The sequence below is a fragment of the Mytilus trossulus genome, chromosome 6 (genome assembly GCF_036588685.1).
Source record: "Mytilus trossulus isolate FHL-02 chromosome 6, PNRI_Mtr1.1.1.hap1, whole genome shotgun sequence".
Classification (NCBI taxonomy): domain Eukaryota; kingdom Metazoa; phylum Mollusca; class Bivalvia; order Mytilida; family Mytilidae; genus Mytilus; species Mytilus trossulus.
In genome coordinates, this window is record NC_086378.1 from 51112420 (window position 1) to 51256598 (window position 144179).

The following is a 144179-nucleotide window of genomic DNA, read 5'->3' on the forward strand; positions in this document are numbered from 1 at the left end:
AAGGTATGTCTGGTCGTTTAGAGAAACACTACTTTAATTTCCTGTTAGTTAAAATGATTTAAAGATGACCGTCGCCAAAAGAGTTGATACCACGAACACAATTTGAAAACTCACCAGAAGGAAGTTGCCACGTGTCAGTCCAAAGTTTAGTGCTTCGATATTGAATGTGATTGGCTTTGGGTTGGTCTTTGTTGTCTATTAATGAAATTTGATCTTTATATAAGATTTTCTACAGTTCTTTTAAAACATTTTTTTTCGTGCTGCCAAGCCGCTTAAGTTCATAAAAGAGGGACAAAAGATACCAGATGGACAGTCAAACTCATAGATCGAAAATAAGCTGACAACGCCATGGCTAAAAATGAAAAGGACAAACAGACAAAGAATAGTACACATGACACAACATAGAAATCTAAAGAATAAACAACACGAACCCCACCAAAAACAAAGGGTGATCTCATGTGCTCAGGAAGGGTAAGCAGATTCGGCTCTGTAGATCGAAATAAATAAAGGCAAAAGTATTATACCGATGTTCAAAAGTCATTAACCAATTGAGAGAAAACTAATCCGTGTAAAAAAATAAAACCGAGAGACATCAGATATATGAGAAAAACAACGGAACAACAGGTACACTGAGTGCAAAAAAAACACCACGTAAACATACATACATGTAGAAATAGACGTTTTAATATAGATAGAAAAAAAAAGAAAACCATTCAACGTCACTTACTTAACAGGATGAGCTAAAGCACATTCGTTATTTCCTTTCAACAAATGTCTTCTATTATTATGTATGTATGTTTGTTAGAGAAATGCCCAAGGCTTCATTCTCTCTATCCAGAAAGATTGATAATTTTGAATTTATTTTTAAAATCTTTATATTAATAGAGGGAACACAGAGTTTCTCACTGAAGACATTGAAATGCCTAAATAAAGGCAACAGTAATATACCGCTGTTCAAAACTCATAAATCCATGGACAAAAAACAAAATCGGGGTAACAAACCAAAACCGAGGGAAACGCATTTAATATAAGAGGAGAACAACGACACAACACCGAAACGCAACACACACAGAAACGGACCAAGCATCAGACAAAACACCACGAGAATAACAAATATAACATGAAAACCAAATACATGAATTTGGGATAGACAAGTACCGTGCCACGTCTTATCTCAATATCTTAAAATTAAGAGAAAACACAAACGACTCAACTTTAAAATGCAACACACACAGAAACGAACAATAATATAACAATGACCATCTTCCTGACTTGGTACAGGACACTTTTAAAAGGGAATAAAAGTGGTGGGTTGAACCTGGTTTTGTGGCATATCAAACCTCGCACTTTAATGGCAAAGTTAAATTTAACATTGCAATGACAACATAATATTACAGGACTACAATACAAATAAATAGGAGAACATATTAGACAAAGAAAAATATGATTAATAGATAACAAAAAGCATCAGGTTTAAAATTCAATACGTCAAAAACGCGCCTTGTCTACACAAGACTCACCAGTGACGCCCACATATAAAAGATCGAAAGCGCAAAAAGTACAAAGTTGTACAGCACTGAAGATCAAAAGTTGAAAAGGTTTCGCCAAATACGGCATTGTTTTTAGACCCGGGATAAGAACATTCTTATTATATAGAACAATTCATGCTATTGCAAACAGTAAATTTTATCAAATGAATATGAAAGAGATATACATAAAGAAACTGAAGTATTAACTAATTAACCCGAATACATAACGCCAAGATATAAAAGATCGAAAGTGAAAAAGGTACAAATTTGTACAGCACGGAAGATCAAAAGTTGAAAAGGTTTTGCCAAATACGGCAAAGTGATGAAATAGCTTACAAGAAAACATAACTCATTTCTCACAAGAAAGTACTATTTTCGTTCAATACAATGCTCTAGATAGGTAGTTAAACTGTTCCTGTAAATTCAAATTCAATAATTTATATATTTTGATTTGTCAAGGTCATGTAACGCCATTGTACCATAAATCCTGTGAATGAAATTTGTCAACTCAGTGAACAAGAAACGCTAAACACATCATACAGTTAGGTGATCATCAATTGGTTTTTGAGGTTTCTCATCAAAAAATTATATAGATTACATGCAGATAATTCTGTAAACAAATTACATCGATTATTATTACAGTGAAAAATAAACGATTTTAGTGAATCTATCAATCGAAAGATGTTTAAGTAAATGTGACCGAGTAGAATTTACGCTGTTTAGCATGTATAAAATTAAAATGGAAATGGAGAATGTGCGAAAGAGACAACAACCCGACCATAGAGCAGAAAACAACAGAAGGTCACCAACAGATCTTCATTGCAGCGAGAAATTCCCGCACCCGGATGTGTCCTTAAGGGCATACGATACAGTTTTGATCCTGTATTTACAAGTTCGTGAAAATTTGCATATAGGCTATTTTTTACGTGATTAAATCAAATATGTAATAAAAAATATACCTTCATGTGCTACTTTTTGAGTAAAATGAATTCGAAATTTTGTATATTTGCTCAAAATTTAGATTTGTGGCCGTAATTTCTTTTTCGAGAGAAAGACATAACTTTTTTGTTATAAAAGATAACCACAAATTGTTTTCTGTTGAATAATCGGTAATTTCTGTATTTTATAAGTACCCTAAACAATTATGCATTTTTTATTCAGAAATAACTCATATTTATCAAATGTTCATGAATTGAGGAAAATACGCCATTTTTTTGCTGCATGTTTATCAAAATTAAAAAAAATCCTCTATTTACAGTTTTATAAAATTTGGGTCAGATAATCTCCCTGCAAAATGAAACAAATTGCTGTTTTAAAAAATAGGGGTCCATGAACTCGTTTTTAAATTAAATCAGTTTGAATGATAAAAATCAGTCCAAAAATGCATCTTTTCCCGATATGTCACAGTTTGACGTCGCGAAAATAACATTTTACGTTAGCAACGTCATTACCTCCCCTGTAACTGTATCGTATGCCCTTAAGCTGGCCCCTAAACAAATATATATACTAGTTCAGTGATAATGAACACCATACTGAACTCCAAATTGTACACAAGAAACTAAATTTTATTTTTTTTAGACTAACAAAGGCCAGAGGCTCCTGACATTGAACAGGCGCAAAAATGCGATTTTTATGAGATCTCAAGCCTCCCCTATAGGAAGTACACCACTAATTCATGGTCCCATTGCTTTCTATGTTAAATTCCTCCGTTTCAAGCAGGCACACCTCTTTTATTTTAAGTTCAAATTAAGTGGCAATCATTGCATTTCAAAGCAACACTTTATGGTGTCTTGTACTGAACAAATCAACATACCTTGCATTGCATATAAGAAAGAACTGGTTCCCGGAACTTCAGATGAACCAAAACAGGTACTTCAGATCTGACAAACAGACAAAATGTACCCTCTTTTTAAAATTTGGTGCAGTTTTTTTAATATTCAAAACTAAAAGTCCAAAAGTGTTCAACAATGATCACCAGTCCTTCAGCTTTCATTTGATACCAACAATACCTAAATATTCTACATATTTTGAAAGTTACACTCATGCGTAGGAACTATTTTGTGTTAAATATGTACTACTTTCTGGTATGTGCTTTCTGGCCGGGCCTGAATAAGTGGTGTTACACCTATACCTCTAGCTAATGCAGAAAAGTAAACGCATAACAATACGCACATTAAAATTCAGTCCAAGGGAAGTCCGAACCTGATGCCAGAAGATGTAAATGTAACCAAAGAAAATATACAAAATGACAATAATACATAAATAACAGCGGACTACTAGCAGTTATCTGACATGCCAGCTCCAGACATCAATTACATTTGGAGATGTCAATTATGATTTAGAAAAATTTGGTATAAAAAAATGTACCACGTTATGTTAAACCAATTCTATCTTCTCAGTCTTACTACTATATAGACTAGAACACACCCGCTTAGAGCTTGGTTAAAAGTATGTAAACTGTTGTAGGGTTGATTTTTATAAAAGGTTTCATGTTTGGAGAATTTCAGAAAAGATATCAAAATTCATAGGTATTTGACCAAAATTAAAACACAAAAATACTGAACTCCGAGGAAAATTCAAAAAGGAAAGTCCAAAATCAAAAGGCAAAATCAAAAGTCCAACACATTAAACGAATGGATAACAACTGTCATATTCCTGACTTGGTACAGGCATTTTCTAATGTAGCAAATTGTGGATTGAACCTGGATTTGAAGCTAGCTAAACCTCTCACTTGAATGACAGTCGCAGATAATTCCATTATATTGACAACGATGTGGGAACATACAAAAACAATAGGTAAAAATGTCACAGATAGGGGTAAATAGTCTAATTCGATAGGTCACATTCGTGAAAAGGGAACGGGATTGTAGTTACGACATAAGGAACATAACCGATAAAATTTTTGAAACGGATATTCTATAACGGTCAACCAACTCGTGATGTAAAATTTACAAAGTGATGATTTCATCTTCATCATTTGGAACCCTTGGTTTAAAAATGTAATTCACAATTGGGAAGCTAAAATCATCTCTTTTGTCGTAAAGTTTTGTTTTCAACCGACCTGCATAGTCAATGTCTAGATACAAGTCATAATCAAATGGCAAAATCAAAAGCTCAAACACATCAAACGAATTTTGCCACTTGTATGACAGAAAACAGTTTAAGCCCTCTCCCTTGCTTCCAAAATCTATTATATAGAGAGCCCATATCAACGCGACTGATGATAATAATTGTCCTATCCCCGAGCACATTTTTTTTGTTATGTAACATGTCGACTATAAATAAAGCTTTGAATAGCACTCTAATGAAATTGATTTGCAAGTTAACATCCGGAAGTCCTGTTTGACTTAAAAGCGAAATCGCGGGCATTTTTAGCTTGGTTGAAATATGTTAACCATTTTAGGATGAATTTTTGTAAAAGATTTATGTCTAGAGAATTTAAGAAATGATATCAAAACTCATATAGATACATGGAGACAGGACCATATTGTTAAGCCCTGTCTCTCTTTTTCAAAGTCCGTTATTATTTTGTTTTCTGTTACTAAATAGTATATTCGATTATTTTCGCGTTTCTGTATACTATGAACATACGTATACCGGTATTTGTTATAAATATTAAAGTGTATTTAATTTTCTATAAACTATTAATTCTCTAAGTTTCTTCTCGTTATATCTATATATTATATATGTAGTACATGTAGTAGTATATTAGTCATAGTATACATGTAGATAAACGCGAAAATAGTTGTCCTATCCCCGTCCGAGTACCTATGAAAATTATGTGCAAGTTTAAACCGAGGTATAATAGTAGTGGTTCTTACGATCTAAAAACCACGATTGAGACAACGCCCTGATTGGCTCATTCATTTTTCATTTTTGTTATCTATCCATGCTCTCGTACGATTGGTTCTCATTGTAAAAACCGGAAGTAATATCTGACTTAAAAAGTCGGTTTGAATACAGAATTAATATCCGGACACCTTTTTTCGTTTTTCTCCCAAAATAACCCAAACTGAATAGTCAAAAGAATGAATGACAAATGCGACTATGCACGGTACCTATAGGACTCGGAGGCATAATGATTAATTTATTGTAAAAGGAAGAGAAATGACACACAAAATGAGGTCTTCTCGTTTAATAGTATAAATAATAAAGTTATGACAGCATCTAGATAGAAGCTAAACTTAACAACTGGGATGGTATTTTGTGACTTAAATGCAGGGTTTTCTTCTTTTTTTTTTATACTAAGTCACTTCTAATCTTCCGTCTATTTAACGATGCATGTTATTGTTTTATTATGAAAGTTCTCTTTTATATCATTCTTTAACTTACATTTATAGCTATAGCGCTTGCCACAGCGGGCTACTTTTTCCTAGTGTCGATGTAATGTGTAGAAAATAAACTTCCAGCTTTCAATGTTATGAATGAAGTTTGAAGATGAATACAGGATTCATAACGTGTGTAATAAGTTTAATTTCACAACAAATCATGCAGTTCGATGATCATATATGCCAGCGGATATATATACCTGTTTCACATTTAATAAAATGAAATTGTACGCATTAACTTTCTAAAATACCTTTAAATAGAATATTTTAACTCTAAAATAATATACAAAATCAGATACTGATCATAATGTTTTAGTTAAGTTACATTTTACTAGTATAGTATAAACAAATCTACAATACAATGTAATGAAATTGAAACACGATAATATTTCTATAATTCGTCTCAAGACAGTTGTGCTTGAAATCATATCGTTAAAATCTAAAATATATAAAGCTAAAACATACAAAGGACACCAAATTAATCTACACAATGTAGAATTTCATTGCAAAAGTGAATTGACAGTGGGCAGTCACTCAAACACAATCCTAAAGTGTTTATTCAACATGTCCATCTCTAAAATCCTTTATTCAGTTTTTAAACAACTTGTATATAGACTGTACATATGGTTTCTCAGATACCTCCTTTACAATCATACTAAATTTTCTTCTTTTTCTACAAAGGACAAATCACCAAGTCAACTAATATACTTATAAAGAAAAACTATTGACAAGTGCTGATGCATTTCATTTGAACTTACATTTGTGGCGGTGCTAAAATAGGCTATTTGTTCGAGAACACTTCCTCCTAGGAGTGACCAGGGTATACAATATAGGTCATTTTATGGTCTTCAAGTACAACAGTCAGTTAACCCTCGACTACTTGGGATATACAAACCGCATATACAGTCTCAATGAGGACGTTTGTCTGATGCCTTGTCAAGAGACAGTGTAACGTCCAACTTATTCAACTTTTTCAACTAATTTTTATAGTTCGTTCTTAAGTTGTATTGTTATATCACTGTGCCAGGTTAGGGGGATGGTTGGGATCCCGCTAACATGTTTACCCCCCCCCCCCCCCCCCCCCATTATTTATGCATGTGCCTGTCCCAAGTCAGGAGCCTGTAATTCAGTGGTTGTCGTTTGTTTATGTGTTACATATTTGTTTTTCGTTCATTTTTTTTACATAAATAAGGCCGTTAGTTTTCTCGTTTGAATTGTTTCACATTGTCTTATCGGGGCCTTTTATAGCTGACTATGCGGTATGGGTCTTGCTCATTGTTGAAGGCCGTACGGTGACCTATAGTTGTTAATGTCTGTGTCATTTTGGTCTTTGTGGATAGTTGACTCATTGGCAATCATACCACATCTTCTTTTTTTATATTATCTCTGTCTTCATTTACTCACTTACATATAATTATTTACTGCTTCTTCTAATCACATTGTTATGTTAGTTCAATCGCCGGCAGGTTTTTGCACTCATTCACGTTAAACCATTGTCTCAATATACCAACATTTATAGGTCTCTCATTCAAGTTCTCTTCCTCCCTTTGATAGCGTTATCTTTCGTTCGTTCACTCTCTTTTTCTCGTTCATACTGTCTGATTCGAACGATCAATGTCTCGTTCGTTCACTCTCTCTGTTGAGTTCATACTGTCATATTCGCATGATGACTTTCTTGTTCGTTCACTGTCATACGAGCGAGAACTGTAACAAGCTATACAATCAGGTTTAATCAACCTTTTTAATCCAACTCAGGCATAGATTACCTTAGCTGTATTTGGCATAACTTTTATGAACTTTGGTCCTCAAAGCTCTTCAACTTCGTACTTTGTTTTGCCTTTTTAACTTTTTTGGATTCGAGCGTCACTGATGAGTCTTTTGTAGACGAAACGCGCGTCAGGCATATATATTAAATTTAGTCCTGGTATCTATGATGAGTTTACTGTTTGACAATTTTTTATTTTTTTTAAAAACTAAGGCTTTTCTACCTTAGGCATAGATTACCTTAGCTGTATTTGGCAAAACTTTTAGGAATGTTGGTCGTCAATGCTCTTCAACTTCGTACTTTAGTTTGCCTTTTTAACTTTTTTGGATTCGAGCGTCACTGATGAGTCTTTTGTAGACGAAACGCGCGTCTGGCGTATATACTAAATTTAGTCCTGGTATCTATGATGAGTTTATTTTTCTACATTAGAACATGCCTGTACTCCAATCAGGAATATGACAGTCAGTTTTCATTCCTTTGATGTGTTTACTTTTTGTTTATCTCATGAAGATATATATTCCTTACATCATTACAAGCGTTGAACAAAGTGTTTTAAACAACTCGCTCAAACGAAAGCAACACCAACATTAATAAAACTAACAATACAGTCCAAAATATAACCAAGACCATGTTTATCCCTTCTCGTTTCAATCACAAAATGTGGAACACCTGTTAATCATTTTCCCAATCCCAGATCACCGTCAACCATCATATCATACAAAGGTTTACCATATAATACTCAGAGCTACTTTAGTACAAGCGATCTTGATCTACATCTCATGAGAGGATGAATATAAATTGGTCATTTGTAAATAGGAAAAATGTACATCTATTGAGATGCATATCAACAGACTGTGCGTATGTAAAGATATATATAATAATTGGGGTACATGTATATACTATATACACCTTCGTTTCTGTGTGTGTCATATTTTAATGTTGTGTTGTGTCGTAGTTATTCTCTCACATTTGATGTGTTCCCTCAGTTTTAGTTGTTTGTAAACCGGATTTGGTTTTTTCTCAATCGATTTATGAATTTTAAACAGCGGTATACAACTGTTGCCTTTATTCAACGATTCACATGAATTGTACATTTTACATTTGTAAAGATATTTGATGTGCATAAACATCATTACAGATATACAGTTGATATTAATTTATTTATTTGTTCACGGATACAGTTTATATATATATATGCAATGAAAGTACATTGCATATACAGATCTGACGCAGATCCCAGATTAGGAAAAGAGGAGAGAGGGCTGGCAAGACAAAGTTTGTAGTGATTGTTTCATTTATCCTATATGAAGCGCCATGAAGAATCCCTTCGCCAACCCCTTCATCGGCGTCTGCAATTAGTACAGTTATATGCATATTTCTAAATGTACATCTAGATTGGAGTTCTAAGTAGTTGTGTACTTTGTAGAAACTTTCTATTATTTCGTTGTTTGTTTCTTCTCCTGAAATTGTTTCCTTTGTGTATAACGCAAGCAAACAGCACTCAATTTATCCTTGATATTCTTCAAAGAAGGGTCATGTAAGTTGTTTGAAAAATATCAAGTGTAAAATTAACTACTGTTCCATATTCGACATTCGCAATAACATGAACATTATCATTGTTTAGCAAACCGATTCTCATTTCGATACTCAACTTTTCGTCAGTGACGCCAAATTGAATATTTTTTAAAAACAGAACCTAGTACAAGGTTTTACTTTTAAATTAGAGATCGTAAGACTGAAAAGGTCCAAAGTGTGTACATAAACAGTTATATCAGCAAATAGTAGCTTGTAACTGTCTTCACGACACTTTCTAGATTTATAATTCTTTAATGATTGCCACAATAATGCATTCTATCGATTGTAGTTTTTGTGGCTGTTACATCATCAAATACATCAAGTTCATCTGACTTATTTCGTAACCATAACCTACCAATATATATAACCAAATTTTTTGATCCTGTATTTACAAGTTCATGAAAATTTGTATATAGGCTAAAAAATTTTAATGTGTGTCTATTTTGTGATAAACTTGGGTTTAGTTTTCTGTAATTAGTTAATACTTCAGTTTCGTTATGTATATCTCTTTCATATTCATTTGTTAAAATTTACTGTTTGCAATAGCATTAAGTGTTCTATATAATAAGGATGTTCTTATCCCGTGCATAAAAACAATGCCGTATTTGTCAAAACCTTTTCAACTTTTGATCTTCAGTGCTGTACAACTTTGTACCTTTTTCACGTTCGATCTTTTATATCTAGGCGTTATGTATTCAGGTTTAGTTTTCTGTAATTAGTTAATACTTCAGTTTCTTTGTGTATATCTCTTTCATATTCATTTGATAAAATTTACTGTTTGCAATAGCATGAATTGTTCTATATAATAAGAATGTTCTTATCCCGGGCATAAAAAACAATGCCGTATTTGGCGACACCTTTTCAACTTTTGATTTTCAGTGCTGTACAACTTTGTACTTTTTTCACTTTCGATCTTTTATATCTGGGCGTCACCGGTGAGTCTTGTGTGGACAAGGTGCGTTTTTGGCGTATTGAATTTTAAACCTGATGTTTTTTGTTATCTATTTATCATGTTTTTCTTTGTCTAATATGTTCTCCTATTTATTTGTATTGTAGTCCTGTAATATTATGTTGTCATTTCAATGTTATATTTAACTTTGCCATTAAAGTGCGAGGTTTGGCATGTCATAAAACCAGGTTCAACCCACCACTTTTATTCCCCTTTTAAAGTGTCCTGTACCAAGTCAGGAAGATGGTCATTGTTATATTATTGTTCGTTTCTCTGTGTGTTGCATTTTAACGTTGAGTCGTTTGTGTTTTCTCTTATTTTTGAGATATTGAGATAAGACGTGGCACGGTACTTGTCTATCCCAAATTCATGTATTTGGTTTTAATGTTATATTTGTTATTCTCGTGGTGTTTTGTCTGATGATTGGTCCGTTTCTGTGTGTGTTGCGTTTTAGTGTTGTGTCGTTGTTCTCCTCTTATATTTAATGCGTTTCGCTCGGTTTTGGTTTGTTACCCCGATTTTGTTTTTTGTCCATGGATTTATGAGTTTTGAACAGCGGTATACTACTGTTGCCTTTATTTTGTACTTGATTAAATCAAATATGTAGTAAAAAATATACCTTCATGTGCTACTTTTTTAGTAAAATGAGGTCGAAATTTTGTATATTTGCTCAAAATTCAGATTTGTGTCCGTAATTTCTTTTTCGAAAGAAAGACATAACTTTTTTGTTATAAAAGATAAACACAAATTGTTTTTTGTTGAATAATCGGTAATTTCTGTATCTTATAAGTATTCTAAAAAAATATGCAAGTTTTTATTCAGAAATAACTCATATTTATCAAATGTTCAGGAATTGAGAAAAAACGTCATTTTTTACTGCATGTTTATCAAAATTAAAAAAAATCCTCTATTTACAGTTTTATAAAATTTGGGTCACATAATCTCCCTGCAAAATGAAACGAATTGCCGTTTTGAAAAATAGGGGTCCATGAACTCGTTTTCAAATTAAATCAGTTTCAATGATAAAAATTAGTCGAAAAATGCATCTTTTCCAAATATGTCACAGTTTGACGTCGCGAAAATAACAATTTACGTTAGCAACGTCATTATCTCCTCTGTAACTGTATCGTATGCCCTTAACACATCAATACACTCCGGAGATACACTTTAGCTTGTTGATCCAAAAATGATTTAGGTTCGATTTTAGTTGTGGGAAATCATTCTTAAATTTGTAAGCAACAATTCATGTATAAAAATAAATAATTTAATAAATATAACAATTATATACAAGGAATCATGGTTATATAACGATCAACAAATAACATTATTACACAATGGCTCTTACACGAAAATATCTAATTTCTTTTCTGCTAACTGCAAAATTAATGAATACTGTTTAGAATGTATAAGACATTCTGTATAAATTCAATTGTTGTATAAAACTGCCACTGACAATTGTTCACTGGATTAACATGAAAGTTTGACGAATGCATATATGAAAAATTTTCTGTTTCCTCTTAACAAAATGTTTAATATCTAAAGACGAAAACAATACGTTATATAATTTCATACGTTCAACGAGCTTTGCTTGATCTACCTTCATCAGGAACGATCAAAATCGAATACTTGAAAGCCGAGAATGTATCAAAACAGCTGTTTAGGCAAATGACCAAAAGAAATATTTATAAAACAGCAAAAACCTTCTCGGGTCAAATTGCCTGAGGGAGTTGAAATCTTAGTTTCTTTATAATTTCATTTTTTTAAAGACCATTTAAGAAAGGTTTATAATAAATCATGTTAGTAGCGAAATCCTGACTACTGAGCTTCAACACAGCCTTTAGCCCGACTCACAGTCTTGACTTTTGAAAACCGGTATACTACTGTTGACTTTATTTAATACAACAATAAGCAGAAGTTGATCGTCTGCCAATAACTGATTTAACATAAACCTGTTACATTTCTCGTGTTTATAAGTTGTCAAACGTACATTATTCTATGTAGATTTCAACCGTATATGTATACTGCTTATAAAATACATAAAAAACTCAGGTGTTGTTGAAATGTGCCTGCTGTCAGTTAAATAAGGATTACGGAGTTATAGTTAGAAGGGTGTTAATTCATAAAGAGTTTAGCCATATATAGTACTTTTACAGACTAGAACTACCGAATAAACAATTGAATGATGGCATTCTTCTTAATAAACCCATTGGCTAAGTTTTAAACGAGAACAAGAGCGCGAAAATGCATATTGGTAAAATTTGTAGAAAGACTATCGGTGTACCACATCACGACGGCAAAATTAAGTATTGGTCAATAATCACGGAGAGTAGAATAAAGCTAAACCATTTTTCTTGCTGTCTTTCCCTATAATACATCGATGTTGTATAGTTTTGTCCAGAAAAAAATCTGAACTATTTTTAGAAATATTTCGTGATTTCAAAGTCAATGTCATACGATTATTTATGGAAAACAAAGCGAACGCATTTTTTGATGTTATAATACTCTCTGTGTCCATATTGCTGTGAATTCTTTCAATTGTTGCTGCTATGGTGTTACCAGAATTTAAGAAATCGTAATCTGAAATAAAAAATATATATATATAATCAAATACCTTAAACCAATGTTATCAAACATTCAAATTTATTGGCTAACACGAACCTCTTTTTAATTGAAATACTTAAATCCATTAAAAGATTGCTTTATTCCTTATTCTAAAACCAAGAGTATTTTTTATAACAATGTAAGCCTGTAGTTAGAATTGTTTAAATACGAAGTTGACATCTCGGACCTCTTGATTTTACCCAAGAACTATGGTGGAATTTGATGTGTGTATGTTTTCGGTTTTCCATAAATGTGGGTTGTTTCTTGCTGTTCTGGTTTTTCTCTCACTCGGTTGTCTGTCTTTCTTTTATCATTGTTTGTTTCAATTACTATAATATAATTATTACTATTTATAAGATGTTTCAATAAAATTAAGAAGACTAGCAATATATTGTTGAATGATGTCAGTGGGCTTTCGATTGATTCGTATTATTCATTTGAGAAATTCAAAATGTATGACAGTATAAACGTTCATTAGAGAATTACTGTCATTACTAGCCTAGAGAATTTTTACATATTGACCTCATGTGTGGTGCGTAGTGTAATTTCAAAATAAGAATCTAATCGGCGGGTGAATATCATTGTCAGCCATAATTCCCGACTATTTTTGACGGTCAGAATTCTCAGTTTTCAATCTAATGTTGTCTCAAAACCAAACATAAATCACAAACCTTTTAATGTTCCACCAATAATAGTTGTTTTGTCTAGTGTATGTGAACATTTTGTCAAATCTACTACCATCCTGGAGTCTCGTCCTTTTTTCAAAGATGCTCGGAGTGCGCCGAATGATTTTACTGATTTAACGAGTTTGAATGGATCAGATGTAAATTTTACATGACCGTCTCTACAAACAAAAATAAGGTACATGTATATTATTAAGCATTCAAACATTAAAACAAACTTTGTATATCTAGAACGGTATGATATGATCGATAGATTTTTGGTGTTTTATACCGTTTTAACCTCTATATATATATATTGAAAATTACGTTGCAGTCAGTGTCTATTGGTGGAGAGAGAAAGGTCGAGTTCCCGGAAAGAACCACCGACCACCGATCTCTAGCTGAAAACAATGTGTTCGAATTAACAACGGAAATGTTCAACACGCTGTTACGATATGAATTTAGTCTATATTTTGGATTGATTGATTGATTAATTGTTGGTTGCTTTACGCCGCATAAGAACAAAACAGCTATATCGCGGCGAGAGCTAATTCGAATATTATGGACACTGTTAACTGTATAGATGTCATTTTAGACAGTTTCATACGTCTCTGGTTGTGGATATTTGAACATTGGGAAAATACTTGTTGCGTCGAATGGTCCCTAAAACTATATTCATAAGCGTCTACAGTGATTCTATCACTGTCAAGTTTTACTACTGGTAGAACATCTTTTATATCTGAAATACTATACCAAATAAGGTATAAATAATTACTTCGTCTGTGAGTTGTATATTCGACAAACAGCCATTGCTTGTTGGGTCACGTGGTTGCTGAAACTATCCATGATATAATAATCGACTACAACAGTTCCATCTCTGTAAACTTTTATTTCTCGGAGAATATCTTTAATATCTGAAATTCGTAAACAAATATAGTGATTTGTAAATCTACAGCACGTACAAAGAATACTGTCGACAAACTTTTATGTAATATGTAGAATATATAAACGTGTACAATGCTTAAATATGAATCATAATTAAAAAAACGAGGATATTTGAGATAAATTCTTTACAATCTCCTACAATACAGCGTGTTCCGATATATTAGGCATGTATGAATGTCTAAATAGGGGTCGTTCATTTCTGTATAATCTTAAATTTATATTTTAGCACCTCATTACTGTCTTTTTTTTTTTTTTTTTTCCTTTTTTCTCAGTTTTTATATGTTTTGTCCATTATTCTCTATATAGAAAAACACCGTTCATAATGATACCCTCCTATATAGTAAATTATTAAATCGCTGACGAATGAAAACATTTCAAATTACCATAGTTAGAACCCCAAAGGGTACCCTGTGATAAAAATATTAAACCAAGTTTATTCGTCGCTGAGTACAACTCCCTACAATGTAATGGAGTAGATTTGGTTATATGGAATGTATATATATACACGCAGTCAAGTATTTTGTCTCGTGGTTGTTATGCAATGTATTTCTGGTGCTCTCGTCCTACTTTTGAAAAAAAAAAATTGCGATAACCTGTTCATGTTAACACGTTTTCCCTATCTAACCTCATTTCTACCTGCCGTATACATTTAAATTGCCCGCCCTTTCTCCCTGTCAACCAATCTAATGAACTAATCTTCTGTATGTATTTGTTTAAATTTGTTCGTTCCTCCATATGCATGAAATGTTTTCCCCTTTGACTTTAATCAAGCAATCACCAATCAATTCGTTTGATCATTACAAATATTGGTTCTTACTAGAATATATGGACCGAATGTATATATGAACTTACCACTTTCATGTAAAACTTTTTTCATTGCAGAGAATTTTAACAGGTCACCATGAAATTTCCTCTTGTCTAATGAAATCTCAAAATTGTCTATATGCATGCCGAAATGAAACCTGTTTGGAACAGGGTAACCCGATTTGGAACACGTTGTTGCGTCAACAACCACATAAACAGACCTTCCAGATGACAGTTTGTCTGTTATATCATCAAAGGTTTCTAGATTCCATATTTTTGAATGTTGATTGGCTGAAATACCATCAGAAAATGGAAGCTGATTTCCCGAATGTTCATGGTCTTTACGCCGAACTACATTGTTCGATGATTGAGGTACTTTGCTGCTCTTTGACTTGATATTGTGAGGTCTGTAACTTAAGTGAAACAGAAATATTTAAAAAAAAATAATCGGTATACATATAGTCAACAAAGTTCTTAAAATACGAAAATAAATAGTTGTTTCAATGTACAACCCCAACATATCGTGGAACAAATAAATTGCATGAATGCTTCATGCGAATCCGATTGGCTGAAAGCATTCGCGAGGTATTTCAAAATTTAATTTATAGTTTGCATTTAAATGTGCGTCGGTCAACGCTTAATCTCCGGATTTTTTTTATTTTTTTTTATGTTTTTGTAAATTTTCTTCTGTGATTTTGTTTTCTATTGCTGACGTAATGTGAGTGAAAATGCATGTCTCAATGAAGCTCGAATATTTAATCAATTTTGATTATTAATCTATTTTTCATCATAAATTTGACTATCAAGAAGATCCGTTTCGAATGACTTTTTACACCGCTAATTGATTAGACACTAGGAAACATTTGAGGACATTTCCTGTCTGCCTGTCTGACTTGTTTGTTTATTTGTTTAGGGGCCAGCTGAAGGACGCCTCCGGGTGCGGGAATTTCTCGCTACATTGAAGACCTACTGGTGACCTTCTGTTGTTTTTTATTTGGTCGGGTTGTTGTCTCTTTGACACATTCCCCATTTCCATTCTCAATTTTATTTAACTTTGTCAATTGTTTTTTACTGCTTACATTTTTGTCAGTTTTTTATCATATTTCATCTCATCTGCCTGTACTGCCTAATTGGGAGTTGACAAATTTAGAAATTACACATTCGTCCTCGTGTAAAATTGTATGGCACAGTATCAGTGTTCTAATACAAGTTCGGTTCATTCAGAAAACATTCTGTACATATTTGGTGATTTAAAGAGTACAAATATATTAACATAAATACATTTGTCATATACTTTATTTAGCAGTATTTACATTTCCATCGACCAATTTAACTTACTTGGTATTTTTTATTTTCTGCACTTTCTTCATGATGTATGGTCCTTCCGTTGCCAGGGTTACAGAGCCATCACTAACTTTGAACCAACCCTCTTGCCATTGTAGAGACCTTGTATCAAGTGTTGCAGACGTTTCAATTCGTAACTAAAATACAAAAACAAGATTACTTACAAATGTTGTCCCGTATTTCTAAATCCTATCTGCTATATTAAATGGTTAGGTGTAATAGTTTCACATTCTATAGCAATTTTTTTATTATTTTTTTTTTACTTCTACCGTCCAGCAGAAAGAACCAGGACATCGGAGCGTCCGTTTAGCTGTGTAGGATATAAAAGTAATTAGCTACTGTGAACCACTCATAGAGTTGCTGAATTGATTCTTTAACGGAAGCGAGATTGTTTTTTTTCTGCACTATACGTCCCTATTCCGGACGTGGATACGTATTTATACATCCCAAACATTCACACGAACTATAGCATGAGTTTTTATGTATATAGTTTGGGTGGAAAGTATAAGTGACGAAATTTCTATGTAAAATCCAGCCATCCCTTTGGTTACATATTGTTTGTATAACTATTGCACTATACGTCCCTATTCCGGACGTGGATACGTATTTATACATCCCAAACATTCACACGAACTATAGCATGAGTTTTTATGTATATAGTTTGGGTGGAAAGTATAAGTGACGAAATTTCTATGTAAAATCCAGCCATCCCTTTGGTTACATATTGTTTGTATAACTATTGACGAGAACAACATGAAGACGTTCGAAATTCGTCAATGAGACATGAATCTAACGACAAATTCGGGAATATTTCAAAATCGCAAATATTCTGAAAAGTATACAACTATTTATTGTTCATCTATTTGGGAAAGAAATTTGCGTTTAAGTTCTGACACCAATACCAAATCCATAAAATCTGAAAACAACCACAAGATTTCTGATATGAAAAAGGAACATTCGCATGTTCGTGTTTTTTTTTAAGTTGGGGAAAAAAAGGGGAATAGTTTCTTATTCCGGAAGCAACCCCCCTTCATGTATTTATCAGGGGGGGAGGCAAAACATTTCAAATAAAATTACATAAATTAAAACTTGTTAACACCGAGATAAAAGATAGTAAAACACCTGCACAAATAAAACAGTATTGAATATTACCATAACCAGGAATGATGTTAAGTTACTGAAAGCAAGGTCAAAGTACTTAACCTGCTTACAAATATAGAAATCATGCCTTCCTACACTTCTGTCATTTTATCAAGATAAATGCCATTACAATCTTATCTGGTGCATACATGTATAGTATATCTATTTTGATCATGAAAGGGGTTTTGCTGAGATAATTAAGTAGAAATAGAAATTCTTTTCGCAGATGTTTGCAAGACAATAATCAAAATAAATATAGCAAAACAACACTAAGACCCCTTTCAGCTTGTAGATCTGCAATGCAATTACTTATTATTTGCAGTACCGTATTTGCAGTTACTAATTATATGATTTACTTTTTTATTTTGTTCTGGTCCAGAAGTAATGGTCGCAGAATTTCCACAAATATCGCAATTATACATTATGTGAATTTATTTAAATGCACTTGTTTATATACGTACAATTGCGCTGATCATTTGCACATTCTGCATATGTTCTCGATATATTCGTTTTTGAAATTTTTGTCAGTTGTTAAATAAAGTCAGAAGTTTTAAAGTTGCCAGGTTACTCCAATTTCCAACCCTTTCCAAACATTAATCAGTACGGATTTTTAGCAAATGTAATGTAGGGTCCATCTAAACAAGCAAATGAAGAGATTTAGTCTAGATTCGGGACGATTATGATTTTCATATGGTATGTTTAATTTGTTATCTACCATTCAAGACTGTATGTTGACCTCTTAGGCAATACAATAGATCTCCATTCATTCACACAGCAAATCGATTTGTTTTTACTTTTTGAACCAAATGTAAAGCTTATAGTTTTATTTGTATTTTTATTTGACTTAGCAGATTTTTAGCCGCATTCCGGTGCTTTACGATGATACTCTTTTAATGAACTCAGATTTCAAAGCAGAGTCTTGCTGAGAAAGATTTTCTGGGTTCAATTTAAGTATTACATTTGTTAATTTTGGAAGGTAGCTTGTGTCCTACTTTAATACATGTGGCACCAAATTGAAAACCAAGCTGTAGCCAGAATTTGATCCTGGATATGGTTACTATGGTATAAAGTCTCCTGAAATAGAGGATACATGTATAAGCCCCTCCCTTAGCGACTGCTAGCGGAGAATATGGATACATGTATGTGTCCACTGTGATGTAATAGAAAATGGTATGGTTATATGCCTCACTTGTCGTAGTAGGAAAGGATACATGTAAGTGCCCCACTTTGCGTAGTAGGATATGATGAAGTTATGCGCCCCTGGCGAAGTTGGCGAGGATATGGTTAAGAGCCATCCTTTTAAAGTAGAAATATTTTGTGCTAGTAACTCCTTTCGTGTAGAAGAGTACGATGTATAGTCAGGTTTCCCCAATCATATGCATAGCAGAGGAGGATATGGTTAGGTGCTTTCCTTAACGTGTATGAAATGATATATGTAGGTGCGCTCTGTTGAGTCGTATAGTTGGGAATGGTGTAGTTATGTTCTCACTTGGTGATACGAATGGAAGCGTGTAAGTGGCTCCCTTGTGGTCGTACAATGAAGTAGGGTATGGTGTAGTTATGTGCCCATTTGGTGATACGAAACGGAAAGGATGCGTGTAAATGTTACCCTTGAGGTCGTAGTAAGGTATGGTGTAGTTATGTGCCCACTTTGTACGAAAAGATCCGTATAAGTGCATCCCTTAAGGGCGTAGTAGATATATTATTACATTTTATTACCAGTGATGGTCATGGTGCAGGACATCTTTATTTCACTGTGTGAGGAACAATTATAGCTTCCAGTGTGTGAACATGGTGGTACATTGATAGTTTTGGAATAGAACTATGGTCTACTTTTACACGCGATATCACCAGTAATCAAAAGATAATAATTGAAATGTACTGATGAGAACTTGTCTACTCCTACAATATTTGTCCATAGGCGGTCTAAATCTTACAATTTATATGTAATATTAAGTCATATGTTTCTTTAAATGATATTAAATTGTCGTCGAATAAACAAATTACACTTTTATTGCTGACTATACGAGATATATTGGTTCTTTTGATGAGAAGTAATAAATTGAATAAATATAAAATGTATCTCAAACATGTTTAGTTTGAATTTATAATTATTTCAATTCACCTTCAAAGAAAAATCTTCAAGCAGAATATTATGTAATTCGACATGGAATGGTAGTTAGTTTCTGATGACAGTAACAGATTTATATGTTCATAGTTATAGATTTATAAGCATTATAATTTAACTAAATAAGAAGAAAAAATGAAAGGAATTAGTATGAACAATTTACCACACATTTAAAAATACCAATGAGAGTTTATAATGTCGTTTCGTATCAGTGAAGGTCGCCAATTGAATTTTAGCTTTGTTATAATTCAAAAACAAACAAAGAACCAAAATCGTGTGTTGCCAATTCCCTTATTGATCCTTTAATAAGAAATATGTACAAATTGTTAACCTCGGGACGGACATGCATTTTGATTAGCATGGAAGAGCTATTGCGGTAATTTCAAAAAAGCACATGTGTGTGAAGTTTTTCAAATTTTGTCAATCAAGACATCAATCTTTTCATCAATTACAGATAGTAGAAACTCGTAACCTAAAACTGAGTGACCACCCTTGTAATTCACTAATTATGTTGATACATGTATAAAGTAAAATCACAAAAATACTGAACTTAGAGGAAAATCAATTCGGAAAGTCTATAATCACATGGCAAAATCAAATAACAAAACACATCAAAAACTTGGTACAGGCATTTTCGAATGTAGGTGCACTTTCAATGGTATTTCTCAACACAGTGTAAATATGAATATGTATCAATTCATTTTAACTGAAAGTAGAGTAGAAGGTGACAAGTGAACAGGTTTATAGTTTTAAATGTGTGTTGCTTTTTCTTATCTTTGTTTTATATTCATAGATATATGAAGATGTGGTGTGAGTGCCAATGAGACAACTCTCCATCCAAGTAACATGTATATTGAGCCTAGGCTCCGTGTTGAAGAACATATCTTGACCTATAATGGTTTACTTTTATAATTGTGACTTGGGTGAGAGTGTTGTCTCATTGGCACTCATTCCACATCTTCCTATATCTATTTACCTTCGGTTTCCTATTTGGCAAACAGTACCTTTGTGTGAATATAAATGGGATACTGGTTTTTCTCTTATTTTCAAAAGTATGTAAAATATAAGTATTTTATACTGCCAAAATCTGCTATGACATTTAAATAAAGCGAAAATGTATTTTAAATTCATGATAGTTGACTTAAGTTTTGTTTGTATTATAATTTAAGAAAAAAATGTTTTATAGTCTCTCATAACTCTCTATATAGAGTGGCTCTTGTTGTCAATTTGTGTTTTAAAAAGATGTATATATTATGTGTAACAAGTGGTGAGACTTTACTAACGTATTTGTCTTGTCTATAAAAAAAACTTTGATAATTATCCTGCATGTCTATTCGGGAAATTTCGTTTGGCATTTTCCATTACATCTTTAAAGCTTCTACCACTTTTGTTAACCTTCTCAAAAATTAAATCAACTCGTTAAGAAAATTCATTAAATAGTACATTTCAAGTTAAAAAGTAAACTTCTCTGAATAGTAGACATTGCAATCATAATTAATTACCACTGTCAAAGTATGCTAAAAGTCTACAAAGCATAAAATAGCGAATATGTCTGACGTACCTTTGCGCGACCTATTCGTCAGACCAATCACTCGAACATTAAAATCTTCAGTGATAAAACAAAAATATAACCCCTTTTAAAACTTTGTATTAAAATCTTGAATTGTATTCCCTGATAATTTTTTGACAAATTTTTAAAGTTCAGGGACAAGTATTTCATTCATATTCAAGACGAGTAATTTTATCATAAAAGTGCTTATACAAGTTATGTTTAGCTAACAGCTCTAATGAACCACTTTGCTTGATTTTAAACTTTTATTAATATAAAAAGTATCTTTTGAACAAATAGATTGAATATAGTATTTCATATATACCGTGACGGAAGAGCATCAATTAAACATGATAAGCATAAAAAAATATGTATCTTTCAAATCAAACCTTTCATGGATTTACTATAAGCAAACGTTTAAAAAACTAATCAACTTTTGAAGTCTTGAACTTTAAACCCAATCGTCAAACTTGAATACATTTGTATTTTTTTTATTTTTTTTTAAATAATATGAAAAATCTTATGCACCGATCGTTCCATTTTTTAACGAAGTAGGAGTGCAAGTATCGTAAGTGATTTACAGGATGGGCAAAATCAAACACAATTAGCACATTTACAAAGAAGGGAAATGACGTTGAATATCAACGTATTATACATAACAGATCAAAAACAAAACCTATCACGTATATAGATAAGTATCAATGCCCGGGGATTGACAAGTATACAATACAGCTTCTGAATTGCACCTTGAAGGTTAAGCGTACTAGCATCTTGAAGGATAAAAGTATTATGGACTTGTTGACTTGTTGTAAATTTAAACAGAATGTTGGTCTTTGGCTACGCAGTGAAACACTGACAAGCCCATCGATTAATAATTATTTCGCTTGGTCTACATGGTCTATTGATTTGTATATTGTAAACCCATGGGCTTTCCTATTGATATATTATGTTTCATATTCGGAATTCGGAAGGGGGGGGGGGGGGGGGGGGTGAAAAAGTAGAAAAGTAAGAAAAACGAACTCCAAGGGAAATTCAAAACGGAAAGTGACAGTTAAAAGCTCAAACAAATCAATCGAATTGAAAACAACTGTCATATTTATGACGTACAGATTTAAAGTGTATAAAATGTTGGATAAAACATGGTTTTAAAGTGAGCGCCGTTGTTTCCTTTTGCTTTTTCAATGGGAGAAAATGTATGCTTGAAGCATAGAAACAAAAAGGAAAGATGGACATCACTTCTAGAAAATCTTACAATAGACACCTGTAAACGCAGATCGAAGTGTTTTTATTTTAACCCAAAGCCTTTTACATACGTAATTAAGTCATTTGTGGTTCTTACTTTTGTCTTTATTGCCGATTCTATTTTAGACAGAATACATGCGTGTTTGATGATGTTTGAATGCATAACATCTATCATAAGTGTTGAGACGTTTATTCACTTGCAGATTTTCTTAAGCTTTTAATAAGTAATGTATTATAAACACATATCAGCCATACTTTGGATCATATTTAGTCAGTTTATCCAGGTGCAATGATGCAATGTCTGCATCTGCCAACAGCATAGGAAATATGTCATGGATGCTGTCCAAAATGTGCGCAGACTAGTAATTAGAAGTTGGCATCCCAATGTGTCGTTGAAAGATTATATGGAAACAATTTGCAAAAACTTTGATTGAACAGTAAAAAGAAGAAGATTATATAATCTAGTTCTTAGGTGGCGATTAGGTCATTAAGTTTCATTTGTAATAACCGTGCTTTCATACAATGCGTAACTACAGTCTATGTTCAGACGGTTATGTTCAGTATATTTTCAGAGTTTGACATTTCTTTCACGTAATCGTCGAATAGAGATAACTGCAAATGAAACACAATACACCCTTGGTAATTATGGGTTTGTTCGGTTTGTCCATTCTTGGACGACAAATTTGAATACTATCACAGCTACTTTTTCATAGGTACTTTTTCTGTACTAAAAATGTGTAGTACTGGAAATCTACTTTAAATATTCAGTACTATTCTGTTACTCTAAAGTTATTTTAATATTTAGGTACCTGTATTTTACAGTACTTTATTTGTACTTGAAATTTAGGTACAACAGATTTTTTGTTACTACCGTTACATTTTCAGCATTTTAAAAGTTTTTCTATTTCAAATCTCTTAAAAGTTATGATTTTCAAAAATGAAATATTGTATTATTTCTGTACCAAAATATTTAGTACAGATCAAGTACTGTAAAATGCAAGTACTTAAATATTACAATAGTTTTAAAGTAAAGAAATAGTACTAAATATTAAAAGTAAATTTCCAGTACTGCATTTTTTTTAGTACAGACATAGTACCTATGCAAAAGTAGCTGTGTATATAGTATATATATCGCAGATTTTTTCAATCTTGAATTGGTTTCGTTGTCTGTATCATTTGGGGGTAGGCATGGAAACTCCTAATTTGTAAACAGAGTCTCACCAAGAGCACCTGCGATCCCCTATCTTCTTCTCTGCCTAATTGAAAAGCTGTAGTTGCTATGGAGTGATTTCTAATTGTAGTAAAACGTAATAAGAGATCAATATTTTAATTAGATTGTTATCGCCCTTTTCTCGTTTTTTTTGGCTGAAATGTCCGGGGTTTTTAGAGGGGTGTTGTTTTTTTTGCATTTTTTGTATTACCTCCTGATGCATTTCATCTCGATCTTTACACTGCTTAGCGAAAGTATTGGTTTCGGTAACAGTACACCGATAAACAAAACGAATTGTATAGTATATCACAATGATACAAATTGAAATGCATTCATCAGTTTTGCTATTAAGTCAAAAAATTCGGTCAATGGGTTTTATGGTTTTCGGTTTTCAATTTATTCATTTTAGTGAAATTCAATATATATCTAAAGTAGAAAGGACAATACGATTTATATATAACACTACTAAGAAATCTTGAACAATTAATAACTTTGTCATATTCATCTGAAATACGAGATGAAGTATACTATGTATAGTTGAGATATATACTGATTTTTTTCTGTCACGTTTTATTTTTAACTGCAAAGCGTCCAGTAGCAACACTAACTATAGTAATCGATATATCGGTAAGATATATGACGTGTAGACTGAAGAGGAAAAATAGGTTTTAATGATGGTGGGAGATTTTGTACAACCAGAAAACAACTTCTCACAACTACTAACTCTGAAATTTAGGTCATAAACAAGTCATCTTAGATTTCTTGAAATGTGTGCTATTCTTAAGTCATGAGTTTGAAGTTTCTCTGTCAATTCAAATCTGTATTCATAAAATTGTCTTAATTGAACAGAGTTTTGATGTGACTCTATATATGCTCTATTATTAACAACTTATCCCTAGCTAACACAGGAGATAGAAAAGTGTTTTTTAAAGGATAATTATTATATGACTTTACACACTTTAAGTTAACTTAACCTTATGCTTATATTTCCACATGACACGAGACAAACTGGATCGGTCACATGTAATAAAAATGACAGTTTATGAAAACAACAAACGATAATATTTGGGTATTAATGTCTGATACCATAAACTATGATGACAGTTATTGCAGCTTATTACCAAGGGTTCTATAAATGTTTATGACAAGAATCTGGAAACACCTGCAATATTCTTTTTGTTGCAGTATCCAGGTATTTATTTACAATATCATTACCAGGACACGCCCATCTAACTAGACTGTCAAAAACGCATTAAAATAATTAGATATCCTATCAATACCTATGATATTAATTATGATAAACTGTTATTTTAGGGAAGTAATTTCGTCAAATAAATGAAGTTAAAGATTAATATGGACCGATTTGGTATTCAGATTAAGCACATACTGTCACTGCTAAGAGACATGCACTGATGACAGATTTACAAGGTGTTAAACGCATGTCTCCAACGACGGTGCATATTTTGAGGGGACAAACAAAACATAAATTCTTAGTCTAGACAATAAGAACGTACATGTACATTGAAGGCTTTACTTGGAATATGATTTTATGATTCCACAAATCCAAGCGCTAAGGAGGTTGCTCCCACTTAGTACTAGACTTCATTTTTTAAGTCAGCATTTCGTTTTATTATAGATTAATCATGATCTCGCTTTAAACGCTCGCCGTATTTTCTATTTGATATGTCCTTTGAACAAAGTACCGATCCTTTGATTAATAAAAAAAATCATTAAACATAAATATAACTAGAGGCTCTAAAGAGCCTATGTCGCTCACCTTGGTCTATGTGAATATTAAACAAAGGAAGCAGATTGAAAATTGACTACAAAGGTCAATAACTCCTACAGGGGTCAATTGACCATTTCGTTCATGTTGACTTATTTGTAGATCTTACTTTGCTGAACATTATTGCTGTTTACAGTTTACCTATATCTATAATATTATTCAATATAATAACCAAAAACAGCAAAATTTCCTTAAAATTACCAATTCAGGGGCCACAACCCAAAAACAGGTTGTCCAATTCATCTGAAAATTTCAGGGCAGATAGATCTTGACCTGATTAACAATTTAACTTCATGTCAGATTTTCTCTAAATTATTTGGTTTTTGAGTTATAAGCCAAAAACTGCATTTTACCCCTATGTTCTATTTTTAGCAGTGGCGGCCATCTTGGTTTGATGGCCAGGTCACCGGACATATTTTTTAAACAAGAAACCCCAAAGATGATTGTGGCCAAGTTTGGATCAATTTGGCACAGCAGTTTCAGAGAAGAAGATTTGAGTAAAAGATATATAAAATTTACGAAAAATGGTTAAAAATTGACTTTAAAGGGCAATAACTCCTAAAGAGGTCAACTGACCATTTTGGTCATGTTGACTTATTTGTAAATCTAACCTTGCTGAACATTATTGCTGTTTACAGTTTACCTATATCTATAATAATATTCAATATAATAACCAAAAACAGCAAAATTTCCTTAAAATTACCAATTCAGGGGCCGCAACCCAAAAACAGGTTGTCCAATTCATCTGAAAATTTCAGGGCAGATAGATCTTCACCTGATTAACAATTTAACTTCATGTCAGATTTGCTCTAAATGCTTTGGTTTTTGAGTTATAAGCCAAAAACTGCACTTTACCCCTATGTTCTATTTATAGCCATGGCGGTCATCTTGGTTAGTTGGAGGGGTCACCGGACACAATTTTTAAACTAGATACCCCAATGATGATTGTGGCCAAGTTTCAAATAATTTGGCCCAGCAGTTTCAGAGGAGAAGATTTTTCTAAAAGATTACTAAGATTTACGAAAAATGGTTAAAAATTTACTATAAAGTGCAATAACTCCTAAAGTGGTCAACTGATCATTTTGGTCATGTTGACTTATTTGTAGATCTTACTTTGCTGAACATTATTGCTTTTTACAGTTTTGCTTTTTACAGTTTATCTCTATCTAAAATAATATTCAAGATAATAACCAAAAACAACAAAATTTCCTTAAAATTACCAATTCAGGGGCAGCAACCTGACAACGGAATGTCAGATTCATCTGAAAATTTCAGGGCAGATAGATCTTAACCTGATTAACAATATTACTTCATGTCAGATTTGCCCTAAATGCTTTGGTTTTTGAGTTATAAGCCAAAAACTGCATTTTACCCCTATGTTCTATTTATAGCCATGGCGGCCATCTTGGTTAGTTGGCGGGGTCACCGGACACAATTTTTAAACTAGATACCCCAATGATGATTGTGGCCAAGTTTGGTTAAATTTGGCCTAGTAGTTTCAGAGGAGAAGATTTTTGTAAAAGTTAACGCCGGACGCAGGACGACGACGGACGACGACGACGGACGACGCCGGACGCCGGACGCCAAGTGATGAGAAAAGCTCACTTGGCCCTTTGGGCCAGGTGAGCTAAAAATAAGCCGAGATGTGGTATGATTGCCAAAAACTATCCACCAGATTTCAAATTAAGTGGATATAAACTTATCATTTCATTGGACAATGTTGAATACTGTTAAGAAAAATTGTACAGAAAGAAAAACATAGGTCTTTCGCCCTGGCTATTGAACAGATAAACACCTACAAGTAAAGCTATAGTCCATGTTGCATTAGGAATGAATACAAATGCTTTTGTACTTTGTCTTTGAAATTTGTTAGGCACGTAACGATATATGATAAAATTGCTTATTCATATTCATTGATAAAGTTTCTAGTCGTCAGAATATTTAATTCATGGGAAATCTTGTATGGGTATATTACTATTAATCAACACCTGTATGACAGTTTGTCCTTGGAGTATACATTGTATATAATTACGCATACTCACAATCCAAATGTACGTTTCATCAAAAACATCTTATTTCAATTCATCGGTTAGGAAGAATACATAGATATTATGTAAATATGCTATAAAATATCATCTTTAATTGATACGTTATAAAAGTCAACAATAACTGTCCGACCTTTGACTACGAGACATTTTATTCAAGTCGCGATGTTTGATGAGTTGAAAACATACAATTTACTTTTATTATTTATTTAGAAAACAGATGTTACACGTTTACATTAATTTTCATTCAATTTGTTTTTCTTAGATGTATTTGTAATTTATACTACAGAGGCCTTAACGATTCGTAAATAAAGGGGAATCTTTATTACATGTTCATCAAAGAATGAAAGTTGTAGTGATGCGTGCATGTACAAAGAAACGTATATGTGTTTCTGTAGATATTGGATCAGAAGCAAAGCATACATAATCTTAAGACATTTTAAACGTCTTTTTTTGTATTTTTATTCGTATGAGATTGTATTGATGTAGAATATTGTTTCAACATTTCTCGTTTTTGTTATGTAATTCAGTTATATCTATTAAAATAAATGATGTACATGTATGTCTGTAATTCGTTTATTGCTTTTAAATGTCATCCATTGGATAGTTCTCTAATTTAAAGACCGAAAAATACATGACAGGGACATAATTCAGCTAGAGAAAATTGTGCACTGGTTTGCTGTTTCAGCAATATTGAGGATATAGTATTACATACTTATACATTTAGGTGTTTTAAGCCGGTTCTATCTATAAAAAAAAAAGCAGTACCAGTAAGCCGAATGTCTGTCGAAAAGATTTATTATTAAGTTAACGTAAAGTTATGCAATTTAAACATTGCAATGATCTCAGTTTGGAACTTAGACTTTAATTATGAACCTGGTTCGAACCATATATAACTGGCTACTGCTAGTATCATTACGGCAAAAGTACATTTAAAATCTGTGCTCCCGCTTGCCATTCAAATCAACTTCGTACTTTATTTGACATTTTTAACTTTTTTGGATTCGAGCGTCACTGATGAGTCTTTTGTAGACGAAACGCGCGTCTGACGTATATACTAAATTTAATCCTGGTATCTTTGATGAGTTTATTTGCCATTCAAATCAACAGCTTTCAAGTGGTATCGTGAAAAGCATATTTGTGTTTGCCGTTCAAAGGCTGCCATTGCAATACAGTGGCTTTCGCAATCAAGTTCAACTGATGTTGGTGGGTGTTACCTTCTGCATTTGCAGCTGCAGTACTAATAGCGTTTGTAAAATATAGGCTGTGATATTAAATACTTATTGCAATCATTTTCTTGTTAGGGAACCAGATTTTTTTTATTGTCCTACATTGAAAAGAAGATAAGCGATTATGTTAAAGTTGAAGAATTAAAAACTGCAAAGTCATGAATTCCTTACACTATACGCTAGTTAAGATTTACTGAGAAAGACTCGGGGCAATGTACTTTTCATTCATACATATCTTAATGAATTATCCGGTAGATTAATATTTTTATGACAACTTGTATAATAACGGAAGTTCAGCACCCTTCAGCAAATTATTAGTGACATATGCACGAAGTATATATGTAAATTTAATGCGAGGATGATTATATCTAATTTTTCAGAGCTCACCAATTATGTAAGGTGTTGTTTTCTACCGTTAAATTGATACATAATGTTACTAAAGTGACGACAAAAATGTTAGAGCATGTGAAAGGTTAAACGTTTTGGTGCATATCTATATTTGTAATTATCTCAATTGTATACATATTAAAATATATAGAGAGGTAACCTGAGGATGCCTCAGTTTGTAGCACGACTTCAAGTATGATAGTTCAGCAGCTAGTATTACAGGATAATATAAAGCTTAAACATCGAACTAAGAATGGGTTCTGGCATTGACTATGATTTTGATGAAACTTGTATAGATCATGACCTGTCACTGACTAGTTTGGACCTTCTAGCTGACATCCATACGCCACACTCTAAGTTATAATTGAAAACATAAAGAACACTTCTATTTGTTTATAAATACAAAATAAAAATAAAAGTGGAATAATAAAAAAACAAAGTTTAAACGTACCTTCTCGCCTTTTACGTATGCAACACAGTCTCTCCCTGTGGCACCGTGGAAATACTTTTTCTTCAATTTTCTCCATAACATATCACAGTTTTCGCGAGAATATATGTCTTTTTCTGTTAATTCTTGAATATATTCAAGATTTTTGTGAATACGCTTTAATTTTTCTGAATCTCTTAACAGTAAGTTCCTCATCCGAATAGCACGTCCTTGGTTGTCTACCCGAAAACTATAAAGCCATTGTTTAAACGGCTTGTTACGTCTATTATTTACGTATTGTTCTATATAAACATTAAAAGAATCTTCCAAAAATGGGATGTATACTGGACGGATGACCGTTTGTAAAGACAGATGTCGTCTGCCCGATGGAATCTCATTTGTAACATCTAAGACATATTGCTGATGGTTGCTGTAATATCCTGGCAATAATCTGGATAAAATTTTCAAATCTTTCTCCAAACGTGACGAAAAAGACGGATATGCACAAAAACATAAAAGCAACTGAGAAATAATACACAATGAAAAAATAAAATAATGAATTGATGTTAGAAAAATCATTTTTAAACCGAATGAACGACTGAATGAATATCACTTCATATGATAGTAGTAGTATTGCACACGAAGGTTATATACTACGGTTACAGTGTAACATAGATTATCCGTGGTTTAAAATATAAAGTTACCTAAGTCAACTATTGTAGCTGTAGCTTACGTGATTATATAGGCGGTAACGAAAGAAATACGATATTTTATATCTCACAGGTATGATCTTCATGATCTGGTTTCTTCAACTTTATACTATCATCTGAAAAGCCAAAATCTATTGTTTCTGGAAATATCAGCTAAGAGCAAACGTATCTTTAATATTCGTATTTTTGACACTTATCTTAGGGCTACTAGAAGATACATTTTTTTTTCAAAAGCAACTGCAATATTGATACATTGTCAAAAATTGAGTTTACTGATTTAATTAAAGTTTAAATCAAATGGTGGTTTTTACTGGTCTGTTTTAAACTACGGATTTGTATTGGACTGCTATAAAAGACCATATGCATATCTTATACATGCATAACTTTTGAGTTGATAAGTTCTTGTTTTATGTGGGGTGTATATGAAAAAATATGCTGGAAACTTCATAGGGACGTTTCATTTTACGTCTTCTATTCAAGACCCGGACCCTTTGCAACACTTCATACTGGTGGCAGATAGAATGCCTGTTTAAAGATTTGGCTTTGTTAAGTGTCCTCCTTTCATGTCGTTCCATCACCTTTAAAAGATTCTATCTGATGTATACATTACTAATTATTATGGTTGAAATGCATCTAATATTTGCCACTGTACGCTTTGAAAATTTAGTTAATACTTTAATGTTTATATTTATTTATGGGGGCGATAATGATGTTTTAAGGACAAAAATGTTTCAAATAATATTTTACTGTAGTCCAATTAATTATCATATTATATCCTACTTCCGTTTTATGAATGAAATGGACCGTTGATTGACAGGATCGTAGTAAAAGAAATACTATACAACATCAAGAATATATAGGAAATTGTAGGTAAAAATCAAGATTTAATGAATGAAAATTGAAGTGGAATGAAGATATTTCCTGTTGAAGGTACTTAAAAAGGATTGTTACATCCCTTATTTTTCTGTTTATTCCGTTTGATTTCGTGATTGTATAATGACCATTTGACCTCGCACGTCAAAAATATATATTTATAATTTGAAATGTATGTTATTCTTGTATGTTTCATCGTCAATAGGAGAAAGGGTGAAGGTATCACATGAAAAGAAGGAAACGTTGATTTATACGAAAACACTTTGACGTATAAAATATTTTTATTGGTTAAATATAAGAAGATGTTGTATCAGAGTGCCAATGAGACAACTCGCCATCTAAATCATAATTAGTAAACGTAAATCATTATAGAATTATTATGGGTCTTCAACACGGAGCATTAGCTCACACCGAACATCAAGCTATAAAGAGTAAAAAAAATGACTATCATGTTTAAAGCCATTCAAACGGGAACACAAACCAATTAGATAATTTGATATATATGACAAGTAATCCTAATTTTAACCATCTTGAGCAATCGCAAAGATGAAAATTAATTCATGAAAAAATATACGTTCCCTATAACAAATTGTAGCTATCTACCAAACAAATTTACACGAATCAGAACTGACCCACAGTTGTTTTAGATGTGACTTCTACCAAACAACTTGACATGTATGAGAACGATCCCATAGTTGTTATCCTTCTCTCATTGAGACTTTAGTTTACATTTAGTATATACGTATTTACTTGTTCTCGTCGTCAGTTTATATATATTTTCAAAATATATTATCTTTTATATTATTTTTTTTACTAATAATCTTATCCATATCAGACATATAAAATTGCGTTATATGTCTCTGTTCATATGTACATGTATATAGTAGTTACGTTGAAAAGATTCATCTTATTTCCGGGTATCGTTGAATCTTTAAAATGGATAATGGAAACAGGGAAAGTGTCAAAGAGAACAAACCAACAAAAGAGCAGAAAACGATCAAAGGCCACAAATGGGTCTTAAAAAACTAGTTCAGCGAAAATAGATTGCATATATATGTATGAAGATAATCAAATTAATCTACTTTCATTTTTATTTCATTTTAATTGTAAGTCTTTGACAATGGATGTTGTTATGTTCCTTTCAGTATAACCAGAAACTCCGATTTACAATTCGCTCTTAATTATGCCATATCACTATTTAGATGGTTCAATTTTCTCTTGACAAATACTTCGACAAAATCAAAGTCATTTTAACATGTGAGGTAAAATAATCTCGGACATAAACTAAAATTTACGAGACACAAATGTGAATTCTTTCACTACAAATACTTTTGTATGTACAAAGATGTGGTTTATGTTAAATTTAATGGTCCATACCTCTGAAATAAACATTTGATTCTTTATTTACTGTAGGTATAAATGGTTTATAGTTCTGATATCAAATATCTCATTGTCAAGAATTTAGTCCATAGCAATACATCATCTTTATTTTTGAATGAGTGTTTAACATAGTGTCAAAAGTACCTAATAGTGACAATTATAATAACATATATAGATACATATATATATAAAACACCAACGGTTTTTAAATAATTGTTAAGTTGTAAATATCCCATTTTATTGACACTTTGGTCAATAAGTTTGATGTCATATTTAATGAAATGTATCCGATGTTTTATATCATACCACACCCTATTACAGGCAATCATTACGGTAGATCATACACTAGGATCTGTGTTCCCGACTGCCATTTAATCAACGATTTTGTTGCTTTTGTGTACAATAAGAAAACTGTCCGACGTTCCGATTGATACACCAATTCAATAGACCACTTTCGAGTTCATCCGTCACCGGCAAAAACTCGTCAATTATGCACGCCTTTATGACGTCATTTACCAGATAGAGGGGGTCGCCTGTATCCCTGCACTATTCACGTTCATCAAGCGTCTTAGTGATCGTCTTTGTGCAGGATAAACTAGAAAAATGGTTGCTCTGTAGGTACTTACTGACAATTACCTAATGACAGCAGTGTTGATTGTCAATTTTGAGAATTCAATTTGCCGAATAATTCGTACAATATAGAATTATAGTTTTCCAACCACTCGCTCAACATTGGAAGGGAAGTGACGACGCCCCTAAACGCACAAATGACGGTGATAAAGGCGCGTATAATTGACGAGTTTTTTTCGGTGACGGATGAACTCGAAAGTGTTCTATTGCTTCTTAACTTGAAAAAGTTTATCAGAGAACCTTGTTGATAAATACTCCCTTTGCAACTTCCAAAAAGTACATGATGGTCTAAATATAATAGTATGGATTCTGGGTACTAAATTTGTTTATCATGCATGCATTTTAATTATGTTTTAGTGTTCTTTTATTTGTATTTGTAAGTTATTAACCTTAACTGTTTAGTCATGTTTGAAAATATTCTTTCGACGTGGCTCGATATTTTTGTATCCTGCTAATGTCTACTTTAATGTTGTTGTGATGGGGTTATTTTTTGGTATTCTTGGTTTTTCTTATGTGCTTTGTCTATATGTCATTTTGTTTTTCCTTGTTAATATATTTGTTGATTGTTAAAGTGAGTAAGATTATAACACCATGTTGACTACTGAACCCCAATTTTTGACATTTTTCCTATTGTGTCTGTTTGTTTTGTTCACACATTGTTGTCAGTACAACATAATTTCGTGCGACTGTCATACAAGTGAGAGGTTTCGCTAGCTATAATACCAGGTTTAATCCACCATGTTCTAAGTGAGTAAATAACTGTACCAAGTAAGGAATATGACAGTTGTTTTCCATTCATTTGATGTTTAGAGGCTTTTGATTTTAATACGATTCGAATTTTCCTTGGTTTTCGTTATTTTTTGTTATTTTACCTTTTTGTCTTCTTGACAGTAGTTTTTTGACTGTCATCTCGATTACTATTTCAATAAATGCCTTTAGCAATATTGTACAACAGATTTTGGTTCATGTTTCCTAATGCATCTGCAGTACTTATATTGGGTAATAGATAATTAATAAAAGGAGATGTGGTATGGTTTCCAACTAAAACAAATATCTACCAAAGTTAAACTGAATGTATACAATCAATAACGATATTGCGTGTTACTTCTACATGTATACTATTTCCTATTTCAATTAAGTATAATTGTGTTACTTATCCATCTTGAATTACGCCCAACAATTAATGTCATTCAAAAAGTGGTAATTGACTGGACACCACAATTTTAATTTGATGTTAGGCCTCTAAATCAATGTTGGAGTTTATATTACTTAAAATATATTAGTATTCTTTTTATTTTTGGTTTTTTGTTTACTTTTTTTTCTGAGTTAACGATTTGAACCATTCTTCGAAGAATCATATTTTTTATCTGAGTTAACTATTTAAAGCATCATTCCAATCAAATAAGAGGAATTTTTGGAAAATTAATTCTGTGTTGCCTTTGTTTGTGTATGTGTTGCCTTGTATGAATGTAAAATGTGAATTGATAGATTTTGGTGAATAACGCAACTAGACAACACTATAATGATATTTTTTTAGCAGGCAGTCTTTATTTGTGATTTTACAGAAGGACACCAGAGTACTCGATGGAGAGTACTACTGACCTTCGACAGGAGAACTGTAAATCCTTGTTAATTAAGATTGGTGTCGAACACACATTCCATGTGCAGGGGTCGAGCTCACACCAGTATTGTTGATATTAAACTAGTTTTACAGTACGTAGCCACTTGGTCACCAAAGACCTTAGTTGAAATGTATATAATATTATTTAGTTAAAAAATTTACCCCAAAAAAAGAACTATATATTAAGAGCTTATCAAGGTTTTTTAATACGACCATAAAAACTAAAAGAAAATGTTTAAATGCTACAGTAGAGTATTAGTTTTGATTTGATTTACTTTAGCTAAATTTGTAGATGAATTTTCCATATTACCCTTTACCCTACATTGAAGTTGTTATTGCAACTACTAGTGAATAAACTCATCACAGAACGCATAGAAAAGATTATTCTGCATTCATTAATATGTAGTTTTATAGCTATACAGTTTTGAATTCAATTGAATTAATGAGATTGCAAGTGATAAAAGAAAACATTATTTTCCGTGGTTTTTACGATTGTTTGCAGTTGATTCTCAGATAAAAAATCTGGAAAGGCCTTTATCAGGTTATCTAATTTAGTTTGCAAACCCTCACAAGAGTGGGATATAAAAAAAATCCTTGGCAATTCATAATTTTATAAAATAAGTATAGTTTAAGTATACTATTATAACAACTCATTGTCAAAGACAAACTTTTTATAGAACAAGAGTAATGTAAAAATGGAAATTGAAAACTTAGTCCTAGCTCAAAAGAAGAACGATAATCGTTCTAGCATGCACACGACAGTATTGCACGTTATCCATATTAAATTTAACTATTAATTTTTTTTGCAGTTGTAAAGAAGCTTTTCAGTACTACACTACCAAGAATTTATCCACGTTTTTAGTACATTTCTACCCTCGTACATATCAGTACTGTTCGGCAAAACTCAAAACTTGTTATGGTATACTTTCTTCTAATTCAGTACTGTTTATTATACAATTACTATAACAAATTTTATAAATTCAGTACTGCTTTTTTCAGTATTGTTTCAATACTAATTTCGTCAGTACTGTGTCAGTACTGATTTTGTCAGTACTGTTTCAGTTCTGATTTTGTCAGTACTGTTTCAGTAGTAGATAAAACTAGTGAATTGTTATTATATATCTAACCGTGTGCTGTTTTATAAAAGTATTTGTTTATTTTTCATGGTGATAACATCGTTTTAAATGGATTTGTGCACACATGCAAACATGCACAGACGGATATCTATCAAATGTGAAGTATTATTACTGAAAAATAAACAAAATTCAAGAAACCTTGTGGTGACATATACTTGAATGTACCGTTTAAAATACAACAACAATAATGTTATTAAATTGTTATGATTGTACATTTGCAGTATGAATTGTACCCGGTTTGCTAATATTTTTAGACCATTTTTAGACCATTTTTATACAAATCACACACTCTGTCTCCCTCTTCACTCTCACACACAACCACCCGCACACACATCAACTCCTGTCTGACACACAAAAACTCTCTCTCTCCTCTCTTCATAACACACCCACATACTTAGTCGGTGAACCCACCACACATTATGTCTGTTCCTTCTCACACACTCTTCCTCTCACACATACCCTCTCATCTCTCTCTCCTCTCACACACACTATGCTCTCTCCTTTCACACACACTCTGTCCTCTCCTCGCACACATACTCTGTCCTCTCCTCTTCTCACACACTTTATCCTCTCCTCACACACTTTCTCTCTAACTTAACCTACCCCTTAATATAACAAGCCTAAATATACCTACCTACCCCTAATTATATACCCCTAACTATACCTTTCCCATAGTATACCTACCCCATACTATACCTATCCCATACTATACCTACCCCTAACTAAACTTACCTACCCATAACTATACATACCCACCCCTTACTGTACCTACCTACCCCTAACCATACCCATCCATAATCATACCCCTAACCATAATACCCTAACCATACCTACCCAAAAATACACCCACTGATTTCCCCTACCCTAGATGACACTGAACCCTTACTCCTATGCATGACTCCCAACTTTCCCAGTGAATGCTCTATATACGAATATTTCAAATCCACATGAGAAATATAAATATGACAGATATTCAAAATAGCTATGACAGTATAGGGCTGTGGACACCACATTCCATCGGGGAGGACGCCACTGTCTACCATTGTCTGGTGAAAGGCTGGTACTTCTCCCTACAGTTAACCTTCATTAGAACATCTATGCTTTTTATTGCAATGAAAATGTCATACCTCACCGGTCTTTTAACATTTTACAATTTGCAATATACACCTGACGTTGTCATTTTATTTTCAATTTATGAGTTTTGATTGTCCCTCTGGAATCTTTCGTCCCACTTTTGAGATACAGTCACATCGTAACGGTAAAAATATGCATAAGGATGAACTAATAAAGTATAATTATATATGTATAATGTCGATTTCAGAGGGATCTCATAGCTCTTTTGGAATATTTTTTTTCTTGAGGAGCACACACCCTGTTAATGAAGTCAGTAAGGTTTGAACATTCTTTAGTGTAACATATCATATGAAACATGTAAACGCCATTTGATTAAGCAGAAGAATGTATTTCTGCTGAAAAATTGGAAGTTGACTATTAAAAGTTGGAACATCATGTTTGTCAAAAATCTAGTGTGAAGAAGTTCATCTGCATCAATGTTGAGAAAAAGATCATGACCTTCTTGCTCCGGTAGTAATTGCAATGTCAAATACAATGTAATATATGAGATTCTAGCAATGTTTTTAGATTTGTTCACAAAGGATTTACCATCGAAAATACTTTATCTCGAATTTAAGAACTTACAATAATCTTTTTTTTCTACTCTGTAACGTTGTTATCTCAATGATTTTGATGTACAGTTCGGAAAGTTGTGAGTACTCGTAATGCTATTTAAACGAGTTGACACGATTTTCGTCTCAAGTCATTAAATGATTATACTTTTTTTTATTATATCAATTTGGCATTTTCTTTTAATTCAAGGATGGTGTACTTCTGTCAGATCTGTTGTTAGTCTCTGTTAAATTAGCGAACAGCTTATCATAATACTCCGACGTCTGGCATATAGTATAGACAATAAATCTACCACTGAAATCATTTTTTTTTAAAATGTATTGCTTCATTAAATTATTATTCACAACTGTGTTATTAATATATGTATACATGTATATATAAAATAAGTCCTTTACGACAATGGCTTGCTTACGGTACAGAATTCCCAACTGGTTTCTAGCTAACTGTTTAGGTCCGATATTGTAAAATTAACGAACTAAGACTTCGGACGTTTCCCGTTTATCACACGAGTCATGTATTGTAAATACTTATAATCTGTTTAATGACTGTCACTGAACCTCTAGTCCAGGTCAAGGCGCAACAAGAAATGGATAAGATGTCTGAAAGTTATTAATTTTTGACCTCGTGTAAAGACAGATAAGATCATACATGTAATTGTTAAGTAATGGACGTTGGATTTATCATGTGACATTACTTTCTTGATTCCCGGTTATTCTCCAGTTTCCTTTCCAATATTTAAAAAAAAAATCTATTTCTATTGGATGTTCTGTTTTGTTTACATCTATGCTTTTTATTGCAATGAAAATGTCATACCTCACCGGTCTTTTAACATTTTACAATTTGCAATATACACCTGACGTTGTCATTTTATTTTCAATTTATGAGTTTTGATTGTCCCTCTGGAATCTTTCGTCCCAATTTTGATTTTCTGGTTTACATTTCATGAATTTCACATTGAAATCCTACGAGCAACAGAGAATAACTTACAATGAAGGGTCAACTAGAAAAAGCTGCGGTCGCATTATTTCTAGGTCAGAAATTGCATGCAAATACATTTTGTCATAAAGAACTGTTTCAAAATAACATCGAGAAATATAATGGTCACCTACGGAACTTTAATATCACGAATGGATATTTAAAACGAAAAGATATTTGAATGACTGTCGTATACAAATTCCGTAGACTTATGTTTTATATGATTCGATCTTTGAAAGAAAAGAGGTTTGGTGTATATGTTATAATCTTCAGGGCAATTTCTTGTAGAAAAATATATTTACAATATAAAAAAGCGGGACGAAAGATACCAAAGGAATATTCAACCTCATTAGTCGAAGCTTTGGAGAAAAAAACGAAAACCGATCAGAAAACAAATGACAGTACTAAAGTATTCAAAACGCATCATAGAAAACTTCCGACTCGGCAACACCAAAAACAAACCGGGAGGGAAAGCAGATACTGCTCAAAATCCGATACGTTAAGTTCCTACATGTCATTGCCCCAAGTCTATACAAGTTAGTAGTAATTGCAATGTCAAATACAATGTAATATATGAGATTCTAGCAATGTTTTTAGATTTGTTCACAAAGGATTTACCATCGAAAATACTTTTTCTCGAATTTAAGAACTTACAATAATCTTTTTTTTCTACTCTGTAACGTTGTTATCTCAATGATTTTGATGTACAGTTCGGAAAGTTGTGAGTACTCGTAATGCTATTTAAACGAGTTGACACGATTTTCGTCTCAAGTCATTAAATGATTATACTTTTTTTTATTATATCAATTTGGCATTTTCTTTTAATTCAAGGATGGTGTACTTCTGTCAGATCTGTTGTTAGTCTCTGTTAAATTAGCGAACAGCTTATCATAATACTCCGACGTCTGGCATATAGTATAGACAATAAATCTACCACTGAAATCATTTTTTTTTAAATGTATTGCTTCATTAAATTATTATTCACAACTGTGTTATTAATATATGTATACAAGTTATAATACATTTATCAGCGAATACCCAAACGATTACCATCAGCATCATATATTAAAAAGGAAAAAAGTGTAATGATATTGTTATTATTATCTTCATACCTTGGAATATTTGACATAACTATTACAATTTAATATCCATCTAGTAATTTATCTTGATGAGATTTTGAAATCAACAACCTATATATAAGACTGAGATTAGACGGAAATACATGTAACTGTTAGAATAACAACTATAGTGAATTATGTCGGTAATACAATTACAACTTGTACACCTGAACTCATTTTAGAACTATGCACATCGATGTCTGAATAAAGATAAGTCTTAGAGCTCTCGACCAATTAAATCCCTGGTTTCGATCCTTTCCTTTGTTTAGATACATGAGAATTATAGTCTTGATCAATGAGTATTTTAAGTATCTATAAAGACTAAATTATTATTTACTTAAAATGATGTACAACATGTAAGCTGGTTAATTTCGCAGTTTAGATTACCTCGAAGAATATTTAAAGAGAAAATAATCCAATAATCACAAACTCAATTAAAATATTTGGTTAATCTTTTTTTAATTGAACAATAATAATTTGAAATTAATGTATGCAGAGGTTGATGCTTCGCATCTATTTCTAGAGTTTATATTTGTTTTCTCCAGCAAATTATGTGTATTTAGATGGGGACCAACTGTACCATTCTTATCACACATTTGTTGGGTTTTCTCTTCGAAACCTTTCAAATTCGTTCGTCCGTAGAACGGTTTCGTATTTACTCTCCTCATGAACGCTAAAATGTAAACAATTGAAAACAACGAATATGTAATGTCTAAAGTTAAGACATAAGGGACCTGAACGTATAGCAAAACTATCGCTAGTCAACCGTGATCGAGAGAGTTTAATAATTTCTTATGTTACCAACTGCGAATCATATATAGAAAATAATTGATGGCCGTTGGTTCTTAAACGTCCAGTGGCAAATAGTTCATACATGTTCAGGACGATTATAGAAAAGTAAGTTATCATTGTGTCAGTATCGGGTTTTCTGTTAATGGCTTACTCTCATTAAACCAAATAGATATGTTTTCCAACATTACTTGTAGATATTTAAGTATAGATATACATGTTCTAAACCTTTAGAAAATTACCAAATAAGGAGATATGAAAATTGAACATTTGAAATTCCGCAAGATAAAAAACCAGCAAATGAGCAAAGTCAACTTAATCTCTTTATTCGAAAAATTTAATCTGCTACCGCCTTCCATGCTAACTAAAAAAACGAATGAAAAGGCGAACTAACACTCATAACCATGTGTTCTCATCTCAATTTTTAAGTGCTCGAAGCTAAAACAAGAACAACGTCAGAAAAATGCGAAGCTTATTCCTGCTTTGGTCTTACTTTATGGGAAATGTATATAGATCCAGGCGAGCGACACGGTCTCTTAAGATCCGCTAGATGTACTTTGTGTCGAGCGCCAACAAAAACGTTGAACTCCGTCACGTTCTGTATTTGTCTGTTCATAAGTCGTAGTGGGTTACTGACTGCGACGTTTGGTTTCCATGGATTGTTCCGTAATAAATCGCTTGAAATCTATTAAAAAAAATATATTTCGATGACCTATCGCTGCTTACATTTTACTTGTTGATAGTTGTCGTTGTCTCCTTGACTATGAAAGTTTAGAATTTGATTTTCAATAACTTCCAACGCGAGGTATGACGCCCACAAAGACAGTAAGGCGTATTACCTTGACTCCACTCTACAATCAAATTCAGGTCAAAGTCCATGTCAAGTATATGGTAATCTGTACCCTGCAAAAATTCACCTGATGACCTCTTGCAAAAATATATTGTGAGGTCTTTGTAGAAAAAAATCTCAATCTCCTTGTGCTGGGTATCCAAGAATGGTCCTTGAATTCTTCCACCCGGCAATGAACCCAATGCTTGGATGGCTTGTTTTTTTAATAAGAGATGTTAAATAAAATCATTATGCTTGGACGTTAAATCCTATGCGTAATTAACAGAGAATTAATCTCTACACTTTTAGAACCCTGGAAACAACTCGTGAGGCTTTATCAATTTTATTTTCTATCGACCCCAAATTCATCTGGTTTGTAGAATTGATTAATATTATACTTATTGCTGAAATATGAAAAAAATGCAAATGGTTGCTATTCAAACAACAATCAGTATTTTAGATACCACCTGACAAGATGGTTTATTTTTCATTCTCAGTTTTTTCCACGCAGCTTGATATATTAAAAAAAAAGATGTGGTGTGGTTGCGAATAAAACAACTCTTCAAAACATTACAAAATGACACAGAAATTAAAAACTATAGGTCATCATATGGCCATAAACAATGTGTAAAATTAAATACCGAATACTAGTAGTCAGCTAAGAAAGGCGCTGAAATTACAATAATCAAACAATTCAAACGAGAAAAATATCGGTCTGATATATTTTCTCAATTATGAACGAAAAACAAATATGATATACAGCAACACAAGACAACCACTGATTTACAGGCTCATAACTTGGGACAGGCACAAGCAGAATGTGGCATGGTTTAACTAGTTTGTAGACGCCAACCCTCCCTAACCTGGGAGAGTTGTAACAGTACAACACAAAGCGTGGAAGCGGCAGGGAACTTATGCATCGATCCGACAACAAAATTTAAAATAAACACTCACACCACATCTTCCTATATCTACTTAGTACAGATAAGAGTGTACTCGCAGTTACCAGTTAAAGTCAAAAACAACAAATAAAAAATCATTGCAACTTAGAAACCCTTGTTCTTTCCGTATGCCTTCACCAAAGACGCATCTTTGCTCCCATAAACTCAGTGAAAACTGTAAGCAACATATAATCAAAAGTTTAGAATCTGCCCCCGCTTAATAGATTTTACGAATTTTTGAATATATGCAAGATCGTAAAATCCTATCTGGTAAATTGAATGTAGGTGTTTCAGGTGTCAATTGTCCGGTGCTCTCAATCAATGTCAGTTCAAAGGATTGGCATCAGGTGACACAGGTGATCTGCAAAATGTCTTGCATGGACGATAAGTTGGTGTGAATATGCACAGCTTAACCTTAAATCAAGATAAGCAACAAAGATCGAAGGCCATTTAAATTCGTAGTTATTCATTCAGGAAGTACCGCATACATGCATACGCTTATCAATAACAATCTGAATTGCACCCTCTTTTTCGACGGACACTTAGTTTGTTGTAGATAAAGAAAATAAAGAAGGATTAAAAGAGTACTTAAATAAACGATGACGTGTTCGCAGTCTTTCAACATGATGCACACAAATCGACCGAAAATGGCTGAGTATCAATATACATCCCAGGCAGTCAAACGTGTTCCTTTCTTCATTATATCTTTAACTAGATATAGGAAGATGTGGTATGAGTGCCAACGCGACAACTCTCCATCAAAGTAATAATTTATAAAAAGTAAACCATTATAAGTCAAGGTACGGCCTTCAACATGGAACCTTGGCTCACACCCATGCAACAGCAAGTAATAAAGTCCCTCCCCCAAATAACTAGTGTAAAACCATTCAAACGGAGAAACAAATGCAAAAACGTTCAGGATTGACTTAATTGTGTACCACAATCAACCAGTGGGATAATAATAAAACACTGATTTAGGAGCATATTATTTTTTTTTAATTAAGTCTTAATTTGATCATTTGTAAGTGTTGAATAAAATATAAAAGAATTTAATCTCGAAACTAGACGACAAAGGGACGATGAATTCAATTAATTAAAATTCGCAGATCCAAAATACAAACAGTGCCATAAACAAAACAGAACAGGCGACATAACAACCGTCACCACTACATTTAAAAACCGACGGCAATTGACAATTGTCTGTAAGGGTCATTAGTGCCTTTTAACAACTAATGACATCTAGGGGTCTGGTTGGGGGTCGAAGGGGGTCTATAATGGGTCACGGTACTATTAAAATAAATTATCTGAAATTGGTGTCCGACATATCCAAAAAGTTCAAGATTAAACGACGATGTTAGCGCTGTCCTGAGACTGTTAAATGTACATGTATATACACTTTGTTGATAGATGTATAAATTCCAGCTTAGATTTGGTCGGACTTCTTTATGCTCTGATGTATTTAAAACCCGATATTTTTTGTTATCAGTAACACATTAAGAAAGGCCCAATCTCTTCAACAATTCACTAAAAGAGTTATTTATATATATTGACTAAAATATTTGTCAAAACACGTCAAATGAGGGTAGAGATACATGCGTCTTTTTCTTCAAAATGATAGAGAAAGTTCAAACGAGTTATTCCAATGCAAAATAATATGCTCGTATATATACACAGTCAAGATCAAATAATTTATGGAGAGCATCCGACATGTACAGGAAACTTAAAGATATGGAAAAGTTAGGAACAAATATTAGGAAAATATGTTGTTGAAAAAAATTAAGTCTATGGAAAATGTTCTTGTTATAATTGGGACAAAATAAAAGACTGGTGATAGATCGCTTTCTACGATTTTTTGGGATCATAAAAGATCCATTTCAAGTTTGCAGTGTACAATTTGTTACAAGAGATTTGCATTTCTATACATATAGATAAGGCAAAGTAAGATCAAATTGGTCAAAGAAATCGTGATTTGACGAAGTGTTTTGGTTCAAATAAACAACTTGGCTGAATTTCCTTTAAACTTTTAAAGAGATAGTTTGACCTGTGTTTATTTATTGTAGTTTTCAATACCAATTAAACGGAAATGTATTGAGCAAATACATGCTGTATTTTGGCACTGCAAAAGGTGGTAATAATGACGCCTTTACACTAAATTTATTGGATGTGTATTGATTGATATTTTAGTCTAGATACAGAATTTATCAGTTGTCATTGGCTTTGAAATAGCTGTCAGTTATGGCGAATATTCTCAGATCTGTTTTGTTGTGCGAATGTATATATCTATATAAATACAACTCGCCTAAACATCAACCAATCAATGTTAGATTTGTAAATTTGCTTTCGCAAATTTTTTGTTCTTCCCTTGCCGGGATTCGAACTCATATATAGTTACTCAAGTCCGGTCTAAGTTTTGTAACATATTTTTATTACTGCTTTGTATAGAATGGAGTTAACTTACAGTAATAAGCCTTTTTCCACTGAGATTATATATTTTGTTCATATGTTTTTTTACACTACTGTCCTGGGCTACAGGAGGGTTTAGAGCCTGCAAACATGTTTAATCCCGCAACATTTTCATATGCCAGAACTATCCATACGAATCCGGAGTCTCAAATTCAGTGATTGCATTTGCTGCTGTATACCATATTTTTATTCGTTCATTGTTTTCAACATACATAAGACCGGTTAGTTTTCTCGTTTGAAATGTCTTACATTTGTTGTTCGGGTCCTTTTAAAGGTGACTGTGTTTTGCTCTTTGTTGAAGGTTGTGCGGTGACCTATAGTTGTTAACTTCTGCAGTATGTCATTTGATCTCTTGTCGAGAGTTGTCTCTTTGGCAATCATATCACATCTGATTCTTATAGTGATACAAACAGTAGAATTAAAATAGAGAATAATGGGGTACTAAAATATATAGAATAGAGAATTATTAACAAAAAACATGAAAAATACAGAAAGTGGTCTAAAATATAAAAAATGGAGGCGTATCATAATCATGTTTAACCCCGCCGCATTTTTGCGCCTGTCCCAAGTCAGGAGCCTCTGGCCTTTGTTAGTCTTGTATTATTTTAATTTTAGTTTCTTGTGTACAATTCGGAAATTAGTATGTCGTTCATTATTACTGAACTAGTATATATTTGTTTAGGGGCCAGCTGAAGGACGCCTCTGGGTGCGGGAATTTCTCGCTACATTGAAGACCTGTTGGTGACCATCTGTTGTTGTTTTTTCAATGGTCGGGTTGTTGTCTCTTTGACACATTCCCCATTTCCATTCTCAATTTTATGTTCAAATTTCTTAAAGAAGCATCATATTGTTTCTTTTTTATCTTCATACGTCACTCAAATAAAACTTTGTATATTTCCATGGCAAATTTATGTTGGGAGGTATATGTATACTGCGCAAAAAAAATCAATGATCACTTCTACTTATCGAATAAATGTTATGACAATTTCATCATAACAATACCCATTCAAAACTGTATAATGTATTTTTGTGATTTCTTTGGATTCTGAACCAACATTTGCCTTGGTCAATGATGTTACACTAAAATTTATTTAGTGTGTCTTTCTGTTTAATCTATGGCATAGTGGTCATTTTCAAAATTGAAAGGTAATGTTGTGCCTATTTGATCACCGTTTGGTGAAATGCTTTTCATCCATTGATGCTTCATTGCTCCATTGTTTCAGTACGAACACGGCAAATGAAAACAGAAATTTCAAAATAATGCATAAAAAGCATATATGTTGCATTAAGTTTATTTCATTGTATACCCGTTAGATTGATACGGTAAATGCGAAAGAAAATCATGAATCTACTACAAAATAATGGGTACATGTATGTAAAAGTTGTTAGATATCCATACGTATTCGGATACAGAACAACTTTTTCTTTTAAGTATGGTTCAGAGCGTTCCAAATGGCTAATTATGCATAGAGTTTTCTAATTATACTACATTTTCTTATTTTAATTTTCGGACGCACCAAATTTATAAAGTGTTATTTACATTAATCAAAATATGTGAAAGGTGCTTTCTTTTGCCTCGTATATCTTGATCTTTTAGCCTATCTTTCTAATTATATCTTTTCACATGAAAATTAGGAATGGTTCAACTATTATCTTCTGAATATGGAACAACTTGTATGGTAGGCGTTCATTCTTAAAATTGGCTGACCTTTGCTGCTCTTTGCTTTATCAAGCTAACTTAAGCACTGAAATACGAACGATACTGATTACGTCAGCCTTAGTATATATAGCTCTGTCTTGCATTTGATTCTACATTATTTTTCGTATTTCGTAACACAAAGGATGTATTGCGCAACAGCGCTAATTCTTTGGACGGTCGCCGTCTATCAGACGGTGACATTTTCGAATGCAGCAGGTCAGTGTTCCTATTTCAAATTAGGTTGCCATGAGAAATCATTATAATTCTTTTACCATAAAAAAAATCTTTTGTGTAGAATTAGTTCAGATAAGGTTGCAATGTGAACTGATAATAATTCGTTTACAATAAAAATAAAAAAAATAAATAAAAAAAAACTTTTATGTAGAATTAATTTAAACAATGAGCAATTAACTGTTTTAAATAAAACTGTTGTTTAATATGTCATTTTTCTTGATACGAAGTGTAACGTGAAGTGTTAAATGTGCAACAGTTTAAAGCAATTCAGTTCAAGAGTGGTGTCTTTAAATTGATAATATCAAGTTCATCTTTTTGCCAGTATTAATGATTTGTTAAAAAGAATCAACTTAAATAATGTTTTAACGTTAAAGTCATGTATCCCTCCATTTACAGCGAAAAGACTTAAATTATGACGCGTTACTTGGGATAGTTAGTATCAGAATACAATAACATTAATAAGTTCCATTGCTATATGAAAGCCCACTTCAACACAATTTACATCCAATAATAATGGTTTTGTGTAAACTTTTTCGGATCCTTTAATTACTTGTTTTATTTATACGTTTATTTTTAATTCATATTACTGACAGTTGATGCATCTGTCTTTTATTATTACTAGGTTTTATTTACTAGTATTCCTATCCAATGGTACTTTTACTAATTTTCTTTTTCAACGCCTTTTAGGTGCAATTAATAGACCAGATACAAACCACGTGTTTCTATATGCATAGCTTTTGATTATTCTGTAGACTTACTTTATCTACATTGAAGAAATGTTAAATCTGACACAGTTTAGGACTGTAGTAGACATGACCACTGATAAAATGTCTGCCGTCTATGACCAATTCATAATCATGTATAAGGGTCTGAAGAGGGGGTCCTTCATATCTGTATTCGCTAAATTCAACCCATATTTACCTATTTTTCATTTTTTGGCCAATTATTCTCTATTCGTTTTATTTCAGCACCCTATTATTTCCTATTCTTTGTTGTTTTAACAGAATTTTGTATTATTTTTTTTTGCTCTTTATTTTGCAGCCTTTGTCCATTTTTCTCTATTTTATAAACTAATCATCCGGACCCTCTTGGTTTAGTACCATCTGCCGTTGTTATTTTTGTCAGTATAGCGTCTTCTATTTTTTCCTGCTTTTATTTGTCACTAGGTTTAGAGGATTCCAAGAAATGCTATTTAAATACCTGTTTTTTTGTTTAAAAATAATATCACTATCAAGGCGGACAAATAAATGAACCTTTTTATGAGGGTTTAGAGAATAACGGGCAAAAAAAAATGAAGATCAGAGGAATGCGTGGTCTAATTTTTTGAAGATTAGAGAAAAAAGGGATGAAAATTAAATTTTTACAGAATAATAGATCCCCTCCCTCATCCAGACCCTCTTTTGTAAAATTGTCTGCGCATGTTCCGACGAATTTCAATGTTTCAAATCAAGATCAACCGGTTGTTGCGTCTTTCTTTGTGATACACTGTTTTTGAAAATAAGCTTGTGTATGGCACTTGTGCTGTCCTCTAAACAAATCTTTCTTTTTAAATAAATTAAGATGTCCACGATTTTTTTTTACCAAGCTCGATTGTGTAAGATATTGTATAAGGTACGTGTCAGAATTTGACCTTAATATGTCACGGCCCTCTTACAGAAAGTACTGTCAAGGTTCACAAATATAAGGAGGGGCTTATCTACCACATGCTATTCTCTCGGACTGATAACATCAAAATATGCTTACAAACGCTCAATTTGCAATACATTATGCATTATGCGTTGTTTCCTTAAATTATATTTTTTTCTCGACTTTTTGTATTTTAAAATGACTGTAAACAATTAAAAAAAAATGCCTGTGTAGCAATGCTAACAATAGATAAATAAGACTTGATATCAGTATTGAATACTTTAATAATTTTCCTTTTAAGAATATAACTTCACACGTCACTCAAATAAAACTTTTTATGTTTCCATGGCAAATTTATGATGCGAGGTCTACATAAACTGCGCAAAATAACCCAAAAATCACTTCTACTAATTGAATTAATTACTAGTATATGTTATAACAATTTTATCATAATTTTCATAAATAGAGAAATACCCTTCGTATAAACTTTGTCCAAATTTTTGACTTTTTTGAACATTTTCCTATCCGCATATAAAAAATCATGGCAAAATAGAAACGATCATTTCCTTCATCTACAAATACCTAAGTTTGTTTGATGAAAATCCACGCCTCTTTATGTCTATTGAATTTATGTTATGAGAAGCTATTTCGAATAGACTTACACAGCAGCGATTTCACCGGCTTACATATGCTACGCACACTACATGTATTTGAACTCTTGGATGTTTTTACTTTTCATGAATGCTGCAAACAAAAAAAAAGTTAACTAAGTCAATTTTCAAAAGATGTTTGATGCAACAACTCATAACTTATAGCTATTGCAATATATGCGACCAAACTACACATTAACAGCGGAAGTTAATGGTTTGGATATTAAACAAGACCTTTATTACATATTTATTAATCTTATGAAACAAAAAATTCAATTCATTATAAAGCCAATTTCTATTGTATTTCAAAAGGTTATTTAGCAAAACAACGAAGTGTATACCATTCTTGTAAAAAAATACATAAAATGCCAGCAAATCGGAAGCTAGAAACTGTTGATCAGAAAAGATTACACAACACCAGACCTATATATGACAAATGCAATGTGCTAAATTGACAAAAAAGAAATATCAATTCATTTATTTTCTCATGAAAATTGGTGTCATTGTTTCTATTATATTTGTATAAACACATCTCAAGATACAAAATATCATTATAGCGGTAATAAAATATATTGATAGCAATACACGATGTTTAACAGTTTAACCTCTATTGCAGGATGTTCAACAAAGGCAGACGTAACATTCGTTTTAGATTCCTCAGATACAGTCGGACAAACAAACTTTGCAAAACAATTAAACTTTGTTAAGAATACAGTGAACAATTTAGATGTAGGTAGAGACAAAGTACGCATCAGTACTGTGACGTTTAGTTCGGGTGTTCATAATCAGTTTTTCTTGAACAATTATGACACCAAGGCAAACGTGATGAATGCTGTCTCCGGGATTCAATATCTTCCCGGAAGTACAGACACTTCAGATGCGTTAAAATACGTCACACAAACCTCGTTTACCCCACAACATGGGGGTAGAGGTGGTATACCACACATTATGGTATTGGTGACAGATGGGCCATCATTGACAAGGGACATAACCAAACTTCAAGCACAAACAGCCAAAGACAACAACATTGCGATCTACACTGTTGGAGTTGGCCATGGTATTGACATGGATGAACTAAAGTCCGTCTCAAGTGATCCAAACTCACGCTATCTCCTCACAGCTGACAACTACGATTCACTTGGCAGTCTTTCAGAATTACTGGCAACAAAAATGTGCAATGGTAAATTTTGCATTTACAAAGTCTGCCCTTTTTTGTGTCCTAGAATTTGTTTAACCCTAAATGAAATTAGAAATTTTCATTTAATAGTAAATTAAAAAGATTCGATGCATTGAAAGAACATTTTTCTGATAGATAAAAAAAAAAACTCATGAATTTAGAATAACTTGCTTCTGTTGTTTCAACATTTAACTCAATACAACTATTATTGGTGTGGATTAGTCTATACCAACCACCAGAAGCATAAATCTTACAACCATCAGTAATAAATGGTATTGTTGAAGAAAATAAATCCTATTTTGTCTTTTCAAACTCTCGAAATAAACTCCCTCGGAGCGGTAGTATTCTCTCAATTTGATTCTTTATAACACATTTGTACTTTTCTTTTCAGAGGTTCCCGGCGCAAATGTATTGCCTCCAGCAACAGGTAAGAAGCCTTAACCACGACCATTATGTTTACAACCAATTTTCAATAACTTTGTTGTTACACCCCGTGATTCCATAAACTGTGACGTTTATTTTTGTATTTAAGCTTTGGCAAATTAAGACTAGTAATCTGCAAAAAAAAAACCTGCAAAAAATAATGATAGGTATGATCTATTTATCAAAAGTACCAGCAAACCCCAGTTACCAGTTCTGTATGCTTGTTTATAATGTTAATAGTAAAGAACAGTTCGTTGATTAGTCTTAAAACGTCATATAACAAGTGTGGACACAGATCAGTCTTGATAGTATGTTTGGATGTTTGACTGTTTTCCGACAAAAAGAGTTCTCTGGTTTCACATATATAATTACTGCTCCTCTTTCAACATGATGTTTGAAATTAATCCTGTTTTTATAGGTTGTTTACAGAAAGCCGATGTGGTCTTCATGGTGGATTCATCTAGCACTGTAGGAAACCTCAACCTAGAAAAAACAGAAAACTTCATCAAAAACTTCGTAACAAAATTAAATGTTGGCAAAAACGCTGTTCATGTAGGACTCGAACAATACGGAAGCCGTCCATCATCTGAATTTGCTCTACGCATGTACGACAACAGATATGATGTACTGAAGGCTATTCATGGAATGCAGTTAATGGGAGGTGGTACCAACACAGGAGATGCTATTGAATTTGCCAAAACCACGATGTTTTCACCCGCGGCTGGTGCCAGATCTAACGTACCAAGAATAGCAATAATGGTGACCGACGGTGGTACTTCAGAAACCACTGCTGCCATTAATCAAGCTAATGAGGCAAGACTTGCCCATGTCAGTATGATTGGAGTTGGTGTTGGTGGTTTGGTCAATATAAATGAACTAAACAGTATAGCTGATAAGCCGTCTGCTAGTCACGTGATCACAGTAAGAAATTACGACGAATTAGAAAGCATCTCTAACCAACTAATGACTATGACATGCGGAGGTAAGTTTTGCACTGACTAACGTTTAGTGGACAAAATTATGATAAAATGTTACAATGAAAGTTACCTTTAACGATCTTTCAGTGTCCTTTTCATTTAAATTTAATGTTCTTTTCTTGTTTGTTTGGTTATTTGCTTGTTTGTTTGTTCTTATCTTGTTTGTGTGTTCCTTAACATTTCGGTTTTGCTGCCTTTTTATTGGTATTCATTTGATGCATTTATTTTTTGAAATCATTGCTAAATTTGTAATCAAGATATAACTATTAGTATCGTTGGTATATACTCAACTGTGATTATTTATCTTTTTTCAGTTCAAACAAGTATCAACTTTTTCCAAAGTAAGTATTAAAATTGAGAATTGTGTACTTCATTGTTTCCAGCGAACTCGCATTTTATTGTTTTTACTTGTTGCATCATTGCTCATTGGCACGTCAAGGGTTTTGTTTAAACCTTCGTATTCAAAACTGATTTTTCATCCACCCAAGTATTACTTAATTAACTTCTACTTTTCGGTGTTAAAGTGCAGTTACCAAATAACATTATTATAAAGTGAATGAATATTCAATAGTATCTAGAGGTAAAACAAAATAGAAAAAAAATGAATGAGATGCTTGTCATTATGCTCGAAATAATTCCTTTAAATACTGAGTAAAACATACATCTGTAACGTAGACACTTAACAATTCATTGTTTCATCGATTTTTGTTAAAGTATACGCATACTCAAAGGAGTTCGAAATACATTTATGTTAAATGGATGATTGTGAAATTAACAATTAATCTAAAGTGGATAACGACAGTCGTTTTTATATTTTTTTTCAGATTACACTTCTTGCACTGATAAAGTCAATAACTGTCAGGAATATGGATCCAAAGTATGCACTGTCTACAAACAATGGTCAGAAGTAAACTGTCGAGCCTTCTGTCAAATCTGTTCATGTAGGTTATATTTCAAAAATTGTATGATACTTGTAGTCTTATTTTATAACTATTTCAACCAAGACGTATGCATTATGCCTTTGTTTTTTCTACATTGGTTAGACTGGTATATGGTCTTTGGTTTGATATACATAACCAGGCAATCTGTTCGTATGAACATTAAAGTTCTGTTGCAGGATTGAACATCAGGCACCATGTTTTAATATATAAACTCATCATAGATATTATGATACTGGGGTAGAAAAATTGTATGTGCACCAGACGCGCTTTTAGCCTATAAAAGACTCAAAATTCCTGCAAGTTTTGCCAAAACTTTTCCTGAGGTAGAAAATGCTTAGGTCTTCAAACATGTAAAGTTTTGTTAACCTGTAGTAGACTCAAGTTTTGATGAAAGTCCCCGCGTTTTACCTTAAACGTATACATATCTTGGAATTGAATTTAATTTGCATATTATGTGAGGGAAACAAAGGTACAATTACAACAACTTGCAAATTTCAATGAAAAGCAGTTTTTAAAAAGTCTGTTATTTCAAAGAAAAGTTATGATTGCAGAAAGTATATTATAATGTTTACGTTTTGTATTGTGTATATATGTTTGTTGTTTAGTCGTTTTTTAGACACCGTATAACTGAACTTGGTAAAACTTTTGTAATTTTACTCTTTAGACAAATACTCTGTAACCGAGACATGTGTTGATCAACTGTCAAACTGTGCCACTTATGGTAAAACTTCCTGTACATCGTACAAACAATGGGCTCAGGACAACTGTAAACAATATTGTGGATTCTGCAGTAAGTAAAACAATCTTCATTTCTCAGTTGTAAGCAGTGTTTACTATTCAATATTTTTTCTTAAAGTAGAAAACAAATTCAGTCAATGATACCAGGCTTAATTATAATGTTAAATTCTTTATTAACCAAAGGTTTTACAACATATAGGTACATGTATAATCAATATAGGTTGCAAAAATGTATGATTTTAATCATAATGTTGTACCCAGCCGTTTCGCGCACAAAGTCTATCATTTGATGCTCGAAAAAAATATAATATACCAAGCGAAATATTTTGCCCACGGAACGCAAAGTTATGTTTCCTCTACAAAAAAAAACCGCATCTGTGATGCTGGAATAAAAAAAGGTTAAAATGCCAATTAAAGTCCGTATCAGTCTGAAAAGCATCGAACAGATACAGTCTAATACATCTGAGATAATCTATACCAGAAATAGAAAATCCTAGGTGATTTTTAACAATTCGAAGTTGTGTAAACATCTAATTTAAGATTTATGACCTGGTAAATCATGTCAACACAGAAGTGCTGACTGCTAAAATATTTCTTTTTTTTCTAATAAAATTTGAACTATTAATCTGTATAACAAACTTTGACAATGAAGTGGCTTTTGTTGCATGCCGAGCTTGGGTTTATCAAGGGGTCACTTGAATAATAAATTTACTTAGTCTAGATAAACTTAATAAGCTGACTTTGTTCTTTGTGTTTCAGCTTCTGCAGCACTAACTGGTGGATTTTGTAAGTATTTTAAAACTATTTTTGCTGTCATTATTTTTATTTACATGCTCGAAATCTTTAAACTGTTAAATTGTGAACAATTCCGTTATAATTGAGATTTTTTGTGAACTTTACAAGCCGAAGTATGGATAGCTAGGAAAGGAGTCAACTTATATACACAAATATATATAATTTCCTTCATGATCAGTTGGACTTTAATTGGCCGTTTCAGAATCTAAAGGACCATGGGTAATTTCATTGTTCGTACCCCAAAATGAAAATAACGTTACGTCATTGGTTGAATTTTCATTGTTTAGAACATTTTAAACCAATCACAACGCTTTGGTGTACGCTGTTGAAAATATTACCCAGAATGAATAAGATTCTGAAACGGCGAAATTATGATATATAGTGAAACTGTTAAAGTTAAAATCCCGGAATACATTATATGGTTAAGGTGTGATTGAGTCCCTGTATATAGCGAATCCCAAATAACACCGTTTGGGGTGCGCCTGATAGAGGCGGAATTTACAGATCAGGTAACAGACATCAGGTTACAGTCCGATAAAGAATGCAGTACACCAATACATAAATTTCAAGAATTTTGTCTTGACCTGTAAAATATATGGTTTATGTAGAGTACGTCGAAAAGAATTACAAAAAAAAATCAAAAAAATCAGAGATATGATCCGAAGATCTCCGAAGATTACACATAAAATACGGAATTTATTGTAGTGTCCGTCATTTATTTAAGATTTAGTATCGCCTTAGTTTAGTGGATTGCAAAATACAAAATTTAATTTTAACGTGAAAAATGTAGGAATTATGAGTTTCAAGGCATCAAGCATAAGGATTTTTGTTGTTACACATATAACGACTGTAATTGGAGATAAAAGTCATAACCCGATTAAGTGAAATATAAATAACAATGCATGTTCAGATTTTTGCTAGTCCAAATAATTATGACGTCTTGAAAGGCTATTATATTTTTTTTCTTTGACGCCTTACGAATTATTTGGACTAATCATTTGCTTGAATATATATTATGATCCTATTTACGAGATACACATGTCATGAATGTCAGAATGATGCATGCATCACTGCATTTATCATTAATGGTTTCTTTCTTTGTTCTAGTGTACGTTTCTTTTTATTTTCTAATGAAATTTCTGTACGACTTTATCCACAATACAAAGGAACACATTGCATCTTTCATTAATTTTGTCTTTTGAAGGCTTCCTTTTGAATAGTCCAAATAATTATGACGTCTTGAAAGGCTATTTTTTTCTTTGACGCCTTACATCGACGTCAAAGAAAAAAATTATAATAGCCTTTCAAGACGTCATAATTATTTGGACTACCTTTTGAAGAGGGGGGATAGGTATATTATCGGGACTCTGGGATCAGGTGTTTTCAAGCTTGGGATCTCGGGATTGACCCTTTGGGATCTGGGAATTAAGGGACCCCGGGATTTCGTGACCTCAGGATTTCATCTTTTTAAGCTCGGGATTTCGTGTTTTTAAGCCTAGGATTTCGGGATCAGGACCCTTCCTAACCCCCTCTTTGAAGATCATGAAGATCTGTTTATCATGTATATATAATATATATTAAAATTGTCTTTTTAAAGCTTATGATTTTATATTTGGTATTATTTACATGGGTTTATATCTTCATATGAATCCTGAATTCCATTAAAAAATTGTTAGTATCAGAGTATTGTAAGGTCAAAGGAGGACAGACAAATTTTCGGGATGATGAGATTGGGCATTATTATTAGATTATTTTTTTCCCACTTTGTGATAGCAATAAGGTGTATCAACTACAGACAGTTTCTTTAAATATTTTATTTGATTACAGACAACCGATGCGCTTACAAAGGAAAATCATACAGCCCCGGACAAAAATGGTATGATGGCTGTGATTATGAATGTGTCTGTCAAGATGGAGCCACTGGACATTACCAATGTTATAATAGGTTTGTGTTTTTATTATTGTCTGTAACAAGATTTGTGTAACAGCTTATTTAGAAGTGTGCACCATACAATAGTCCTTTCTTAGCGTTTATTTCTTAAAAAAACATTTTAAAAGGGAGTAAATCATTGAAAAATTTGATGAAGTCACAGTCATGACAGTCACATGACAAAATTATGTCTATGAGCTCATAGACAAAGAAAATTCAGCCAATCAGAAGACGTGTTACATTTAAAATTAAATTATTTACAGGTGCCCAGTATACTACAACCTACCATCAATGTGTACTCTTGTCAGAAAACCAGGAGAATGTTGTTTACAACCTGTCTGTAATTTTAAACCAGCCATTCAGAAATTTGAATCATCAGGGAAAGGACAAAACCAATTTGGAATTGGTAGGTACAATATACAATTAAGATAATGACATTCATGAGTATTTTTTTTAGTTTCAGGTTATTCCTCTTAAACTAAAATGTGCTAATTTTGGTTTGTACGTAGCCTAATTTGGCGTTTCTAACATATGACACTATCTTGGAGCACCTAGCAAACAAATAATCTACTGTCTTGTACTAATAAGACATTTCATTAAAAAAGCTAATATTTGAACATAAATTACTTTACTTTCAAAATCTTGAATTTGAAAACAACTATAAAAAGTTTTTTTCCCCTCAGCAATGTGAATGTCTAAATTGAAACTACTTTAACAGCAACGTTAAGCTTGCAACAACAAATAGTTTTTAACCTCCCTTGATACTTTTCAGATGTTTGTGTATACAAGGGAAAACAATATTACCAAGACCAGAGCTGGACTGACGGATGTGACTACCAGTGCACATGTACTGCTGCTAAAACAGGTCTCTACCAGTGCGAACAATTGTGAGTCTTAAATTTTAGAATTGCAGATAGGTATTAAAATGAGTATATTGTTTTAAGGCCAGGCTTACTTTTTCACAAATGTACAATTATTTATGACCAGATGAAACCTTACAAACTACAAAAATACCAATGTACAATGTATAACATATCATCAATTTGCATTACCTGCAATCTATTTTCTTTGTAAAATTATATATAATCAATGATAATAGGGTAAGAACAATTTCATGGAAAAAACTGTAGATTTTGGTTGATAAATCTTCTAAATAATAAGCATACAAATTGAATTCTCATGACAACATAATTTCCTAATCATTGGACAAAATATGATATAATTGAACAAAATACTTCAACATCTTTTAAACAGAACATTGTTTTTAATGCGTATTTATTCAATGTATACATCTAGTGAAAATTTCTTTTTATTTTCAGATGTCCATCCTTTTCTGTTCTCCCTCAGATCTGCCATTTAGAACAGACACCAGGACAATGTTGTAAGAAACCAGTCTGTGAATTTACCCAACAAGCTGGTACCTTCTCTGGTAATGGAATGATCAGTGGAAGTGGAGTCAGTAAGTTTAAGATTATTACCTTCGAACATTTTGATATGATAGATATACTTTTATAATTGAATATTTGGCATTGGTTTTACTTATTGTTGAAGGTCATGTTGTATTAAACCTAAAGATGCTAATTTCTGTGTCATTTGGTCTCTTGTTGAGAGTTGTTTCATTGATAATCATGATAATTATACCTCATTTTCTTATTTTCATATTGAATATTATTCAAAAAAAAGATCAGATTGATAACCTCTGAAACTGGTCAGATGGTAGACAATGTGAACTTAAAAATTAAAGAATTTTTAATCAAGAAAGATTTACAACTTTTACAGTGTTATAACTCAAAACGTTGAACATAAAACAAGTGTGAAATGACAAGACAAAAAGTCCACCAATTGTCTTTAATATTGTAATGAATCACTTGCCTTTTTGTAATATACATTCAAGTTCTCAGACTCCAAAGATTATTCGTAAGACACAAAATGACAGAAAGTAAGAAGAAAAGAATGAATGAGTGGAAGACCTCATTTTATCTTATGAGGGAGATTTAAAAGGCAAATCACTTTTGATGTAACTCTTAACAAGTACACTAGAACTTCATTCCAAATTTTTAAAGTTTTGATTTTATTTTTCCAAAATATTTTTGTATGAAACATGCTTTTATGGCCTTTTGATGGTAAAGGTAAAATAAGTATTGCTATACATTTTGCAATATAATTTGCAGCATGCTAATTTGTACTTACATATGTATATTTTCCTTTCCTAGACCTTCAGGCACCATTTTCTGGACCTTGTCTTGACCTGGTAACATGTTCCAACTATGGTAGTGATGTGTGTACAACATACAAGGACTGGGCCATGAAAAACTGCAAAAATACATGCAACTTCTGTAAGTAAATTATGAATTTAAATTTAAACATGAAAGGTGTATACAGCTTTCCTTTGTGATTACTTCTTGAGCTTTTATAGTAGGTGCAATGATATAAAGATTACATTAGATAATATAACCTTTCAATGTTTTTATATTTACACTTAAAAAGAAAATTGATCATAATTAAAAACATATAATTAGGGATATTAGGGATTCCTTTATTTCTGTGGATCCAATATTTGAGGATGAAGATTAACACACATTCATACACTTACAGACAATGTTTAGATTTAAACAAATCTGGAATTTATGTTGAATTCACCAGTTGTAAGACAGTAGAGTTAGGCTATAGTTAGATTGATTGTGATATAATGATTTTTTTTTACATTGTAGGTCCAAGCTCACAAGTTTCAGGACCAAATGGTAAGTAAATATAGGTTGCTGAATGAATGATCTTTATTCTCATAAACCAAATACATAGTTCATGTAGTTACAGAGAGGATATTACAATAATATATATAACATATATAAGATATAGCATGTGTGAAATACAAAATTAATATGATAAATATTTACACAAATGATAAATAAACAAATAGTTGTATTAACCAGGAGGATAGACTTTCACAGAAATAGATTTAATAAATCTACAAAGTTTCTCAAGCTCAACAATATTTTGGGTTGAACATACTTGTTTGAATTTGATAACATTTATATTTTTATTACAATAATGTGGTAAGTATTTGCATCTTTCATCTTTGAAATGATTACAAGACATGATATAATGGTATTCATCACCAATGTCAGCTGAGCCACAAAAGTGACACAATCTTTCAGATTTTGGGATGTTGCGCCACCTTCCCGTCTTGATGGTCAAACAGTTATTCCCACATTGCTTATTCAGTATTACACGTTCATCACACTTATAATATAAGTATCGTAATGAATATCATATAATATTCAAACATTGACTGTTTTTTTTTTATCAATGAAATATCTATGATATCTCAGTAACATAATGGAAAATAAACAAACACTGACTGCTAATTACAAATTGAGTGCAATATATGTAAACCTCTGTTTTTTTCCCCTATTTTCATAGCCTCTTTATTTTGTAAATTCTTGATATTATAGATCGTTGTGTATATGACGGAAAATCATTCAAACAGGGAGAAGTCTGGTCACCAAAATGTGACGAGAGATGTTCCTGTGAAAATGCTAAATATGGTTATTACAGATGTGTCAATACGTAAGTACAATGCGATATCAATTTATCATTGACTGTTCATGGATTTGGGTGGCATTTTTTTCCCTACCTCAGAATTCAGTAAAAGACATACGCTTACTGGTATTATACTTAAATTTGAGAATGGAAATAGGTTTTTTTTAAGGGTCAGAGTGACAACAATTTGTATTTTTCTTGTTTTTGATTCCTTAAAGGTCAAATTTACTAGAAGGTTTTTTCACACTTTTAATTTAAATATGATATTAGCAAAATTGAACAGCAAAAAAGTATCTGGTTTGACAGTATTCGTAAAAAAAAAAGGTCGGACCACAATGCACCAGTGCTATGGGTAAAATATTTATTTCAGATGTCCCTCCTATACTAACTTACCATTGAGTAAAATATGTATTTCAGATGTCCCTCCTATACTAACTTACCATTATAAAATATTTATTTCAGATGTCCCTCCTATACTAACTTACCATTGAGTAAAATATTTATTTCAGATGTCCCTCCTATACTAACTTACCATTGAGTAAAATATTTATTTCAGATGTCCCTCCTATACTAACTTACCATCAGGCTGTAATCTGAACAAGAGAAATGGTGAATGTTGTCTCAAAGTACAGTGTACCAATGGAGTGTTCTTACAATCTGCCACCAGTAGCTACTCCCTGGGAGGTGGAGGAGGAATTCAAATCATCAGTCAGAATGGAAATGTCTTCCCCATACCTACACTTGCTGGGGGTTACGTCCAAGGAGGAGGATCTGGAACAGGAATGCTCCCACCCACAATAGGTTTGGATAAGTTTCATATTTATACAGTTTTCAGAAATAATCGGAAAAGACCCTGATAAATTTTTCTTTGAATAGAGAAATAGAGAAAACATATTTTGTAAAGTAGTCTGAATTGTAAAATAAAAAAATCGACACAAAATTCTCTGTAGAAAAAAAGCATGTAGATATCACATATGAAAACTACTGAAATGGACAGAATCATTAAATTTTGGTAAGATTACATTTTAAAAGTTGTGATGTTAATTATTTATCTGTACATATGTTTTAGGTCTTAGCTACTCGTTTATATTTATTTTGTTCATTAATACTCCTGATTTCAATTTTGATACGGGTAGGTCTTAAAACATCTGTCAAAATGTCAAAAGGATATACACAGGAAGGTGTCATTAGATAAAAGAATCATAACAGCATTGTTAAAGGTAGATAGATACCACAGTGATAGGTTTTCTAAACTTTGAAAATGTCTTGCAGATGGATGTCTTTATAATGGTCAAGTTTACTCACAAAATCAGGCATGGATGGACGGATGTTCAAAATACTGTGTTTGTGTTGATGCTACTAAAGGTCAAATGTCATGCAGAGCAAGGTAAGGGTTCATTGAAATGTCCTTTACATATATTTATCATGTCTACCATGGAGTATATAACGGCTTAGAAAACAAACAAGCTACAAAATCATCAGTATACTATATTATGGCTATGCTTTTTGCAGCAAATAAATACACTGTGTTTCAAAATACCAAAAATCTTTAATGTCAACATACTGTCTTGAACAATAGCAAATGTGTTAAGCTCTAAATTAACAGAACATAAATTTAACAGAGATTATCAAATGCTAAAGATCTGATAGTAATACAATGTAGAACCTCAGAGCCTTTGGGATTAAAATTAGAATTTGTTTAATTGAGTTTTATTAAAAAAAATAAAAAATCAAAATAATGAACTTAGAGGAAAATTCAAGACAGAAAGTCCATAATCAAAATTCAAAATATTCTTTATTATTGATATTTTCAGATGTCCAAAATACACAAACATGTCACCAACATGTGTCATGAGCACCGATACTAACGATCCATGCTGCTCAGCTCCAAAATGTACTTTTGATGCAAATTTGGGAAGAGTACCTCAACCACTTCCTGCTTTTGGCCAGTCTGCACTGTCTTACTCAGTAGTCTCCCCTAACACAGGAGCAAGCCAACACAATGGTTATGGAAAGACAGTCATCCCTCTGTTTAACACAGCTTTCACACCAGCACCCCCAACTGTTGATCCTGGAAAAATGTCAGCTGGAGGTTGGTATAGTAAAATATATTTGGTAAAATACTGTGGATTCATTTATATTTGTGGGATAACAACTTTTTTGGGGTATCTTGGGTAAACGTGAACCACAAATTTAAATGTTGAGCAAGTATACCATTTTTTATTGGCATTTATGCAGCTTATGAAAATAACATGTAAATTTTAACCTTTTTTTTCTCTCTAAAACTACTGGCCCAAGATCAATGATTAAAGATGGAGATGATTATAAATAGCAAGAATGTTCAGTAAAGCAAGATCTACAAACATGTCACAAACACAAAAACATAATTTTGTCATGAATTCTATTCTCGTTTATAATGTGTGTCCTTCGTTTAATATGCACATAGACCAAAGTGAGTGACACAGACTCTTTAGAGCTCCTTGTTTCAATAATAAAACATCACTAAATTTTCTGATTAACAGCATTCAGCAATTCGCTTTCTAGAAAGCTTTTGAAATTTTTGTTTACTTTAGAGAAATGCATTGTTTATTTTATTGCATTATAGGAGACTGTGACTACGGAGGAAAACGATACAACGTTGGACAGAAATGGGATGTAGGATGTCAGTATAACTGTATTTGTGATGATGGAACAGCTGGTCATTACACATGTGTAGAAAAGTATGTACACTATATCTTTTTTTTATCCACTACATATGTGTATAAATGAAGGTGTCAAGGGGTTTACATCAATGAAACAACATCTCAAAACTATAAAAAAAAAATAAAAAAAAAATCAATAAATGTGCAGTTTGAACAACACTATATATTTTATCAAATTATTCAGTTTGGGATAAAGTTATTTTGTTGTCGCACAGAATAGAATTTTACATGTGTAAGACCAAGTTTACATAATAGTTGGTAATTATTTGTTAAAATTTACTGTTCTAATTATCAACCGACAAAACAAAATTATTTGAAAATTTCTTATAAACCAGAATTTTGAGAAGACTATTCTAATTTCTTGGGAAACATTTAATGTGTCTATTTTTTTCCCAATTCAGAATTTCTTATTTTAAGGCAGTCCTAGACCTGTCTGTTTAACATATTAAGTTACAGTACTGTAAAACTGATGAAAGAAGTCTTATAGCATTTATATATATACCAATGATAACATTGAATTATTGACCTTTTAGGTGTGTTCACTACTCCAATCTACCACAAGGTTGTTTCCTCATTCAAGATGTAGATAATCCATGTTGTAAGGTTCCAAGATGTTCTGTACCTCCACAATACGAAATTGTCACAGGAGTAAGAACAACACCATCAGCAAGAACTGGTAAAAACAAATTTATTCATCAAATGTGCCTACAGTCCTATTATGATCTATAAATGTTCAAACATAATAACTCCATTCCTGTTACCTTCTTACATTCATTTCACTGGAATAACCCCTAGTCATTTTGATGTTTTTAATAGCTTTTATTAAAAATCTAATTCATCTGAGCTGTTGTAGGGATCATATAACCTGTTATAAGAGGCTAACTAGCAAGAATTATATATAAATAAGAAGATGTGGTATGAGTGCCAATAAGTCAACTCTCAATCCAAGTCACAATGTATAAAAAAAAAGTTAACAATTATAGGTTGAGGTACGCTCACACTGAAAAGCAAGCTAAAAAGGCACCATAATGACTAGTGTATTACAATTAAAACATGAAACCAAACCGTTTAACTCTATAAAAATAAACTTTATGAAAAACACCAACAAGCAACGATTTCTGATCATCTGATTTCTGACTTACTGTAGAGAGTGCTTTTCTAACATACAAAACAATTGTTTTTGTGTTTATAGGAGTATGTACATACAAAGAGCAATACTATCAACAAGGACAAACTTGGTATGATGGCTGCAGTTACAGATGTACATGTGAAGATGCTGAGAAAGGCATTTACAGATGTCTCAGTCGGTAGGTTTACTTTCTTGTCGGCACATATTATACAATGAATCTTTCATAATTTTCATGGCTGATCTTAACCGATTGTATATTTTCTTCAAAGGTTGAAATTGAATTAGGATTTCAAGTTTTTATTCCATTTTCTGGTTTTTTTTAACATTATGAATGTGGTTAAAATTTGAGCATTTTTGTTATTTTCTTTAAAGAAAATTTTGAATTAAGGCCATTTTTCAAATACAAACACATGAACAAAATTATTAGGACATCATAACTTTTTTTTTATTACTGCATTGGAAATTCACCAAGTCTTTTGTTTTAAATTATATGTTGATCTGAATTACTTTTGCAGTGTTTTCAATGAAACTACTGTTGATTTTTAATTACTATTATATTCCAGTTGCCCTGAATATCCACTGAGTCATGGGTCAGAGTGCACACTGGTATCTGATCCACGTGACCCCACATGTTGTCAAATGAGAGTATGTGGAATTAAAAATGGAACATCAGGAAACAATTCACCAAATCCAACTCCAGCTAGAGTTCCACCTGCAGTATACCATGGAATAGAAACTAATTTCCAAGGTAAATATTGAAATTTTGTTGCAATTATGATTTTTGTATAAAACTGTGGCTGTATCTCAGGTTTTAGTTTTGCTACTTACAGATATCTGCGATCATTTTAGTTTTCCTTAATCCACGAAAATTGGCACCCAAGAAAATGAATGATCCGTAGGTATACAGGGTTTTTAATCAGGGCAATTGTTATGAAATTTAGTTGAAAAGTTTCTTTGTGGTTTTTGTGTCAATGGTGAGGGGGGATGGACCTTTATTGGGACTCCTGGATCAGGTGTTTTTAGGCTCTTGCATGATTTCAGTATTGATCCTTTCAGGATCTGGGAATTCTTTTTTCAAATATCAGGATGTCAGGATTTCAATTTCTTTAAATTCAGGACCTCATGATTTCATGTTTCAAAGCCCGGGATTTCGGGATCAGTACCCCTTCAAAACCCTCTCAATGGTGTATAATTTATTTGTCAAAAAATACTGTTTTCATTGCAGGAAAGAGTGGTGTATGTATTTACAAAGGTCAGGCATATAAACAAGGAGATATCTGGGAAGATGGTTGTGATTATACATGTACATGTGAAGATGAAATAAAGGGAGCATACTCATGTACAGACAGGTAATGACTCTTCTGAAAAAAAATGATTTTTGCATTAGATGCAACCATTTGAACACTGGTGGATTGGGAATTTAAAAAAAAAGTTAACCATGAGAGATAAAAAAAAAAACATATTTGCATCGAGAATTAACAATATAAGAATTTTACTGTTCTGTGTCTGAATGAAAATAGACTTTGGCTAAAAAACCTTCCTAAAGGTGTACAAACTTGACATATAAATGAATCATTAAGGGGAGATAAATAGATAGTCATACAGAAATTTTGATTTTTCTCTTCTGAATGATTACATAATTAAGGAACATCTGGAAATAGAAACAAGTTTCTTCAACTAATGGGTTTCCTGAAAAAAAAGCGGTTAAAAATTTAATATTTTTTTTAAAATTTTTTTAATTTTTAACTCTTTCAATTTTGTAGATGCCCAGTATACATCAATCTGCAACCTGGTTGTGAGATGGTGAGAGACTTCAGTAATCCATGTTGTAAGAAGCCACAATGTACAGTGACCGGACCCCCACCTACTCGTATCTACCATAATGTACCAAATCTACCAGTAACATTGAAACCAGAGCTACGTAAGTACTAATTTGGTCTTGATGTTTTTAGACATTTAGAAGATAATAGTATGAACAGGGGACTGACTCTTTAATAAATATTTATTATACTTTATTTTCCTGCAGTTCTTAATATTATTTGATAAGTTTATGTAAGATTTTGTGTTAAAATATAAACGTGTATGGTAATTTTGTAACAAATTATTGATATTATGATTAAAGAGGTTCAATGGTGTCTATAACACAATTTGTCTCTAATGGTCATGGTTACATAATTTTCTGATTGTATTTTTCTTCACAGAATATTGTGTCTTCAAGGGAGTGAGCTACTTACAAGGCCAGGAATGGGAAGATGGATGCAGTTTCAAGTGTCGATGTGACGACTCAAGCAGAGGAATATACACTTGTAATCAGAGGTGTGTTGTCAAAACTATCTCATGTATTTGCTGATACACCAAAAAGTTAAAAAAAATAAAATCAGATCAGGAATGCGAATTAAATAGTTATATTTACATAAATAACATCTGTATCAATAACTAATGTATATATAATGTAGCATGAAAAATAGCTGTGTGACCCATATAATTGCTGATTGTAACTCAAAGGGAAGGAATAATGCTTAAAGTTTGTGTTGATTGAAGTTTGCCTTCAGATTTGTTAATTTCAAAAGGTTATCTAAAACCAAAATGTTTATCATTAGTCAAACTTGTTTTTGCTTTATAATTTTTGTCTTTTATTTAGAAAAGAAATAATTGTTTTGGTTGTTATTTCATTAGATGTGCCTCAATTGACCAAAATATTCAAGCTGGCTGCACATTGAGGACAGATCCTAGAGATTCTTGTTGTCTGGCACAGTTCTGTGTACAAACTACACCAGTACCTCAACCAGGAGTATCCTATGGACCAACACCAGTACCAACACTCAAACCAAACACGTTTACAGGAAAGGTCTATCTACCAACACCTTCACCAATTCCAGGACAACCAACACCAACTCCCGGTCAATTAGGTAATGAGGTTTTTTGTTTGTAACATTTTCTTATTTAGTCTGGAGTATTTGGCTGTTAACTTTTCTTAAGGCTATTCCATTAAGATGTATGTGGAAGGGTAAGATTTGAAGTTAGTTTATTCAATATTGGTCATGGGTCTTTTTATGCCCTACCTACGATAGAAGAGGGGCATTATATTTTCTGGTCTGTCTGTCTGTTCATCCGTCCGTTCGTCTCACTTCAGGTTTAAGTTTTTGGTCAAGGTAGTTTTGAATGAAGTTGTAGTCCAATCAACTTGAAACTTAGTATACATGTTCCCTATGATATGGTCTTTCTAATTTTAATGCCAAATTAGAGTTTTGACTCCAATTTCATGGTCCACTTAACATAGAAAATGAAAGTGCGAGTTGGGCATCCGTGTACTATGGACAGATTCTTGTTTCAGTATGCATCTATTATCATGTTACACAATTATTTAAAACACGGTTACTGGTTAGGGATATTTTAAATGTCCTTTCCTACTCTCCCCCATACATTGTAATGAATAGCCCTCCCAAGACACTTGTGTCTAGAAGTAAAATGAGATGAGGGTTAATTCAATGAAACCATCCACACAAAAACTTCAAGACATCTAAAGATTGACTTATAAAATTAAATAATAAACAAGTTTCTCTACAATATGTTAAACTCTTTTAATCACCTTGAGTTTGAAAAAGTTAGGAAAAGAATTTGGTTGTTAAGGTTTTATTTTGGAGGTGCGTGTGTGAAATTATTGTACTTTTTGAATGTAAACACTTCAGTTTCCGTTTAACACTGTCATAGAGAAATATTATATACACATGATTGATATTTTTTGTTTTTGTAGGTGTCTGCATATACAAAGGTCGTCAGTATTCTCAAGGTCAAACATTTGAAGATGGATGTGACTTTGATTGTGTTTGTTTCAATGCAAATGAAGGAAAATACAGATGTTCTCCAAAGTAAGATTTTAGCAATATTTTTTTTTTCTTAATGAGGTTAAAGAATATGAGTGATCTATAATAGTTTCCATTTTGTTTGCATTTTGTCAAAGATAGTAAAATTCCTATAACCCTTAGTGGTTCGGTAGGTCACATTCATGAAAGGGAAGGGGATTGTAGTTACGACGTAAGGAACATATCCAATATCATGTGTGAAACGGTTATTCCATAACGGTCAACCAACTTGTGAGGACGTCTGTAAAATTTAAGGCTTATGTGTCATTAGTGTACAGCAGTCAATAAGAATTAAACTAATTCGTTACTTAAACATAACATTTTCAACAAAATTTGAAATATTAATTGAGAACTGTCCTTAAGAAATCAATCCTTATTGAAAAGAAAATGCCTCAGATAACAGCTCAATTAATAGAATTCAAAATACAATTTTTGAGGATGGCATATTTTTGTCAATAAAGAGGAAATTTTGAAAATATCAATAATTTTGAAAATATTGATATTGTAATTACAGTTTCAAAAGTCTAAGGATTATTACTTATAGTGTAATCTCATTGATATATAAAACATTTTTTCTTGTAGATGCCCAGTCTACACAGATATCCCTAACACCTGCAGACTGGTCAAGAATCCAAGAAAACCATGTTGTCAAATACCTGAATGTTACAACTTACCTACCCAAAACCCAACCGGTCAACCAACACCAAGCCCAACCCCATACACTGGTCAACCAACACCAAGTCCAACTCCATACACTGGTGGTCCAACACCATACCATGGCCAACCAACACAAAGTCCAACACCATACCATGGTCCACCAACACCAAGTCCAAAACCATACACTGGTCAGCCAACACAACCTCCACATATAACACCACAACATATTCCACAAAGGACAGTTCAACCAACACAAAGACCAACTCCACAACCACAACCAACACAGCCAATAAGTAAGTAGATCTTCTAACTTTTCAGGCTTTGTGATACATGTCACATTTAAAGGACACACACACATTGTGCTATTGCCATTTCACTGTAAAAGTAAAAAAAATATTGCGAGGTTTTTGTTAATGTGAATAATGTGACTGGGTGAGTATCACAACTCACATTCTGATAGCCATTTGCATTTACCTGTATGAAAATTTTTATGAACTTGCAATAATCAATCTCACTATTTTCCCCTTTCTTTAAAATTGCAATAATAAAAAGACGCAGTAATTTCTGAATTTTACATTAACTGATGCAATTGTTTAACAGATAAGCAATTTTACACTGCATAATGGGTAGTGGATTATGTAGTGACAAGATCGCGTAATTGAATTTCAGTGTCTTTTTTTTTAGACTTGTACTACATTTATTTTTTTAGATTATATTTTTGTACTTGTATGTATTTACAAAGGCTGCAGTATTTGAATGTAATTTTTGTACTTGTATGTATTTACAAAGGCTGCAGTATTTGAATGTTATTTTTGTACTTGTATGTATTTACAAAGGCTGCAATTTTGAATGTTATTTTTGTACTTGTATGTATTTACACAGCCTGCTGAATGTTATTTGTTGTAGATGTATGTGTTTATAAGGGTATTGCCTACTCCCAGGGACAACAGTGGTACGATGGATGCGATTACTCTTGTGTATGTGAAGATGGCATTACTGGAGTATATAGATGTAACAATAGGTTAGTTCAAAGTTCAGAATGATTGACACTTTTGAAAATTGTAGAATGAAATGTTAGTTTTGAAATTGAAGGTATAATTGTATTGCTGATTCTTGAAATCAATGGAATAATTGATAATTCCTGATATTGTCGGTTTACTTGTAAATTCTAAAATTGTAAAAGTTGCTATTATTTCTATAATTGTTTGCATAAAAAAATTAAGAATGAAAATAAGGAATGTGTCATAGAGACAACAAACAACCTGACCAAAGAGCAGACGACAGCATAAATGTCTATTTAAAGCCATTTCTTAAATTTCAATTTTATGTATGAATCTATGATATATTTTAGGTGCCCTACATTTGCACAACAGTCCGATCCAACCTGTACATTACAGCCAGACCCCACAGACCCACTATGTTGTAAAGTTCCTGTGTGTACACCAAAACCAGGTCAGACACCACCACCAGGTCAAACGTTCCCACCATACCAGACACAACCACCAAAGATATTCTCTGGTGGAGTCGCTACTCCTGCTCCAACACCTAGAACCACTCAAAGACCCAATATTAATGTTAGACCCAATGTGACACCAACATTCTATCCACCAATTACCAGGACCTATATGCCAGGAGAAACTCCAGCACCCACACCTTATCCATTACCTACACAACCAAAACTATCAACACCATCACCACTACCAACGGTAACTCAACCACCAATATATAAAAGTAAGTATCAAATTTCTTATTTTGTTACATTTACCTTATGGGGTACTGTCCATTCACTACTATTCATGGTATACATGTACCAATTTTTGTGGGACAGGTGAACCACAAATCTAAACATTTAATGAATTACAAATTTTCTATAAGTAATTGTAAGCAAACTTTTGAAACTTTGAAAACTTGAAATCAGATATCTGTGAAAAAGCAAATTTTCGTGTATCCATGAAAATTAACACCCATGAAAATTTTTATATGTATGGGTTTGAGTTAAAAAAAAATGTATTTTAACATATTTTTTTTTTTTTTAGCCAATTATTGTATATACAAGAGTAAAACCTACAGCAAGGGCCAGAAATGGCAAGATGGCTGCCAGTTTGATTGTATGTGTCTAGATGATCTAGGAAACTACAGATGCACAGAAAAGTAATTTAAATAATGTCTTAATTAAGTACTTATATATTATTGTTGGCCATCTCAACGAGAATAATTTCCTCACTTGAGAATGTATGGTAAAAGTGAGAAAAGCAATCAAGTTTAGATGATCAAGGATAATCTGTTTATGGCTATTTTTCCTATGACGACATTATTAATTTCATTACTGACGGCACATGCATCCTTAGTTTCTAGCGATAAATTTTCATATCACTCTACTGTGCTGAGAAAGAAAGTTATCAGTCAGTAAGATCAATGGAAAATTTCATAAAATGGCAATAAAAAAGATTCATGACAGCTAATTTGATATCAATCCTATCAAAATATAGAGCCATCTTACAAGTTTCACCTTCAAGGATCTGACAAGTTACAATCAAATTCACTCCTTTCTTTTTTTATCACTATTGATAAATGTGATATCAACCAATGAATATCTATCTCCATATTCTATTTATGACCCAACCTAAAAAAAACTAAAAGAAAAATAGAACAGAAAATAGATTATTGGTTTTCAGATCCTTGTAAAAAAAGGGAGGACACAGGTTTCTGTATTTTAATCAGAATTAACATGTATTATGAGGACATTTTTTTTCATTTAATAAATTAAATTTGAAAAACTGAGAACTGGTATATGTCCATATTAAAAAAATGAGCACAATTTATGTTTTTTTCATTACAGGTGCCCAACATACTCTAATCTCCAACCAGGATGTAGATTGATCATGGACTATTCCAATCCTTGTTGTCAGAAACCATACTGTCCACCACCAACCTCTCCTAATCCTCTCACCCTAACACCACCAACACCTAAAGTCTTTGTTTCAACACAAAAACCAAGTAAGTCAACAACCATCATCAATTGACAAATGATTGAAGAACCTATTTTCATGTGAATACTCAAATCTTGTATACATGTACTGCAAATCATATTAATTTAAAATTTCCTAAATTATCGATCTAAATATATGTAGAAAGCTGTAAGTCTGTTTAATTTCCTGAAGCTTTTTCATTCAATATTGTCAAAGAATACTGTTATGTATTATAACCAGTTCAATATATGAGATATGGGTTCACATCTGTCCATTTATTTGTCTGCATGACTGTACCATGAAATTACAAATCAGAGTGTCCTGAAATTTGGAATGAATCTGTAACTCATTTTCAGATTCATCTCTCATCCACTTCCTGTTTTCAGAAGGAAAAAAAAGGATCTCTGTCAATTCACACTTAAGATATTTTCAGTATCAGCAGTGACCAAAAGGAAGGTCACTGAAGTGATATGAACAGCTTCTACATTGTTCTAGGTTAAATTCAAAGAAAAATATTATACTGACATTGTTCCAGGTTTAATACAAACTTTGAACCTATATATTTTGATATGATCATGTTAGATGAAACATTGTTCTAATACACAATTTAACATTGCAGCATACTGTGTATACAATGGAGTACAGTTTAAACAAGGTCAGACCTGGAATGATGGCTGTGATCTTCGTTGTATCTGTGAAAACTCTATGACAGGCTTCTACAGATGTGATGATAGGTATGTTATCTCACAGTAATGGTCAGAAAGTTTTCTGTTTGACACATTTTTTTGTATCAACTAAACTTCTTAAGTTTTTTTGCTTTTTTTGTTAACATGTTGTTAGTGGATTCATAAATATTTGTGGGGTATCAATTTTTAACACATACCACCAAAGCAGACGTACCATGAAGACCTGAATTGATTTATACCTGATAGTATCATTTTATGTTTTAGATGTCCACAATGGCCCCAGTTACCACAAGGATGCAGTCTAACAACAGATCCCAATGATGTTTGTTGTAAGAAACCAATTTGTACACCAGATGTCATGACACCTCCTACATTATATGTACCAACACCGAATCCAACATCATATCCCAACCAACCAACTCCATCTCCACAACCAACACAACCGCCAACACCGTATACCTTTACACTACCAACTCCAATCAAAACAGGATACTCAGGTAAGATAGCGTATTGAAAATTAATCAATAAACAAAGAATTAAAAGACGTTATATGATTGCCATTGAAAAACCTATCCCACTAGATTTTATACGATTTTATTAATATCATTATAAAGAAATATTGAATCACATGATAAGTCAGGTTTAACAATACACAGACTTGTCTTTTCTATGGTGAACACAATGTTCATGTATAACAGATAATATGGGAAATTTTTAATCCAACTATTTTTAACTAAAAAATCTTTTCAATAAATGAGACTGTAACACATGATACTGTTACTTTTGTATTTCTTTTGACCAATTTTGTTGTCTTATAAAATCTCTGTTAAATTTTATACTTAAGGTTATAAGTAAAATTGGTTTTGGAATGATGTCAAATATATACAAGTCTGGTTAAGAATATGAAACATAAAAATATTAGCTATAATTATAAAGCACATGGCATGATATGTAAGGTTTTTCTTTTCAATTTGAACATCAGTCGTGTATGTTTGGGATATTTCAATAACAATTACCCTGGGTTATTTTCAATTTATGTGTGTTGTATTTTTTTAGAGAATTGTATGTACAAAGGAGTTGCTCATACTCAAGGACAGAAATGGGATGATGGATGTTCACTGGAGTGTGAATGTATGGATCAGATGACAGGAAGATACAGGTGTTCCAGCAAGTATGTAGACTTAATTATTGACAAAACATAGATTCATTTATAAAAAAAACTTTATTTCTCATCATGCTTTGATAAATTAAAAAAATGGTCACTGCTTACAGGAAGCTTCTGAACCCAGTTTCTTGAAACAGAATTAGAGGCAACTTTTCTAAAAAACAATTGAATACTTTTTGTTGAAGCAACAATCGAGGACTCTTTTTGTTAAATTATGACTTGTTAATTAATGTTAACCTTTTGAGACTCTCGTGTGTAGTCAAGGTGTTTACCCACACCCCTCATCATACTTTTTAATGCAGGTTACATATCATCTGATTGAAATGTTTGAAACTTTGCAGCCTTCAAAAGTATGACCAGCTTAAAAAGAAACTAAAATTTGAATATGGAAATAATTAAAAGTACAAAGTAAATATTTATTTTGTTTAGATGTCAAGATTACTCTAACTTCCCAAGACCATCTTACTGCCATCTGGTGTCAGATCCACGAAACCCATGCTGCAAAGTAGTACAGTGTAATCCAGTCGTCACCCCTCAACCAACACCACAACCCACACCAGGACCAACACTACGACCAAATCAACCAACTGTATCACCACCATTAGGACAAACAAACCCACCATATACTGGACAACCAACAATAAAACCACCAGTAGTGGTAACCCAAGCTCCACATGTTAATCCTGCTCAAACACCAGTACCAAATCCACAATTTACTCAACCAACCCCATCTCCAACACCACGTAAGTAATTGTACTAATAAGTCGGTTCTGTTGTAAAATCTGAGTTTTAAAAAACTACAGCATATATCATCTTTCAGCACTAAATAGCGTCAAGAATTAGGATTGTTTTCAGGTACCTAAAAAAAAATTCTATTTGTCATATGTTTTTGGTATGTAGAATATATTTCTTGTCAAATAAAAAGGCGTCTCATTTTTCCAGTATATATAAAGGGCATAAAATCAATTGATATATAGTTATCTGTGTATCTGATCAACTTCTACTTTCATATTTACAAAATTATATTACCAAATTATTTTTACCGACCATTTTGATGAAACAAAACTTCTTAAATTTCTCCTACACACGAATATTACAAAATTTTTGCAGATGTTTGTGTATACAAGGGTGTACCATACACACAAGGACAACAATGGTACGATGGCTGTGACAAAGTGTGTATTTGTGAGAACGGCATGACAGGTTATATCCGATGTCGTCAGAGATGCACAACTTATGATACTATTGCTGCAGGCTGTACAATGGTACCAGATCCAAATGACCCAGTCTGCTGTCAGGTAAACTTTGAAAAATTAAATAAAATTCAAATATTTTTATTTTAATTCATTATTAACCAAATGAAATACATTTGAATTAAGAATTTAAAAAGACCAGATGTTGCTCAGATTGTGACAAAAAATAAAGTAAATGCAGAAATTATTGCAAATAATACAACTTTGTGAGTATCATAATAATATTTGTAATAGTAATAAAAACTTGCCTTATGATATTGGATAAATATATCTCTATGCATAGTTTCATAAAATCCCAATCATAAATTATTGCCCTGTATTAAAGATTGTGATAATATGTTCACAATTAATATCTGATTTTAAAATGTAGTGCTATTTTATTTTAATATTCCTCACTGTGTTAAGCTAGAGAATGTGAATGTAATAATCAATTTAAACATTTATTATTTTTTTGGTGTAGATACCATCATGCATTCCTCAAAATCAAACCCCAGGACCTTCTGGATCACCAGTGATATTCACAGCCCCAACAGGCAAAGTTACAGGCTATGGTACTGTTACACCACAACCAACACCTGGACCAACATTTAGACCAAACGTTGTCAACACACTAGCACCAAACCCACTTAACACATTACAACCAGGACAACCAGGAACTCAGAGCCCACAAATTGGTGTAACATTTAATCCAACTCCAAGTACCAAAGCTCCTACACCAGCACCAAGGCCAAGTGAGTATAAAAACAACAATTTTAAAGCTGTTATCCTTATGCTAGCAAGTTAAAGGTTTGGGTTACTTGCTTGCTTTGTTTGGATAGATATTTTATCAAGCATTGTTATTTGAAGTTAAGAAATGTATACAAGTTGAAGCCCCACCTATCTATTGAGTGCAGATGAATATGTCAATCCTAATTAGAAAACTTAAAAAAACCATTTATACAAACAAAACAACCAAACTTTCAACTTGCAAGCATTTACATAACAGCTTTAAATTATCATTTCTCTTTTCCCCAAAATGATGTTTTATGTTTATAAGGTTATAATTTTAAAAATCACTTACTGTGAATTGTGTAATTTTGTTTGTAGACACTTTTATGCAATGAGGTAATGCATGTTTGGGGAAACTTAATTTTGTGGTTTCAATAAATTCTTACTGACCAATAATTAATATGTATTTTGTTGAACCCAAAATTTGGGGTTCGCCTATACCCACAAAATCCATACAAAGTAGTACCAACATATTGATATTATTAAAAATCAACATATACTAAATTATATATCTTTTGATACCTTAATTATGATGTTTACAAGATTTGATCATTATTTAAAATGAAATAAATTTGGTTTATAAATTATTTTTTTAGACTTTTAAATAGTTTTGTTTTTGTTTTTGTTATCACTTCCATGTTTATAAAATTGATATTTTCAGATTATTGTGTATACAATGGTGTTCAGTACAAGACTGGACAGAAATGGCAAGATGGCTGCAAATATAACTGTGTATGTGAAGATGGTATGACTGGATTTTACACTTGTAGTGAAAGGTATGGTCAAATCATAGGTTTTTGTATGTCTTATATGAAGTCATACTATGTATGCTTTTTCAATGAAAATTGTGACATCACAATAGGGTCTTAATGTCACGAAAAACCCACAATACAAGGATACATGTAAACTGATAAAATAGAAAAGTCTATGTTTAAGATTATTTGATTTATAATTTTTTTTAAAAACCTACCCCATATACTGTAAATTGAGTAATTATTGTGAGGTTTTTATTATAGCGAAAAATGCGACAGAGTCCTAAACACAATAGTTTAAACTCCCATTTGAAATTCTTACATGAATAAAACAGGATTTTTCTTAAAAATAGTAAAAGTTAAAATCTCATTTAAGCTTAAGTCTAAAATGACAAAATTGCAATAATAAATTTTCACAATAATTTTTGAATTTACAGTAATTATATTCAGTTACAGAAGAGAGATTGCACTACGTTCCTGATGAAGGTAAATTCAGGAAAAAGCTTTTGACCCCATGAAATTATATATAAACGTGTTGTTTTCTTTTATTTTCATGATTAAAGTTGAGTTGGTTGTATGTTTTTAAATTATTTTTTTTTTTTTTTTTAGATGTCCAACTTTCCCAGCTGCTTTACCACCAACCTGTTCCCTTACACAAGATTCCAAAGATTTCTGTTGTAAAACTGTTGTGTGTGATTCAAGGAAGACAACTCCATTTGTGCCCTATGTTGAACCAACTCAAGCACCAACATACAATCCATTGGCTCCATCTACTCCACCGGCCACATATCGCCCAAATCAAAAGTTTACATTGAGTCCAAATCCAACTCCACCAGGTAAAAATAAATCCATTGGCTCCATCTACTACACCTGGCACATATAGACCAGGTCAAAAGTTTACATTGAGTCCAAATCCAACGCCACCAGGTAAAAATAAATCCACATCTACTACACCTGGCACATATAGACCAGATCAAAAGTTTACATTGAGTCCAAATCCAACGCCACCAGGTAAAAATAAATCCATTGGCTCCATCTACTACACCTGGCACATATAGACCAAATCAAAAGATTACATTGAGTCCAAATCCAACTCCACCAGGTAAAAATAAATCCATTGGCTCCATCTACTACACCTGGCACATATAGACCAAATCAAAAGATTACATTGAGTCCAAATCCAACTCCACCAGGTAAAAATTCACATAAAAGTACTAAAAAAAAGTAAAATAAAAATAGTATTTTCTATTTGAAATGTGATTTTCCTTGCAGTTCAAATGATTTGAATTTACTTATTAAAACAAGTGCTGTAAGTTGGGAGAAATTTCAATAAAACTCTTGTGTTCACAAAATCAGAAACAATATTTAAACTAAATGTACCCCCTTTTAAATGATTTGTTGCAATATGACTATAATCTATCTTACAATTCTGCCTGATGATAATTGTGGTGTTTACTTTAATTACAGCTTTCTGTGTCTACTATGGTGTTCCATACAAACAGGGTCAGACCTGGGACCAAGGTTGTGAGAAGAGATGTCGATGTGATGATGCTACTAACAATTATTACACATGTTTTGACAGGTATGAATTAAAAAATATTGCTAATATTCTATAAAAAAAATGTGAGAATGGAAATGGGGAGTTAAATTTTACCCTAAAGAATCGGTATCAATCATTTTTTGAAGCACTATGTTAATTTTACAACTAAAAATTAGGACAATTAAGTTAATTTGAAAATTTCAATTAGTTGCTTCTCCAAAAAGCTTGAAAGCAATCAGTGAATGCATTAATATGGAGTAGGATAAATATTTCATGGAAAGATAGTAGTTTACAAATTTTATAAACAAACATGAATACATTTACATTTGATCAGCTGCAAATGTTGTAAAAATCGACTCAAATTCAAACAGATCCTTACTTATAACAGAAATTAAATAGGTTTTTGCATGTTCAATGTGATTGTGTGCAATTAATAGAAAACCTACTTGAGGGTGAAATATATAGTTATATTTTCTGAAATACTTTTTTTCTAATTTCAGATGTCCTTCATACCCCAACCTACCATCAGGTTGTACAAGAACAACAGATCCTAACGATGTTTGTTGTCAGATACCATTCTGTCCATCACAAGCACCACATCAAACACCACCAAACAATCCAGTCACCTACTCACCACAGTTCCCATACACTGGTGCACCTACACGGGCCCCAACACCATACACAGGTGTTCCAACTCAGACACCATCACCAACACCGTATACAGGACAACCAACACCAAAACCAACACCATACACAGGAGTACCAACACTGGCACCATTTGCAACAACACCTAGATACCAAATACCAACATTACCTGTTGGGGTCATCGTAGGTGGCAGTCCCAGTCCAAATCCACAAATGGGATTTACAAATGCTCCCTCTAGTGAGTATAACATTGCCTTTTGATTGGTTTTTACTTATTTCAATGAGATGATTCTATACCCCTCTTTTCTTGGATTCTTACTACCAGTACTGTAAATTCAGAAAATAATGATGTGAAATGTTATTGTCTTTATAAACTTCTGTCATTCAGGAGTTACGTACCTTGAAAAATATCACTTGTTTTGATTACACACATCAACTTGTAGAGGCTTTTTCAATTTTATTATTTTTTTTGTTACACATTTCAAAACAGAGGTCTGGTTAAGTTTTGATAATGTTCACTAGTCATTCATGAGTTATGGCCCTTTTGTTATTAAACACTGCATGTAAGAAATATATTTTATTTTTAAATGCAGTAATTTTGACAATGTTAAATATCCCATGTTGAACTTTGCAATGTTATGCAGTAAACAATTAAATAATATGAAATGTATAAATGTTTATTTATAGAATATTGTGAATACAAAGGAGTAAGATATACAACTGGACAGAGATGGAGAGACGGTTGTGATTACAACTGTGTGTGTGTTGACGGAATGTCGGGCGTCTACCAATGTAGTCAGAGGTAAGGTTAGGTGATCATATGATCATGTTTGATAAATATTTGTATTTTGTTGAGCTATCCGTCTGTCTCTTGAAATTTTATTAAACACATTTTTCTTAAAACATGTAAAAGCAACAGATAGGTACTTCCTGGCCTATCGTGGCAACATCGTAAACTTATTGATTTTCTGTTTTCTGGTTGCTGATCTTCAGTTACTGGACTTCAGTCATGATGAAAGTCTTTTTTTGCTACCCACTCTTTGTACATTCACTTAGTTTCTCCTTTACTGCTCCTCTTTTACTGCTCAAATAAGAGCAATTGGAAGAAACTCTGCAATTGCATGCCTTGTTTTTATTTGGAAGAAGAACAGTGTATATCTAAAAAAGAACAAAATACAGTCTGCATATCTAAAAAAAGAACAAAATACAGTCGGTATATCTAAAAAAGAACAAAATACAGTCTGTATATCTAAAAAAAAAGAACAAAATACAGTCTGTATATCTAAAAGAGAACAAAATACAGTCTGTGTATCTAAAATAGAACAAAATACAGTCTATATCTAGAAAAGTGTATATCTAGGAAAGAACAAAATACAGTCTGTATACCGTGAAATAAAAAAGTGTATTTATCAGCAGCAATTTAAATTTGTAAAATTATCAGTGATTAAAATAAAATTTTCTTTCTAGGTGTCCAAAATTCCCCCAGTTACCAGCAGGATGTATTATGGTAACTGACCAGAATGATGCCTGTTGTCTTGTACCAGATTGTCCTAAAACACCTGCACCAACTTATATACCAACATTAGGCCCACATGGAGAAACCGTCAACCCCACACCTACACCTGGACCAGGAGTAGTAACACCATCACCACAGCCTACAAGGACCGTCCCATTCTTACCAAATCCTAATGGTAAATTACTTTGTCTACAATTGTTACATGGCAAAGATTTAAAGTGGAATATTCTTTCAATGTTGGGATTTTTACCAATAATTAAAACTACCCATTATATTGATTTTAATTTTTTGAGTGATCGTGCTTCATTCCTTCATCTAGATATATATAGTTTGAATTGTAAATTCTGATTCCTAAGTATGCATAAACAGTCAAGTATGGTACAGTCTGTGCCGTCAAGTATGGTACAGTCTGTGCAAGAAATAAATGTATTGGTTTGGTATGGGGGAGAGAATTGGAAGGCTTTTTTTTTATTTTTTAAGTTATCTTTCAAAAATATTTCACCTTAATTGAATATGTCCCCTTTAGACCTAACTCTTCCTACAATCCATTCTGGAACAGCCCTAATTTTGTTTATCCAATGAGTCAAAATTACCATCAAGCATGGTCTTATCAGAGTTAAACCTTGACCAAAGTAAACATTACATTCAGTTCACATGAATAGCTGTCTCATTGGCAGTCAGTATACCTCACCTCCTTACTTTTTCATCCATCGTTGTCTTGTAAGAGTATAACCATAATCAAAATGGTAGACAAGAGTAATATTAACCAATCACAACAATTGACTCTTACCATATTTTTTTTCTTTCTAACTTTTGTAGAAGTGTGTGTATACAAGGGTAAAGCATACACTCAAGGACAAGCATGGTATGACGGCTGTGACATGAAATGTGTGTGTGTCAATGGAATGACAGGAGTTTATTCTTGCTCACAGAGGTAATACAATTTTATATAAAATCAAACCATTTGGTTTATGCTGTTTTTCCAAAGAACAAAGAAACAAGGAACACCAGCAAATTTTAATAATTAATCTTAGGTTTAAATTTGAAAACTGAGAAATTATTTACTGTCCTGCTAACTGACTAGAGTGATACAGGATTTTTTAAATGTAATTTTGACAAATAGTTCATATTTGTTTATTCTTAGAATTGTCTTTTAGATCTGACAGACTTTTGTAAGCAATTTTACTCCATGTAGATTGCATGTATGAAAAAAAAAATTGCTGATGAATAAATTTCGATTATAGGAAGGAATTCTTTCTAATTAATCCTAGTTATTTATACCTCACTCTTGTAAGGTGTGTTTGAATCTTATATCTTAATTGACAAGAATTTATAGATTTTTTTGTCTGAAGTTAGTGGTTTTGTCTGGGCATTCAAGCTAATTACTCTGTTAAAAAAAGCTGGCAGCCATGGTTACAAAAGACAATGTAGCTGAAACACCAAAAATATTTTTTTAATCATTTCAGATGTTCTCAGTATGATCAGAATCCTAACTGTGTTTTGATTCCCGATCCATCTGATCCAGAGTGTTGTAAGAAACCACAATGTACATCCCAGAACACAAACCCACCTGTAATCGTTGGAACAAATCCACCACGTCCACCAGTATACCTCACATTTGGTCCAGGTCAAACCATCAATGGTGGAACTAGACCAACAGTCCCCGCTCCAGGTATGTATTCTCGTCCTTTATCACTGAACTAGTATACATATTTGTTTAGGGACCAGCTGTAGAATGCCTTGGGGTGCAGGAGTTTCTTGCTGCATTGAAGACCAAGTGGTGGCCTTTGGCTGTTATCTGCTCTATGGTCAGGTTGTTGTCTCTTTGACATATTCCCCATTTCCATTCCCAATTTTATTCACTTATTTTTTTTAGCTGGAGGGTTCATAACCCAGACTGACTCTTAATTTTGAATTGAACTGTTGACTTTATAATGCTATGTAGAAGAAGATTGAATTTTAAATAGGCCATAATTCAGTGGATCATTTAATAGCATGGTGTAATCTTATACATCTTTGTTAGTACATTATATATGGAAAATATGGAAGGAAAATGGTATAAATTAGGTAAATTGGGCGTCATATATTGAATGGCCATACACAAAAATAACAAGAAAGTAATATGAAAATAATATTTAATCAATTTTATGCATCTGAAGTTCTATTCTGGATTTACATGCATCAAAACTGTCAATGCCAAAAATTTGAAAGCAGGATGAATAAATACCAAATCAGGCTAATGTCAGTAATGAAGAGCTATAAGATCATAGGGACCTTAAAGTAATAGCCTAATCTGTCTACAATCAACTTCAATATATTATGATATGACATTTCAAAATTACAAATATTTTAGATTATTAACAACATCTAGAAAAACACAAAATACTTTGAAATTAAATCAACATTGAAATGAAATGAGTTTGAAATAGATGTTTTTGTGTCCTGTTAAATTGTTCCTTTTAAAATTGTTATACGATGATGACTGATGTACCCATATTTTGACTATTTTATTAATTGTGACTGTTTATTTAACGCATCATGTAAATGTAGCGGAATTCGATGAGACTGTTATTAAAGTGAGAGGGTTAGCGCTATAGAACCAGGTTTAATCCACCATTTTCTACATTTGAAAATGCCTGTACCAAGTCAGGAATATGACAGTTCTTGTCCATTTGTTTTTGATGCGTTTTGTTTTTTGATTTTGCCATGTGATTATGGACTTTCCAAATTGATTTTCCTCTGAGTTCAGTATTTTTGTGATTTTACTTTTTTTTTGGAAGTTTGGAACTTATAAAATATTTTTGTTGTTGCAGAAGTATGTATTTACAATGGAAGACAATACAGCCAAGGGCAGAAATGGCAAGATGGGTGTAAATACACATGTGAATGTGTCAATGCTAAAATAGGAATGCACAAATGTATTCAGAGGTATGTTAATGTGTTACAAACAATCAAGAATCTATTAATAAGGGGGAGAATATTATACTATTTTATAAATTTCATTAATTTCATTAAAATAAATAACATATAGCCTCATTATTATTATTAGGTGCTTTATATTTTGGTTACACGCTGAGTGGCAGCCCAGGCTAGCAAAATTGCTCTCTGGCTTATAAAAATCAATTCTACAAACCTACAGAATCTAACTAAAAAAAAATTGAGCTCCGGGCCTGTAGATTTAAAAGTTCGTCATGAGGACTTAACTAAACGAGAAAGGTCAATTATAAGAATTTAAAAAACATTTAAAACACAAGTGAACTAATTATTTGTCGTCCTCTTTTGTTTATAAATATACTTATGTACAGCTATTGGGTGTTTTCACACAAACCAAGCTCATTTGTTTATGTAAGTTTTTATAAAGACTCAGGCAAAACCATGAAATTAAATATCTGCAAAAACTGATTTTTTCCTTCAGTCCTGAAAATCTTGGACACATTCTCCTTTACTGAAATGTAAACATGACATCATTATGAATAGAATAAAGTTTATGTTTAATTTCAACTTCAGAAGTCAATTAAATACTGTAAAAACAGACTTTTTGTGGAGGATTAAATTTTGTTTATTTTGTGGAAAAATATATATCCACGAACTAAAAAAAAACCGGATTTCATGCCTCGTTCACACGGACATTTAATTCGAATTGAATTGGAATCGAATGCAAATTGAATTCGCTAATCGCGTTCACACACTCTTCTTTTTTAATTCGAATTGATTCGAATTGGCTAATTTGAATTATCTAATTCGCATTAGAAATATGCTTTTGTGAATACGAATTAAAAGTTAACGTCGTTTTGACAGCAAAGCCAATTTGACACGCAATGTAATTTGAATTAGAATTGACGTTAGGACGTCAAACGTTTCAAATGCGAATTAAACTAATTCGAATTAGTTAATGTTAATCTAATTTGAATTACGTGTGAACTCAGCATCTCAAACAAATTATATTACTTTCATTTATTGGAAATCACTAAATTAAAATCCTATGAAGAATGATGAAATCTTATATAGAAACAATATTTTAACCTCTCAAAAGTTAATGTTTCTACAGTAATTCAAAAATCTTTATGTGATTATCAATCTAGAACTTTTGAAATCTTTTCATTGAAAATAAATGAATCCGTAGGAATCAGTTCAGTTAAATTAAACTTTTATATTAAAACAGGTGTGCAGACATGAGCATGATTCCACCAACCTGTCAAATGAAGTATAATCCAATGGACCCATGTTGTCCATTACCAGACTGTCCAAGTCTGTACGTCACTCCAATACCTGGAACCAACAGAACCATCCAACCACCAACTCTCAATCCTCTCATGCCACAACCTAGTAAGTACCAAATATCTGACCCAAAACCCCACAAACTTTTACAAATTCAAACATTATTGCCACATCTTGATAAGTACAGTTTGAATGGTTTAACCATCAGTTTTAAATTAACTCAATTTTGTAAGAACAAGCATTTATAATATCTTTTAGGATGCAAACAGTTAATCAATCAATTGGTGAATTCTTATTCTCCATAACTGGGTCAAACAATAAGGGGTAAATTCTGAAGAGTTTTTTTTATCATTATTAATAGATAATATTCAGAAATTATTGCAAAATTTATCATTTTAGACTAAAACAGGATTTTAATTTTTACAATATTGAGAAAAATCCTGTTTAAGAAGTTCGGGTTTTAATTATTGCGATTATAACCCTGTCGCATGTTTCACAATAATATCTGAATTTACAGTACTTTGTATATTCTTTTACAGAATACTGTGTATACAACGGTGTACCATACACACAAGGACAAACATTCAATGTGGGTTGTGAAAAGAGATGTATTTGTGATGATGCATCAACAGGACATATAAATTGCAACGATCGGTAAGATTTTAACAACAATTAATTTTTAAATCTTTTTATATTGCTGTGAACAATTCACCTTTCATAATCTAAAGGACTATGGGTAATTTCATTGTTCATACACCAAAATGAAAATAACATTACGTCATTGGCTCAATTTCCATTGTTTTGAACGTTTTAAACCAATCACAACGTTTTGTTGCACTTTTGAAAATATTACCCAGAATGCATTGAATTCTGAAACGGCGTATTAATAAGTCATCTTTTTATAGAGTACTCTGAAAGTAGAAATTGTTGATTTTGAACACAATTTTAAGCAGTGAGATTTTTGATTCATGAGTTTCTAACAATTTCGTTTCAAGTAATAAGGATAATATTGAAATATGCCCTGTTTTCCATCTTATATTTGTCAATATCCTATATGTGAAGAAAATGTTAAAAAAGATGTTCTACATATTATAAATTACAAACAAATTTTGTATTTGATTAAGAATGCCCAAGTTTACAATTGAGACATCACAAAATGATTTCTATACATTACCTGAAATACATTATGTTCCCACTTTGTGTTCACACTCTTTTTTTTTCAATAAGATGTAAAAATCTATTTAGAAAGTTATGAAAAGTGTTGTTTCCTTTCAGATGCCCTACTTATCCACCATTGAAAGATGGTTGTCAGCTATTGACTGATCCAAGTGACCAGTGTTGCCAGGCTCCATTATGTGTTGATACCAACCCTAAGACTCCATTCCAAGTCATCACGGCTCCAAAGGGATCCTTTACTGGAGGCAATCAACCTCAAGTTGGACCAAATAGTCAAATACCACATCTAACTACTGGAAGTAAGTTATAATATACCAGTCTTTGTGGATTTGTGGGAACCAGTAAACAAAGAATTTAAATGTTCAACGAAGTACATACTTTCTAAAAGAGTGTATAAAGGCTTTTGTAAAACCATGAAATCAATTATCTGCAAGAATACAATTTATATCCGAAACCACAACAATTTTTACCCACTAAAATAAACTAGTAAACAATCACTTATTTGACACCATTATTCTGCAGTTAAACATACTGTACTGTTAAAGAGAGAAAGATTCAAACTCATAAAGTCAATAACAAGCTGGCAACACTATGGCAACAAAAAAATCACCCATAATTTCTTTTTATGCAAAACAACATTGTATCACATGACATCAATTGGTGTGTGAAAAAAAATCAGAAAGAAGATTGATATGTCAGGACTAAAGTATTATTTCTCATGTTATAATTACAGAAGCCTGTGCATACAATGGACAGATATACAGACAAGGACAGAAATGGAAGGATGGCTGTCTATTTGAATGTGAATGTTTTGATGAATCTACAGGAAGATACAGATGTACTGAAGTGTAAGTGGCAAAAACAGAAATAAGTTCGCCAAGATAAGGACTCACATTTTGAATTTTAACAGCATTATTTGTCGGCACCATTTTTCTGAAATCGCAATATTTCACTTTTGTCCAAGAATCGCAAATAATTAATTAATCTAAATTTACAGTATGTAAAGTATGAGTCACTTAACTGTAAACAATGATGAGTATCACATGAAATTGATAGATCATTGTAATATTGTTGTGTTGCAGAATGAAGCAAACATAGGGGATAAACATAATGTTTTAAAACATCTCATGTTGAAATTCTGTGAAGGAAAAATGAAAAATTAAGATATATAGATTCCATCACCACAACAAATGTGTTTCAATATTTCTCAACTAAAGACTTAAATTTAACTTTTTGGAGAGTGGTGAAATATCGTAATGCACCAGTTATGATGGTGATATTGGTTTCTCTGATGATTTTTATCCTTCTTTTTCAAAGATTTGCAGAAAGTAGTGTTCTTTATATGTGACGTCATAAGGTATGGTCGCCTTTTTTCATGACGTCACATTAGGAAATTCAGAAGAAATAAAGAAAATTCAACGTCATAATTTTCTACCAATCATTTGCTTAGATCAGAAAATTTAACTAGTGATGAGAAATATTTTTCTAACACCTCTCAAGAAATGTGTGAAAATAGCACAAAAATAAGAAACTATGTTCTCAATGTTGCATGTAAAAAATTTCTTTTATCCACTTTTTCAGATGTCCAAGACATCCACAAGTTCCATCTTACTGTACATTAGTACAAGATCCTGACAATAATTGTTGCCAGGCAGTCTACTGTCCACTACAACCTACAAATCAACCTCAACCTTACACAGGAGCACCAACACTAGCACCACTGCCTTACACTGGTGCTCCCACTCAACGTCCAACTCCAGGAAACTATGTAACACCTAAACCTACACGTAAGTTGATGATCAAATTGGAACAAAAACAAATAGAATTTACAGTATGGAAAGTCTGAGTCACTTAATTGTAAACTGATAAATTTTTCAAATTACTATATGTGCTATTTCAAGATTTATAAATTTGCTATACAAATCTACATAGATATAGGAAGATGTGGTGTGAGTGCCAATGAGACAACTCTCCATCCAAACAACAATTCAAAAATTAAACCATTATAGGTTAAAGTACGGCCTTCAACACGGAGCCTTGGCTCACACCGAACAACAAGCTATAAAGGGCCCCAAAATAACTAGTGTAAAACCATTCAAACGGGAAAACCAACGGTCTAATCTATATAAACAAAACGAGAAACGAGAAACACGTATATATTACATAAACAAACGACAACTACTGTACATCAGATTCCTGACTTAGGACAGGTGCAAACATTTGCAGCGGGATTAAACGTTTTAATGGGCCCAAACCTTCTCCCTTTTTCTGAAACAATAGCATAACATCACAACATATAAAAACATACGATAAAATATCAATTGGCAGACTTAACTCAATCAAAAAACGTATGATTACACAATGAATGAATAAATTTGATCTGCGATATCTGAATACAAATGCACAGTTAATTAAATATTAGAGACAAACATTCATGACCAAAAGGCTAATAAACAAATTCAAACACACTGAGAAATATTTAATCAATCAATGTTCACTTTAGAAAAAAACGGTTTTTTATAATCTTGAAGTTTATACAAATGTTGTAAGAATAAGTGAAAAATTGAAGATATTACAAATAATCAAAGCTGGTATACAGCAAAGATCCATATAAATAAAAAATGACAAAAAAGCATTATAAACAGTATCAACAGATCGAATTAACAAGAAAATACGATTTGAGAGTACTCACAGTTACTGACAGCTAGTTAAAAGCCAAAACCAATTAATAGTAAAAAATCATGCATCAGAGACTAAAATCGACTAAAACACATCACAGGGATTTAGTATTTTAACGTCATTAATAGTCAAAGAAGACATGACTTGTGCAATGCCAAAAATAAATGTATCGACAGGTAGTACATGTCTCCTTTCCATATTTAGTATCTATATTGTTGATACCTTTCAGCAATGTGTGTGTACAATGGGGTGGCATACAGACAGGGACAGCAGTGGTACGACGGATGTGATTTGACCTGTAGATGTGAAGATGCAATGAAAGGATACTACAGATGTCAACAGAGGTATTTAAATAAAAAAAAATTTACATTGTTTTATTTGGGCCTTTTATAACTGACTATGCGGTATGGGCTTTGCTCATTGTTGAAGGCCGTATGGTGACCTATAGTTGTTAATGTTTGTGTCATTTTGGTCTTTTGTGGATAGTTGTCTCATTGGCAATCATACCACATCTTCTTTTTTTATATTTGATATTTACCTATGAGAATCAATTTCATGAAAATCAAACTGTATAATGGATTGTTAGTTTGAAAGTTTGTAGAAGACAATTTCTTGATAGTAAAATTGTACTGTTAAGAATATGCTGTGAATTAGTTATTATTGGTTTGATTCCAATTTTCAAGGAAATCATAAGTATTAGTGTTTTTCTCAATTCACAAAAATTGGCACCCACTAAAATAAGGGTTATTCCAGCGAAATATGTAGGGGGTGGTGGTTGGAAGGCACATTGTTTCAATAATACATGGGTGATGGGTATCAGAGTAACTTTTCACACTATAATTCACTATAATTCTCAATTACAATTGTCTGAGTGGTGGGTGCTGTCAAAAACTGCCTTCCAACCCCTCATACATTTTTTTCTGGAATAGCCCTAATTGAATCTACAGTAAACTTTTACTACTTCTTCTATATCAAAAACAAAGACACATGAACAATTATTTGGCCAGAAATTGGACTATAATGATGATTTTTTTGCAGTATCTTAAATATATATTTACTCATTACTAAAATTTTGTGAATCTTGTTTCAGATGCAATAGATACGACTCATTACCACAAGGATGTACTTTGGTGGCTGATCCAAGTGACCCACAATGTTGTAAAGTACCACAGTGTCAATTGATCCCACAAAATGCAACCCCTCAACCTGGAATCTTCACCCCACCAGTACCAGTCTTTGGATCCTTCACTGGTAGTGCTCCTAACCCAACACCACAACCCACTCCCTCTCCCACAATGAGACTACCTAATGGACAGATTGTTGTTATTACTCCTCAACCAGGACTATCAACACAAGCACCACCGACTCCTACACCAGGTATATATATTTCAAAAATTACTTTTTATGGGTTCAGACAATATAATAAATTTGAGATTAGAATAATTTATTTGTTAGTTGAGAATTTTGACTGGATTCATTCATTTTTCAAATGTAATGAAACATAAGAGACCATTCAAATTTAAATTTTTTGTGGTTGTAAAAGATTTTTTTTGGTGCAAATGTTTTCCAATTTTAATTTCATATGTTATCATGCTTGAATCTCATTATTCCTTTTGTTTAATGCAAATTGGTAAAAAAGTAATTTGTGAGCTATTTTCATGCTCATCTTTGAATGGCCATTTTAATTCCTGTTCATTCATTTAAATAATTTAAATTTATGACACTTTGTTTTATTCAGAGCTTCATTCACTGATTGTCTTTCAGTATATTTTACTGAAATTTGTTTCTTCTAGAGTTTTGTATCCTTATTATTATCCCGACTCCCCATTACAAAATATCACACAAGTTCCTGTAAAATTTCAACTTCAAATGAGAAAATATCTAAAGCCACAAAAATCAAGTGATAATTGTATGATCGAGGTCTTAGTAGCCATAAGTGTCTCAAAATTCAAAATACTAAGACGATCTATTTAAAACTATAAATCCTTAATTCTCTATTTTAGGTTGTTTCTACAAGGGTAGATCATTTACACAGGGACAGAAATGGGCTGATGGATGTAAATATATATGTGAATGTGTTAATGATATGATTGGACAGTACAAATGTACTGAAAGGTAAGAATCTTTAATTATAAAGATCTGTGTAAGGGAGATAACTATAAATAGTTTCGTAAGGGAGTAGAATACAATTTTAGGTCTTAATATAAGTATGAAAAAACCAGGAACATATATATTAACGGGACTTGACACTACCTGATTATAGTCCATTTTATTGTCGTGCCATAGTAAATAAAGATCCGATATAGAAACGGACATGTGTTAAAAACATACTCGCTATTATCCTTATAATATCTGAAAGTATCAATAAAAGGTCATTCAAACTATTTTTATAATGATGCTAGTGTATCAAACTTGTATTCTGTCACTTTTAATTTGTTAAAATCACAAGCATTTCATCACAGAATTGTGCAGAATGCAAACAAGGTAATAAAAAATGGTGGCCATTGCCGCAATGATTAACAAATTTCCAAACTATTATGAAGCACTTAACATCAAATAAATCAAACTTATTTTAGTGATTTTATATGACAAAATGTGTCTACAAATTGATAAAACTTGTATTGATTTACGATTAGAGTTTAGTGGTTTATTTGTTGAGCAGTTCTGATAGTTTTTCAGTCAGACGCTACCAAAATCCGTAAATCTCAGAAAGTCTCATGGAGTCCAAGATTTTATTAATTTAAAACTGAAAAGCGTATCAGATTCATTTCCCGTTAAATATACTGTTCCCAGGTAAAATAAAATGTGTTTTTATGTTTTTTATTATTATTTTTTTTTTAGATAAATTGAACAAATATAGTTTTATAAATGCTGAAGTTCCAGTATAAATTTGAGATAGAAAACAGCAATAATAGCACTGTTTCTATGCTTTAAGGTATTAATAAGAAATGCAAGTTTATTTTATGCCTTTATTACAGATGTCAAAACTATCCAAACTTGCCAACTTACTGTACATTGATCCAGAATCCCAAGGACAGCTGTTGTCCAGTGCCTTACTGTGACAAAGTTAACCCAACACCATCTCTACCAGCAACCTATCAACCATATGTTCCAACAACTCATAGCCCATTGTTTGTTAACCCAGGAACCAATCCTCCAATGACAGGCCAACAAACTCCATCTCCATTTGGAAAAGCAGGTAATTTTATTGGTTGAAATTTTCTTTATGCTGTATATTGAAAAAATAATACAGAAAAGATGCTGGATAAATATGGGACTTTTAATAATTTTTTTAATATAAAATAGGAGGGATATTGAAAGGACTGTCATCCAATGCTGTATAGACCAAATTATGTTTCAATATGCAATATGCAAAACACAATCATCCCTACATCACTGCATGCCTAAGATCATCAAGTTTAATTATCTGTATGTGTATATTTTAGGATATTGTGTGTACAATGGAGTGTATGTATGTGTATATTTTAGGATATTGTGTGTACAATGGAGTGTATGTATGTGTATATTTTAGGATATTGTGTGTTCAATGGAGTGTATGTTTGTGTATATTTTAGGATATTGTGTGAACAATGGAGTGTATGTATGTGTATATTTTAGGATATTGTGTGTACAATGGAGTGTATGTATGTGTATATTTTAGGATATTGTGTGAACAATGGAGTGTATGTATGTGTATATTTTAGGATATTGTGTGTACAATGGAGTGTATGTATGTGTATGTTAGGATATTGTGTGTACACTGGAGTGTATGTATGTGTATATTTTAGGATATTGTGTGTACAATGAAGTGTATGTATGTGTATATTTTAGGATATTGTGTGTACAATGAAGTGTATGTATGTGTATATTTTAGGATATTGTGTGTACAATGGAGTGTATTACAGACAAGGACAGACATGGGTAGATGGATGTGACAAACGTTGCCGATGTGATGATGTCACCACAGGTCTCTACAGTTGTACACAGAGGTATGATATTAATGAAAATATCACTTTTTACATGTATATTTTAATTATATTGAAAATTTATTGGAACCTTCAGCTTTCATCAATGCTAAATCATAATTACTTTCAATGTTTGAAATTTTTTTTTTATTTGTATATGATACATATTGTAGTGACAATATTTATTTTTCTATAATTTTATAGCTGATTAATAGTTTCCAATGAATTTGTGTCCTTTTTATGCTGATTTGTAGGTTTTTTCATTGTTGAAACTCAATTAGGATGTCAGATATCATTTTTACTCTCTTTACAACTTTAAAAACACAGACAAATAAGTTTTGTTTGCATTTTTCCCAGTGAGAACAATGAAAAATTTACCCAAATACCAACTAAAAATCATAAGGGAAACAGTTGCAACTTATGTTGAAAATTATTTTGTCCAAATTTTCAAATTCTTTAAAAGTGTGGAAAAATAAACTGTCTCAAATAGGGAAAATAACCTAATTCTCGTAATGCAGTGCTAGAATTTACCGTTTCAGAAATTTCAAACCCATCTTTGTAATCAATTTAACAATGAACACAGAAAGGTGATTGGCTTATATAGCAAAACGAAATAATTAAAATATTTTGCTTTACGAAACATGAAATTAACTGCAATTCTCTGAAATCTCAAATAAAGGAATTGATATAGAATTGTTTAACTGTCACCTTGATTGATGTTTTTTATAATTTGATAGATGTCCAATATTCAACAACATACCTTCAACATGCTCATTGGTTGCCGACAATAATGATCCATGTTGTACTGTACCACAATGTAACATTTTCCCAAGTACTGCAAGATACACCGGATCAGGAACACCACCAACTACTCCCAAACAAATGATTATTGTACCTACTCCAGTAAAGGGAGGTCTAACAGGGGAAGGAACTCTAGCACCAAACAATCCTCTCTATAACCAATTCGCTGGAAATGGAACAGGTACAATTTTCAGGGCTTCGTAGACATCAAATTTGATTTAAACTTGATATTTTAATGGCTTACTTCATCTTTAAGGTTATTTCGAACATTAAAGTTCGGTAAGATACAGTTGAAAATGTCAAATTTTGATAGCTTATTTCATTATACTTATATAATAACAAAGCTGAAGAAAAAAATATTTTAAGTGCAAAATTTCTCTTCACATTGAAAATGTCTGTAACGTACATAGATCCCAGTAGTTTATTTAACATTAAATGACTGATTTTTTTAGCACAGTTTTTACCCTTTACTCTTAATTGATATGATTGAGAAGCAAAAAGACAGCTGCATATGTGTCTGGACTCCATTTGAGAACTTCCATGTATATTCCATGATTCCAATTCTAATTAATATTTTTATGCCCCATTTATTGGAATTATGTTTTCTGGTCTGTGCATCTGTTTGTTCATTTGTCTGTTAGTCCATCCATTTGTACAGCTTCAGGTTAAAGTTTTTGGTCAAGGCAGTTTTTGATTCCGATCAACTTGAAACTTAGTAAACATGTTCCCTATGTTATGATCTTTCTAATTTTAATGCCAAATTGTATGTATCCTCAGGTTATTGTGCCTACAAAAGTAAAATATACAGTCAGGGACAGAGATGGGACGATGGATGCGATTATACATGCCAATGTATTGATGCTCTTAGAGGTCGTTACAAGTGTGATTACAGGTAAGGTGAAAGGTCATATAGCAAGAAAAATTAGATGACTTATATCAAAATATTCATATATATCTTAATTTTTGTAAAATAAAAGACTCTTTTTTTTTTATTACTTTCAAAACCAGGTTCCAGTGGTGTAACCACTTAGCTTTTATCTAATCTTTGAATTAAGGAGTTTACACAGACATCTATCTTTAAAATCTTTCTTTAAAAGTCAAGATTAAAAAAAAAGAATAATAAAAAAAGAATAGTTACTTTAAAGTTGGTAATCAATGACACAATATTCTATGAATATTTATTATTCCAGATGCCCACAATACTACAATCTACCTGCCTACTGCCACTACGAACAAGATCCAAGTGATACATGCTGCAGGAAACCTAAATGTGATCCAAGTCAGACAGTACAACCCAAAACCACACCTTCCATTTACAACAACCTAGGACCAATAATTGCACCAAACAAACCTAAACCATTAGGTAATTATTTTGAAGTATATAGATTTCCCATTGATTTTTATGTATTTAAAAATTGTATAAAGTGATGTAATGGAAGTTTGACCTTTCTAGTATCATGTATTGTAAATTCAGAAAATTATTGCAATTTGTTTTTAAGGCGACTGGTTAATATTTGCTTTAATAAGAACTTGCATTCTAATATTTGATAATTATAAAATTAAGAATGGAAATGGGGAAAGCTGATTTTCCTGAAATAATAATTTACCTCTAACTTGTGTCTAAAGATCACAATTATAAGTGCACATAATAATGTCTGAATTTACAATAATGAAGGTTGACTTTTCCAAGTGGAGTTATTTCTCATCTTAATTCACTTTGGCATTTAAAACTTATTGCTCTTTATAATAATAAACTTATACTATTTAACTCATATGAGGTTTTGTGACTGAGTAATCCAAGTAGAGTGGTCACTAGTGTGTCAACACTGGGATTATGAGTTAAAACCCTGCTCAAGGCAGTTGCAGTCAACCTTGACCTAATCTGTCTTGATTGCCAATTTTCTTGAATATAATGTTGTTGTTTTTTTTTTAATTCAGATATGTGTGTTTACAAAGACAGGACCATACATGCTCAGGGATCAAGCTGGGATGATGGCTGTGACCTTCACTGCACATGTGAAAATGCCACCATGAACATCTACCAATGTCAAGCCAAGTAAACATTTTGATTATTGTTGAATTATTCCTGTGGTTTTTTTTTAAATGTCTGATTTTAAAATTTGACTCCAGGCCAGGACATATGACACCATATTGGTATGTGCAAAAGACTAAATCTAAGAGTCACAGACTTTTCTATTTAACACAAAGATAATATCAATCATATTAGAGAAAGAAGTTCAACAACATGAAAGAATTTAATATCTCTTGATCATTATAATGAAATTAAATAACTTGTGTTGATATCAAGCAATATACAGTGCTTACTTGTGTTATGGTACCTAAAATTAGACTTCAATTATTTTTTTTATCAAGTTTTAAATCTTATTATGATTAAATGCTTTTTTCAGATGTAAACTGTTCCAGCAACTTCCATCTCAATGTACATTGGTCAGAGATCCTGTTAACAGATGTTGTTATATTCCAAGATGTGTTGCTACGGGCACCAACATTCCATTGAACCCATACTATAACACTTACAATGGATCATCTAATGTAACACCACAACCAGGCAAACTGAACATCATTCCAGTGGGACAATACAGTGTTATATCTGGTAACAATTGGCAAAAACCACAAGGATCAGTATTCACTGGAGTAGGAGGTAAATGTAATGTTATATCAGTTTTAATTATCATAGACAACCAGAATCAATTTACACTTGAGAAGGAGGTAAATGTAATGTAATATTCATTTTTAATTATCATAGACACCAAGGATCAATTTACACTGGGAGTAGGAGGTAAATGTAATGTTATATTCAGTTTTAATTACCATAGGCAATCAGGATCAATTTACACTGGGAGTATCAGGAAGTAAATGTAATGTTATATTCAGTCTTAATTATCATAGACACCAAGGATCAATTTACACTGGGAGTAGGAGGTAAATGTAATGTTATATTCATTTTTAATTATCATAGACACCAAGGATCAATTTACACTGAAGTAGGAGGTAAATGTAATGTTATATTCATTTTTAATTATCATAGACACCAAGGATCAATTTACACTGGGAGTAGGAGGAAAATGTAATGTTATATTCAGTTTTAATTACCATAGGCAATCAGGATCAATTTACACTGGGAGTAGGAGGAAAATGTAATGTTATATTCAGTCTTAATTATCATAGACACCAAGGATCAATTTACACTGGGAGTAGGAGGAAAATGTTATTTGTAATATTCAGTTTTTATTATACATTTTTTACAACTTTGGAAGTTTTTTGTTGTAAATTAAATTGATATTTTTTGTTTGTAGGATTTGGAGCATGTGTATATAAGAATGTTGTGTATAAACAAGGACAGTCTTGGGATGATGGATGTGATTATGTGTGTACATGTGCTGATGCATCCAAGGGACAATATAATTGTGTATCAAAGTAAGTATACAGAAAATATCCTCTAATCATGTGCCTGTGTGACACTACATGCATTCAATTATAATTAAATATTCAAAATTCAAAATGTGCAAGTATTCTTAAGTACTAGATGAATTTCGTATTGTGATGAAATGTATACAAACGATACTTAACCCCTATCGGGAAGGATTGAGTCTGATATTTCTAAGGATGCCTCTGGGTTTGGGAATTTGGCTACATTGAAGACCTATTGGTGACCTTCTGCTGTTGTCGTCTCTATGGTCAGGTTGTTGTCTCTTTGACACATTCCCCATTTCCATTCTCAATTTTATAATTCATTGCTGCCAATTGGCCAAATAATATAGAAAATAAGAAAATAATTGTAAAAGAAACTTCCAAGATGGTTGACCTCATTTGATGTTTATTTTTGTTCACAGATGTCCACAACTTCCTAATCCACTACCAAGCTATTGTCAGAAAATATCCATACCTGGTCAGTGCTGTGCCAATGTAAAATGTGACATTCCTGGGGTATCATATCAACCACCAAGTGAAATCCTAGCTACTGCAGCACCAACCAATTCATTTGGATTGATCACTAATAGACCAGGCATCATTATGGTTGGAACCCCAAAACCAACACAAACACCTGATTTACCAGGAAATGGCTTCCCTATCCTTCAACAACAATTCTCTCAAGTTAGAGGTTAGTACATTGGAGAAGAAGGTAAATGTAACGTTATATGTTGGTCCTGCACTATTTTCAACAAAACCAAACCATTTATGATTATTGTAATTTTGTTCAATATTTACCATTTTCTATTTGATTAAAAAAGTCTGCAGAAAGTTTGTCTTGATGTCAAATTATAATTATGTATATTATATTATCAGGTCAATGTATATTCCACCAGTCTTCATCCCAGATAATAATTATGTATACTGTAAATTCAGAAATTATTGCGAGGTTTTTATTATTGTGAATAATGCGACTGAGTTGTAAACGCAATAATTAAAACTCGCATTTTGTAATATTTTAACTGAATTAAGCATGACTTTTTTCAAAATCGTAAAAATTAAAATCGCATTCAAGTGTAAAATGACAAAATCGCAATAATAAATGCACGCAATAATTTCTGAATTTACAGTATTATATTATCAGGTCAATGTATATTCCACCAGTCTTCATCCCAGATGATAATTATGTATATTATATTATCAGGTCAATGTATTTTCCACCAGAAAGCAGCCGATGGTAAAGCAGAGAAATACTTGGTGTATAACCAAGGGGAAACCTGGAAAGATGGATGTGAATTCAGTTGTCAGTGTATGGATGGAAAGACTGGATACTACTACTGTGATCCTTTGTAAGTGTTTACATTTGCCCTCATTATTGGCAATTTTGCTTGTACTGTAAACCAACTTTTTTTACATGTTTAGTCTTTAATACTCGCAGGCTTTGAGACCACTTATTTTGGCAGTTCTCTAATTTAATTGTTTAATATAACAGAAGATCAAAGTAAGACATATTTTAAAATAATTTGTGTGTTATTTTTCTTCTCACGAAACTAATTACATGAGAAAATTAGTTTGTTAATACTATTGATTCATTTATTTTTGTGGCTACCAATTTCTATGGATTGCAGAAAACTTGCCTTTTTGTGTATATGTAATTTTTCGTAGTTTTGCCAAAGTCTGTATACAATCTGAAGGAAAATTTGTATTTCATTGAACATTTGAATAGCGGTTCACCTGTTTCCACACAACCATGACAATTGGTATTAAACAAATAATAATGAATCCACAGTTACAGTATTTAATACAGATATCAATGACAAATGGAAATTAGATATACTTGGACATCAAACAGATTCATTAAATAAGATATGATGCAATTTATACCTTTGATATGTTGGTGAACAAAAATCATGAAAAATTTGAATTTTATTATCAGAATTAGACCTCATAATTTTTATTGAAACATTAAATACTTTATAGCCTATGGTTGTCTTTTATTCTAACAAGATATATTTTAATATTTTCTGACCTTTTTATATAACTTGACTTTTTGAAGAATGATACATTGTTATTAAATTAGAAATAAGTAATAACATGATAAATCCTTGAATGGTTGAATTTTCTGAAGAATATTTTTACCCCAAAAACAAAGATATCACTTTGAGAAGCCTTAGGTATAAAAAAAAGAGTTGAAGGTGGGAAATTTGTTAGCTGGTTCAAATGGTACACAGTCTGATTTAAACATGTTAAAAGTGCTTTTTAAAAATTACAAGAAAATCTTTAGGGTAGGCACTTAGTTAAAATTAGGAAAAGCAGAAATACAGGTATTTTTGTTTAGGCCTTTAATATTCACTGTTTTTTAACAATTAATTTCTCAAATGAACATATTACAGATGCCCTGTATATAACAACTTACCATCAAACAAATGTTACCTATCAAGAGTTGATGGACAATGTTGTAACCAGCCTAGATGTCAATTGGACAATGGTAAGGTAGTCAACCCACTGCAAACACAGACCAAATATACCATCATCGGAACACTGCCAAATGGTTACACTGGATTTGGTCCAAACTACAACTTCTCTAGTACATTAGTGGGTGGTAACTATCAAAGTCAAAGTGGTGGAAGAAATGGTAAGATTTCATAATAAGAATTGAAAAAACATTTATCAATCTAAGATTTCATAATAAGAATTGAAAAAACATTTATCAATCTAAGATTTCATAATAAGAATTGAAAAAACATTTATCAAAGAACTTGTTTTTTTCAGCAAATTCACCCATAGAATATTTAAAATGGGCAGAATGTCTTTAGTTAGGAAATTCACCTGTGGAAATTTTTCATTCAGCAGATCGTGTTTGCTTAGTAATTTAACCCATTGTGATACAATTGTACAAAAGTAAGATCAAACATTGCTTATAGTGACAACACATCTTCATAGCTATCCAATGACCAGTATTTCTTAGCTCGCCCATCATTTTTTCAATACCTTCCGGCTTTTCAAATAACCCCAGGAATTCATCAAATGACATTGTTTTCACCAGTATTTGAGTTCCATGAGACTTTTACTGTCTTCATTGATAAAATTAAGGATTCATACAAACTAACTTTTATTAAAATGTAATTAGATAAAAAAAAATATCATGTTATCGTGTTTTTAAAGAATTCCCCATTAGCCTCTTTCTTAAGCAATGATAGAATATGGGGTCAAAAATTCAAATGAACAAAATTCTGAAAAAGACATTAAGAGCTGTACATATGGCATACACTCTTCTACTCTTGAAGACTGTAATATAACTCTAGATGTATATTGTGGATTAGTTATTATTTGTGGGATACTTTATGTCATGAATTATATAGGTATAGGGGATACAAATTTCCCATAAGCTTTATGTCATGAATTTAATGGGTATTTTCCAATTTCCATTCTCAATTTTATAGGGGATACAAAAATCCCATAAGCTTTATGTTAAATTTATCAAATAGGTATATTCCTCATTTCCATTCTCATTTCCATTCTCAATTTTATAGGGGATACAAATTTCCCATAAGCTTTATGTCATGAATTTAATGGGTATTTCCCTATTTCCATTCTCAATTTTATAGGAGATACAAATTTCCCATAAGCTTTATGTCATGAATTTGATGGGTATTTCCCTATTTCCATTCTCAATTTTATAGGGGATACAAATTTCCCATAGGCAGATACAGATGTTGTTTAAATACAAAAAATCAAATATCCACGAAAATTTTCCCTGATCCTGAAAAATGTGATAGTAACACACAAAAATACAATGATTCCACAGTATGTTTGTTTATATATTTATCTTTAATTCAATTAAATATTCAGAACTGTAAATCATGTATCTAATAAGAAATTAAATCATTTTGTTTTTAGTTTGTATATACAAAGGAAAGATTTACAAGCAAGGCCAACAATGGAGTGACGGATGTGACTTCGACTGTAGATGTGACGATGCTAGTAGGGGAGCCTTCAGTTGTACTCCAAGGTAACAAATCATGTTTACTTGTTTCCATGACAATAAAACAAATCATGTTTACTTGTTTCCATGACAATAAAACAAATCATGTTTACTTGTTTCCATGACAATGAAACAAATATTTTTAAGGATCAAAATAATGTATGACTCTTGCATGAATAAGATTCAGTGTTCTGTTGAATACAAATTTTAACTTATTTATCTAAGCATGCTCATTTAAATTTTATCTCTAATGCGAACTTCAAATATCATGAATATAGATATAAGAAGATGTGGTATGAGTGCTAATGAGACAACTCTCCATTAAAGTCACAATTTGTAAAAGTAAACCATTATAGGTCAAAGTACAGTCTTCATCACAGAGCCTTGGCTCACACCAAACAGCAAGCTATAAAGGTACTAAAAAATTACTAGTGTTAAACCATTCAGACAAATATAGTAGATTACAATTTGATAATTATTTCCTCTTGATTAATTGTGAAATAACTCATCTGCTAAGGTTGATGTTTGTTTCTATGAGGAGATTGTTGTTGAGCAGAAAAACTAATGACAAAAGACTGAAAATGGCTTTTTGTCCCAAAATTAAGCTTTGATTTTCAACTTGTAACATAGAATATAAAATAGACCACCACTAGGTTCTTAAATGGACCTATTTGAAATACCTTACTGCTAAGTAAAATCAATTTCTTCATCAGAATACATTATAGAATCAAGCCAATATATTTGGTGGTGCTGCGTTAACACCATAATTTAATGTTTCCTTGTTCATATCTATTAGTTTCAATAAACTGAGGTTACAAAACATATAATCCATAATCTATTTATCATAACTGTGTAAATTGATTATGGATGAGAAGAAGTTATTTTGTATTTCTAGTTAAATCAAAACTATTTTGGGATAAAATTTGTAACATGACCACATTTAAAAATGAAATCAAATCCTAAGACCAAATTCAACCTTTTTTTGATTGATGGTAATACTGGTCTATGATTTTTACTGATTATTTTACAGATGTCCAACCTATACATCACTGCCATCCTTCTGTGAACTTAAAAAATCTGACCGTGACTGTTGTGCCAGACCAGTTTGTCACAAGCCACCAGTCACATTAATCCCACCAACAACAACGACTGCATTACCAACACGTCCCTCATGTTCTTGGTGTAATGATGCACTAGACAACTGTAAATCTTACGGAAAATCTGCCTGTGAAGGCGCATATAAACCATGGGCTAAACGTAATTGCAATCATTACTGCAACTTCTGTGGTAAGTCTTAATAAGATAATTTTTGCAGAACTTTCCTTAATGTCTGTTGTGAGTCTAATGTAACCACTAGTCTATGTCTATGTTGGAGAAACAGAAAGATCGCTCAACAACAGAATAAAAGAGCATCTTGCAGACATCAGACATGATAGAGATACAGCTGTGGTGTAACATTTTAACCAAGAGGATCATTGTAAAGAGGACATCACAGTTCAGGTTCTGCAACAAATTTACGATAAATCCGCAAATTACAGGAGATATTTTGAGGCACAATGGATTCAAAAACTAAATACAATTAGACCATTTTAAAAGGAATGACTTTACTTGATCAAAGTTTATATAATTTAACTTTCATTCATACAAAAGTATTATGACGTCATGTTATTGTGACGTTAAAGTTTTGTGATGTCATGACGTTTCCAAGGACAATTATCTATAACATCTTTTCAATGATTGAAAAGGAAATACAAATATAATGTCAGCCATGTAGTTGAAAGGAAAAATTAAGAACTGAAGAAAAATTGGTTTATTTATACAATTATATAAAGTATGTTCCCTATTGGAATTTTGAAAACAAGGTAAGTCTAATGACCAAAGAGTATATATGTGTAACAAGGTTACAATAGCCTTTCGTTCCATACTGATACCTTCAAGTGAGGAAACTTTGGCTATACATCTTACTTAGATTTTAACTGCTTATCAGAGCTATTATGATATTCCATATTGGGTTTTTTATGAACTTCAGTCTTAAGTTCAATAACAGTTTTAAAAAGCATAACCCCAAAAATTATCCACCTTTAAAATTGATTATATTACTTATTTGCCTGATGTTGAGCTGTAACCTTTTTGTTTTTCCAGATTGTAGTGCTGCTCCAACTACAACAGTAGATCCTTTTACTGATCCTACATGTGTTGACAAGTTAGATAACTGTGCCGACTTTGGAGACGATGCCTGCACTGGAATATTTCATTCATGGGCTCTTGATAATTGTCCGAGACAATGTGGATTATGTGAGTAAAAACTACTATGTGGTATGGGCTTTGCTCATTGTTGAAGGCCGTATGGTAACCTTTAGTTTTTAATTTCTGTGTCATTTGGTCTCTTGTGGAGAGTTGTTTCATTGGCAATCATACCACATCTTATTTTTTTTTTTATCTCATTAGGCAATCCTTTAAAGACAAATCCCTCTATTGTTTATGCGCATATACAAGAGCGACAGTACTATGCCGTCAGCAGTTTATGAGGTCGCGGTTTCCACGAACTGGAAACGTTAATGAGAGTTATTCCTCTTTGAGCTGACGGAGCCCGAGAGTAATAATAGTTTTTATAGTTAATTTGCCAAGATAAATGACATGTTCCAGAATTGGATTAAAAATTTGAATGAAAAGAGAGTCAAGTATACAGCAATCTAACAACAAGAAACCAATCAGAATCTGGATACTCGACAGCAAGATGAGCCAATCGAATTATCATACTATACTAAATTGCTTAATTTTCTACATGTATGGACTTAAGAGTCAATCTCTGTCGTAGGTTCTTAATTGTATAGATATTTTTACAAATCATTAAGGTGGTACCCAACACTTGCACTAAAATTAATTTGGCTCGTTTAATTTTCATAAAATTTTGTCAAAGTACTTACTTTGACCCTTTAACAAAAATATGAAAATTTCAAAAATTTTGCACCAATTGTTTTGTCAGAAAAATTACACTGGTTATATAGCAGTTTCACAAACAACAATTTTGATCATTGAGAAGCTTAATATTCCTTTTACAACACAACGTAACTAAAACGTTTAGCTGACTTTACAGAGTTATCTCCCTGTAGTGTTAGGTACCACCTTGAAGAAAGTACGAAAATCATCAATCATTCATATCATGTCATAAAAATTTAATGTATCTTTAGCAATGTACAAGGTGTGCAATTGTTTTTATTAAAAAAAAAACCAACATAAACGTGTATGTGTTTATTAGTTGTCGGAAAGAAGAATCAAAGAGGAATGCATATGGAAAAAAAATCAATTGTTAGTCACAGCAGTTGTTGTTATTTTTTATCCGGAGGAAATTATTTCCTTGGGAAATTTTTTCCTTTGCCGTGAAATTATATCTGGGTAGTTAAATATTGAATAGTTATTAAAAAAAAACTTAATCATTACAAATACTATGATAAAACAATAGTATATTTGAATTTAAAACTAAATTGGATAATAAAATGTGCATTTAAAGGGAAAATATTTCACATATGTCATTGAAAATAATATCCTGAAATATTCAAGTAAAAATCATTATTTTGAAAAAGATAATTATAATGTATATATATATCTTTATTCTCAATAAACCATCATTTTGGCAAGGTATAGAGAAATATACAATATTATGTACAATATTTACAATATATACAATATTCAATAAATACAATTTGTAAAAGACATGTTACAAAAATAATTAATAGGGTGGGGTCACACTAGATAAAGCCAGGAGTTCACACAGATTTATTGATAATTTTGATAAATTTGCAGAGTTTGAAACATATGAAAGTAAAACAGAAGTTATTCTAAAGATCTTAATTGTGAAATATTATCATGATTAATTTAATATACATAAAATAAGGTAAGTGAAATTCAGGTAAAAGTGAGTTGTTTTCAGATCTCAGTACAAATATAAATTAAAACGTAGAGGTAGAAATATAGTTGCATTACTACTGTTAACAGTAATGGAAGAATTTGATTATCATGATTATGATAATATTTTTAGCTATATAAATAGTCTGGATAGAAGGATTTGTCTTTAAAAGTTCTGTGATTGATGTTGCATTGTATTGTTGGGTAGGTAGATACGGATTTTTTTGTACAGTTTCACATCAATTGGATACCACCAAGAACAGACTAAACAGTAAAAGTAATATTTATAAAGACAAATAAAGGAATACTGTCTGACTTTTACATCCTTTTTAACTGATACTTGAAATTTTTCAATGTTAAAAAAAATTAATTTGTTTAAATATTTTCTTCACAAATTTCTCCAAATCTACATAAAAACAGTTCTTAACAATAAGTCATCAGCTTGACACATGATTTAATTATGTAAGCGCTTTTAAATGTCTTTGACACCCACTTCTTCTTTGCAAACGCCTCAAGTTATAAGTAGGTAATGCAACACATGCAACTGATTTTATTCTGATTAAGAGTTATTTCTCGCAATTTGATTGGCTGATATTGTCCTAATTAATTTCAGTACAATTTTTTATTACGTCAATACAAATTACCACCCTTATTTATTATGTCAATTGGGATTATCTCCCTTATACCATTGACCTAATAATTTAATTTATTATTTTTAAAATGAGTTGCTTTATAGTCCTTATATTTCTAATTTTTCACAGTTTTAGATTAAATATCTAATATATATTTGGTTGATATTGTCCTTATTTTTAATTTGAATATAATAATATGTAATATAACAAAATCAGGATAAATTCGTTTCACAGTGTTCAATTGTCCTAATACTGAATTTATCGGGTCAATAAAATTCATATCGGGTTTGGCTTTGCCTCACCTGATATGAATTTTATTGACCCGATAAATTCTTGTATTAGGACAATTGCACACTGTGTAACTAATATTATTTTATAGCAATATAATATTTCACACAGAAAGTAACCAAAATTTAGCGTGCAATAAATTCTAATATTGCACTAGTGCAATAAATCGTCAAAATTCATGACGTCATCAACGACAAAATCTTAAGTTTTTACTTTCAAATATTATATTGCTATACAATAAAAGGGTTATTGCATGAATATTGGGGAATATTGTCCCTCGTAGAACATATATTGCACTCGCAAGCTCGTGCAATATAAAATTCTACTCGGGACAATATTCCCCAATATTCATGCAATAACCCTATATTATTGTCTTGAATCACACCAAACAGAACTGCATTTTGCTATTGGAAATTTATATTGTTTCTTCATTTTATACATACGTTATCATTTCATGCATTTCAAAATAATTAACATTTGTTTTTCATGAGTCTGATTGTAGACAACTATTCTTACAGGTTATGAACTACATTCAACTGTAAGTTCAAATAGATGTGAGGACAAACAAGCTGCAATTTGTAGCTCCCAGAAAGATGTTATATGTACAAATGAAGCATACAAAATTTGGGCTGAAGACAATTGTCAAAAGACATGTGACCGTTGTCCAGGTAATCATTTTTATATACTTTCTGTCAATCCATTATTTTGTTATTCCATTATTCCATCATTTGATCATTCTGCAACAAACCATTATACTCAATTCTTGTCTAATCATCTCCAGATATATATATTGGCTGATTGCTTGTATGTGAGTTTACCATGTTGAATTACAGATCAAGTTTAAGTTTCTTATTCTGCTGTGTTAATTTTTTGCTGAAATTACCGACTTTGGATTTTGATAAATTATTGAAATTCACATTTATACAGACTTTTATTCTTAACTCAGACAGTGACTGATTCAGTGTATATGAATTAACCATGAAGTGTTACAGATAGAGTTTGAATTTTGTTCTGCTGCTGATTTGAGCCTAAATTACCACTTTGGACTTTGAAAATTGTTAAAAAAACACAGTTTAAACACAGCCTTTTTTTTTCTTTACACCTTCATATTTTGCACTGATTATTTATATGTGAGTCTATCATGACAAGTTACAGATCAATGCTTCGTTCCGCTATGCTGATTTTCCTTTTGTTTCAACACTGCCTGCTTTATCTGCAGTACGTCCGCTTCCTGTTTGCTGATATTTTGAAATTTAACTACTCATTGATTATGGATAATTTTCATCAAACTATAATTGATCTTGAAAGCAGGAAACCATCCATGTATGCATGTGTCTCTATGTGTTGTTGGAATGGCAGATTATTTCACTTTTTGAGAAATTCGTGTCTTGCTGAAGATATTTCCAAGTATGCATTCTTTTCAAAGGAAGTGGATGAAGAATTATGCAAATTACAATATATGAATCAATAATCCTTTCTTAACATTTAGTATAAATATGATTAACTGATAAGCATATATAGAGATTTTACTTTTAGGTAATTTAATTTAGTATCAAATTATCTATCTGTGTTTATACTTGCAGGACAAGTAAGAACAACACCAACACGTAAGTTAACTTTCAATAGTAATTTTAAAATCAGTTTTATAATTTTACTATACACCATCAACTTTCATTTACTTAAGATTAAAAAACCTATATACTTCCATTTTGATTTCTTTACTTACCTGAGTCCTTAACTTCAACTTTATGTAATGAGTCTTTTACTTAACATTAAATGATGAATCTTTTTCTTAACATTAAATGATGAATCTTTTACTCAACATTAAATGATGAATCTTTTACTTAACATTAAATGATGAATCTTTTACTTAACATTAAATGATGAATCTTTTATTTAACATTAAATGATGACTCTTTTACCTAACATGTAAATCAGTAGCAGATCCAGGGAGAGGGTTTCGGGGATTGGAACCCCCTTTTTTGGACAATCAATGCATTTGTATGGGGACATATAGTTGGAACCCTCCTTTTGTTCCAGGTTGAGAACCACCCCTTTTTAAAATGGCTGGATCTGCCCTTGTAAATCATGAGTCTTTAATATAACAATTACATATAAATCATGTGTCTTTTAGATTACATATAAATCATGTGTCTTTTAGATTACATATAAATCATGTGTCTTTTAGATTACATATAAATCATGTGTCTTTTAGATTACATATAAATCATGTGTCTTTTAGGTTACATATAAGTCATGTGTCTTTTAGATTACATATAAATCATGTGTCTTTTAGATTACATATAAATCATGTGTCTTTTAGATTACATATAAATTATGTGTCTTTTAGGTTACATATAAGTCATGTGTCTTTTAGATAACAATTACATATAAACCATGTGTCTTTCTTTTAGATAACAATTACATATAAATCAAGTCAAAATCAATAGTATCAAACATTAGGAAAAATTAATAGTTTGTCTTTAATATTATTCCTGAAAATTACGAAAATTTGAAGTACTTTTGACAATTAACTATATCTTATGATTGTATTGCAGCTAAAGGTTGTACATTTAATGGAGTTTCTTACCAACATAGTGCTCAGTGGAAGGATGGCTGTGACAAGAACTGTACCTGTGACAATGGTCTCTACAAATGTGTAGATGTGTAAGTAAATGTTTTGCATTAAAGTAATTTTGAAATGAAGGTAGGTATGACTGCAATAATAATCAAACTAAGGTACACCAGTTTCCTATTCATTTGCCAAAGGTAAAGATTTTACATTTGGAGATGTGTAATTTCATGTGGTTTATGTGACACATTTGCAAATTTTGTGAACCTTGTATATAGTAAAAGAAATTCTATGCATCTTTATTTTATCCAGTTTGTTCAGAAATTTATGAGCCATTCACATTTAAAGAATATCAAAACATGAATTGCAAACCTAAATGCAGAATAATATTGCTAATTCTACTGCTTCCATATGCACTTAATTTTGAATTTGACAAATTGTATCTTGTAAATGGAACCAAACAGTATGTAACCATAGAACCACTCACAAAAAAAATTAAAAAATATCTAAGAAGGAATTTCAAATACAAAATTATTGAATCTACTTTTGATTGCAGATGTCCAAAATATAAAAATCTTCCAGCAAACTGGCAGCTAGTGAAATCTCCTGGAGAGTGCTGTCCTCATGTTGTCATTGGAGTTGGTGAACGTGAGTTTTCTTTTAACAATATATTTATAAATTGATTGATTGTTACTGTTTCACCCTACTTGACCACACTCTTGGCTAAATGATGGTGGCTAGTTTTTACTGGTGGTAAAAGCTTGAAGGCTAGGAGAGAATTACTTACCTTTAAAGGAAAATTGAAAATCCTTGTCAATTAATTTTGGCGTCTCAAGCCTTGGAAGAATTTGAAGAAGTCAGATGGAGTATAAAGTAAAATCACAAAAGTACTGAACTCCGAGGAAAATTCACAACGAAAAGTCCATAATCAAATGGTAAAATCAAAAGATAAAACACATCAAATATCTGTTCTCTATAATTTAAGCAGATACATATAAATTATCATTAAGAGCATGAAATTTTACAAAAATTCAGAAAAATGAACAGCAGTTGTTAATGTTTAAATGATAAATTACATTTCAGAATATTTACTGGCTGATTCATGTTTTTTTTAATATTTTAGACATCTATAAATGTCATCATTCAAGTTAAAAATGGTCTAAAATTGTTGTCTCTAAAGTATATAGTGTACTTGCACAATATGATATTGGTAAAAATAATCTATTACATTGCAATTTTAAAAAAATCATTACTTTCAGCTGTATGTAATTATGGTGGAAAGGAATATAGGCAGGATGAAACCTGGTCTGATGGTTGTCAGTTTAGCTGTGTCTGTAATGATGCCAAGGCTGGTCAATACCAATGTAAAGAAAAGTAAGTAATGTTTGCTAAGAAAAAGGAGTAAATTTGATATGGCCCATGGCCCCTATTTTTATGCCCAATTTATGGGCATTATGTTTTCTGGTCCGTTTATCTGTTCTTCTGCTTCAGGTTAAAGTTTTTTGTCAAGGTAGTTATGGTGGAGTTGAAGTACAGTCAACATGAAACTTAGTAAACATGTTCCCTATAATATGATATTTCTAATTTTAATGCCAAATAAAAGTTTTGACCTTAATTTAACAACCCATTGAACATAGCAAATGATACTGTGATTCAACCTTCGCATACTTTGCACACATTCTTGTTAGCATAAAATTCAAATTAGGATTAATGGCCAAAATCACTGTGAATCATATTTATTGCAAACTCAGTTATACCTTTCCATAGATTGACCTGATAGTTACCTGTCCATTTAAACTTTTGGCAGTTCTATTGTCTCATCTAACAAATACAACAGGTATTGTTCTCTGTGTGGTTTTTTTCACTGAGATATTTAAATATCTTCTAAGAGAAATCTATCACTCATTGATTAATCTATCTGAGTAAAAAGTTTATCTGCTAAATAGATGGAAATAACAGGTCTACCATTATAAATAAATGCAGGTGAATCTATGGAAAGGTATAATTGGGAAAATAGACTTTATGTGAAAAGTTACATATTGTCATGTATTGTCTTCTTTTTTGAGATTTCAAATGTTCAAATCCAGCTAAGGACCCAGGGAAGGCACTTTGAAAACTCGATGCCCATCTATAGAGGCAATTTTATAATGTCACCTACATTATCAAAAAACTTTAAAATACCTCTATGATTAGCCATGTGTTATACATTGATGGTCACTTGCTCTTACTTTTTCTGAAACAGGTACCTATTGTCCTTGAAAAGCTAAAAGATTAAATCCTGGCTGATAACTTAGCAATGCACAAAAAAATCGGCAATAACAAAAAGAGTTTGTGCTACAAATATGTTCATTGAAAATAAAAATGCATTCATATTATATCCAGTATTTTTAACCATCTTGGCAAGTAATTTCTGATAATTTTATATCTAACAAAACAGTAATTTCTTTAAATTTAAGATTATTATAGCAGTTATTCAAAAAAGAAGGGTTTCTTGTCTGAATAAAATTAAGTGAAGTAACATGGTAACTGAAACTGTTCCTTAGTATGTAAGACAGTTTGGTTTTATTTATTTTTTATTTAAGAGGGGGGGGGGGCTGTTTTTTCTAGGCAATCGGCTGCCTCCAGCAATAAAAACTTTCCACTACAAAATAGCACAATAGTGCTGCAAGTGGCATAAACACCAATCAGTTTATCAATCAATCTATATTTAAGTTTAAGTTGATAAGAGCTTTTTTACATTGGTGACATGCTAGTGCAAATTTCTAACAAAAATTAAAACTTATCTATTTCCTTTTATCAAAGAAAAAGATGGGAACTATTTAACTTATGAGTAAATAAACTGAAATCAAATACAAAAGTATAATTTCTAATTTCTTAATTCCTAAGGAATTTGTAAAGAAATATTTTATTCAGATCTTATGTGTAAACATTATAAAGTCCTTAGTCCTTAAGGAAATGGTCGCGACAGTATATCAAGCAATGAATCGCGTGATTTTAAGATGCCACCATACATGGAAATTTATTAAAAGGTTTGTAAAAAAACAAATTTCATACGGCTTGAATTTTTTGCTTTTTTATTTTGGCAACAAATATATGCTTACTTTTGGCTTTTTAATCCTTGCTTCAAAATTATAAAAAGATTTTGTTTTATGTTAATGCAGCATTTATTATTAAGCTTTTAATTTATAAGTTAATGCTGTCCTGGCTTTCGTTGTCTTGAATTTATACATTGCTTGATATTTTGTGTTTCTATCTCTTTGAGTAGTGATTGATATATTATGTATATTGGGGCACATTGTCCTCTCTTAATTTTTTTGGCTTTGAGTGTGCCTTTTAAATGTAATGCTTTTTTTTAACAACTTTTTGTCAAGCTTGCATCAATTTTCCTACTAATAAATCGGCTTATTAATATGGGGTTGGTTTTTTGGCATTAAACAATAGATACAGGTTATAAATCAACTGTGGAACCATTATTGAATTGTAGGGAACTTGGACAGAAGCTTTTTGCGATCAAAAGACATATTTCCTGTTTCCATTCTCAATTTTTGTTATTAATTATGTCAGTTCAGAAACACTGACTACTTAGCTGATTATAATCTTGAAGAAATGTCCATTAGAAGTGGGAACAATCCAATGCTATAAAAAAAATTGATGACACTAAGTAGGTTGTGTGTGTCTGAAACACTTCTCTAGAATCATCTTCATCAAAAATGCTAAACCCAAGTCTGTTTTAGTACCAAAACTAGTGAAGAGACCTAAAAGTTATTGCAAAATCCATCTAGGTTGAATTTGCCTGGAGAAGTTGTAAAAAGAAGTTTCCTGATATTTTTTAAAAGCATTTGCTTTTATTGTAATGTATTGACATTTTGTTTATTATCAATTCAAATCTTTATTTCCAATATTCATATAGTATGTGACATGACATACCAAAATGCAAAAATAAACAATAACAGCAAGATCCTTAATATACATGATAGAAGTAAAATTGAGAATGGAAATGGGGAATGTGTCAAAGAGAAAACAACCCGACCAAATAAAAAAACAACAGCAGAAGGTCACAAACAGGTCTTCAATGTAGCCAGAAATTCCCACACCAGGAGGCGTCCTTCAGCTGGCCCATATACAAATATTTACTAGTTCAGTGATAATGAATGCCACACTTATTTCCAAATTGTACACAAGAAACTAAAATTAAAATAATACAAGACTATCAAAGGCCAGAGGCTCCTGACTTGGGACAGGCGCAAAAATGCGGCGGGGTTAAACATGGTTGTGAGATCTCAACCCTCCCCCTACACCTCTAACCAATGTAGAAAAGTAAACAAATAACAATACACACATTGAAATTCAGTTCAAGAGAAGTCCGAGTCTGATGTCAGAAGATGTAACCAAAGAAAATAAACAAAATGACAATAATACATAAATTACAACAGACTACTAGCAGTTAACTGACATGCCAACTCCAGACTTCGATTTAACTGACTGAAAGATTATGATTTCATCATATGACCATCAGGCACAATCCTTCCCGTTAGGGGTTTAGTATCATACCATCATAACATATATGAGAAGAACATAACCCGTGTCTTAAGAGTCCCCTGTCAAAACAGAGTACACACATATCATTCTATAGTTCTTTCAAGATCCAGTAAAAGAAGGTGTTTGCTTGACTTTTAAGTAAATTTTATGAAGCATTAGAAAATTTGCTTTGCTAAAGGCTACATTACACGGGCTCCATTTTCAAAAGGAATGATTCATAAAAAATCAGCACCCTTGCCTTAACTTGATCAGTCTTATTACCAGTTTAAAGCAGACCATATAAAAGCAACATCAGTTTACCACTGTTAACTAGTCATAAATCGATTAAGCTTAAACAAATCTAGGTTTACACTGTTAATTTTTTGCTAAATTTTTTTTCTGTTTGAATGAATAATACAGGCCTCACTTGTTTAAATATCAAAATACCTTTTGTTAATTTAATTGGAGTATCCTATTTGTTCACCTTATTGTGTTTGTGGATTGGCAACAAGTATATATAGTGTTTCTTTCCACCTGGTATTAAGATATATCATAACTTGACTGATTTACAAAGCCCAGTATTTTTTATGGAAACAGTTTAAAAGAAACAATTTAGATTTTGACACTTTCTGTAAGATGTAGGGCAAATGCTTTTCCCAGCACATCACGCTTTTGATTTAGTAAATGTGTACAATTTTAAGAAATGTTTGTGGAAATCATATTAGCTAAGATTATTGAGGTGAAATTATAGAACCTATTAGTCCAATATAATTAGTTCACTTTAAAATTGATTCAAAATACTGCCATTTTATCAAGATAGAAATATCACTTTTCATGAAGATTTTGAAGAATGTTTAATAATCTAATTGCTTCGGTAATTTAGTGATAAGTTTTGTTGCTTTAATTGGTTCATTTTCTTAAAGACAACGATAGCTTTGAACAAGATGTCTAAAGAAATCTTTGTAAGTTTACAAACATTTTACAGTTGAAGTCTATTATATTGTATCATAAAAACATACTGTGGATTCATTATTACTTGTTGGATACCAATTTTTATGGATTTCATGGTTACTGCAAAATCATAACTAAAATTTTTCAATAGAAGTATTGTAAATACACAAATTATTGAGTGCGTTTATTATTGTGATTTGTTCTAAAAAATTAACAGAAATGCAAGGTTATTTATTTAAAGCTGCAAACAGATAAATGTATCAGATAATGCGAACAGATATATGTATCAGATAGCAGAATGCAGGTTGTTGTGATACTTTCTGGCCAGTTGCATTATTTGTATTAATAAAAACAGCACAATAATTCCTGAATTAACGATGTAAATTTTTTTCAGGAATGTATGTTAAATCACAAAATAAAATATCAATAAAATAAATGAATCCACAGTAAGTGAATTATGCAAGCTCCTTGTCACCTCTAGTTGGAGAAAGTATAAGAGCTATTATTTTGATATGTTTTCTTTATTTTAGATGTCCAGTATGGCATTTGCCTGATGTGTGTACATGGCTTCCAGCAAAACCAGGAAAATGTTGTAGACAACCAACTTGTCCAAAACCATATGTCATTACAGGATATCCAGATGCATAAATTTCATCAATTGTTGTTTTTAAATAAAGTTATTTGTTAACAGCAAACTTTTTTTCTATTCAACTTTACATGATTTAACTCATTTTATTGATGAAATCACTGAGATAGCTATTTCAGTGGAGTTAATTGTTAACAACTGGTGTAATTATATTGTTGAATAAAAAAAATTAAACGAACAAACCAATTATTTGGTGTTTTGAGTATAAGAATGTAAGTATATTTTTAAAATCAGAAACTTTCATTTATACATTGTAGCTAGTTGCAAGTTCAGTGTGATAATATTTTATATATGAGAAGTTTAATTACATTTGATAGCTAATAAATAATTACTTTTATAATGAAGATAAAGACCAGAAATAAGATGTATTCTATATCCCTAAAACTATACTCAGTTTCAAGATAACAAGCTTTTCATAACACACACATATACTGATAGGCTTGTAATAAAGTAACCAAAAAGAGTGAAAAAAATATAGGTCAGTTTGCTTGTTTTCAAAATATTAGCCATTGAAATTTTGGTGGGAAAATGTTCTGTCTTGACTTTTCATAGCTTTATCATTGACAAGTTTAAGTTCTCAAAAAACTATTAGAAAATAACAAAAAAATTATAAGACTTTTATAGATGACTTCTAATTCTACATGTAAAAGATTTATTAAAAGAAAAATGGTGGTTAGTGGACAGAATATGTTAAGGCATTCAAATGATTAAAAACAGCTAGAGGATTCTGAAAATCAGACTAAAATTCCAAAATATGACAAGCGAACATCCTTAACAAGGTTCTCAGAAGAAAAAAGTAAGGGAATTATGAAAACTAGATAAAACAGTTAGTATATATAGTTGCTACAGTACACGTTCATTAAGAGTATCTACATTAAGAATGATAACTTTAATGTATAATTTATACATAAAACATTGTAATAATGTCACTATTACATTATCACATACCTGTACTAAACATTTTTCGAGAAAGAATGACAGCTTCTAAAACTAATGAAAGATAGCTGAGGCTTCTGTTACCCTAAACTCAGATTACATCCACACAAGACAAATCAGGGAGCTGAAATCAAACACTTGGAATGCCAAAATCAAACATGATCCAGTAAGAGAATTTTAAAGCTAAAATAAAAATAAAAAACTACGGCCATATTTGCCTAGGAGTAAAATAACTTGTAGTGTTTTGGGTGATTGAAAATTGATATATTAACAGAAAATTTATGGAAAAAAATAACATTATATCAATGATATATCATGTCACCACTACTTGCTGGTGATACCCTGGGAGAAGTAACGTCCACCAGTAGTTGTGAAAACTCCCAAAACATCCAAGGCTTATAATTTGCAACCCTTGTGACTCCTGTGGTCTATACAAGACTCAACAATGGCAGTTGAATCAAAACTATGTTATGGTTATTGTTCTTGCAAAGAGAAAGAGCAAACATGATCAAGACAAACTACAATATATAAAACATTACATAGAAACCAAAGGCTGAGCAAGAAGAGCTCACTACAAACCAGTTTAAACTCGGGTGTTCTTAAAGTGTTAGCAGATTCTGCTTAACATGTGACATCTGTCGTGTCACTCATGTTAGTACACAACCGGTGATAAGTCTTCTTTGGTAGGTCACATTAGAGGAAGAGGGTGTTATTGAGGTAACAATAATTGAAATTTTTGTCATAATTCGTGAAACATATATTCTACAAGGGTCAACCAACTCTTGATACCATAAGTCAAATTTTTGAAGGGATGACTTCAACTGGAATTGAAATTCTTGATATTTTAGCTTCATTGTAAGCACAAATTTTAACCCTCTATCTAGAAAATGCAAGCTCTGGAATGATGTATCTTTTACAGGCACTGCTAGAATGTCTCTACACAGAAATGTAAAGTTAACAATAGTGAGGATGACATGTTAATGCCCCTGCTACTATAGTAGAGGGGCATTATGTTTTCTGATCTTTGCGTCCCTTCGTCTGTTCGTCCGTTCGTCCGTCTGTTCATCCATCTGTCCCGCTTCAGGTTAAAGTTTTTGGTCAAGGTAGTTTTTGATGAAGTTGAAGTTCAATCAACTTGAAACTTAGTATACATGTGCCCTATGATATGATGTTTCTAATTTTAATGCCAAATTAGAGTTTTGACCCCAATTTAATGGTTCACTGAACATAGAAAATAATAGTGCAAATTTCAGGTTAAAGTTTTTGGTCAAGGTAGTTTTTGATAAAGTAAAAGTCCAATCAACTTGAAACTTAGTATACATGTTCCCTTTGATAAGATCATTCTAATTTTAATGCCAAAAATTAGAGAATTTATTTGAATTTCACGGTCCACTAAACATGGAAAATTAAGGCACGATATGAAACAGACTGTACTGTAGTTGTTAAAGATTTTATCTCATCTTATGCAGGATAGATGTGTTCAACATTGTCACTAATTTGTGAGTTCTTTAGTCTGAATACACCATCAATAAAGCGAAAATTGAAGGATAATACTAACTTCTTTTCATTCTTTAAAAGAAGCTCATAAACTAAGTTGTCGGCCTCATATCAATAATAAACCAGCCGACAAGAATTGGTTCCCTTGGGAATGCCCAAAGTTCAAGGTTAATCACTTACAAATCTTTTTGAAATTGCAGAGAAAACTTGTTGGAAGATTGTGCATAGCTTTTAAATGACACTTTTAATCTGCAAGAATGATTCTATTAGGACAGATATTACGGGGTAGCTTATTTAGAAAACTTGATATAGCACTACATATTATATATATATGAATACATGTATAATACAAAATTGTTACAGATATAGTATCAACTTTTATTCCATTTCAGATGTCCTAAATGGGAGCTTCCAAAAGTTTGCCACTGGAACCCAGCACCAGCGGGAAAATGCTGTAGTCGACCAGAATGTCCTCCACCTTATGTTATCACTGGTTACCCAGACCTTTAGATGTTTCACGTTACATACGTTCCTGTCAACTTTTAGAATAATTTATATTAAAAAGTATTATAGTCTATTATATTTGTCTTTTTATAACTAGTTATCAAAGGTACTAGGACTATAGTTTAGTACGCCAGACACGCGTTTGGACTTAAGACTCATCAGTGACGCTCATATCAAAATAGTTATAAAGCCAAATAAGAGTACTACAAAGTTTAAGAGCATTGATGATCCAAAATGCCAAACCAAAAATTTGTGTCAAATACGGCTAAGCTTATCTATGCATGGGGGAAAAAAAATCCTGAGTTTTTCGAAAAAAAATTGTAAACAGGAAATTTATAAAAAAAGACCACATAATTGATATTATAAACATTATTTGAAGACAAAGCCTTTTCAGATCTACCAATAACATCTTCTTTATATATTTTATTTTTTACTTTAGACGAAGCAAAAGCTCAAAATAAGTGAATAAAAAAAAATGGGGTCATCGACCTCGTTTTCGATTTAAAACGCCATCTTTTTCATGGAATTTTGAAATCATGACTTGTAGTTAATAGCAATGTATTATTTTTAAAAAAGTCTGTAACCCATAAATCTTGTCTGTTCTATTAACCTAGTTGTTAGTACAAACTATTCTAACAATAATATCATTTTCTGAGTGGAAAATAATAACGATCAGTTGCTAAAATAGTTTTCCCGCCTTTTTTGTTTGTGAAATATCTATAAAAAATAAGTTAACTATAAATTGACCAATAATTTCTCGACGAGTATTCAATAGAATATGCGTTGTTTATATCTTAACAAAATAAGGATATAAAAAGTTGGGGTCATTGTAATGGAAAAAAGATATTTATGATGATTGATGGGAATATGCAAATGCTAAAAACAACGTTGAAAGACGTTAGGCCGGGTTGGGCGATACTCTTACAAATTAGGGACAAACCAAGTTCTCTTTATTTGCTAATTTGTTGATTGACAATAAATGCATTTTAATATACACATGATACCACTTAGTTTTCAGTCAGTATCATAGACACTTAAGTTAGTGTAAATGCGGTGGTTGGAAACAATGTGTTGTACAAATGTATACATACGAATGTGTCTATAAACATTTCTATTCATGTTAATAATAGTGTTAATGTGTTAAACAGAAATTCTTCTTAAAAAATTGAAGTATGAATATGTGAATATTGACAATAAAGACCGTGAAAGGAAACAAAAAAAAAGTCTTACGATTTATATCATATAATATGCCGAATTACTTCTAATATAAGCTTTTGTTGGTATGTATAAGCCAATAAAAAAAATCTGCTTACCCTACCTACCCATATTTTATGTGCCTGCCCTAACACTTTTATACCATTTTTGAAAAAGCACTGTTAAATACAGACTGATTCCCTTGAAGTTAATAGCTAAAAGATATTTGTTAAATAACCTACCTTCCATTTTTAATTTTATTTATTTTTCTGCAAATTCCTCATCTTCAAACGAAATGACCGTTATAAGTAAAATTATTCTGTCATTTTGTTTGAGGACTTGCGACATGTTAATTAAAAAGATAATTAATAAATGCAGAAGCATATCTAGTATGTCTAATGAACGAAATATTTCCTTATTCTATTTTCTACGATTTTTTGTTAAATGGTTAGACCGATTAATTTAAGATTGCAATGTATATAGTAAATGTACAGGCATTAGTTCTAAGAAGATTGTAAACGCGAGATGCTCTTCAAAGATCGATTCAATTCCTTGTTCACGTGGTCTAATTAACATAATTTCTGTTTTGATTCATCCATAGGCATTTATGTATCGAAATATTGCTTAATGTTGCTAGAACTTCAATCTAAGTATACTCAGTTGTCACCTCGTGGTTCTGATTTGAACTTTTTCTTTTCACAAATCAATATATTTTTTTTTCACATGCATTCCTCTGCAATTCTTCATTCATTTTCTTCTCGGCAAAACAACCTATCAAACGATGTCACTCTCTCCAACGGCTCATAGAGGGATAACTCTCACAAACGTTTCCGGCATCCAGTTCGCCGAAACCGCGACGTCATAAACCGCTGACGGCATAGTACTGTTGCGCTTGTATATGTGCATAAACAATAGAAGGATATGTCTATGAAGTGTTTTATATAATTGGTCCATTTTTTATTAGTTCATCGTTGCTACAGGATCGTCTCTGAGGTTATCACCAGTCTACATGGTCTAGTAGTCAACAATTTTACGTTGACTTTAAATATCATCGATATGCTCATATGAAAGAGGGACGAAAGATACCAGAGGGACAGTCGAACTCCTAAATTGAAAATAAACTGACTAAAGAATATTCAACACGAACCCCATCAAAAACTAGGGGTGATCTCAGGTGCTCCAGAGAGTAAACAGATCCTGCTCCACATGTGTTGCTTATGTGATAACAAATCCGGTAAAAAGTCTAATTCAGTAGGTCACATTCATGAAAGGGAAGGGGATTTTCGTTACGACGTAAGAAACATCCGTTATCATTTGTGAAACGGTAATTCCATAATGGTCAAACAACTTGTAAAATTTACGAAGGGATGATTTCAACTTCACCATTTGGAACTTTTGGTTTAATAGCTTCCTTGTGAGCAGCAACCCTCTATCCAGAAAATCATGATAGGAAATGCAAGCACTGGAATATCGTATCAATTGGGAGATATATACCCAATTTGCAGGTGCTGCTGGAATGTTGCTACTAAAAAATGGAAAGTTCACAATTTGAAAGCTGAAATTATCTCTTTTGTTGTAAAGTTTTGTTTTCAACCGACTTCATTGTTAAGTTCTAGATGTAAGTCATTATATGAGGCCGACTTAACCTGTAATACTGTATCTAGTATCCTTTATCATATCTAGTTCGATGGAATATATGCGTTCAACATAGTCACCAAATTTTGAATTATTTAGTGAAAAAACATCATCTATATAGAAAAAAGGAAAGTTAAAGGGTACTGCTAACTTTCTAAGAAGTTCGTGTATATCGTCGGCCTCATAATAATAAAGAAACAAGTCGGGAAGACGGGCACAATTTGTTCCCATTTGAATGCCGACAGTCTGTTGAAAAACACGTCCTCCGAACGTAACAAATGTGTTGTCAATCAAGAAATCAAGCATCATGATAATGTCAGTTTCAAAGAATATTTTGTTTTAATCAGAGTGATCATTTGCAAAGTAAGATTTATCCCTCCCTAAGACAAGATACTACGTTGGCCATTCTTTTTAATGAAACAAAGCAATACCTACTTTTTCAATTTGTCTTTTAGTTTGGAATGTGTAAAGTGTAAAAAAAGTGAAATGTTTTAATACTATTACAAGAAGAAAGAGAGTTAGATTGTATATACTCTAAAAACTCTTTGGAATGTTCGAGTATCCACCACTGATTCACGACACCTCTAGAATAAGTACTAGTGGTTTCACAATAACTTTTAAGCCCGTCTTTGATTACTGATAAAATGCATGTTAATAATTAAGAAAGAGGTGTCGTGGAGCACTTGGAAGACCAATCAACATAGCGTTGTTTGTAAGGACACTTGTGTAGTTTAGGTATGAAAGACAGTGATGGAAGATCCAGTTCTTCATCTTTGGTTGCAATTCCAAAGGAACAGAACAGATCGATGGTTATCCAGGATTTCCTCTATGGTTAGTGTCGTAAGGGTATATGTTGAGTTTCCAAGTGAATTGTCAATACCTAATTCGTTTATCAAGCAGTTAATGTAATGAGTTTTACACACAAAAATTATGTTTTTGGGGCTTTATCTGCAGGGACAACAACATATTAATCATGGAGGTAGGATAAATGTTTTGCAACATTTGGGTTTTTAAAGATTGACCTTACATGGGCATTGATAGACTCATTCAGTTTTTGGAAAGTTTGCTATATAGCTTGCAATTAAAAAAATAATACCATGTTTAAAATATTTCATGAATGAACATTTTCGACGCTGACTACGATTTTTACAAATGTTTATTCAATACGTAAAAGCCCGAGATTATCGAAAGTATCATGGTATCTTATCAAATCTCTGCCCACAACAACCTCGGACTATAATAAAATCTGCGTTTTACATATTCGGCATTACAAAATCGGACTAGAACAAATTTCGTAATTGTACTACTTGCTATTAAGACTCATAAACAAAGTTTTTGCTCAGTTTTTATTATTTTTCTTCTTGGGGTCTATTAAGTGTATTGTGAGGAGTAAATTACTATAGAAGCCTATGGGATTTTGTTTTTAAATTTTTAAGTGATTAACTTGAAAACAGTAAGTGACGGACACACATGGTTTTCAGTAATGATCACAGGACCATAAAAAAATTAAATTAAATTTAGGTTGAGTCCATGGGGTCACCCAATCCAACCCTCATGTTTGACAACTCAAGATCCACATCCATATATATTCTTATGCGTTTCAATAAAACAAATAAAATAAAATAAAAGGCGAGTCCCCTGGGGTCACCCCACCCCCTTGTTGTTTGAGAACTTGTAAACATTTGAGATTCCCACCCCTAAACCCTATATATTTTTGTATGTGGCATTAAAACATATGCAATGTAATAAATTGGAAGTCCTTTCGGGTCAGCCCCACCCCCTCATGTTTGAAAACTTGGAAACAGTCGAGATCCCCATCCCTAAACCATATATATTTTTGTTTGGGGCAACAAAACAAATCAAATAAAATAAAGTGGGATCCCTTTGGGTCAGCCCTACCCCTCTTGTTTGAAAACTTGTAAATGGTTGAGATCCCCAAACCTAAACCATATATATATTGGTACGGGGCGTCAAAACAAATCAATTGAAATCTAGTGGGAGTCCCTTTGGGCCAGCCCCACCCCCTCTTATTTGAGAACTTGGAAATGGTCAAGATCCCCCATCCCTTAACCATATATATTCTTGTACTGGACACTAAAACAAATCACATAAAATTGAAGGCAATTCCCAGGGGCCATTCCCACCCCTTGTTGTTTGAGAACTTTTAAACGGTTGAAATCCCCACCCATAAACCATATATATTTTTGTATGGGACTAAAATAAATCAAATGAAATATAGGAGAGGTCAACCAGGGTGATCCCACCCTCTTCTTTTTAAAAACTTGTAAACGGTCGAAATCGCAACCCCTAAACCATATAAATTATATTCTTTTATGGGGCAACAAAACAAATCAAATGAAATATAGTGGGAGTCCTCTGGGTCAACCCCACCCCCCTTATATTTGAGAATTTTTAAACTGCGCAGATCCCACCCCTTAACCATATATATTCTTGTGTTGGACAATAAAACGAATAAAATGAAATATAAGGAGAGTCCCTCGGTGTCACTCCACCCCATCCTGTTTTGAGAACTTGTAAACAGTCAAGATCTACCCTATTCTTTTCGAAAACTGAAAACTGTCAAAATACCCACACTGAAACCAAATATATTCTTTTACGGAATAATAAAACAAATCAGATGAATTAAAAGGCTAGTCCCTTGGGTCACCCTACCTCCTGTCTGTTTGTGAACTTGTAAACTGTCAATATCCCCACCCCTAAATCATGAATATTACTGTACATGATTTCAAGAATATTTTAATAACATACAGGTGTAATACCCAGAAGTCACTTGTGCATATCACTTTACTTTATCAGATCAATTTGTATTGGAATTTGCCAAATGTCAGGCGACCGTGGGAATGACTAATTTTGAGAGCTTTGTTTGTGAGACTTCGAAGCAGCATCCTGTTACAATTATTTCTTGATTAAGTTTTTTGTTTGTTTAGTTAACAACGCAATCTACACATTTACAATCTATTTGAAATATTACAATCTACCGTTGAAAACTTTCCACAGGTGCTATCCAGCACTTTGATTTAATTCAGATTTCTATCAACGACATGACTGCCTTAATCCATTCTGAAAGAGTGTCTATGTCTTCCTTCTCGCTCTAAGTCCGTTTCCTGGCATAATCCTCGACTGATTCCATCAAAATTTTAAAGTTGTATTTCCTATTTATGGATTTAGGCTCACGATATTTCGGATCTTTTGATAACACATTTCGTAGGGATGTCACCGGTAATAACGTAGCCAGCCGGATTATATCTGAATTTGGAACTAGCACAATTGTAATCAGGAGGTTTATACTTGAAGTCGTCAATATTGAGATCGTGCAAAACCTGTATGTAATTGAAAATTGTAATTGCAAAAGGTTTGGTATAGGTATAAAAAAATGATTGGTACAGACTAGTCTTTAAAATAAGGAGGTATTTTCGATTGAAATAATTTATGATGAAGGATATTTCTAAGTTGACGCTATCGAGACCTTTGTTGGCAAAGGAAAGATTAAGGAAAGATCTTTTCTCTTTTTCATCTTTTCCACTGCTTGCAAAGTCTGTGACTTGCAATATCCGAAATTATAGCTGTAAGTTTGTATTGGTTTGAATGAGGGTTAGTAACAGTGGTATCCAAACATAAATTACACAGAGAATGAAGTTTTGAAAGGGGGTAATGAATAAAGTTTCGTGCGAATGTGATGAATATCTAACGGCTTTTGTATAAATGGCAGCAAGTCATTTAAAGAGACATCAGGCATAGTAGGTGATGTATAATGACGATGACCATGACTGCGTCTACGTCGAGGTGTCGAGGTGAACATATTCATCTCATTCACCGAGTTACACGAAGTGCTAGCTAGAATACCTTTACCATCAATTTTGTCATTGCAAAACATTTGGTATCGCAGTTACCAATTGTCAAATCCAGTAGTCCTCTTTTTGTCTACGGAGAGGCGTTGCAAGATTAGGATTGTTAGAGCTATGGTATATCATTTCGATAAGACGAACTGTCATAGAAACAATGGAATGATCGGACTGATTAAAATGCTGGTAAATAATGTCGTTTACATTTCGTTAAGGTTTGATCTATGACCGCACATATGTTTGATTAGCCTTTCTTTCGTTTCACTAACGTAAACCAATCCGCAAAGGTTGCACTCTAATTCGTAGACGACATTTGTCGATTTACAATTCAGATCATCGTAACTTCTGGTGAAATATGACTTCTTGGTAAAATTGCTAGTGAATTCAGCATCTGTTATAAAAATGTAATAAGTTTTGCAGCCTTTGGTCTCACATTTCATAATGCTACAATGTTGTGAGTCATTATAATTCAAAGTGTCTTTAAGAAGAACTGAAAATGGCTTTATATGTGAAATACTGCCATTGTCACTAGTATGAAGATCTGAATGAGTTGATCTGAAATAAAACCCACAAGGTAATTAAGAAATTGTTGAAACTTATTTATCCTACTTTTAAAATTTGACAATAAATGTGCATAGCTCTTCTGATGTTATTTGAATAATTATAATTCAAACAAAATATGGCAGACACTCATTATTTTCATTTTTTTTCAATTTGGATAGCCCATTTTTAATGATATATACCATTCACTAACAAAGATATGTTGTATTTATTACTTTCATGATGTTCATGTTCAAACTATAACAAAAATTCCAGTTCTACAATTACGTGAAATTCTTATATATATATATATATATATATATATATATATATAACCGATAAATGGCTTGTTGGGGTAATTCGGAACAAAAGCGTATGAATGGTACGTTGTGGCTAAATAATTAACAAGGCTGAATATAATGTTAACTTTGATAAATTATCAAAAACTAAATAATTGCTGATGACTAATGAATTTTTATCATGTAAATGTGACTTTTTTTTTTTTAAGTATGTACTCAATTAAACGCTAGTTTATATATACATGTTTTATTGCACCAAAGTGAATTACACCAAAGTTTTTCAATCATATATAACAAGGTTTTACTATTTTTTGGAGTGTTGGGTTAATTGACGGGTGAATTGCAATATTGACCTGAAAACTATTTTTAAATTAACCTGTATCTTTTTATAGATATACTATCAAAACAAATCTGAATTATTGTCTGTGTTCATATTTTGATCATTACGTTATGAATAATTGATTATTAATTACTATATTTACTGTTAACATTATTTTGTTTATGCATCATTTGTCTTAGAAACGTAAACAAGATCAAATATCAATATCTCAAGCCGTGAAGGATAGAAATCGACTTTATACAATTTGACGTCAAACAGAGTAATTTTAGATTTCTGATAAAGTTTACATGGTCTTCACTTTTTAATAGTTGCGTACGTTTTATTAAATAAGTTTTTATATCTTTCTCCATTTAGTATCACATTTTTAGTCTTGAACTTTTAATAGTCTTCCTGCTATATAACTGCATTTTTAATCTGATTAAAATAGGATTGACATGATTGAGGCTGACATGTATATCATTTAAAATAAAACCGAGATGAGATTAAAATACAGGGGGTGGGAGGGGGTGGGTCAAAGTTCTGATAAAAGTTTAATTACAAAATGCCGAGAAGAGTTCACAAAAACCGCATTATCCCTTATATTCAATGTAACTTCCCCTGCATCTTGTTCTTTTTTAATTATGTCTTTCTCAATGTGAAGAATCATTATTCGCTTACAATAATGTATTGTTTTCATTCAGTATAGATACGTGTTTTCATTTTTATTACACGTTCTATATATTGAACCATAGTTGTATTTTGTAGTTTTTGGGTTATTTTTACATCATACTTTAAACAAAGTGAAAGTACGATCTATTATTGTAAAATATATTTTTAATTTTGTTTTGGTTACTTAACATCCGTCAAGAAATAATTGTGTAGTTATGTTGAATCAAAGCAACAATTAATTGGTATCAAAAACACTTTTCATGGTTAATAAAGAAATTTGGCCATTGTAAAACATTAATTACCACAACCATGGAGCAAAGGTTATGTTTTTGCTTTTTAGTTTATTTTTTTATTCTGTTTAACCATTTTAAATACTTAAGCTCTAACTATCTAAAGTATTTCATTGTTCATTTGCATTTGAAAGAATCAAAACAGAACAAATATTACAAACATGGTCGAACACCACTTTCATATGAACTTTCTTCTTAAAAAAGTAAGGCGTAAGGCAAATGTCTTAATATATTGTTCCGGTTTCAAGAATGTGAGTTTTCCTTTATTAGCAAACTCTGCATGTCTTTCATTTCTGATCGGATATGCCTTTTTATTTTAATTAAACATGTTTTTATAAATAACCCTCGGAAATAACCTAAGAACAATATATGCTTCAATATGAAAATATTTTCTAGTGCGTATAAGCAATTAATTATCTATATACTACACTGTTGTATTAGTAAAATGCTTATCATTGAAGGCAGCATTATGTTTTATATTAAAGAAGATTAAGGTTCGTGCGACCAAAAATTGATAAACATAAGGTATTTGGCTTAGGGTTGATAATTTTTTTATCAATAAAAGGGACCTTTGGGTGAATAAAATAGGTAAATATGGGACCTTTGGGCGAATTCAAAAATAAAAAAAAAGTTTCTTCATCGGAATTATTTCTTTCCAATATTCTATTTAATTATTAGTATTGTATCAAAAAGGGACAATAATATGTTCTTCATTTGTCACTTGTTATTTAAGGTAACGTTGTGTCTTTATTTTTCGAACACCACCTTAGTATGACCCTTTCTTCTTAAAAGGGTATGGCGTGAAGGCAAATATTTTGATTCAGTGTTCAGCTTTTAAGATGGTGAGTTTTCATTTATTAGCAAACTCTCCATGTTTTCTATTTCTAATTGGATATGATTTTGTATTTAAATACAACATTTTTGTGTAAATAACTTAAGAACAATCTATGCTTCAATATGAAAACATATGCTAGTGCGTATAAGCAATTAATTATCTCTTTACTACACAATTAAATTAGTTAAATGCTTATCATTAATGGCAGCATAATGTTTTATATTAAAGCAGGTTAAAGTTCATGCAACCAAAATTGATTAACATAAGTTGGTCTTTGCCTTAAGGATGATATTTTTTTGATAAATAAAAGGGACCTTTGGGTGAATAAAATTGGTAAATATGGGACCTTTGGGCGATTTCAAAAATAAAAAATAGTTTCTTCATCGGAATTATTTCTTTCCAATATTCTATTTAATTATTAGTATTTTATCAAAAAAAGGACAGTAATATGTTCTTTATTTGTCACTTGTTATTTAAGGTCACTTTGTGTCTTTATTTTTCGAAAACCACTTTCATATCAACTTTCTTCTTCAAAGGGTACGGCGTAAGGCAAATATCTTGATTCATTGTTCCGCTTTCAAGATGGTGAGTTTTCCTTTATTAGCAAACTCTGCATGTCTTTCATTACTGATTGGATATGCCTTGTTATTAAAATAAAACATTTTTGTGTAAATAACTAAAGAACAATATATGCTTCAATATGAAAATATTTTCTAGTGCGTATAAGCAATTAATTATCTATATACTACACTGTTATATTAGTAAAATGCTTATCATTGAAGGCAACATTATGTTTTATATTAAAGAAGGTTAAAGTTATTGCAACAAAAATTGATAAACATAAGTTGGTATGTGCCTTAAGGTTGATAATGTTTTGATCAATTAAAAGGACCTTTGGGTGAATAAAATAAGTAAATATGGGACCTTTGGGCGAATTCAAAAATAAAAAAAAGTTTCTTCATCGGAATTATTTCTTTCCAATATTCTATTTAATTATTAGTTTTGTATCAAAAAAGGGCAATAATATTTTCTTAATTTGTCACTTGTTTTTTAAGGTAACTTTGCGTCTTTATTTTTCGAACACCACCTTCATATGACCCTTCTTCTTAAAAGGGTATGGCGTGAGGCAAATATTTTGTTTCATTAGTCCGCTTTCAAGATGGTCAGTTTTCCTTAATTAGCAAACTCTCCATGTTTTCTATTTCTAATCGGATATGATTTTGTATTTAAATACAACATTTTTGTGTAAATAACTTAAGAACAATCTATGCTTCAATATAAAAACATATTCTAGTGCGTATAAGCAATCAAATAATTATCTGTTTACTACACAATTATATTAGTTAAATGCTTATCATTAATGGCAGCATTATGTTTTATATTAAAGAAGGTTAAAGTTCATGCAACTAAAATTGATAAACATAAGTTGGTCTTTGCCTTAAGGATGATAATTTTTTGATAAATAAAACGGACCTTTGGGTGAATAAAATAAGTAAATATGGGACCTTTGGCCGAATTCAAAAAAATAAAAAATAGTTTCTTCATCGGAATTATTTCTTTCCAATATTCTATTTAATTATTAGTATTGTATCAAAAAAGGACAATAATATGTTCTACATTTGTTACTTGTTATTTAAGGTAACTTTGTGTCTTTATTTTCCGAACACCACTTTCATATCAACTTTCTTCTTAAAAGGGTACAGCGTAAGGCAAATATCTTGATTCATTTTTCCGCTTTCAAGATGGTGAGTTTTCCTTAATTAGCAAACTCCGCATGTCTTTCATTACTGATTGGATATGCCTTGTTATTTAAATAAAACATTTTTGTGTAAATAACTAAAGAACAATCTATGCTTCAATATGAAAATATTTACTAGTGCGTATAAGCAATTAAGTATATATATACTACACTGTTATGTTAGTAAAATGCTTATCATTGAAGGCAACATTATGTTTTATATTAAAGAAGGTTAAAGTTATTGCAACAAAAATTGATAAAAATAAGTTGGTATTTGCCTTCAGGTTGATAATGTTTTGATCAATTAAAAGGACCTGTGGGTGAATAAAATAAGTAAATATGGGACCTTTGGGCGAATTCAAGAATAAAAAAAAGTTTCTTCATCGGAATTATTTCTTTCCAATATTCTATTTAATTATTAGTATTGTATCAAAAAAGGACAATAATATTTTCTACATTTGTTACTTGTTATTTAAGGTAACTTTGTGTCTTTATTTTTCGAAAACCACTTTCATATCAACTTTCTTCTTAAAAGGGTACGGCGTAAGGCAAATATCTTGATTCATTGTTCCGCTTTCAAGATGGTGAGTTTTCCTTTATTAGCAAACTCTGCATGTCTTTCATTACTGATTGGATATGTCTTGTTATTAAAATAAAACATTTTTGTGTAAATAACTAAAGAACAATCTATACTTCAATATGAAAATATTTTCTAGTGCGTATAAGCAATTTATTATCTATATACTACACGGTTATATTAGTAAAATGATTATCATTGAAGGCAGCATTATGTTTTATATTAAAGAAGGTTAAAGTTATTGCAACTAAAATTGATAAACATATGTTGATATTTGCCTTAAGGTTGATAATGTTTTGATCAATTAAAGGGACCTTTGGGTGAATAAAATAAGTAAATATGGGACCTTTGGGCGATTTTTAAAAATAAAAAAAAGTTTCTTCATCGGAGTTATTTCTTTCCGATATTCTGTTTAATTATTAATGTTGTATTAAAAAAGGACAATAAAATGTTCTTCATTTGTCACTTGTTATTTAAGGTAACTTTGTGTCTTTATTTTTCGAACACCACCTTCATATATCCTTTCTTCTTAAAAGGGTAAGGCGTGAGGCAAATGTCTTGATTCATTGTTCCGCTTTCAAGATAGTGAGTTTTCCCTTATTAGCAAACTCCGCATGTCTTTCATTACTGATTGGATATGCCTTGTTATTTAAATAAAACATTTTTGTGTAAATAACTAAAGAACAATCTATGCTTCAATATGAAAATATTTACTAGTGCGTATAAGCAATTAAGTATCTATATACTACACTGTTATATTAGTAAAATGCTTATCATTGAAGGCAACATTATGTTTTATATTAAAGAAGGTTAAAGTTATTGCAACTAAAATTGATAAACATATGTTGATATTTGCCTTAAGGTTGATAATGTTTTGATCAATTAAAGGGACCTTTGGGTGAATAAAATAAGTAAATATGGAACCTTTGGGCGAATTCAAAAATAAAAAAAAGTTTCTTCATCGGAATTATTTCTTTCCAATATTCTATTTAATTATTAGTATTGTATCAAAAAAGGACAATAATATTTTCTTAATTTGTCACTTGTTATTTAAGGTAACTTTGTGTTTATTTTTCGAACACCACCTTCATATGTCCTTTCTTCTTAAAAGGGTAAGGCGTGAGGCAAATGTCTTGATTCATTGTTCCGCTTTCAAGATAGTGAGTTTTCCCTTATTAGCAAACTCCGCATGTCTTTCATAACTGATTGGATATGCCTTGTTATTAAAATAAAACATTTTTGTGTAAATACCTAAATAACAATCTATGCTTCAATATGAAAATATTTTCTTGTGCGTATAAGCAATTTATTATCTATATACTACACGGTTATATTAGTAAAATGCTTATCATTGAAGGCAGCATTATGTTTTATATTAAAGAAGGTTAAAGTTATTGCAACTAAAATTGATAAACATATGTTGATATTTGCCTTAAGGTTGATAATGTTTTGATCAATTAAAGGGACCTTTGGGTGAATAAAATAAGTGAATATGGGACCTTTGGGCGAATTCAAAAATAAAAAAAAGTTTCTTCATCGGAGTTATTTCTTTCCGATATTCTGTTTAATTATTAATGTTGTATCAAAAAAGGACAATAAAATGTTCTTCATTTGTCACTTGTTATTTAAGGTAACTTTGTGTCTTTATTTTTCGAACACCACCTTCATATGTCCTTTCTTCTTAAAAGGGTAAGACGTGAGGCAAATGTCTTGATTCATTGTTCCGCTTTCAAGATAGTGAGTTTTCCCTTATTAGCAAACTCCGCATGTCTTTCATTACTGATTGGATATGCCTTGTTATTTAAATAAAACATTTTTGTGTAAATAACTAAAGAACAATCTATGCTTCAATATGAAAATATTTACTAGTGCGTATAAGCAATTAAGTATCTATATACTACACTGTTATATTAGTAAAATGCTTATCATTGAAGGCAACATTATGTTTTATATTAAAGAAGGTTAAAGTTATTGCAACTAAAATTGATAAACATATGTTGATATTTGCCTTAAGGTTGATAATGTTTTGATCAATTAAAGGGACCTTTGAGTGAATTAAATAGGTAAATATGGGACCTATGGGCGAATTCAAAAATAAAAAAAAAGTTTCTTCATCGGAATTATTTCTTTCCAATATTCTATTTAATTAGTAGTATTGTATCAAAAAAGGACAATAATATTTTCTTAATTTGTCACTTGTTATTTAAGGTAACTTTGTGTCTTTATTTTTCGGACACCACTTTCATATGAACTTTCTTCTTAAAAGGGTACGGCGTAAGGCAAATATCTAGATTCATTGTTCCGCTTTCAAGATGGTGAGTTTTCCTTTATTAGCAAACTCTGCATGTCTTTCATTACTGATTGGATATGTCTTGTTATTAAAATAAAACATTTTTGTGTAAATAACTAAAGAACAATCTATACTTCAATATGAAAATATTTTCTAGTGCGTATAAGCAATTTATTATCTATATACTACACGGTTATATTAGTAAAATGCTTATCATTGAAGGCAGCATTATGTTTTATATTAAAGAAGGTTAAAGTTATTGCAACTAAAATTGATAAACATATGTTGATATTTGCCTTAAGGTTGATAATGTTTTGATCAATTAAAGGGACCTTTGGGTGAATAAAATAAGTAAATATGGGACCTTTGGGCGAATTCAAAAATAAAAAAAAGTTTCTTCATCGGAGTTATTTCTTTCCGATATTCTGTTTAATTATTAATGTTGTATTAAAAAAGGACAATAAAATGTTCTTCATTTGTCACTTGTTATTTAAGGTAACTTTGTGTCTTTATTTTTCGAACACCACCTTCATATGTCCTTTCTTCTTAAAAGGGTAAGACGTGAGGCAAATGTCTTGATTCATTGTTCCGCTTTCAAGATAGTGAGTTTTCCCTTATTAGCAAACTCCGCATGTCTTTCATTACTGATTGGATATGCCTTGTTATTTAAATAAAACATTTTTGTGTAAATAACTAATTTAAAAGAACAATCTATTCTTCAATATGAAAATATTTACTAGTGCGTATAAGCAATTAAGTATCTATATACTACACTGTTATATTAGTAAAATGCTTATCATTGAAGGCAACATTATGTTTTATATTAAAGAAGGTTAAAGTTATTGCAACTAAAATTGATAAACATATGTTGATATTTGCCTTAAGGTTGATAATGTTTTGATCAATTAAAGGGACCTTTGGGTGAATTAAATAGGTAAATATGGGACCTTTGGGCGAATTCAAAAATAAAAAAAAAGTTTCTTCATCGGAATTATTTCTTTCCAATATTCTATTTAATTAGTAGTATTGTATCAGAAAAGGACAATAATATTTTCTTAATTTGTCACTTGTTATTTAAGGTAACTTTGTGTCTTTATTTTTCGGACACCACTTTCATATGAACTTTCTTCTTAAAAGGGTACGGCGTAAGGCAAATATCTAGATTCATTGTTCCGCTTTCAAGATGGTGAGTTTTCCTTTATTAGCAAACTCTGCATGTCTTTCATTAGTGATTGGATATGCCTTCTTATTTAAATAAAACATTTTTGTGTAAATAACTAAAGAACAATATATGCTTCAATATGAAAACATATGCTAGTGCGTATAAGCAATTAATTATCTGTTTACTACACAATTATATTAGTTAAATGCTTATCATAAATGGCAGCATTATGTTTTATATTAAAGCAGGTTAAAGTTCATGCAACTAAAATTGATAAACATAAGTTGGTCTTTGCCTTAAGGATGATATTTTTTTTTATAAATAAAAGGGACCTTTGGGTGAATAAAATAGGTAAATATGGGACCTTTGGGCGAATTCAAAAATAAAAATAGTTTCTTCATCGGAATTATTTCTTTCCAATATTCTATTTAATTATTAGTATTGTATCAAAAAGGGACAATAATATGTTCTTAATTTGTCACTTGTTATTTAAGGTAACTTTGTGTCTTTATTTTTCGAACACCACCTTCATATGTCCTTTCTTCTTAAAAGGGTAAGGCGTGAGGCAAATGTCTTGATTCATTGTTCCGCTTTCAAGATAGTGAGTTTTCCCTTATTAGCAAACTCCGCATGTCTTTCATTACTGATTGGATATGCCTTGTTATTTAAATAAAACATTTTTGAGTAAATAACTAAAGAACAATCTATGCTTCAATACGAAAATATTTTCTAGTGCGTATAAGCAATTAAGTATCTATATACTACACTGTTATATTAGTAAAATGCTTATCATTGAAGGCAGCATTATGTTTTATATTAAAGAAGGTTAGTTAAAATTATTGCAACTAAAATTGATCAACATAAGTTGGTCTTTGCCTTAAGGATGATATTTTTTTTATAAATAAAAGGGACCTTTGGGTGAATAAAATAGGTAAATATGGGACCTTTGTGCGAATTCAAAAATAAAAAAAGGTTTCTTCATCGGAATTATTTCTTTCCAATATTCTATTTAATTATTAGTATTGTATCAAAAAAGGACAATAATATTTTCTTAATTTGTCACTTGTTATTTAAGGTAACTTTGTGTCTTTATTTTTCGAACACCACTTTCATATGAACTTTCTTCTTAAAAGGGTACGGCGTAAGGCAAATATCTAGATTCATTGTTCCGCTTTCAAGATGGTGAGTTTTGCTTTATTAGCAAACTCTACATGTCTTTCATTAGTGATTGGATATGCCTTCTTATTTAAATAAAACATTTTTGTGTAAATACCTAAATAACAATCTATGCTTCAATATGAAAATATTTTCTTGTGCGTATAAGCAATTTATTATCTATATACTACACGGTTATATTAGTAAAATGCTTATCATTGAAGGCAGCATTATGTTTTATATTAAAGAAGGTTAAAGTTATTGCAACTAAAATTGATAAACATATGTTGATATTTGCCTTAAGGTTGATAATGTTTTGATCAATTAAAGGGACCTTTGGGTGAATAAAATAAGTGAATATGGGACCTTTGGGCGAATTCAAAAATAAAAAAAAGTTTCTTCATCGGAGTTATTTCTTTCCGATATTCTGTTTAATTATTAATGTTGTATCAAAAAAGGACAATAAAATGTTCTTCATTTGACACTTGTTATTTAAGGTAACTTTGTGTCTTTATTTTTCGAACACCACCTTCATATGTCCTTTCTTCTTAAAAGGGTAAGACGTGAGGCAAATGTCTTGATTCATTGTTCCGCTTTCAAGATAGTGAGTTTTCCCTTATTAGCAAACTCCGCATGTCTTTCATTACTGATTGGATATGCCTTGTTATTTAAATAAAACATTTTTGTGTAAATAACTAAAGAACAATCTATGCTTCAATATGAAAATATTTACTAGTGCGTATAAGCAATTAAGTATCTATATACTACACTGTTATATTAGTAAAATGCTTATCATTGAAGGCAACATTATGTTTTATATTAAAGAAGGTTAAAGTTATTGCAACTAAAATTGATAAACATATGTTGATATTTGCCTTAAGGTTGATAATGTTTTGATCAATTAAAGGGACCTTTGAGTGAATTAAATAGGTAAATATGGGACCTTTGGGCGAATTCAAAAATAAAAAAAAAGTTTCTTCATCGGAATTATTTCTTTCCAATATTCTATTTAATTAGTAGTATTGTATCAAAAAAGGACAATAATATTTTCTTAATTTGTCACTTGTTATTTAAGGTAACTTTGTGTCTTTATTTTTCGGACACCACTTTCATATGAACTTTCTTCTTAAAAGGGTACGGCGTAAGGCAAATATCTAGATTCATTTTTCCGCTTTCAAGATGGTGAGTTTTCCTTTATTAGCAAACTCTGAATGTCTTTCATTACTGATTGGATATGTCTTGTTATTAAAATAAAACATTTTTGTGTAAATAACTAAAGAACAATCTATACTTCAATATGAAAATATTTTCTAGTGCGTATAAGCAATTTATTATCTATATACTACACGGTTATATTAGTAAAATGCTTATCATTGAAGGCAGCATTATGTTTTATATTAAAGAAGGTTAAAGTTATTGCAACTAAAATTGATAAACATATGTTGATATTTGCCTTAAGGTTGATAATGTTTTGATCAATTAAAGGGACCTTTGGGTGAATAAAATAAGTAAATATGGGACCTTTGGGCGAATTCAAAAATAAAAAAAAGTTTCTTCATCGGAGTTATTTCTTTCCGATATTCTGTTTAATTATTAATGTTGTATTAAAAAAGGACAATAAAATGTTCTTCATTTGTCACTTGTTATTTAAGGTAACTTTGTGTCTTTATTTTTCGAACACCACCTTCATATGTCCTTTCTTCTTAAAAGGGTAAGGCGTGAGGCAAATGTCTTGATTCATTGTTCCGCTTTCAAGATAGTGAGTTTTCCCTTATTAGCAAACTCCGCATGTCTTTCATTACTGATGGATATGCCTTGTTATTTAAATAAAACATTTTTGTGTAAATAACTAAAGAACAATCTATGCTTCAATATGAAAATATTTACTAGTGCGTATAAGCAATTAAGTATCTATATACTACACTGTTATATTAGTAAAATGCTTATCATTGAAGGCAACATTATGTTTTATATTAAAGAAGGTTAAAGTTATTGTAACTAAAATTGATAAACATATGTTGATATTTGCCTTAAGGTTGATAATGTTTTGATCAATTAAAGGGACCTTTGAGTGAATTAAATAGGTAAATATGGGACCTTTGGGCGAATTCAAAAATAAAAAAAAAGTTTCTTCATCGGAATTATTTCTTTCCAATATTCTATTTAATTAGTAGTATTGTATCAAAAAAGGACAATAATATTTTCTTAATTTGTCACTTGTTATTTAAGGTAACTTTGTGTCTTTATTTTTCGGACACCACTTTCATATGAACTTTCTTCTTAAAAGGGTACGGCGTAAGGCAAATATCTAGATTCATTGTTCCGCTTTCAAGATGGTGAGTTTTCCTTTATTAGCAAACTCTGCATGTCTTTCATTAGTGATTGGATATGCCTTCTTATTTAAATAAAACATTTTTGTGTAAATAACTAAAGAACAATATATGCTTCAATATGAAAACATATGCTAGTGCGTATAAGCAATTAATTATCTGTTTACTACACAATTATATTAGTTAAATGCTTATCATAAATGGCAGCATTATGTTTTATATAAAAGCAGGTTAAAGTTCAGGCAACTAAAATTGATAAACATAAGTTGGTCTTTGCCTTAAGGATGATATTTTTTTTTATAAATAAAAGGGACCTTTGGGTGAATAAAATAGGTAAATATGGGACCTTTGGGCGAATTCAAAAATAAAAATAGTTTCTTCATCGGAATTATTTCTTTCCAATATTCTATTTAATTATTAGTATTGTATCAAAAAGGGACAATAATATGTTCTTAATTTGTCACTTGTTATTTAAGGTAACTTTGTGTCTTTATTTTTCGAACACCACCTTCATATGTCCTTTCTTCTTAAAAGGGTAAGGCGTGAGGCAAATGTCTTGATTCATTGTTCCGCTTTCAAGATAGTGAGTTTTCCCTTATTAGCAAACTCCGCTTGTCTTTCATTACTGATTGGATATGCCTTGTTATTTAAATAAAACATTTTTGAGTAAATAACTAAAGAACAATCTATGCTTCAATACGAAAATATTTTCTAGTGCGTATAAGCAATTAAGTATCTATATACTACACTGTTATATTAGTAAAATGCTTATCATTGAAGGCAGCATTATGTTTTATATTAAAGAAGGTTAGTTCAAATTATTGCAACAAAAATTGATCAACATAAGTTGGTCTTTGCCTTAAGGATGATATTTTTTTTATAAATAAAAGGGACCTTTGGGTGAATAAAATAGGTAAATATGGGACCTTTGTGCGAATTCAAAAATAAAAAAAGGTTTCTTCATCGGAATTATTTCTTTCCAATATTCTATTTAATTATTAGTATTGTATCAAAAAAGGACAATAATATTTTCTTAATTTGTCACTTGTTATTTAAGGTAACTTTGTGTCTTTATTTTTCGAACACCACTTTCATATGAACTTTCTTCTTAAAAGGGTACGGCGTAAGGCAAATATCTAGATTCTTTGTTCCGCTTTCAAGATGGTGAGTTTTGCTTTGTTAACAAACTCTGCATGTCTTTCATTAGTGATTGGATATGCCTTCTTATTTAAATAAAACATTTTTGTGTAAATAACTAAAGAACAATATATGCTTCAATTTGAAAACATATGCTAGTGCGTATAAACAATTAATTATCTGTTTACTACACAATTATATTAGTTAAATGCTTATCATTAATGGCAGCATTATGTTTTATATTTAAGCAGGTTAAAGTTCAGGCAACTAAAATTGATAAACATAAGTTGGTCTTTGCCTTAAGGATGATAATTTTTTGATAAATAAACGGGACCTTTGGGTGAATAAAATAGGTAAATATGGGACCTTTGGGCGAATTCAAAAATAAAAAATAGTTTCTTCATCGGAATTTTTGTTTCCAATATTCTATTTAATTATAGTATTTTATCAAAAAAGGACAGTAATATGTTCTTCATTTGTCACTTGTTATGTAAGGTCACTTTGTGTCTTTATTTTTCGAAAACCACTTTCATATCAACTTTCTTCTTAAAAGGGTACGACGTAAGGCAAATATCTAGATTCGTTGTTCCGCTTTCAAGATGGTGAGTTTTCCTTTATTAGCAAACTTTGCATGTCTTTCATTACTGATTGGATATGCCTTGTTATTAAAATAAAACATTTTTGTGTAAATAACTAAAGAACAATCTATGCTTCAATATGAAAATATTTTCTAGTGCGTATAAGCAATTAATTATCTATTTACCACACAATTATATTAGTTAAATGCTAATCAGTAATGGCAGCATTCTGTTTTATATTTAAGAATGTTAAAGTTCATGCAACTAAAATTGATAAACATAAGTTGGTATTTGCCTTAAGGATGATATTTTTTTTAAATAAAAGGGACCTTTGGGTGAATAAAATAGGTAAATATGGGACCTTTGGGCGAATTCAAAAATAAAAAAATAGTTTCTTCATCGGAATTATTTCTTTCCAATATTCTATTTAATTATTAGTATTGTATCAAAAAAGGACAATAATATGTTCTACATTTATTACTTGTTATTTAAGGTAACTTTGTGTCTTTATTTTCCGAACACCACTTTCATATCAACTTTCTTCTTAAAAGGGTACAGCGTAAGGCAAATATCTTGATTCATTTTTCCGCTTTCAAGATAGTGAGTTTTCCTTTATTAGCAAACTCTGCATTCTTTCATTACTGTTGGATATGCCTTGTTATTTAAAATAAAACATTTTTGAGTAAATAACTAAAGAACAATCTATGCTCCAATATGAAAATATTTTCTAGTGCGTATTACTCAATTTATTTCACTTGACTGGGCGGAGTTTAACCGGTTCGCTCATAATAAACCAGTCCATCTATAGATAGGTGTTTTAGAATAAACTCATCAATGAAGTGTCCAGTCATTCTTTTGTAAATTCCTTTGATGACACTGATAGGTTATTAGAAATCAGTTATAATTATAACGGTAATCATCCTTATCACACACATCTTCAAATAGACTGTCCTTATGCAAATTAAAACGTAAGCTCCGCCCGATCAGTTGAAATAACATTGGTAATATAAGCAATTAAGTATCTATATACTACACTGTTATATTAGTAAAATGCTTATCATTGAAGGCAGCATTATGTTTTATATTAAAGAAGGTTAGTTAAAATTATTGCAACTAAAATTGATCAACATAAGTTGGTCTTTGCCTTAAGGATGATATTTTTTTTTATAAATAAAAGGGACCTTTGGGTGAATAAAATAGGTAAATATGGGACCTTTGGGCGAATTCAAAAATAAAAAATAGTTTCTTCATCGGAATTATTTCTTTCCAATATTCTATTTAATTATTAGTATTGTATCAAAAAAGGACAATAATATTTTCTTAATTTGTCACTTGTTATTCAAGGTAACTTTGTGTCTTTATTTTTCGAACACCACTTTCATATGAACTTTCTTCTTAAAAGGGTACGGCGTAAGGCAAATATCTAGATTCATTGTTCCGCTTTCAAGATGGTGAGTTTTGCTTTATTAGCAAACTCTGCATGTCTTTCATTAGTGATTGGATATGCCTTCTTATTTAAATAAAACATTTTTGTGTAAATAACTAAAGAACAATATATGCTTCAATATGAAAACATATGCTAGTGCGTATAAGCAATTAATTATCTGTTTACTACACAATTATATTAGTTAAATGCTTATCATTAATGGCAGCATTATGTTTTATATTAAAGCAGGTTAAAGTTCAGGCAACTTAAATTGATAAACATAAGTTGGTCTTTGCCTTAAGGATGATAATTTTTTGATAAATAAACGGGACCTTTGGGTGAATAAAATATGTAAATATGGGACCTTTGGGCGAATTCAAAAATAAAAAATAGTTTCTTCATCGGAATTATTTCTTTCCAATATTCTATTTAATTATTAGTATTGTATCAAAAAGGGACAATAATATGTTCTTCATTTGTCACTTGTTATTTAAGGTCACTTTGTGTCTTTATTTTTCGAAAAACACTTTCATATCAACTTTCTTCTTAAAAGGGTACGACGTAAGGCAAATATCTAGATTCGTTGTTCCGCTTTCAAGATGGTGAGTTTTCCTTTATAAGCAAACTTTGCATGTCTTTCATTACTGATTGGATATGCCTTGTTATTATAATAAAACATTTTTGTGTAAATAACTAAAGAACAATCTATGCTTCAATATGAAAGTATTTTCTAGTGCGTATAAGCAATTAATTATCTATTTACCACACAATTATATTAGTTAAATGCTAATCAGTAATGGCAGCATTATGGTTTATATTAAAGAATGTTAAAGTTCATGCAACTAAAATTGATAAACATAAGTTGGTATTTGCCTTAAGGTTGATAATGTTTTGATCAATTAAAGGGACCTTTGGGTGAATAAAATAGGTAAATATGGGACCTTTTGGCGAATTCAAAAATAAAAAAATAGTTTCTTCATCGGAATTATTTCTTTCCAATATTCTATTTAATTATTAGTATTGTATCAAAAAAGGACAATAATATGTTCTACATTTATTACTTGTTATTTAAGGTAACTTTGTGTCTTTATTTTCCGAACACCACTTTCATATCAACTTTCTTCTTAAAAGGGTAAGGCGTGAGGCAAATGTCTTGATTCATTGTTCCGCTTTCAAGATAGTGAGTTTTCCCTTATTAGCAAACTCCGCATGTCTTTCATTACTGATTGGATATGCCTTGTTATTTAAATAAAACATTTTTGTGTAAATAACTAAAGAACAATCTATGCTTCAATATGAAAATATTTACTAGTGCGTATAAGCAATTAAGTAACTATATTCTACACTGTTATATTAGTAAAATGCTTATCATTGAAGGCAACATTATGTTTTATATTAAAGAAGGTTAAAGTTATTGCAACTAAAATTGATAAACATATGTTGATATTTGCCTTAAGGTTGATAATGTTTTGATCAATTAAAGGGACCTTTGGGTGAATAAAATAAGTAAATATGGAACCTTTGGGCGAATTCAAAAATAAAAAAAAGTTTCTTCATTGGAATTATTTCTTTCCAATATTCTATTTAATTATTAGTATTGTATCAAAAAAGGACCATTATATTTTCTTAATTTGTCACTTGTTATTTAAGGTAACTTTGTGTTTATTTTTCGAACACCACCTTCATATGTCCTTTCTTCTTAAAAGGGTAAGGCGTGAGGCAAATGTCTTGATTCATTGTTCCGCTTTCAAGATAGTGAGTTTTCCCTTATTAGCAAACTCCGCATGTCTTTCATTTCTGATTGGATATGCCTTGTTATTAAAATAAAACATTTTTGTGTAAATAACTAAATAACAATCTATGCTTCAATATGAAAATATTTTCTTGTGCGTATAAGCAATTTATTATCTATATACTACACGGTTATATTAGTAAAATGCTTATCATTGAAGGCAGCATTATGTTTTATATTAAAGAAGGTTAAAGTTATTGCAACTAAAATTGATAAACATATGTTGATATTTGCCTTAAGGTTGATAATGTTTTGATCAATTAAAGGGACCTTTGGGTGAATAAAATAAGTGAATATGGGACCTTTGGGCGAATTCAAAAATAAAAAAAAGTTTCTTCATCGGAGTTATTTCTTTCCGATATTCTGTTTAATTATTAATGTTGTATCAAAAAAGGACAATAAAATGTTCTTCATTTGTCACTTGTTATTTAAGGTAACTTTGTGTCTTTATTTTTCGAACACCACCTTCATATGTCCTTTCTTCTTAAAAGGGTAAGGCGTGAGGCAAATGTCTTGATTCATTGTTCCGCTTTCAAGATAGTGAGTTTTCCCTTATTAGCAAACTCCGCATGTCTTTCATTACTGATTGGATATGCCTTGTTATTTAAATAAAACATTTTTGTGTAAATAACTAAAGAACAATCTATGCTTCAATATGAAAATATTTATTAGTGCGTATAAGCAATTAAGTATCTATATACTACACTGTTATATTAGTAAAATGCTTATCATTGAAGGCAACATTATGTTTTATATTAAAGAAGGTTAAAGTTATTGCAACTAAAATTGATAAACATATGTTGATATTTGCCTTAAGGTTGATAATGTTTTGATCAATTAAAGGGACCTTTGGGTGAATTAAATAGGTAAATATGGGACCTTTGGGCGAATTCAAAAATAAAAAAAAAGTTTCTTCATCGGAATTATTTCTTTCCAATAATCTATTTAATTAGTAGTATTGTATCAAAAAAGGACAATAATATTTTCTTAATTTGTCACTTGTTATTTAAGGTAACTTTGTGTCTTTATTTTTCGGACACCACTTTCATATGAACTTTCTTCTTAAAAGGGTACGGCGTAAGGCAAATATCTAGATTCATTGTTCCGCTTTCAAGATGGTGAGTTTTCCTTTATTAGCAAACTCTGCATGTCTTTCATTAGTGATTGGATATGCCTTCTTATTTAAATAAAACATTTTTATGTAAATAACTAAAGAACAATATATACTTCAATATGAAAACATATGCTAGTGCGTATAAGCAATTAATTATCTGTTTACTACACAATTATATTAGTTAAATGCTTATCATAAATGGCAGCATTATGTTTTATATTAAAGCAGGTTAAAGTTCATGCAACTAAAATTGATAAACATAAGTTGGTCTTTGCCTTAAGGATGATATTTTTTTTTATAAATAAAAGGGACCTTTGGGTGAATAAAATAGGTAAATATGGGACCTTTGGGCGAATTCAAAAATAAAAATAGTTTCTCCATCGGAATTATTTCTTTCCAATATTCTATTTAATTATTAGTATTGTATCAAAAAGGGACAATAATATGTTCTTAATTTGTCACTTGTTATTTAAGGTAACTTTGTGTCTTTATTTTTCGAACACCACCTTCATATGTCCTTTCTTCTTAAAAGGGAAAGGCGTGAGGCAAATGTCTTGATTCATTGTTCCGCTTTCAAGATAGTGAGTTTTCCCTTATTAGCAAACTCCGCATGTCTTTCATTACTGATTGGATATGCCTTGTTATTTAAATAAAACATTTTTGAGTAAATAACTAAAGAACAATCTATGCTTCAATACGAAAATATTTTCTAGTGCGTATAAGCAATTAAGTATCTATATACTACACTGTTATATTAGTAAAATGCTTATCATTGAAGGCAGCATTATGTTTTATATTAAAGAAGGTTAGTTAAAATTATTGCAACTAAAATTGATCAACATATGTTGATATTTGCCTTAAGGATGATATTTTTTTTTATAAATAAAAGGGACCTTTGGGTGAATAAAATAGGTAAATATGGGACCTTTGGGCGAATTCAAAAATAAAAAATAGTTTCTTCATCGGAATTATTTCTTTCCAATATTCTATTTAATTATTAGTATTGTATCAAAAAAGGACAATAATATTTTCTTAATTTGTCACTTGTTATTTAAGGTAACTTTGTGTCTTTATTTTTCGAACACCACTTTCATATGAACTTTCTTCTTAAAAGGGTACGGCGTAAGGCAAATATCTAGATTCATTGTTCCGCTTTCAAGATGGTGAGTTTTGCTTTATTAGCAAACTCTGCATGTCTTTCATTAGTGATTGGATATGCCTTCTTATTTAAATAAAACATTTTTGTGTAAATAACTAAAGAACAATGTATGCTTCAATATGAAAACATATGCTAGTGCGTATAAGCAATTAATTATCTGTTTACTACACAATTATATTAGTTAAATGCTTATCATTAATGACAGCATTATGTTTTATATTAAAGCAGGTTAAAGTTCAGGCAACTTAAATTGATAAACATAAGTTGGTCTTTGCCTTAAGGATGATAATTTTTTGATAAATAAACGGGACCTTTGGGTGAATAAAATAGGTAAATATGGGACCTTTGGGCGAATTCAAAAATAAAAAATAGTTTCTTCATCGGAATTATTTCTTTCCAATATTCTATTTAATTATTAGTATTGTATCAAAAAGGGACAATAATATGTTCTTCATTTGTCACTTGTTATTTAAGGTCACTTTGTGTCTTTATTTTTCGAAAAACACTTTCATATCAACTTTCTTCTTAAAAGGGTACGACGTAAGGCAAATATCTAGATTCGTTGTTCCGCTTTCAAGATGGTGAGTTTTCCTTTATTAGCAAACTTTGCATGTCTTTCATTACTGATTGGATATGCCTTGTTATTAAAATAAAACATTTTTGTGTAAATAACTAAAGAACAATCTATGCTTCAATATGAAAGTATTTTCTAGTGCGTATAAGCAATTAATTATCTATTTACCACACAATTATATTAGTTAAATGCTAATCAGTAATGGCAGCATTATGTTTTATATTAAAGAATGTTAAAGTTCATGCAACTAAAATTGATAAACTTAAGTTGGTATTTGCCTTAAGGATGATATTTTTTTTATAAATAAAAGGGACCTTTGGGTGAATAAAATAGGTAAATATGGGACCTTTTGGCGAATTCAAAAATAAAAAAATAGTTTCTTCATCGGAATTATTTCTTTCCAATATTCTATTTAATTATTAGTATTGTATCAAAAAAGGACAATAATATGTTCTACATTTATTACTTGTTATTTAAGGTAACTTTGTGTCTTTATTTTCCGAACACCACTTTCATATCAACTTTCTTCTTAAAAGGGTACAGCGTAAGGCAAATATCTTGATTCATTTTTCCGCTTTCAAGATAGTGAGTTTTCCTTTATTAGCAAACTCTGCATGTCTTTCATTACTGATTGGATATGCCTTGTTATTTAAATAAAACATTTTTGAGTTAATAACTAAAGAACAATCTATGCTTCAATGTGAAAATATTTTCTAGTGCGTATAAGCAATTAAGTATCTATATACTACACTGTTATATTAGTAAAATGCTTATCATTGAAGGCAGCATTATGTTTTATATTAAAGAAGGTTAGTTAAAATTATTGCAACTAAAATTGATCAACATAAGTTGGTATTTGCCTTAAGGTTGATAATGTTTTGATCAATTAAAAGGACCTTTGGGTGAATAAAATAAGTAAATATGGGACCTTTGGGCGAATTCAAAAATAAAAAAAAAGTTTCTTCATCGGAATTATTTCTTTCCAATATTCTATTTAATTATTAGTATTTTTTCAAAAAAGGACAATAAATATTTTCTTCATTTGTCACCTGTTATTTAAGGTAACTTTGTGTCTTTATTTTCCGAACACCACTTTCATATCAACTTTCTTAAAATGATACGGCGTAAGGCAAATATCTTGATTCATTTTTCCGCTTTCGAGATGGTGAGTTTTCCTTTATTAGCAAACTCTGCATGTCGTTCATTACTGATTGGGTATGCCTTTTTATTTAAAAAAAAACATTTTTGTGTAAAAAAATAAAGAACAATCTATGCTTCAATATGAAAATATAATTATTCTAATGCGTATAAGCAAGTAATTATCTATGAACTTCACTACTATATTCGTAAAATGCTTATCATTAATGACAGCATTATGCTTTATATCAAGGTTAAATGTCATGCTACAAAAATTCATAAACGTAAGTTGGGCATTACCCTAAGGTTTGCAGTTTTTTTTATAAATAAAAGGGACCTTTGGGTGAATAAAATAAGTTAATATGGGACCTTTGGGCGAATTCAAAAATTAAAAATAGTTTCTTCATCGGAGTTATTTCTTTCCGATATTCTATTTAATTATTAATGTTGTATCAAAAAAGGACAATAATATGTTCTTCATTTGTCACT

General features: G+C 31.5%; 2 protein-coding genes across 2 annotated transcripts; one reads left to right on the top strand and one right to left on the bottom strand.

Moving 5' to 3' along the window:
- Positions 1-11396: 11396 nt before the first annotated feature.
- On the bottom strand, positions 11397-30252 carry LOC134721490 (uncharacterized). The gene is made up of 6 exons (XM_063584548.1): positions 29670-30252; positions 16497-16639; positions 15207-15571; positions 14185-14323; positions 13419-13591; positions 11397-12723 (listed from the first exon to the last, which is right to left on the bottom strand). The coding sequence occupies exons 1-6, from the start codon at positions 30222-30224 to the stop codon at positions 12464-12466; spliced, it is 1635 nt and encodes a 544-aa protein (XP_063440618.1). The 5' UTR covers positions 30225-30252; the 3' UTR covers positions 11397-12463.
- A 16381-nt stretch (positions 30253-46633) lies between these two features.
- Positions 46634-115948, top strand: LOC134722782 (uncharacterized). The gene is made up of 75 exons (XM_063586410.1): positions 46634-46711; positions 49622-50185; positions 50574-50609; positions 51024-51587; positions 51897-51923; positions 52407-52523; positions 53188-53313; positions 54021-54047; positions 55884-56001; positions 56250-56392; positions 56759-56873; positions 57306-57445; positions 58200-58322; positions 58698-58727; positions 59439-59553; positions 60083-60327; positions 60799-60913; positions 61341-61618; positions 62132-62246; positions 62762-62904; positions 63421-63535; positions 63921-64105; positions 64583-64706; positions 65121-65278; positions 65559-65673; positions 66034-66266; positions 67112-67226; positions 67803-68170; positions 68784-68898; positions 69229-69608; positions 69914-70028; positions 70717-70874; positions 71466-71580; positions 71797-72029; positions 72589-72703; positions 73127-73440; positions 73808-73995; positions 74411-74681; positions 75380-75494; positions 76080-76306; positions 76938-77052; positions 77511-77893; positions 78343-78457; positions 79123-79346; positions 79991-80105; positions 80638-80843; positions 81985-82099; positions 83334-83497; positions 83929-84043; positions 84665-84864; positions 85299-85413; positions 86147-86352; positions 87474-87588; positions 88335-88621; positions 89248-89359; positions 90223-90443; positions 91119-91233; positions 91947-92191; positions 92788-92902; positions 93201-93373; positions 93949-94066; positions 94419-94672; positions 95328-95448; positions 95865-96133; positions 96647-96791; positions 97836-98077; positions 99343-99454; positions 100458-100714; positions 101570-101722; positions 104772-104921; positions 105837-105860; positions 106812-106920; positions 107382-107473; positions 108085-108199; positions 115766-115948. Exons 1-75 carry the CDS (start codon positions 46639-46641, stop codon positions 115881-115883), a joined length of 12708 nt encoding a protein of 4235 aa, XP_063442480.1. The 5' UTR covers positions 46634-46638; the 3' UTR covers positions 115884-115948.
- Positions 115949-144179: the final 28231 nt, after the last annotated feature.

Excerpts from the sequence above, each read along its gene's own strand:
- LOC134721490 (XM_063584548.1), bottom strand. The coding sequence starts at position 30,224 with ATGATTTTTCTAACATCAATTCATTATTTTATTTTTTCATTGTGTATT. Across the intron at positions 16,640-29,669 it reads CATACGTAAAAGGCGAGAAG|TTACGAATTGAAACGTCTGC; the intron begins GTACGTTTAAAC and ends TTTGTATTTTAG. Across the intron at positions 14,324-15,206 it reads AAAAGTTTTACATGAAAGTG|ATATTAAAGATATTCTCCGA; the intron begins GTAAGTTCATAT and ends TACGAATTTCAG.
- LOC134722782 (XM_063586410.1), top strand. The coding sequence starts at position 46,639 with ATGTATTGCGCAACAGCGCTAATTCTTTGGACGGTCGCCGTCTATCAG. Across the intron at positions 46,712-49,621 it reads GACATTTTCGAATGCAGCAG|GATGTTCAACAAAGGCAGAC; the intron begins GTCAGTGTTCCT and ends CCTCTATTGCAG. Across the intron at positions 58,323-58,697 it reads CAAAAATACATGCAACTTCT|GTCCAAGCTCACAAGTTTCA; the intron begins GTAAGTAAATTA and ends TTTACATTGTAG.